Genomic DNA, 136,056 nt, shown 5'->3' with positions numbered 1-136,056 from the left:
CTTGTATTAGTTTATGTTATTGTATTCTTCCTATAATTGAATTGCTGGTGGTTGACTTTAGTTACGTGAGGAGATGAGTATGACTACATGACTGTTTATAAAACCATGACCATGTCGTGTACCCTAGTGGGGGTGCATGGATCGAGAAGCACTTCTATTTGTGACCGTGCACCTCAAAACGAACATAAAGTCGCACACATTGATTTTGCGTGAGGACTGAAAATAAGTGAAATGGGTCAACCTAGCCGAACTTGACTTTTTCATATTTTCTGAAAGAGCGGGTGTTCTTTTACATTATATGCTAAAATTTGGTATCATAAAACGGACAGGAAATTGTGTTTTTTTAGCAGTTTATCTCGAACATTTTTGGTAGAATAGTGTGATTAGGTGTGTCTTTAGAATCCCTTTTTCATATCTGAAAAACCTTGTCCACACTCTCCAATTTCAACTCTAATAACTTTTGAAAGGATAGTGCTACTGCTTTGAAAGTTGGCATTAATTATGAACAGAATGTGTTAATGAGGCATGCTCAATTTCAGTTTAATCTGATAATCCCTTCATTGTTGTTGCTCTGGTGGTTTACTTCCTGTTTTTTGTCCTATTCATTGCACAGCCAGCACGGTTTGGTAAAGATTAAGCACTTGAATAGACACTGTACTTCAGAGCCTCTTTTCTCAGTTCACACTTTTCCTGAGTTTGTGCTTTCTTTCCAATATTTAGATAGGTTAGGAGAGTCCATTTGATTTGAGTTATACATCATTTTAAAGCTTAAAGTCTGCTTTTTCAGAATATGGTCTTAACTAAAAATTTATGTCTGGCGACTTTTTGTTTGTTTTGAGGTGCAGGGTCACATTTATAGTATTGTCTAAATTCAACAGAGAATGGTAACCCCCACGCTCAGACCTCGATGTAGGAGCTAATTAAATTGGACTCACGATAAGAATTAGATGCTGTACTGTATCGTTGATAACCGCGGTTCCCACTGGCTATTGAATATAACATGGTCTTCATAAAGATGATAAATACTCGTCGGTGATTGGTCACAGTGCATACATGAGACCGTAGCAGGGATACCATAATCATTATCATTTCCAGCAGTGACGTCACATCAGATTAAAAGAGATGCAGACTTTGACAAGAATATACATTTTCGTAGTATATCTATATCATAACTTATATTATTTCCTTTTAATAAATCGTCTGTCGTTGTAATAATAACACTTGACAGTCCATTAGGATTTATATTACACCTTTAAAAGGTAACATCTGTACCATTGTCACTTTAGTTACTCGAGATTCTTAAGCCATCCACATGATCACTACTCACACGTTAATAGTTTCAAGTCCTACTTAAGCCAACTCAGGTTGGCTTTCATACGCAGAGGTGATGATGTTATTACTTTTCGGAATAGGCCCTACGCCATGACCTTTGATCTTTGTGTCAAATGGTTGTTATAATATATTGTGATACTAGTAGTGAGTGTAATGTAGGCAAGAGGGTGCAGTCGCTTAATCATACCTGTAAAAAACGGGTTTTGTGAGTGTGTGATTGTATGTGTGTGTGTGTGTGTGTGTGTGCGTGCGTGAGTTGGTGGGTGTGTATGTGTGCGTGCGTCTGTGTTTGCGAGTTTGCTCGGGTTAGGGAATGGCTAACTCTTCTTAATTGATTTTTATTTGCGGTTATGACCAATAAGTTGAAAAACTAAAGAACTTGAGAAGAAATAATGTTCGACTTAGACAATGCCTGAGGTTTTGTAAGTTTTGTATAAATGTATTGTGGTAATGTAACGTAAGTAAGTTAGGGGACTGCACGCATACACAATTTCGCTTTTTAGCAGCCCCTCAATTTTCATTTCCTTCAAGTCCTTAATGAAACAAGATGTATTTCTACTGATTATGTAATATTATGTTACAAGAATATAGCATCATTTTGACTTTTGTATACCCATATGTATTGTTTGGAAATGAAAATAAAAAATGAATTAATGAATTAATTCATTGATTAATTAATGAATAGTCGACCAGTCCGTTTGTCTGATTCTACTCTACATTGCTTTAGTGAAACTAAATATTGCTTGGAATGGTTAGACTGGATCTCTGTTTTCGTTCTCACAACCATGTGTACTTCATTGATTTGTAGAGAGCTCAGAAAATTCACGTTCATCTCAGAGGAATCATGTACAGCTGTATAACCTTCATCACCTTGCAATGATATAGGTTTTCCCGGTCAATTTCACACTTTTGTCAGTCCATTTCATAGAATGTTCATTCAATTTAGAAAAAAAAAAACCTGGTTATCGCACAGTCTGTCTTTCAAAATCAACGAAATTTGCACAAGTGGTTTTCGAATTCGTAAACAGGGTATTCAAATTAGGCTGGTGTTCTACGTTCATTCAAAATCGACATCACTCGCCGAAAAAGGAAACTTGAGACATTCAATTTCGCGAATGGGCAGTCAAATTCCAAACATATTCTTTCAAATTTACGTCATGTTATATCTTTTTTGAAAAGGTGAAAACACTTAAACGCGTATTTCTATGCGACTCTTTGTTTCATCCACATACTGTTAAGCAGTAAAAGTATCATACTTTTGACCCAGTATGATTCGAGTTACACCCTTTTCTTTCACCCATGTCATTATAGGCCTACATGTACCAGTACTACAGATTCACTCCATCTTCGTGCAGTCATGACCGCGCAAGTTAGATACAGACGTATATCTCAAGACAACAGAGAAAAATTGTAGAAGCATTTAGGCTCATCTAACCTTGATTTCCTATAGAACCGGCCGACGCGCTCGGAATAAAGCGCTCAACGGCCAGATAAGTTGTGGCCACATACATTATCTTCGGACTGGGAGACTCAATAAACACATTAAAATTTTTTTTTTAAAGTAAATAGGAAAATATGAAATGTTATGAAGCTTACAAACAATAACTATGATTAAAGAAAAAATGTCTGCTAGATTGACTGCAGAACATGTTAAATCGCATGCCCAAAAATGAATTTGAATGAACGAGCGCAGCATATACGTGATCACGTGACTATATCATTCTAAATTGAATGAACGAATAGTGAAATGGTGCTTGTTTTATGGTTTTCAGTTGAAAAAAGGTGTTAATTAGAATGAGTTTAACGGTAATATGAATGCTCCAAAATGAATTTGAATGAATTAAGAGATCCTAAAATTGAAATACTGAGTATGTCAGTTGGGGGTTTCCCGACTTCTGTCATGAGAGGTCATTCCACAGTCAGGAGTTGCAGAGGCACGAATGCTCGGTCTCCTAATGTTACTTTTGTTTGCATGTTGGACGAACATATAGGGGAAGGTGGGGCAAGATGGGACACCGGGGCAGGATGGGACAATGCGATAACTATCTATAAGTAAGCATCAGAGGGCACTGTAATCTGCACTGATAAAAAGCACGCTGTCAGGAAGCCATCTTTACGCTCTGTGAAGCTGAGATTCTCTTGAGCTTTGGTGGACAAACGCAAAAAAAAAAAATGATATTGATGACGGCAGAATTTCTGCAGTTACGAAATGTATAGTATCCCAGGCATAATATGAAGAAAGGTAGAACGTTGATATCGTGTGGTTTTTATAGTATATGCATCAAGTTTATTTCACAAAATGTAGGCAGACTGTATGTCATTGCATGTATTGTGTAGAGCTGAGAAGTGTAGTGTGTGTGTGTGCATGGGGCAGAGTGGGATATCCACCTCGGGGCAGGATGGGCGGGTGTCCCATCTTGCCCCATCATATTTGATGTGGTTGATATATATGTTTTTTTTTTCAATTTCAGAATGGTCCGGAATTGCAAAAGAAAGAGCAACCGTTTCAAGTGGAACACGGAAATATGCGTCTTCATTGTTTGTCCCATCGTGCCTCACGTATGTGGGACAGGACGGGACAGATTTTGCTATTTTGAGATGGCTATTAAGTAAAATAAAAGAAGGCAATTAAGATGATATTATACGTGTGATTGTGTTGCCTTACAAAATCTTTGCAAATCCTGTTTCATGTGGTAGTTTGTGACGTAGTATTTCAAATAAAGCACATTTAGTGAAATGTGGCCCATCCTGCCCCACGTTCCCCTAGTCTAGATTCTGGACTTTTTGACGGTTGTTTCTTTGTTTGTTTGTTTTTTCGTTTCAACTACAGTGCAAGTCACTGAGTGCATCGAAATGTGTTGCGGCACGGATCAAAACTTCGTCCGTCCGAGGACATGGACGAATTACGAATTCTTTGGAGCGCGCCCTCATGCGATTTGATGCAGAGAGAAAGTGAGGAGTAGGAGAGGGAGAGAAAGGGGAAGGGAGCGGTATGAAAAAAAAAGCTAGATAATTCCAACTTTGTACTGAGTCACCTCCGGTGATATATTGTATGAAAAAGAAATCAAACAATGTCATGTCCGAAGCAATCTTCCTTTGTACTACATCACGAATGAACGTCAAACAAAACACGGGACATGATATCATTTGACATGTTACCCAATGATGCGAGTGATTGTTTACTTCACCTAGCGATCAGTCTTGACTCAAAATTACGACCCTGCATTTGAAAAATCAGTAAATCAGTTGATTGATCGATTGGTGTAAGGAGGAGTGGTCGCATGGATCGAAAGAACAATGAATCGATTTGTTGATCGCCAATTGGCTATTCCATAACTCATGAGCACGTTAAGTAACAGTTCACATCTCCAACAATGTCTCATTAAGTTTGCTGGAATCTTTTATTCCCTAATGCAGTGTCTCTTTTTCTTTGAGATTTCCAAAGTCCATACGATCAGCATGAATGTTCAACTGTACAACATTTCAAAGCTGTGTATTTGAGGTTACTTGTTGCCTCCATGTATATCATGAGTTATAATGGAGAAAAAGGATTTGATTACTTTCTTTTGAATTCTTAGCATCCTTTTGTGACTGTAAGTATACTACCCACACATGTACATGGGTGCAGAATATATTCACAAACCCATTTTTCGTCTTTCCAAATTGTGCTATGCAACACACCAGAGTGCCAATGACATTACAGCTACAATTAGTTCAACATGTGTGTGAATGTGGGGCATAAAACACATGCGGCTTCATTAATTATACCTCTTACCTGCAACATTAGTGCAGCCATTAAGCTAATGAGACGGTAATTATTGAATCAATTAACCTCAAACTTTGTAGTTATTAATAACTCCTTCTTGAAAAATGGCAATACGTATAGAGTTATTTGGTGTAGGATTTGGTTATTCAAATAAAGAAGGAAAATCAGCCAATCAATTTTTTTTTCACAATGGCCCGCATACGACCAACCCCCCCCCCCCCAAAAAAAAAAAAAAAAAAAAAAAAAACCCGATGGAATCATGCTGTTAAGTTGGAAACATGGGTAATTATGTCTAGGCGTAATATGTATCAGAATTAAATTTTGCATCATGTAAGGGTTTCATTTGAAATTTGTGTTAACATCTATCTAACTAGCTGTTTCCACTCTCAGTTCAAAATAGGAGAAACACACTCACGTAAACCCACTGCGCAGCAGCAGCCTCTCGATTTTTGTTTGTTTTTCCGAAATCATAAGCCCCTTGCCGAGACATGCACAGTTTTCTACTGGCATTACGCTCACATTCAACAGTGTCTAATGTAGGGCCTACATTTCTCATAGTTCTATTTCCCTATAACGTGGTTAAAGGATGGGGAGGGGAGCCGACTACTGGGTCTGTCCATGAAAAATTTCAACTGGTTATTATATAAATAAATACTTTATTCATCATAATAAGAATTTGTAATCATACCATTCAAATTTGCTTCCAATGTGCACATCATTGTAGAATGGAGGGTAAAGATTCGATATTTTGAACTGTACCAAGAGTTGAAACTAAAGCTAAAATTAAAGAAGGGGGTAAACTAGTAGGGTCAAAGCTAAGACCCACATCCGTCGCGTCTTGAAAAATAAGAACAAAAAACGGGAACACAACGTGTGAAAACATTCAAATGCTCCACCATTTCACAGGTGGTGTGTGTGATAGCATTACACAATTACCACTAATGGCCTCATAATTTAGCGCATTCGAGTTCGGTCATTACGTCGTAATTATACGTAAAACAGCAGCTTATATAGATATCTTGGAAATTAATGAGTAATAATAACTATACTTATCTCATAATCGCCTCCTGACCACCACGTGGGGTTTCAATGAAAAGAATAAACTGTGAATAGAATTTACACTGCCTGACGTCATTAACTGCGGCCAGATAAGGCGTTACAGAGATTGTGAAGGGTATAAAAAGAGGGTCCACTCTAGCCTTCCCGCAGAACATATCCTGAGATTCAATACAGCTGCTACTAACTCGTAGTTACGGTCATCATGAAATCTCCTGAACTTGTCATCGCAATCTTGAGTTGCATTGCAACGTGTAAGTTTTGCTATTCTGAGAGACCTTTTTTCTGTTTTTTTTTCTTCTTCCAAGTAGTTAAATGTTACTATCTCCCAACTTGTAAGTTGAGAAGGCATGGTTAGTTTGACGAGTAGGAAAATTAGACTTTAGAGGCTGATTTTGATACTGCAACAGTGTAAACTGACCACCACTCTTTTTACTGCCTCACGAACAAGACTTAAAGAAATTCACAAATTCATGCCTTTTTCATGAGACCATTTTTATCACGAAATTATTTTCTCAATCTTAGAGGGCAGGAGTGACTTTACATCGATATGCATTGTTTATATATTTTGTACATGTATATATATATATATATATATATATATATATATATATATATATGTGTGTGTGTGTGTGTGTGTGTGTGTGCATATATATTAATAAATCTTATTACTTTTGTGTTGAACTTTCATGAAAGTACAAAACAAGGAGCTATGGAGGAGATAGTAAAAGTACATACGTTCGCATGGGAAAACCATTTACACGGTTTTTTTTATGCTAACGTTGGCTGTATTGTGGATTTCCTCTTTGTTCATTATGAATAAGTAATTTCACTCTGTATCAACTAGTTTAGGGATGACAAGAAGTTGCCTATTAAAAGAAAATATTTATGTCTTTTTATATAGATGTTATGTACCAAGACTAACAACGTTTGTCCAGAACTTAGTGTGCCGTTGGTAGATGAGATATTCTCTGTTTGTTTGTCTGTTTTTTCTCCTCCGCATCATTCTAGTCTAGTTTTTTCCAGACCTGGCTCCGGTGAACATGCAGGTATCACACGCCTTTCGTAAAGCGTCTTGTCAGGCTAGGCTACACAATATTTCTGGCAAGCCCTAGAACGGAGAACCTCCAAGTTCTGTTACGGCATATTAAGTGCTGTCACTTTTTTTTTTATTCAATTATTATTCTCTTCTTTTTCTTTCGCTCATCATGTTTTGTTACAACCTTTAATCTCATAAGTACCGGGACTGCCGTAGCATCTTTTTTTTTTGACAGTTTAAAATCTGACACGACTTCCACGGCAATGACGGCTTGTCACGTTTGTCCATCTCGTCCACCAACGCTGTCTCACGTCCTCCGTTTTGTTCATGATGGCCTTAAACGTGACTGCCGTGACCGCCGGGATCATGGTATAAAGTAAACGTAGCATTAGGGCCTTTGGGTCTTTAGATTGAATTTTATGGAGATTGATTAGTTTCATTTCAGATTACTCAGGCTTATCGCCTTTTTTGTTTGTTTGTTTTGTTTGTTTTTTGTTTCCCTTTTCCCCAGCATCACTAGGTTCGGTATGTTACGACGACTGGTGTTTCGAAACTTCCTTTGGAACATGTCATTGGCGAACACCCGATTCGCCCGATGATGTCGGGACCTCGTTCATGTTGTACACCCAAGACAATCCAAACACTGGCGACGCCATTGACCATGAGAACACAGCAACCATCACGGCTTCACACTTCCAAGCAGACAGAGACACGAAGTTTTTGATCCACGGTTACACGGACAGCATGGGGGGAGCATCATGGATCGAGATGAAGGACAAGCTTCTTGAAAACGTAGGCCAAAATCATCGATAATGAAGTTTGTTTTGATGTGATAATTTGTGGGCTTTTTTTTTCAATAAGGAAATAGGATTAGTTTGAAGAATGTGTCAACTCTTTAAGACATGTGAAAATGGAGATGATTTTGATTTTAAAAAATGAAATCATTTCACAAATTTATGTTTGGTGGCCGATCGGGCTGCCAAGCATAATTTTTTAAAGTGTTTTGATAAATAAATGAATAGATATAAACATTTATATCTAAATCTATCTATCCATATGTCCATCTATCTATAAAGAAACAAACTGGTAATGCATTTTTGGCCAAATAAGCATGAGTTTATTCGACTCATTTTTTTTTTCCAGTTCAATGCAATAGCTTATTTATTTCAATCATCAAAAAAGGAAAGAAAAGGGGAACATGATCCAAAGTGGTACAATTTTTTCAGTTTATCTTACATTCGTCTGATAAAATGTAACTCAAATTTTCGGCGTCCTACGCTTTCTTCAGAAGTCTTGACAATGACGGTATAAAAACAAAATTGTTGTTTTGCTTTGTTTCGATACCGTCATTGTCAAGATTCCTGAAGAAGGCATCATAGGACGCCAAAAATTTGAGTCAAATAAACTCATGCTTTATTGGACAAAAATGCATTACCAGTTTGTTTCTTCACTATTTTCGTGGAGCCAATACGTGAAATCTCAACATCCATTTGGCATTTCATATGTCTTCTACCATCTTACTTCTTAGTAATATGTGGTATTTGACGTAGTTTTCATTATACTTTCAAATTTGATCATGAACATAGCATGTTGTACACAACTACTTCCACGTCTTATCAAATTATTGCATGCTCAAGCCTTTCCTTTTTTCGGTGCTCCAAAGTGCATTGTTGGGCCACCAAAATGAAATTTGGTCGTGTTGATGGCCCACACGGGCCACCAAATAAAACGTTGATATACGTTGATATAATAAGTAATCATAATGTTCATATAGGAACCTTGTTATGAGGTAAAGATCTATGAATGCACAAAGATATTTCTATGAAATAACTTTACTGTTCAAATTCATGAACTTTACTGTTATATTGAAACGTCTACACTGCAAACAAACTCCATTAGAATGACTTGCTGAGAAGCCACATAGGTCAAAATAGATTCACAATTTGTCGATGACCCCCCTGTACACAGGTAAATGATTATCGCAGGAAACATTAAGTGTTTTAGCTTCGTGTTGTTGCAAAAACCTGGCTGCCACCGTTTGTACTTGTCAAATTAGAGCCAATATCTGTTGACCTTATAGCCCCCTCCTTATAAAACCCCAGCTTTTACTGTTACTGCTACTCGGTGTGCATTAATTGGTATTCCTGTTTTATGTCAGTAGTGTTTATAGCCGTTGTGACAATTTGTGCATAATTCAACCCTCTTCTTGTTTGCCTATTTCTCTTTCTTTTTATAATGGTTTATGGTTCTGTTCTACCTCACTACGTCCAGTACGACGTAAATGTGGTGATGGTTGACTGGAACCCAGGTGCATCCCGCGGATATCCTCAAAGCAGGGCGAACACTCGAGTCGTTGGGCGAGAAGTGGCCGCGCTCATTCAGGCATTCAACACGGTGGAAAATGCAGCCCTCAGCTCTATGCACATCATTGGCCACAGCCTCGGTGCCCACACGGGGGGCTACGCCGGGGAGGCGTGTGACGGCATGATTGGTCGAATTTCCGGTGAGTTTTTTGGTTGTCTTTTTGTTTATTCGATTGCGTTTATTTCTTTCTTTGATTGGTTGGCTTTTTGTGCGAAGATTACTTGATTTTTCAGTTGCACTTTTCGTCCAATCCATTACTTGCCGCATCCATGTTTATACTCGCACAGGAGGGTGTTTTCACCCAGTAACATACATAACAGTCACGTTCTGTCCTATGCGTAAATGGTGGATTGTATAGCATGTATGACAGTCCCAATATTTCTTATTTGAATCAGTCAAATGCAAAAACGGATAGCATGAATCATTTTCTTTGTAATTCTGTCTAGCATAAATATTAACATACATCTAACATTCCTGTTTAATACCTTTAAGATTTATTATGTTTGTTTGTTTGTTTGTTTGTTTGTTTTTTTTTTTTTTGGGGGGGGCAATTATTTGTTGCATAGGGGCCCCAATTTTTTTTCTCTCTTCTTTCTTTAAAACACAACAACAACATGAAAAGGACAAAGAAGGGATTGTCAATCTAAGCGCGTTTTTTTTATATATATTTTAGCGTGCATGTACCTGCATGCAGCATGGCAAGTATTAATCAACACTTTTCACGTTATTCAATCTTTTCGGAATTTTCAACGTAATCTGTTATAATAGTTATTGTGTCTCCACATCTTTTTTCAAGCTGTTCCATCTCTGAGTCTTTCTTTCAATGTACCTTGATCTAGGTATGGATCCAGCCGGTCCAGAGTTCGGTGGTGATTTGGAACCGGAGTGTCGACTGGATCCAACAGACGCCCTCTTCGTCGATGTGCTTCACACAGACGGTGACATCATCGTAGCTGGTGGCGCTGGACTCATGGACGAGGTAGGCCTGTTTGGTCTTAGACTAGGCCTCAGACACTCCAGCATTTAAAAATGTCCCTTCCATCCAAGTATGTTGACCGCTATTGATGAATTTTGGTCTGTACATATACAAATCGATAAACTTTATTGGAAATATGCACCATAAGATATTGTCAAACATGGTTTTATTATTTTTTTTTCCTGCTCACTGTTAAACCCTTCCTCCAAAAAACAAAACAAAACAAAACAAAACAAAAATCCCCCGATCATCTTTATTCATATTCCACCTGTGATATCATCCTGCTGTAACACTTCAGCATAAAAGAAACCAAAACCCAAAGAGAAATGTGGATTGAGTGAAGCAGCAACATAAGTAGAACACATCAATGAAAGTTTGAGGAAAATCGGACAATCGATGCAAAAGTTATGAATTTTTAAAGTTTTGGTGTTGGAACCGCTGGATGATGGAGACTACAAAAGGTTATGACGTCATGTGTGAACAACAATATAAAGACAATATAAAAGCGAATTCCGCAAAAATTCATTTTTCATGAAAATTACACATTTCATCAACTTGATGCTGACATTTTATGTTAAGGGTAGCAATAATTCCCCCTGCTTTCTGAAAGCGGTTAGTCAAGTGCTCTTTCATTATGCTAGAAAAGTTAATTTTTGTGGAATTCCCTTTATTATTTCTTTATGATTATTGTCCACGCATGACGTCATAACCTCTAGTAGTCTCCCCATCCATCGGTTCCAACACCAAAACTTTAAAAATTCATAACTTTTGCATCGATTGTCATGTTTTCCTCAAACTTCCACTGATGTGTTCTCCTAATATTGCTGCTTTCACTCAATCCACATTTCTCTTTGGGTTTTGGTTTAGTCATGCACAGCTATGTGCCTTACCATCCATTGCTACGTGAAATGAAAATACCCACTCAATCGACTTGAAAACCAAATTGATCCGCATCTTTCTGTAAAATGTATTTATTTTGGAGCAAGCGCCATGAGCGCCTGACCTGGCGGATACCGGCGCTATACAAGACTTCATCATCATCATCATCTTTCTGTAAACAAGAGAAAATCTAAAGCCGTCGTCCCTGGTGTTATTGTTGTGTTTTAAAGAAAGAAGAGAGAGAGAGAGAAAAAAAAAAGATTTGGGCCCTATACAACAAATAATTTGCCCCACAAATCAATGTGTCCAAATCAATGTATCCCCTGGATGACGAGCCAGCCGCAGTACATTATGGAGTCAATGGCGTTATACGTTGCCCTCGCGGCATTATTTTTGCGGGGGTTTTACCGAGCAAGAGTCTAGCTAGTTTTCGTAATGATGATGATGATGATGATGATTTTTTAATGTAATTAAAGTGTATCAGGAGAAAGTCTAGTCGACAATATGATCATTCTCGCGTCAGTCGTCTCCGAAATCGTATATAATATGCAAGAATATGAATGTTGGAGGATCCCTTTTTGTGAACTCTGCAAACTGCATTTATTATTAAATGCATTTTCTACAAATGTGTATTGAAGAGTATTTTTGCTTGAAATAACATTTTTATGCTTCAGCAGTACCTCCAATATTGATTTGCCTTTTACATTGCCATTAATGTTTTATAAAATAATGCAATATTAAACTTTGTGATGGCTACCCCGCGTACCGATTCGTTCGAATTTGTGGGAATGTCTTGGTGGTCAATAATATTGTAGGCTTCTATTATTTTTGTCGATGTTGACCCATAGGTTCCAAACGTAACAGTACACGCTTCCGAGTCATATTTCTCGATTGTGGCTAATGTCGGCCAAGCTTCTTGTCAGATTTCATAGCAGTGTGTCATGGGAAAATCTGGCTGCCTATCGTATTGGTTACAGCGCCCTCGGTGTTCTAACACCTTCAACATGAGACGAAAAATTGTCCAGATTTTCTATTGTACAATAAACTGTCAGGTATATAAGAAATCAACTCTGTTCGGGAACTACTTGCATTGCCCGGCAACAAACATGTCTCGTTTTGATTTTTTTTTTTAATTTCTTCTTTCTTCAGAAATGTCGATGATTCTTTTACGGTTTTTTTTTTAAATCTTTAAAGAGAATTCTAATTAAAATTCAATTCGACTCAATAATGGGTAGGTTGGTTTAAAGGGGAAAATGAAGACAAGAAGAGAAAAGTATAGGGGTATTTGTATTATTTTGATCATACTCACCTCTGTGGTTGTGCCGTTTATCTGCCATTTTAGCTCGGCCATCAGGATTTCTACCCCAATGGAGGAATGGACATGCCGGGTTGCCCGTTCTGGTCGGTAACATGTGATCACAGTCGAGCTGTGGAATATTACATCGAGAGCATTTGGAACACGTGCTCATTCACGGCCAAAGAGAGAGCCGCGACGTGGGAAGACATTGACGACGGTTTGGCTGTGGCTTGCACGAGCTCTGACTGCCCACAAATGGGCTACAGGGCCGACAAATCCAAGGGTGAGGGCGCCTTCTATCTCACCACGAACGGAGATGAACCCTATTGCCAGGGATGAGGAGAATATTAATGATCGATTGAAAATAATCTACGCATTCCATTACACCGACAGAGTGAAACTGAAAAGAAAAGTAATGCATGCAGAGTAGTATAGAGATCCCTCCGATGCAAAATGTTAGACAACGTCAAATTGACCAATCAGACGATGAGGGCATAATATATCATTTGCAGATGAAACAAAAACCCAGCATTAGTGTTTCAAAATAGTTCTAAAATTTGAGTTAGGGATAGAAACAACCAATGTAAAAATTTGAACCAGTATAATCGATAAGTATTGTTAAATATACAAAATGTGAACTTTTATGTAAAAATATTTCCAGACTAAACCGTCCACACTTTTATGGTTATATGAGAAAAATAGTGATATCTCCTTATATTTTAGGCTTCATTGCAAAAAACAAACAAACAAACAAACAAACCCAAAACTATGTATCAGGATGTTCTGTGATACAAATGACCTACACATACGCTTCAAAAGTGACATCTTGAAAATTATCATTGCTCCCAAAGGTAAACAGGACCTTTAAGAAATTGAAGACTATTGTATTTGTCAGTCGAAATCTCGGATACAACCAACTTGAAAGAGGAGGGCCCTGTAGCCCTAGAGCCAATTCTGACCATGCTACTGTCTCTTTATCCTACTCACATTTAGCTCCCCAGGCAACGTCGAAAATTGTCATCAATCTATCAAATTAAGTCACGGGGGATTCTGAAACAATATGATCACAATGATTATCATCTCGTCTTCAGTATTGTTGGCAAATGTGAATTTCTTCCGCAATCTGTGTATAAAGCGAAAAGTTAAGGAGAACTGCTTCATATTTTTTTAAAAACAAAGTTAACATGAGACAAATCCTCAGTTAACGTGGTCTTCTCAATTGAATGATCAGTTAAAAGTGTAGCCATTTAGAGACGCTTGGTCATCGTGATCCCGAAGTAAACGGTGGCATTGACCCATAGGGCTTAAATGACAGAGCAGTTTTCATTTTACATGATGAAATAAAGAGTTTTATTTTCAGTTTTAGTTTAAAAATGGGTTGTGTGTCATTTTTGAACATTTTAATGGAAGTCAAGCATCAGCTAGAACGAAATTAAACATTTCCAGTGATACTTCAGTTGTCACATAACTAGGTATATTTTTTAGGTCATGATTAAATGAAGAGCTTGCTTCTAAAAGGCGCTAAATCCATCATTTTTCAATGGATTTAGCGCCTTTTAGAAACAAGCTCTTCAAATATATCCGAGGTTTTAACAGCTTTAATCTGAAATTAAAAAGAGTGGAGTTACCTCGTTTCGGAATCAAACTCTTCAAATACTAGCAACCAAAGATAGTAGAGATTAGTTGAGCGTCTTTGCTAGCAACAAAGGGTAAAAATCATGAGAGGAAAATACAGGTTTTAATCATAGAAGTTTTTTTTTTCTTGGACTTGATTTATTAACCTTTGATATAAGAGACGTTACCGCAACTTCCAAACAACTTCTTTAAAATTAAAGCTAAGCCATAGCTGTGTCGTTTTCACGGTTAATTTGCATTAATGTAAAGGGTGCTTATGTATCCTAACGAAAGGCTGGGATTGGTAACAGGTCAAAACAATTTTGACATTCAACGAATGCCAATAAAAACGACATTTGTATTGGTAAATTATTTCCCACTTTGGACTTTCCAAGTCAAAATAAGATGAAACTAAGGTGTTTTACTGCTTTGAAAACATATCACATTATGACGCAACGAGTATCAGGGGTTTACGTATATAAGCACTTTGCACATTTTTGTGCGTGGCGCCATGAAGTATTTAGGCGATGATAAATTCATGCCATTTTGTAGGGAAGATCGCTGTATCAGCACTGGTATCATACGTTTCTAGTTCGCTATCTCTACCCCTTCCCCTTTCCACGCTTCTCCTTGCCACGACTGGTTCCATATAATTTATGTGTTGATAAAAAGAGAAAACGCATGTCAAATTTGTAGAAGGACTTCTTAACTCTCTGTACCGACAGATAAGAACATTGCATTCAGTGACTAATTAAAAAAAAGAGATAAAGAAAAATATAACTTAAATCAATAAAGTAGAATTATATGCAGCATTAGATATCAGCTTTACGTGTTATGATTCTTTCTGTACAGGTGTAGTGTGTGAATATCAAAATCTAGCATCTCAGACAATGCCAGAATAGCGTGATAGAAATTTGTACCGAATCTCGCTCTCCCTCTCTCCTCTCTTTCACTTCCTCTGTGTCATTTTTGTCATTGTTATTGGAAGAGTGAGTCCTATGTACTTGGACCTGGGAGAGTTTAATGGTTTTCCTTGAAGTGTTGTTGATAAGTGGTCTAAGATGCCAGAGGATGACGCAATGTCATCGACCTTGCACTTTTTTCTTGCGTGAACGTATGTGATGCATTGAGTGTGTGTGTGTGTGTGTGTGTGTGTGTGTGTGTGTGTGTGTGTAATTCGGTACTTTAGTATTCTGTGGGCAAATATACGATAAAGATAGCAAATATAAATTGATATTGAACTCGATCCCACTCCCACACACACCCTTGCACAAAAATCAAGCGTTAATCTATTTCAAATCTTGTAATCCTGGTAATAGAGCCAAAATCTTTATTGTGATGAAATATTGTATGAGTATAAAATTATCCAGGCCTACGTAGCTTTGGCAACTTTGCAATTCTAGAAATTATTCAAAAGATGCACATGGTATACAATTTACCCAATTGCTTTCTGACGACAATTCAACCTGCACCACAAGAAACGGACAAATTAATGTTGTTGATAATAAAGATGTTAAATAGCATAATTATCGTTTCTATTTATGTCGTTTTTATAGGAAAAATTGTTATAAAAGGGAAGTCGTAACGTCCACATATATTTACTGTTTGACCAAGGAACTTAGCAAATATCCCCCCCCCCAAAAAAAAAAACAAAAACAAAAAACAACCCAACAACAAACCAACTGGAACTAACAAGAAGAATTTCGACTTTTAAGAATATTTTGTTTCTTAAAAGAAAGAAAAATCAATTCTCTATACTAAGAAACGGATAGTAGCAAGAGAAGTGAAACATAAATGTTCACTCATACGCATATAAAAATGTCAGAAATATTCACGCACACATAATGATAATCATTTACTAGTAACACGTATCAACACACACACACGAAATGTAAACACACTGACATGCATGTTTTGCATAAAAAAAAAAACTGGTGTGCCACTGTTATTGTACATCCATTTTACGCAGCTGTCCGTATTTATGTGCACAGGAAAGTTACGCCGTTCATTATTTTATTTGCTCACCTACAAAGGTATAATACAGGAGCCGCAGATTGGGGGGGGGGGGGACCCCATTAGTGCAAATTTCTGTTCTTGACCAACAATGTTCTAGAAATGTTGAAGCTTTTTAACTCTAGCAACAAATTATTGCGTTTCTGTCAGGTCATCATTCCTGGATTCGGTATTATACGCATACGTTGTCGGCCTAATTCTCTATCTTTTTGCTAGTAAAATAGCTAGACCTAGATGTAGCCCTATCTTATATGTTTAGGTCCTACGTTACTTCACCATTACCAAAATACAAAGTATTACGTTTACAGTTTTACTATATTTGGTATACATGTATTCCCATTGTACTATTTTAGCTGTTTTCCACATTGCTGTAAAGTATAAACTTGTTTGTTATTCCTCCATGATTTCAGGTTGGGCTGTTCAACAATAGTAAAAATTCAGTGTCATTTTCATTATTATCGTCAATATCAGAAGGTCAGATTGCAGGCATCAATATTGGTGATCAAACTCCAGCAGGAATATGTGTATGTGCGTGTGTGTGTGTGTGTGTGTGTGTGTGTGAAACAACCAAAGTTAAATCACTGGCAGATGGCATGATGACATACAGATATCGTGTTGATTTTTATTCAAATGCTCAGAAATTGGAGTTATACTCTTATTTCGATTTCTAAAACTTGATTGTTCATGTTGAAATAATCTTATGATGGTGGATCCTGACTCTCGTATGCTATACTTCCTTTCCTGAGGCTCATATTGTTATTGGGGGTATTATTGATATCAATTCACGAACATGCCTTTTGCTATTGTTAGTGTAATTATTAATATCATGCATTACTACGATTATTGTAAGTATTATAGTTATCCTCCCATTTTTCAAGGGCTAGTTCTTTTTGTCAAGCTCGTCTTCCAAATGATGGGTCATATCAACAGATTACCAATTTGTTCAGACCTGAAATTCCCATTATATTTTGAGGGCTTGTACATCAGCAGTAACATAAATACCTCATTAGCTGAATCTTCCTTGGTTTTTCCCCCTTGTAACCTCGTAGAGCCGGGTATCGATACTCAAGATTTTTTTTTTCTAATGTGGATTGTTTATAATGATTATCTTATATGTTGAGTTTCGCAATGTTTTGAGAGGCTAGAGTGGAATCGAAACCACTGGTAACGTGACAATCGTGTTTCTCATTAACAATAACTCACAGACGTGTGATATTATCATACACACTGTGAGACGGTATTTGTGTTTCTTTCTGACCAGCCATTTGTCAGGTGCAGGGCTTTCATTTTGCACTTTTCATTAGAGAGCGATTGTTGATAGTAAAGCCTATTGGTACAGTTTTGGACTGGACGAGGATGGATCCCCAGCTCATAGACACCCAATTTGCCATCTACGGTACCTTCAACCCTACGGTGTCGGCCAAGGGTGAGGTGGAAGTGCCGTCCTCTACGTCCACCTCCCTGGTCGACGGGCGCGTGTCCCAGTGTGGAGACGATGCGAACTCGTACACCACCTCGGCCGCGATGGACAAAGAGGACGGGGACGACAAGGAAGAAAGTTTAACACCGTTTATCTCCTTGTCGCTCCTGATTTTGGGCACTTGGCGGAGACGTCGAAGATCGACTTTAAACGAAGCCGGAAGTGGTGACAATGACGACATAAATTTTCTCTCTCTCGAAGAATTTGACTCAGAGAAGGAGCCATATGCACGTATGTTTGTCTGACAGTAAAAAATGTGTGAATTATTATACCATGTCGTAGACATTATGAAGCCGAGAAACTGCTAGCATAAATAAGGCGATGTAGCCCAGAGCTAAGAATATTGAGATTTTACCTACAAAACTGACAGTTTGATAATGTTTCCGAATGCTATAACTAATGTGACAAAAAGACAACCTCCAGTATTTCGGGTGTTACAATGGTAATTGCAATTATCGTTACTCACAATATTGTCAAAAACATTTTTTTTTTACATGTACATAGCACTCTACATGCAGCTGTATTCAAAGAACTCCAAAATCAGCCTATCATCTGAGTCTGAGAACAAGTTCTTGGCAATTGTGTATGATAAAAAGAATACATGAACAGTTTCAGTGAGCGTGTGGGAAACGGAAGGCGTCGTTGAACAGAATTATATGCTTTCAGCAAGAGAAAAGATTAGATTTGATTATTGTATCAACGATGGATCAAGGCCACCGTCGGGATTGTCTCTGGGATTTATTGATCCCATAAGCATTCCTAAACATTTTAAGCTAAATCTTAGACAAATCTTACATTGAAAATAAGGATTCTGACTTGAAAACTTATAAGGCAAAAATTGGATTTTTCTCCGGCTAAGCCAAAAAGTTTCGAACACAGGCATTGTCTCATTAATCGTGGATAAACCATCAGACTCCTTGAATTTCAGGACGGAAACATAGTTTGGTTGGGTTCGTTGAAACTTGCCGCTGAAGCGGTCAATTCGAAATCCCCTTTTGTCATCATAATCGCAAATTGCTGAAATAAAAGAGAGAGTGCATTTCCAATTTGATGTGCCAATTGGTCTTTTTCCACTGATTCATATAAAATAACTCCTCATAAGAGCACAAACTAAGTATTGTATTGTAGTCTCGCATACAGGAATGGTTTATATGAAAATTTTAAAAAAATGTTTGCAAACGGTACACAAAAAGTGAGGGCATACTTCTTTCTTAGTGCACTTGTCAAAAGGTTTATATCGTCCTTTGTGTAATCTTGTCTGAATTTGTATCGTTATTGAAGGCTTCTTGATTTATGAATTTTCCCCGCCTGCTCACAGGTACTTGGCTTTCCATCGCGATAGACATCGCCACTCTACTGTATCTCTCTCTGGTGACATCAATGTTGATTGCCGATGGCTACGTGTACCTCCGCGAACTATGGGGCAAGTCTCGACAGCTGCTTTTCATGATTTCATACGTGACCTACCTTCTCCAAGTGATAATCATCCCTGTCTATGCCCTCTTCGTCAGAACCCGGGCTCTCTTGCTGTCTCCGAAAAAAATTCTGCGGTGTCCCCTTGATCCCCGCTTCCTTCGCCGTCGTTTGCGCGTCATTCGCGCTTCTCCGCATCAGGCTGCGATCAAAACTCGATTCGCACTCATCTTCATGAGCTGGCCAATTGCGCATGCTCTTCTCAGAGGCGTGGAATCCCTGGTGGTCGAACACCATTGTCAAATGCGCTTTTTCATTTTCAGCGATGTTGCCGCCGTTGTCGGCTTCGTGTGCTATGGCTTTTTCTGGTACATCATGTTCGTCAATCGCATTTCTCTCCACCTCCAAATGAATCACGCTTTGCGCATCATCCAGCGAAGTTCCTACACCCTCAATGTCGATGCTGCGCGCCGAAGTATCCGTCGCATTCATCATGACTACCTCGCTGTGCGCGAATTGATGGGGGTGTGGATGGCCTATACCATGGTAACCGCCACTTGGGGCATCATGTCGCGATTATCCTGGGACTACTCAATCTCCACGGGGGACGAGTCAGCGGCGGAATCGAGAGCTCGAATTTACCTCGAAGCCGTCATCTGGTCTGAGAAAACCATGTTCCTTGTCTATCCCTGTATTGCCCTCGGAGGGATGAACTTGGAGTACCTGTGGCAGAGATTCCGGTATGTCTTGGAGAGGATGCGCACTTACCAACATCGTTCGTTCTGGACCATGGTTCAGCTGCACACCTTATACATCAATAATATTGGCAGTCCAGAGCTGAAGTGGACGATAGTTTTCGCCCTTGTCGGTCCCTACCTGGCCATCCAGTCTCACTGGCAGGAGGAACAGAATGTGAAATTCTGGAATGGGCCCTTCAACTGCTCCACAAATTTTAATGGCACTGCTTGATACCAAAATAATATTACATTGAGTTCCCATATTGTTGTTGTTTTTAAAAAATATGATGTCACATTGATAGAGTTAGTTATGAGTTAGTTTATAGAGTTAGTAACATACGACAAAGACAGCCATTTTGATGATGGCATTTAGTCACGTTTAGTTTTTACGAAGAAATGATCTTCCCTCTCATTGTTTTTCCTGAACCACGTTTACTTTGAGATATATTTTCACTAATTGCATTCATTAATTTTGTTAAGAATGTTGACCAAATGAGGTGTAAAGAAAGCGACAAAGCTTTTTAAAAGCTCGTTTTGGCTCGGATACGTGACAAACCAAAATGAAAAAAAAAAACAACAACCTTAGTTGTCGTATCATGTGCCATGTTTGTTGGTACCATGATACTAACTTGGCAATATTATCATTTCATAGAGCAGCTTTCTCAATCACAATAACAGGTGGTTTAGCGCTAAGTATTTATGTTATAATATCAGAAGAAAAAAAAGATGACCAAAGATTAGAAAATATGTGAAAATGCGCCACACTATTTTCTTTTATAAATTTATGCACTCTTGTTATAGGTCGTTGTTTTGTGCTTTTTGTGTAAATAAATTAGAAAGTACCCGCAAAATGAATATTCATATCCATTATATAGATATGAATTATAATCATGTATAAGTGTGTGTGTGTGTGTGTGTGTATGTGCATATGTGTTTGGGTAATCCAAATTTGTGCTCTTTAACATTATAATGCTTCTCATTTCTTCACCATCAGATATGGTAATCAATGTGGCGTTTTCATTTGCGTTTTTACTTTGACAACGTTTGATAATTACGACTCCCTTTTTTAGCACTGCAGTGACATATGACTTCGATCAACGCCGACAAGAAATGAATCAAGTCGACTCGTGAGGAAAAAAAAAGTGGTTGTCAACTGAATTAATAAATAGTTTATTTAATATTCATTGAAATGATAAGAAAACGTTATATGAAGTTCGTTTTTGCTTTTTCTTTTCTTTCTTTCTGCTCAGCTCATAGGTAGCTATGTCAATACAAAATATAGATTATATCGTAAAGTATGCTTTATTCTGTAGTATAAGATAATAATATGTTGTTCAAGACCGGGCTTTTGAAGGACATTTTGTGATCTATAGCCAAACATCGCCCACACAGATTTCCAAGCAAGGAAAGCGGAGCCGGGTCTTCCTCTGTATTTGAATACTGAACGTAACTGATAATCTTAACGAACATGATGAAGGGAGTGAACTCGACAATCACCGCTGATTTTGTGAAATAGTAAGGTCTTTTTTTTTTTGGTTTTCTTTTCTTCGAAATTTAAGAAAGATAAAATTATACAAGGTGAGAAAATTTTCATTATCTGAAAAAACGCTTAATGTTTAAGAGGTTTGTTGATAACGCTTTGAGTAAAACGAGTGATTTAAGGAGCACATTCGAAGCAAAGAATACAGTCATTAAACAAGACTGCGAGATATTGCACGCAAAAGCAATTAAGAGTGTTTCATGTATTACTGATACGTATCCATTTATGAGAAATCATGTACATATGATATGCAATATTCCTTAAACACGGTGAAATTGAATGTGCAAACGCACATGTTGTTCAAGTGTGCTTAAATCTGTGTAGAAAAGTAAAGCAAATAGAATGAATAGAAACGGCAGTAATCTTGGTAATTATGTAAAAGTTTTCACTATGTTTTGCCGGCCATGCTGTTTGCAACCACAAAGGCAAATTGATTGAGGCAATGACGTCATCACCCAATAATACTTCTCTAGATTGACACATTTTTTGAAAAATCAAAATCATGTTTGTTTGTATGTATGTTTGTTTGTTTTTTCTTATCGATAATATTCAGCAACTGCAGTTCCTATCCGTTAAACATTTCAACTCGACCATTCCAACGTTGCAGTGTAACTTGAAATGAAGAGTATAAGGTATGGTGCAATAAAGTACATTAAAAAAAGGAAAATAGAGTTGAATTTGTGAGCAGTTAAGTATGGGACACTAAGAAATGAGCTGATGACATCAACATCAAACCTCATTTGCTTTTTCAACAACATCGACTGGGATACCTCTCTTTTGTGGAAAAGAAAACAAATAAACATAACTACTCCTCAACTTATTTTATGTTTTATTATATCATACTATTCTGCGTATTGTTTGCGTAAAATTAACCATCTAATGGTATCATACTTTGATCAATGGACTGGCTGATATCATAATTCCATAGTCGAGAAAATACCTAACGAGAATTTGATCGATTACACGCTCTTACAACGCATTCGATTACTTTATATGTTATAAAGATGGACTGAGGCACATGCGTCGTGTACATAATGTTCTTATCATTCTTGGTTATATTTACGTAGCGTCTTTTTTTTTCAGTAACCAGGTAAATCAATGAATGAATTCACCATGTGGTATCTAAATTGTAAAAGGAAATTCAAACTTGCTGCAAAGACAATGCAACTGAAATGATTGCTAGAGAGAGTGCATGATTTTCTGTGTTAGCTTACATAAAATGTGACTTTTACTACTGATATTAAAAATATGCAAGACTACAATGAGATCCAAACAAGTAGATTCCCATTTATTACTGACATAAATCATTCTGAAATCAATTAACTCTCTGATCTTATGATTTCTGGGGTTTTTTTTTTTTTCTCCTCGAAACTGACGCTCGCTATCTGTACATAGAATCATAAATGATGACGGCGAAAGATTTATTTGCTATATACGATTACTAATATAGCCTGTTCCTCTACAAGTTCGTGCCAAACGTTCAGACATAATGCACAGTAAAAAATGTATTGCTCATAATGCTTTTGTAAGATTTGGTAACAATAAAACAGCGGATGTCTAGCATATGTTGTGAGCATATTTGTTTTTTTGTTGTTGTTTACCTTTTAGTAGGGTAAAATACATTTACGTTTTGTTCCCCATTGCCCAATCTGTCTTGATGAGTCACTACGTGTCCAAAATACGAAACTTGCGTCCATTATGAACAGGATAAAAACGTGTGTTTCCATCTGATAGTTTCAAGCGAAGATCATTATCGTTATCTTTTTGAGAAAGAAGTGTCCTACAGTGCCTTCTTGTCGACGTTATGTTTTCCTGTTTCCCGCGAAAGTACGCTCGGACACATCAGAGCACAGACCAGATATAATAAGATGTGTTTTACATGGTAAGATTACAATACAGTGGCGGATCCAGAGGGGGCGTAAGAGGCGCACGCCCCCCTTATTTATCGTTAAAAACAAAAGAAATAAAAACGAAAAAAAATGAAATGAAACCCGGAAGTGGCATCAGAAATATTAGTTGCGCCCCCACCCCCTTTACAGAATTCCTGGGATCCGCCCCTGCAATATCCTTGTTATAATTCATGTCAAATATTGACATCGCATGCATTCCGGCATGGAAGAATGCCCAGTAATGTCCTTCTTTAAAATCATATGTGTGTGTAGGTTGGTGTGTGTGAGTTTGCGTGTCAGTGTGAGTGGTGTGTGTGATGTGTTGTGTGTGTTGTGTGTGTGTACTGTGTGGTAATGATTGTGACTCTTCTTCTTCTTTTCTTCTGGGACCTGCCCCCCCCCCCCCACATCTGCTTCCATGTAGGTTACTCTACACATAATCTCAATCATCCAATATGAATGTAACTTACTTCAGACTGATTTAATTTCATTTGGTGTCATGCAATATTATTATAGTCTTCATATACATTGAATTTACAAAATATATGTCACTTTTCATTGATCTCTGCGGATGTATGTTATAAATACAACACTGTATAATTTGTGCGGAAAATCAATCAATGAAATGAAAATGGAATGAAATATATCTTTAAAATACTGACATAACATATTAATCAAAATTAATCATTTCCCCGTATAAGATCATGGCATAATTCAAAACTTGATAAGGTTTTGTAACATATAGATTGCGCAATCCCTCCTTAGTATATGCAAACAATTTATAAACTATAATTACATGTATATACAGAAACTTCTTGTCGAAAAGCAGAAGAGCGAGTTTCGAAGTAATGGTTTCAGAAAAACAAATGTCCTTGTATGGAGAGAACCCTGTAGCTTTCTTCCCAGGCTTTTTTCTCTTTATCAGACTTCTTACAATATTGTCTTAGAAACGCTTCCATCACATTGATTTCACGATGAAAAGGGCTGCTCCGAGACCATCTCACAGCAAACAGAGACTACTTGCCACGTTCATCTCTTGTTTGCCATGATGAACAATTTATACCAAAACGGTTCCCATACACCTTGCTTTAGAGACTGAAAACTAACCACACAATGCAATCAAGCACAGTCACGCAGTGCTTACCTGTTTGTAGTATACATACCTCGATCTAGTCATTTCAGAAAAGTCATTTCAAAATTACTGTTTTGCGACCTATGAATAATCCACCGGTGGCTCAGCGATCAGTATGATACTAGTTGTAATTGTTTAAACTGCAAATAATGGATATGATGCTGACGAGTTGGTTTATTCATTCACTTATTGTACGACCACAGCACATCGAGTGAGAGGCACATTATGATAGTCTGATAATTGATACTGCCACGCTGAGAGAATGGCGTGTTGTACATCATCGATCAGACAGAACTGAATACGCAAACTACGGGGATAAAGCCAACTCCCTGTCCGTCTATCTAGGATTAATGATTTGTGACATTCTCCGGAAAAAATACAGCAGAATTGAATACAGATTAATTTCATCTGTAATTTCATTGATAATTGTATAAATAGACTAAATAAACATGAATCATTGAATGAATTAAACGATTGAATTATGAAATAAATACTTATACATAAACAACTCTATTCCCTGTAATGTTAACAGTACGTCTATTATGATCAACTTTTCCAGAGTTCACTTCAATGTCTGATGAAACTGAAAAGGACAGTTGACCATTACTCTGATTTTGGTCTAATAGGGTACGCGAGAATCCTGGGGTGGTATTCTGAACACCGTTTTATCTCTGTTGTAACTTGTGTTGTAACTTGTGTTGTAAGTCTGTGAGTTACAACACCGCTAAAACAGTTGTAAATCGGTATTCTGAAAACTGTTTTAACGGAGTTGTAAGTCATGATAACCACGCCCATCGCAATAAACATATCCAATAGGAAATATTGTTAGAAGTAGCATCTAAGACATTTCAACCAATAAGATTGCTCCCTTGGGCAAATGCGCCTTGCTTAACTCTGCGCGTTTTAACAAGCGCTCATTCCCTGGCGTGCGCACAAATAGGACAATGGCATGCGCAGGTAAAGAGAGCCAGAGATGAAATAAAGTTACAACAGAAGCTTGATCATTATACCTTCTTACCGGTTTTGACGGATACAGTAGTTGGTGCGGTAGGGGATTCGCAAAGCTATCTCAGATTGAGTCTTTTTATTTGAAATTTTGTTTAAAAAATAAGATATCTGGCGTTCATAAGAGGAACGCAAATGTCATGGTTTATGGGGAGCTAGACGCTTCTAAATTAAGTTGTGTCCTTGCAATGCCATGTCATTATCATTGTTATTTCATTATTATCATTGTTATTATTGTTGTTGTTGTTGTTGTTGTCACCGTAATCTTCACAAGATATCTCATGCAGATCAATATCACGTCAAATTCCATCATGTAACCTTAGACTTCTTATACTTTTCTCAAGATTCGCGCCATCCCCAGCAATAAATATTTTTCAAACACCCAAAGGTACTGATAATGAATTCTTATTGGTGAAGATGGTGAAATCATATAAAAGAATGTTTAATATTTTGAAAGATATGTTTGAAATGAATAGTGCTTAAAACAAACTGCCGACGGTGCCGGTAACCTTTCTGTTTGTGTTTTATCTATATGCATAATTATACTACGCGTATGTACTTGCAATATGTTACCATTACCAAATTTTGTATTGTGGAATGAGTTTACATTTTGTCAAACTGCTATATCTTTTGCCTTTCTGTACATACATTGTTACTATTTTTTTGTATATCTTTTTTTATTTTGAACTCGCATACCACAATATTGAGTTAATGAATTATCTCACCATCTACCATAAGTTAAAACGAAAGTTACAACGCAGTTAAAACACCTTCCACCCTGTTTTATCTCAGAAGCATGAATTTGCACGGGGCATGACTTACAACAGAAGATAAAACAGTTTTCAGAATACCATGTAATCTAATGGGTGTTCAGGTTTGCGCCCACTGTTACGCGCGTGCGCATACCCTAAGACAATGGTATGCGCAGGCAAAGAATGCGCAAGATAAAACATAAGTTACAACAGAAGTTACAACAGAAGTTACAACAGAGATAAAACGGTGTTCAGAATACCGATTTGTTACAACAGACTTACAACAGAGATAAAACGGTCTCAGAATACCACCCAGTTGTCTAATCTTGATAATGATGATAAACGTATTAAAATTGACAAAATTGATAGAAAGATTAAGGCACAAGGTTGCTATTTTCTTTGCCAACACTTTGTGATTTTTTTTTTTTAAGTGATGATGACTTACCCTTTTAATTGAGATACCACTTGAATATGCAAACCATAAGACTCACTCATAGGTCAGCTACTGATCATAATTTTCAACTCAAAATGTTGTTGATCAATTTAGGTGATAAACTATTTTGATCTCTCTGTTTATATAATGTCATAAAGACAACGCAGCAATGAACAATCACGGTCAGGAAGACTGATGTGGTGTACTTAAAATCTTTAAATACAGCGAAATAGAAGAAAGTGACGATTTATGTTTTGTTTTGGTGTTGTTTTTTTGGGTGGGGGGGGGGGGTGGGGGGGGGTGGGGGAGGTGGGGGGGGGGTATTGACTCAGCTGTAATCATTGACACCACATGACAAGGACACCTTCGTGAACATGTCAGTTTGACACTATCCCAGAATTGTATCTCTCATAGTTTATCAGAAATCTACGATCATTCATCAGCATAAATAATCTTTAAATACAGCGAAATAGAAGAAAGTGACGATTTATGTTTTGTTTTGGTGTTTGTTTGTTTGTTTTGTGTGTTTTTTTTTTGGGGGGGGGAGGTGGGGTGGGGTATTGACACAGCTGTAATCATTGACACCACATGACAAGGACACCTTCGTGAACATGTCAGTTTGACACTATCCCAGAATTGTATCTCTCATAGTTTACCAGAAATCTACGATCATTCATCAGCATAAATAATTAATTCTTTGAACATTTCTCCTTCCAAGATATCTCACCCGGTGAAAATCAAAGCAAAAGGAAAGCATAAATCCATTTGATTTTGACTACATAAATTTTATGATTGTCATAAGGGAATCTCCTCAGAACAACGCCTCATCAATAGCTGGCGCCCTCATGCTTATTCGAATCATTCATTTGTAATTAGCAACCATCGTTCTTCTTGATCCACCGTGACGGCCCCTGAAGTCGCGGTATTTTCTTCCTCCCCTCTCCGTCGCGACAGCTCGTGTTCGCCGGTAGTAAGGTCCCGGGCGACCGGACTGCTGGTAATTTACCTCACCGCCATCGCACTCGCGGTAGTCCTGCTCAAGATGGTTGCCGTGGGAAGACGAAGACATCGTCGACCAGGACGACGAGGACTCACTGCCTTGATCGCTGAAGTCGTCAGGATGTGGTATTGATGGATGTACTTTGGTACGATCCTCATAGACGATCAAACGTTGCTGAACCCGCTGAAGTTCATCCTGGGAGGGCGAAAGAAATCTTTACTGTAATTACATTCTCATGTTTGTATGTTCTCTTCGTTGGACTCCTGGGGCCTGTTTCATAAAACTTGTCATCAGTGACAAGTTGTCATAGATGTGACAAGATACTGAAATCCTTGCAGCTGATTGGCTGAGAGCAAATCTGCCATAGAAATGTGGCAGTTGTCACTGATGACAAGTTTTATGAAACGGGCCCCGTTTGTTTTCTGATAGAGGGGAGCTCCGAGGTCATTCCCAACAAGCACCTTACGTTGCAATGGTAATGATAACACAGTGTTTTGAAGCTTCATCTTGAGTTGGATAGGCTAAACAACAACTACTAATCGATTTAATAATGCATACATGTACTTAAATAACGATGAAGATACCTTAGTTTTCTTAAGTTCTGCTCTTAGTTTCTTGTCTCCCCGTCGCGATTCCTTTGCGTCGGCTTCGTTTCTTTGTTCGGACTTTTCCGACTGACCGAGTCGCGCCGAAATATCGTGATTCTGTCTCCGAAGCTCCTCGATCTGGCTCTCGTAATGGAACATCTGTTGAACACTCAAACCGATATCGGATCCCGGTGGCACCTGGAAGTCATCTCGCTCTAGGCAGGGTACCGTCGAAAAAAATGTGCAAGGAGTAAAGAACAATCATGAGAAAAGACATTTCACATGGTACTCTATACAGCAGGCAATCTATCCCTGTATAGATACTAATAAGCTGGATGAAGGGAAGCAAAGGTTGGTGGAGGGGTCCGAGTCATCGACCTTTTCTCTTTGTGTCTGTCTGTTGGCATATCCCCCCCCCCCCCCCCAACCATCACCACCACCACCACCACCACTGCATTTGAAGGATCAGTGACGCCACGTTCAGGCGATTCATTTTCGGTGATTTTAACGGGTTTTCTAGATGATATGTGTGGCATCTGCTTACAGTAAGGATTCTTGTGCTAAATATTACAAGATCATATCCATGACTTTATCAATCATTCGTATTTCAAAGTGTGGACAAGGTTTGAAAATTCATCAGAGAAAAGAGTCACATTCCGCACTTTTCGTATGACATGTATGATGCCATGAGAAATGAGCAATAGAAGAACAATTGCAGGTGTTGTTTGATTGAAAAAATATAGCTCTGAAATCTACATTTTACGAAAAATACTGGTCCAATTCCCATCTCCTTATACCCCATACTGGTGTTGTTGCTGTTCTTGGTTGTTTTTATTAATGTTTGTATTAAACCTGGCAGTCAAGTGTAAAAGTGATATGGTTATAGAGTTCGTAAACAAGGAATTAAGTGGTGTTTTTTTTTTTTCAATATCAAACGTTTTTCCGATAGCAGCTGCCATACTACCATAAAGAAGTGTGATTCAAATATAGGGGCTTTTCAAATATTAGGTTGCTACAATAAAACAACCTTTGATAATAGAGAGTTACAGATCTGGAAGCAAACTAGAATCAAAAGGTTCTGTGCTGTAAACAAAGAGATTATTGGTTGTAAATTACACGAGACTAGTTTGATTAGGGAGATCGCCCTAGGTAATATTGCGACATAAAAAAGAACAAGTTTTATCTTGTTTGTTTTTGTAGTGTTGTTTTATTCTTTTATTTACTTATCTATTCATCTACTGTATAATATTCATCTTTGTACGTATGTATCTATTTATCTATATATCTATCTATCTATCTATCTATCTATCTATCTATCTATCTATCTATCTTTCTATCTCCTTCATCTGTATATTATATCCATCTATCATTCTGTCTATGTATTAAGGAAATCAGTTACTTACCAGTTTTTTCCGGCGGCAAGGTTGTGGCTCTGTCGGCACTCAAGTCGATGTTTGGTGGTGCTTTGCCGTCCTCCTCGAAACTCCACACCGCGCGACGAGGGAGACGGTTGAAAGGGCCCAAGCGGTATCCGGCTTTTACCTTCACACGGAACATCGGCAACGGCAACTAGAAGGCGACACACACATTTATGTACACGCAAAAACATCGAAAGATTCAGTCTCTTTAGTGTCTCGCATGTTTCTTATAATCTGTAGAACATCTTACAGTTCAATCCAATTCTAACATTGGCAAAGATTATTTCTAAGATTTTTTGTTTGTTGTTGTTTAGCTAACACCTCTCCCAAAGATCCGTATAAATATATATATGTATATAAAAACAGAATACTGAAAAAATATCATGAGTTTTCTGAATCCTTGATAAGCCGAAACAAATGTATTCCTCCATTTAAACGAAAGCGTGTCCAGACCTAATCAACTTTGAACAGGCTTGTACATATGGCTTAAAATTTTTTTTTTCAAGATTTGTTTAGTTCATGTACAAAAATAGAATAAATGATGGGGTTCAATCGGGCTTGTCCATTTTTATTTCAAAGTCAGTAACATGACACCGGATTATGTGAGACCGAAAACTTTTTCATATGGGGCGGATGGCTAAACCCATGGAGCTATCACAGGTGTACTGAGAAGTTGTCGTTTTTATAATCGAGGTTCAAGTCTCGGAGCAGTGTTTGAGTTTGGCCTGTTCCTGATTGATTTGTCGGTGCATGCACACCTGGTGAAAACGTCAATACATATGATAGAAATGACTCACAGAGAGTCGCGATTGGATCATGACGGCATTGAATGACAATCAACATCGAAGTTATGCAATGATTGTGCTCTACCCGATTTGACAAGTTTACCTAGAGAATGCTCGGTTTAATGAAGTAATACTTATTTCATCTGTATGATAATTACTTTCATTTCAAAGTTGATTTGTATTTGAGCTTTTACTGATTCGACTTTTTTTCAGGTTTGCATTCAGCTTTCATTGTTTTATGCGAAATCAAATACATGTTGGTATATGTCATAGTAGTAGTAGTACTAGCACTAGTACAAGTAGTAATGTGTTGATGGTATAGTACTAGTGGTGGTATAGGTAGTAGTAGTACTGTAGTAGTATTTGGTAGCGGTAGAGTAGTAGTAGTAATAGTAGTAGTAGTAGTAGTAGTAGAAGTAGTAGAAGTAGTAGTAGTAGTACTTTGTAGTAGTAGTAGTAGAAGTAGTAGTAGTAGTAGTAGTAGTAGTTTATAGTAGTAGCATATCGGGGCAAGGTGGCCTTAGTCCCATTAACCTACCGATTTCCCGGTCAAGTCTTCAACATCCGTGATATTGAGCAGCTCCATAGTGTGCATCAAGGAGTCGAGGTAGGCTTCGAGACGCCAGTTACGATCGCCCAAAAACGTCCCCTCCACCAAAGCTCGCTGAAGCTGCTTCTCCAGGACGGCGATCCTGTCGCGCAGCTTCTCGTTCACCATCGTCATTGCCTGCTCGGGTTTGATCGATGTCGGCTGATCGGCGGCTACGGCCTCATGGCCGCTGTGCTCGCTGCTAACGGAACCGAGTGATGGCGCTCTTCCCAGGGTGATGTGGGAGAATGGTTGGGAGTGGGAATCCGGACCATGTTGGGGCGTGTAGCGAATCCCTGACCCCGAGAAGGTATCTGGTTTGCTGCCAAAAGTAGCCGGCATGTGTTGCCGTGGTGATGACGCCGGAAGCGACATGCAGTCTTCGTATACGCTTATGCTAGACGTGCTTGAGGACTGAGACGGGCTCTGCGGACCGTCGCAGCTTTCGTACGGTACCCCTTGGGAGCCGGGAATGCCACACCCAAATTGCGGGTATGTAGGAACTGACTGCGGCGTAACAAAGACCGGTGGCTGAAGATTCGACGGCGCCATTGGTAACCGAGGCTTCGAAGTGGTGAAAACTGCCAAGGGTTGATGGGCGTTGCGATCAATGGTAACGACTCTCTCAGGTGGAGTTCCCATGAGGACGCCGGGCGGAAGCACTACGGGGGCAGCTCCACCGCTTCCGGGAATGAAGCGGGGAATTCCCTGCTCGTGACGAGGCTGTGGCACGTTGCATTCCACTTGCACGAATGGCATGAACGTGTCGCCCATCATCCAATCCTGTAGCTGATTTGAGCATATCATTCATCAACATAAAATAACAAAGTTTCTTAAGATTTGAAGTCAAGCATTATGCGTTTTGAGTATGGCTGGGATAGGCGGTAGACCTTGATAACAACATGGCCGGCGGAACCGGGGGGGGGGGGGGGGTGGGGGCAGGGTGTGTTTGTGTGTGGGGGGGGGGATTCGGCCTCCGCTTTTTTTTTTTTTTTTTTTTGCACCATACAGCGGAATACATTGGGCCCCCACTTTTTTACCAGTGAAGTGCATAGGTGGCACTAGAAAGAATGCAGGCCTATGGAGACCTTGAAGTGTGAGTGCCGCGAGGTTATGTTTTTGCGCTGAAGACTTTTTTTTTTTTGCTTGTCAGCTGAAGAAACCCGAAAGTGGCACCAGAAGTTGCACTGAAAAACCCCGAAGTGCCCCCCCCCCACACTTTTGAAAACACTCCGCCCGCCCTGCCCAATTAGCAAAATTTTTGCTACTTACCACTGATTTGTCCAATACACAATAGAAGTAATATAAACAAGCATGAAGCATGGAATGAGTATGGAAAGAATATCACGTAGGGGAAGAATCGGATACCCTTGTTTCAGGCCTATCAGGTTTATGTTGAATTACTTATTGAATTCAATTATTTTTATATTTTATTTATTTTTCATTTTTTTGGTTGTTGTGGTCACTTAAAAAGCAATGACTTCTTAGTAAGCAAGCAAAAAGAGGACACCGGCTTGAAGTATCCTCCATAGGAATGTGGGTAAAGTGTTTTCCCCATCAGAGAGCAAAGCTGTTGCTGTATGGCCCTCGAACCACAGGCCTTCAGTTCAATAAAGTGGCCATGAGTGATGTGGTCTGGATATCCGTGGTCTGCAGAGCTCATCCCAATTGTGTCTAGCGTTGCTCTGAAGGTCACTGCTATACAGAGCTACAGCATATTTTAAACTGCAATACAAGGGTATAGACCTATTAGCTAGGAGTGGTTCTAAGAAGCTTCAACTTTACTATGACCGTGATGTCGCCCAAATCGAGTGAAATGGTATAAACAGAAGAGGGCAATAAAGATGACTAAAATGAATGACGTTTATGGTAAAGTTAGACCTACATTTATATAAACATGGCGTGACTGACTAAGTTTTCCACTTTGTGTTAAGATCATAGAAATTCTTGCAAAAGACCCAAAGTTTGTAACAGTTGAAACAATCTAATTTGTCAATCATGAAGGATGCAACAGAGGTAGTGACACGTTAACCTCGAGCAAATATAGTATTCTTTTATGGGAGGCGCATTATCCCCCCATAATGAGGAAGGAAGAAACAACGAGGAAATAACCAGTGATTTTATGGGTTAAAGGACAACGAGATCGATTAATCCGAGACCACGGATAACCTTTCTGAAAACCAACGCCAGGAAATAATGTCGACCCAAAACTGGATGCATCTTCCTCATCTTCTCTCTCCACCCCCCCCCCCCCCAATCAAATGTGAAATATGATGTCGATTATTAACATTAAGCACTAAATGCTGGTACTGTGTTGGCAAACACGAAGGCTGATAATGTTACTCACGTTTCGTTGTAGGCTGTGACGTTGGATTTTTGTGTTGAATCAGTCGGAGATGCTGAACGTAATGGAAATCTGCTGGCTGTTTCATCTACGCTCAACCTTCAACTGATGATTGTTATGCTTTTTCAGTGCGCATTATGCGCCCTAGAAGCGCGCGTCAAAATACCACATGGCGCTTGCTAGTTACGTCATAACAACCTACTTTCTGCTCGCCTAGCAATATTCTATAAAGCATCCTATGGAATGCGCAGAAAGGTTTTTTTTTTGTGTGTGTGTGTCAAATGTCGCTGTTGTTTTTACCTCCGCCAAGGGAGGAGGTTATGTTTTCATACCGTTTGTTTGTTTGTTTGTTCGTCCCTGTGCAAAATAAATCAGAAATTTCTTAACGAATTTAGATGAAACTTATAGGAAAGGTTGAGAATGACACAAGTAACAAACGATTAAATTTTGGTAGTGATCCGAGAAATTTTTTCGGGAATTTATGAAGGATTTTTGATATTTTGACGGGTAGGGTCAATGAACATGGGAGTTCAAGCTGCGCGTTTTTGAGGTTTCAAGCGCACAAATACGTGCTCTAGTTTCTGCTAGGGCGAGGCGCGCCGCGCAGCTGAAGGTTTATGACGTAACAAAGGCTTCTATACTGGGAAACTCGGCGATTTTTCAGCATGACAAATTGTGATCACTGATCTCTATGGAAGAGCCCAAAGAGCGTTTACCCACAGAGGAGAAAACCTCTTTGGGAAGAGCAAGATCACCGGTGGAAAGTAGCTGCTTGGCGGAGGTCTGCGCTCTCGGAGTGCTTTTAGTTTTCTTTGTTCTGCATGGTTGTTGATATTGATTGTGCACATGCACTAATTCCATCCCTGAATATTTTCTGTATTCCGTGATGACATAATATATCACATATCACTAGAAGATAAAATCGTTACCTCGTCCTGTTCTCACGAAATACAGCGACTATCTACGGTAAGGTGTCATACTCATAATTATCAGACGATGCCTTCCCTCTTATATTTCGTGAACGAGCAGGTGGTATGATAACCACCTTGAAGTAGGTCCTTACTAATAATACCATTGAGTACTCCTACCCAGTGGTCTTATAGAACACAGTAATCACGGAGGTGGAAGAGTCTCTCTATTGCAAACTCCTTGCAATGACATCTATGTCAGGACCCATTGCCACACACGCACACACACACACACACACACACACACACACACACACAACTGCACAAACACATCAACAGACCAAAAACTGCAACAACAACAAATCAATGCTATCAATATCGATAAAGACTGTTGCAATCAATAAATACATGCAATCATTTCACTTCACTAGAACCAAAGTCACGGGCACTTTGGGTTCACTTCGTGATTAACAACTGGCAAGAGACTGATGAGATCCACAGGCATTCATCCGGTTGTACCTGACCAAACTTCCTTCAACAAAGAAGCTCGTATCACTTCTCTCTTATAAAATACGGGAAAATGGCTAGAGGATCAAGACTTTCCGGTGTACACGCAATCGAGTTGTTATTTCCTTACATTTGTTGTTCCTCGTATTTTTTTTTCTATCATTGTCAACATGATTCTAGCTGGTGTCGAACTACACAGGAGAAAAAAAAAAACACCCAAAACTTAGCACCATGCCACAGCAATTGATATGTTTCACGTCAAAATGAGGAATGACAGGAATATTATTTGCAGATCACATGACTTTCGCTTTGCACCAAAAAAGAAAGAAAGAAAGAAAGAAAGAAAAGAAGTTGTTATGCACCTTCGACCTGAAAGAATACACAGCTATGGAAGTGTGTAAAATAGTTAGACTTGAGAAGTTTAAAATGGTTGATCTTGACAAGACATGTATAAAGTCCTATCTGGATGGAATCATAATCGACTTCCCTTCTGTGCTTCGTCTCTTTTGTTCGCTTTGTTTCCTGCAGTCAGGCATTCGTCACTCATTCAAAAATGTGTTGCTCTTCGCATTATAGTTTTACTTTAAATCGATCGTCGGCTTGTTCGCAATCGGCTCACTTGGATCACTGGCTTTGATTGATTGTTATTATCTTGCACAGGTCGCATACAGACCACCTGTGTCATCAGCAGTGATGACCGCTGTGCCCACCTCATGAACCTGTATAACAGAGGACCCGTGAGTCCCTTTCAGGTTGCTGCAGAGATCCTTCATACGTCACAAAAGACCAGCATCGCGGTGTACAGAAATTTTGGACTGTCTCATTAGGACGCAAGAAGTTGGATAGAATAATAGTCTTTTTACGGAACTGTGACGTTGTGCTAGTAGATCAGCGTCTCAGAATTTGATCTTTCCTTTGCGATGTCTAGATTATCCCAAATGAAACTAAACAAAACAAGCGGTGTTATATGAAATCTCCCCCTAGTTATATGGAAAGGGTTATGGTACATATCAGAGGCCCTACGGAAAGGTCGATTGCTTGCTAGATCCGGGTGTATTAACCCCATTTTCCCGAGGCAGCGGATAAGACAGCATTATATAAATGACAAGTGAAGAGATTCGTTTTGTGACTTGAAGCTCAACACCTTTGACCTTCACGCATCACTTTACTTACACGCAGAGACTCGCTTTCTACACCAGAGACAAAAAAGCAGTGGCAACAAAACGGGACGCTCCCTAAAAAGTTTTGCGATCTCGCAGATTCCGTAACAACCGAGCACGAATCGGATGAAGTGTATCTCGGAGGAATACATCATCATTAATGCTTGGAGGAACCATGAAGGCCAGCTGGTGCTACAGGACGCTGCTCAGCGTTGTCCTTCTCTCCATCGTTCTACATTACAGCGATGCCATCACCCTGTCCCTGGATGATGAAAACGTCTGCAATAGAACTGTTAAGTACGTTGAATTATCTCTTTTATTTCACAATAAATCAAACCATTGTGTGGGGCGTTGTTTTTTTCTTTTTTATCAGCCCGTTGTTTCTGAAAAGGGTCCGTAACACGCAAAATACCTATTCGTTTGTCTCACTTAATCTAATTGATGATAAATGATGAGTTTGTAAATTTTATTGTATATTTCTTTTCCTTCGAATGTCAGATAGAGATTTATAATGATGATGATGGAGAATTGTGTTTTGACCGATTATGATTATCGCATGAACTTGTGCCTGCATGTTAGCATGACAAAACTTATCTGTTCGGCAACTTATAAAAGAAGGGATGCAGAGTACCAGATACAATTATCATGTTAAATTGATAACACTGTTGTTCCATTGGGCGGGCGTAAAGTGGTACTTTGGGGGGGGGGGGGAAATGTACTACTGATTGGCGGTTATGATGAAAGCAAATTGATATCCATTGTTGCTCGGTTGATATAAGACCGTGGACTCTTCATCTTAAAGAAGAAACCCCCCTCCAGAATAACTACATTTCAAAAGAAAGAGAAAATATTCTCTACAGAACGATCCAAAAATGACAATATCGGATAAGAAATGAGGAAGAATTTCACATTTTTAGGAAAACATTTCTTGACTAGTCATTATGAATATCCAAACAGGACGATGTCATGCCCTCACAATTTCTTATTCATTTCATCTTATACAGAAATGACAAAAATCTCATCCGCTGTATGAATACATGTATAAAACTTGTCTTAAGACCAACGAAAATAAGAAAAAAAGAACGATGTTTACTCTGATATAATATCTTGGTATGGGAACATAATTTAACTTGTATTACCTAAAAATATTTTCTCCCGAATTTCTTATAATAACATAAATGAAAAAATTGTCACGGTATAACATCATCAACTCGCTCATTTGAATATTAACAGGGACTGATCAAGAAATATTTTCCGAAAAAATTGAAATTTCAAAATATCATAATCTTCTTTACTTTTTATCCGATTGTTGTCATTTTTGTACCATTCTGTAGGGAATTATTTTCTCTTTCGTTTGAAATGTATCTATTTTGGGGTGGATTTCTTCTTTAAGGTCATGGTTCAAGCCCACTGGAGATGAGCGTACTAGTATACATTAGGGGCGGATCCAGGAATCCCGTAAAGAGGGGCGCCTTACAAAATTAACGGAGGGAGGGGCACGTACCCCTCCCCCATTTTTTAAATTTCTTTGTTTTAACAAAAAAAGGGAGCGCGCCCGGTGCGCTCCCCCCCCCCCCCCCCCCCGATCCCTCACTGTACAGTGCTTCGTCCCAACATGGAGTGGGACTTTGGCTTCACATACGTAAACGCTAGAGAAATTTATATAGAGGGAACATTCTTTGGGATGATTTAAGTATACCCCAAATTCAGTTGATTCGGTCCCTGGACAAAAGTTGAAGCGGGATATCATCATACAATGTATTTGCATTTCGAACTCTTTCAAGCAATTATTTCTGACGAATTTACAACAGACATTTAGCTCAAAAGTTGTATCGACATGACCGGAAAAGTGGTTAAACATTATAATAGGGACTAGCTGTATACGGATATATGGTAATGGATGATAAAAATAAGTTTAACATTTACAGCAGGCAAAGTTAAGATAATCATAAATGCCAGTCTACGTTTTATCTGATCAGTCAAAGATGAAGCAGAACGCATATCAGTGTTATTATCATATTATACCATAATAAATATCAATATAATTATACTTATGCTAAAGTTTTCGTCGTAAATGCGGAAGGCAAGTGTAGCCTGTGCTACAGTAACTGCTAACTCGTTGTCAACAACAATAAATCAGTCAGCGCACATAATTTCGTTGAACTTGGATTCTTGTTATTCAGCGTCAAACGATGATCCAATGATCATTATCAGACACAAATTACAACGATGCTGCTACAGTATAAACTTCAATTGACAGTTACACTGATGTGACGTAGCTTCACATAAATGGTTTTGGCGGTAATGCTGATATGACTTGACACGACGATGCAACATGACGTGACGATGACGTCATGCGATGATGCATTTGACGGTATGACGTGACGGTTTACTGAAATAAGCAAATAATGAATTGTACAGGTTACTATACGAATCGACTCATAGCTATAGCTATAATAATTCATCAACGATCCCTAATCCTACAAATATAACATATTTACACTTGAAGCATACATGTGTAGTTGTGTGACTTTATACACAAGCTTAATGGTTTGTCATTATTACTGCGAATTTGGTATACATCGCCATAAGCCCAAATATGATTCGGTATATATCTTGTTAAATGAATAACCTTTAGTTATTTATTGGTCAAAACAATTGAATTCCCATATGAAAGTGAAAATGTATTTCTTGTTAGTAAAAATTCCATGAATTTGTATCTCAACCCAAGTAAATATGTAACTCAATACTTGTGTATTATATCACACAACATAATAGTAAAGACTATCCTTCAAAACATATCATACAAACTCAATATGAGCCTTCGTAAACAGCATGCAAGTATATCGATTATGAACTTATATCGGTCATGAATATAATACAATATATATAGATACTGTTAGGTCACTCTTCATGTTAGATATCTGATTACGGCAAAGTATACTGAAAAGGCTGTATTGTATATCGCAATCTATCTCGTCATGAGTTCCGTACGATCCATAATCAAATGATGGAGTATTCTTGGAGAATAATGACTTTAGCCTTATGGTAGTTGCTGTAGTCGCTACCCTGACAATATGAAATATTGAGTAAAGGCTTAAACATAATAAATGTGAAACGATGAATTGGTTGAACTTACCAACTGTTTTAAACCCCGTTTTCCTAATGGACATGATCGATCGGTGTTTAATATTGAACAGTGGCACATCATCTCAGTTTTATACAACAGAACACTCTCCTAACCCCTTGCAGCGAAGAGAGGTTCCTTTGTTCTCTCTTCTCATCATTGTTCTCTCCCCCCCTACTCTAATGTATAAAACAATCTTGGAGAACTCTCCTCCAGTGTACCAAACTCCGTTAATTTACCAAACTCTGTTATCTTAATAAGATACAGCTAAGCTGTAGTTTTAGTTGTGTGCATATAATCTAAAGGAAAGAACACTTGGTGTACACATGTATTATACCTTCTACTGGGTGTATTAAAAGTCATGGGAGGAATATTACTCTATGCCGCAACAGCAAGTTATATGATTGAGTACTTTATTCACCTACATTAACAGATTCAAGCACAGAGACTGTCTAATGGATCTGAAAAGACAGAAACGAAGGACAAATCAGTACTTAATGTTTCCAATCATTGTTTCTTTCTTTTTTTTTTTCTTCTTCTTTTTCTCGCCTCTGACATCTCAATGAATAACGTTTATTTATTTATAGGCCAAAACAATAATAAATAACCATATGAAAGTGAAAATGTATTTCTTGTAAGTAAAAATTCCATGGATTTGTATCTCAACCCGAGTAAATATGTAACTCAATACTTGTGTATTATATCACACAACAATAGTAAAGACTATCATTCAAAACAACAAACTCAATATGAGCCTTCGTAAACAGCATGCAAGTATATCGATTATGAGTTTATATCGGTCTTGAATATAATACAATATAATCTATGATACTGTTCCGCCACTCTTCATGTTAGATATCTGATTACAGCAAAGTATGCTGAAAAGGCTGTATTGTATATCGCAATCTATCTCGTCATGAGTTCCGTACGATCCATAATCAAATGATGGAGTATTCTTGGAGAATAATGACTTCAGCCTCATGGTCGTTGCTGTAGTTGCTACCCTGACAATATGCACTATTGAACTATTGAGAAAAGGCTTAAACATAATAAATGTGAAACGATGAATTGGTTGAACTTACCAACTGTTTTAAACCCCGTTTTCCTATTGGACATGATCGGTGTTTAATATTGAACAGCGGCACATCATCTCAGTTTTATACAACAGAACACTCTCCTAACCCCTTGCAGCGAAGAGAGGTTCCTTTGTTCTCTCTTCTCATCACTGTTCTCTCTCCCCTACTCTAATGTATAAAACAATCTTGGAGAACTCTCCTCCAGTGTACCAAACTCCGTTAATTTACCAAACTCTGTTATCTTAATAAGATACAGCTAAGCTGTAGTTTTAGTTGTGTGCATATAATCTAAAGGAAAGAACACTTGGTGTACACATGTATTATACCTTCTACTCGGTGTATTAAAAGTCATGGGAGGATTATTACTCTATGCCGCAACAGCAAGTTATATGATTGAGCATTCACCTACAATAACAGATTCAAGCGCAGAGACTGTCTAATGGATCTGAAAAGACAGAAACGAAGGACAAATCAGTACTTATTGTTTCCAATTACTGTTTCTTCTTCTTCTTCTTCTTCTTTTTCTCGCCTGTGACATCTCATTTTCTCCCCCAAAACCATTAGCTTTCAGATAATCTTTTACTTATAGTCTCTTAATTTTCCTGATTGGTGATCTGATTAATGAGACACTTACTTCTGTGAATAATAAAAAAAAATACTCACTCTGTTTTAAGATAATTGCCATGACGATGGTTAGACTGATCCGTTTTGCGATTAAAAGCCTCATTATTTTTTTTTTTCTTTTTAACCGGTACGTATGTTTTCGGGATCGCGGCGGTCGCTGTAGAAGAAATTCGCTGGGTTTTAGATATAGGCATGAAGGCGACTTCTAACTAAAATATCACATAGGCGCCTTTTTCAGGAGCAGAAAGCAAGCTGGAGAAAATGCGGTTTTAAGTTTGAGAAAAGATTCATCTAATCTCACTTCATTTCATTTCATTTATTTCATTCCTTCTTTCTTTTTCGTCAACATAACACGAAATGAATCAGAAGATATAACATAGGCATGTATTCGACTTTACATGGTAGATAATGTTTAACAAATACGAAATTATACATGCATATCGGCAAAATACAAAGTTATGTTTGGAGGGAAAAAAAGAAAGAAAGAACTGAGAGGTTCACTGAAAAACATGCCTGTAAATTGTGAACCACTCAAAGGATTCTTGTGAATACATTGTATAATACATTATACTTAGATGTATAAACGCTTATGTTTGTTATGTTTTGATTCAGTTCGTTTGTTTTGTGCGTCAATCTGTCATAAAGTTGACGCCCCGCCAAACGTTTCGCTACTACTTCTAGAATAGAAATTGCTTTCAGGGCAAATCAGGGCATTGTCAGATTAATCTTTGTTCTTTATACCCTCCTTTTCCCCTACCAAAGCGAAACTATCCAATCTACCGTTGAGTTCTCAAGAACAAGACTCACGAGCCGTCTAAACAGATGTGGCTGGTACCGCTGTAGGACGTACAGGTAAGTCTTGAGTCATCGCCTCTTAAAGGATATAAAAGTAGGCCTATAGCATTGGTTGAGGTGAGGATTTAGCTTTTGAATTTTTGCAAGATACTTACCAATACGTTATAAATGTTAAAGAGCATGCAATTTGAGAGGAAATCAAAGTCAATTTGACGAAAATTGGTTTTGAAGTGGCTGAGATATGCAAAAACAAAGTAAAACAAAGCGATCCTATAAAGGTGGGTCCCACGTTTTATAGGATCGCTTTGTTTGGGATATCTCAGCCATTTGAAAACCAATTTTCATCAAATGAACAATGAATTCCTTTGTAAGAATCATACATTCTTTCATATTTCATAAGAGGTTTCTCATTACCTCGAAAAAAAAAATCATCATAAAAAAATGCAGGAAAAGTGAAGCCCCTCTCAACTGAAACTGTATACCATCCCTTCAATTTAGCCTATCAAATAGCAGAAATTTAGATTTTGTCCCATCCTTATATTGGCACCTCCTAATTTCAACTGCACAGATCGGAAGGAAAATATGATCGAATCTGTGAGATGTGAACAAAATAGGAAACTACCTTACTAAAAATATGAATAAGAATAGATCCGGGAAACGGTAGATATATTCTAAATAAACTCATTGGCCCGAATTCACGAAGGTGGTACAAATGAAACCATGGTTTAACCCATGGACAAAAACCATGGAGCGCCAAGTGTCGCACGGAATATTTCGATGCGAAATTGGTCATTTCGTCGACAAAATGACCGTTTCGCTAACGAAATTATCATTTCGTGGACGAAATGTTCATTTAGTTACAAAATGTTGTCATTTCGTTACAAAATAATCATTTCATCGACGAAATGATTGATTTCGTAACGAAATATTCCATGCGACACTCGGCGCTCCATGGGTTTTGTCCATGGTTTAAACCATGGTTTCATTTGTACCACCTTCGTGAATTCGGGCCTATAAAGTCAACTCCCTTCAGCCCCGACAATCTGTTTTGAACTCAAAACATGTCACAGAGTCCGGTCAACACGTTGAGACAATAAGAACTAAGATTTTGAGCATGTGATGCTCCTTTAAAAGGAAAGTTATGTACCTAATTATAGAAACATTTCCATTTATTCATTATGATATCATGGTGTATGGAGCAGCCAGTCAAGCTTAAATACATTAATTTCATTCGACGGCATTTTGATTTTTCACCAACCATGTTTAAAGAGAAAATCCACCCAAAACAATCAATAGACTTCCAAAAAAAAAAGTGAAATATTCCTTACGATACAAAAATGAAAGAAATCGGAAAAGAAATAATGAAGATATGAAATATTGACATTTTAAATTTCACGTCTTGACCAATCGTTGTATGAATATTCAAATCAGCAAGTTGAGGAATGAGGATGTTCTCACAATTTCTTATTCGTTTCATATACCGAGACATAGCAAAAATCTCATACGTCAGCTAAATATAAACCTTACCTTAAAACCACCCAGAATAGAAAAGAACAGTTAACTCTGATATATTCCTTTACTGGTATTAGTTAAAGATAACAATGAAAAATTGTGAGGGTATGACATCAGCTGTCGTTCATAAGGACTGGTCAAGAAATGTGTATGTGTTCAAAAAAAAAGTGAAATGTGAAATTTCTTCTTTTAGTCCTTGAACAACAACTTATGATTCCTGCTTCCGACTTAAACATATACCCATATATCGTTTCCATCCTGCTAAAACTGGCGTTTCAACTATTTTTGCCTTCGATTTGGTTTTTAGTAAGTTTCTTTCTTTTCCAAAAAATCAAAATAAGTAGGCCTAAATGAACAAATAAATAAACAAATTCCAATACAAAACACAATGTCTTGGATCTACTCTATCACCTCTGGTACGTAAATAATAAGAGTTTCTGAAAAAAAAAAATGTCGATTGCATTGTTTAGCCGTACTGGGACCTTTACAGTGGTATGTCCTGAATGATCTACTGTCAATTTTTGCACGAAGCGCCATCAAGCGGCAACTTAACACGTCGCTATGATGGAGCAACTCGTATGAAACATGGAGATAAAAAGAGGGCGAAACCACGAATCAAACCGCCATAAAGCCAATGTGAAACTTCGAATGTTATCTCTATGAAAGGTATTACACTTGTAATCGAACCACCCCAGTGATAACATTTTGTGGGAAAAAAGAAGAAATAAACACAAAACAAGAATAATCTTTTAAACTGGGAACTCAGTTGAGAATGGCTTCTGATTGTATCATTAGCACAATATCAAACTTCCGTTAGTAAATAATATTCTGCACACCAATGTGTTGATGTGTCCAAATTAACAACAAAGAAAGAAGAATATGTGTGGTGGTGTGATGAGGGAATTTCCCAAGTTCACTATTGACCAGTTGTGCTCCAAACAATAAATTGCACGTATAGACCGTTTGTGTAAAGTGGGAAGATATATAATGAATATTTAAACACTTGAAAAAAAATATGAATCATATACACTTATAATGTCGTTCAAGTAAAACGGAAACTTTGCAATATAGATGTACATTTACTTAGTTTGCAAGTTTAGTAAATGAATTTAAACGTTTGCATGGACGTGTGCTCTTCACTTTTACTCTGTTTTCTGTTTGTTTTTCTGTTCTGTACTATGGGAAACTTAGTTCCTGGAACGTATCCTCATTTTATTTAAAACACCATCAGGATCGTATTAGGGACGAAAAAGAGGATGCTTGTATGTGTGTGTCTTGTGTTATGTTGTGTGTTTGTTTGTTTGTATGTGTGTGTGTATGTGTGTGTGTGTGTGTTTGTGTGTGTGTATGTGTAATGTGTTGCTGTATGTCACTACACGGTGCGCTAAAGAACACCTGCATAGATTTGGATATGCATCATCTGATTATGTTCCTTATGTTTCCTTTCCTATACTTACAAAATTCTTGCTTTTCCATCCGTGAGATTGATAGTGTGGACTTTATGTCGTTATAATAAAATTTGTGTTATCTTGTCATGAATTAATTTGTATATTGTTTATATGAAAAAGAAAGAAAAATAAAAGATAGACAAAAATACAGAAAACATTATGTAGAAGCATTCGGGACGAGAATCTGTCCGACTTCCGTGAGAGGATATTTACACAAACAACATTTGTTTGTGTAAATGTTTATGAGAGAAATGTTAAGAAAAAAAAAAGACATTATGGTTGAATATTTTGAGTTGCACTCTGTTGAAATGGAGACAATAAAATAGATCATGGAGGGCTATATGAAGTTCAGAAAAAAGGAAAGAGAGGATATTTTCTTGATCTTGATGAAATCGCACTTCCTGTTCTCTGCCACCTCCAGAATAGAAACAACGAGAGACAGGAGGATTATAACCGAGGTGCGACAGAAATCAGTCTTGGGCTGCTGTGACGGCTGGCGAACCAACACTAATGGCACCTGCACCACACGTGAGTTTCACCCACTGAAGTCTTCGTCAAACTATTATCTTCCACACATTTTCCCGCCCTACATTCTTCCGCCTCTCTCGACCCAGCTCCTCCTCGATCTCCTCTGGCTCTGTTTGTCTAGTGTCACGAGGCGTAATAACTATTGTACGAGGGACTCTCCCCACGGAGAATATTCAAGATTACGCCATTTTCTCTCTTTCTCTGCTCAATGTCATTTAATTAATATCCATCAACTGCTTTCATATTATGCAAAGGTGGCATGAAATGGGCCGGTTGTCACGCTGGAGTTTATGATACATGCAATGAAAATACTATCAGATCATGCACATTGGAAACACAATAATACAGTGTATTTCAATCATGGAGCGCTATACAACACACTGTAGGACCCTATACACATATCGCTCCACGATTGCGTATGATTATCATTTGACTCGGTATGTTTTCCCCGATGGCTTACTTGATTCTTGTATTATTTTTCATATATGATTTCCTCGATCTCCCTCCCGTTGCTTCTTTTCTATTTTTCGTTTATGCGTCCTTCCTTTTCTTGCGGCTTTCCGACATTCCGAGAAAAAACATGACCTGTTGACCTGCGGTTAGATTGGATTACAAGTGAGTACGGTCGAGGAATACACACTTTGATCGAAGAATGTGGGGTCGAGAAATGTATGAACTTCGAGCAACAATTTTAACTGTTCTGCATCGAGTGCGTGACAGAATATGTGGGCGAGGGTAGAAGGTGGATGGGGGTGTGCTTTATGTGTGAGTGCGTTTTCCATTTATCGCCCAATACTTACCAGAATTACAAAACAGATGACACGAATCTTGGAACATGTGAGTGTTAATTTATACAAATCAAAAAATGAAATAAAAATAATGATTAATATCATTACTGAATTGAACTAGGCCATGGACGGTTTTATTTCACTTGCCTGCCCAAGACGTATGTGATGAATAGTGACCCGACAGCACATTGGCACGACGAAGAACTGCGGTGCACCGCACGCACGACCGTACGCACGCATGTTACCCGCGTGTGGGGAAGCACACAAAAGAAATCGCGACGCGGATCGAACAGGTGTAACCGGAGGTTACCACGCGATCTATCGCATGATGCATGAGCACGAATGCGCGTCAAGTTACTTCTGGTGAGGTCATAGCCATGTAGAGAGTTCACTTCAACGAACTGGGAAACGAGGGGGGAAAGACGGATGTCCTTCATCTCAAGTGAGAAGGCAACCGTAGCCCTACTGAGTGGAAAAAAAAACAATCATATAAAAATAATATTGTTTGGTAGTTGACCGACTTTTAAAGTCAACCGATCGATCGGTAACATAATTATTCACACTCGGCATTTTCTTGTATCCGTGGTTCAAAGAAATCACATTTTTCGCGTTGATTTATTTAAGAGTTGCAAGTAATGTTAAATCTCTTTTGACTGAGCTAAATTCACAAATGACGTCGTTTTTTCATATTACATATTCACGTTGTGCCTATGAAAGCCAATTAGAAAATTTTGATATGATGGCATCATCGCTGTAGTTAATTTGCTTACATGTTTATTAGTCTGATTAATTCGTATTGAGAGAAAGTGAGACAGTTTTGAAATATGACATCTTTTTTTTTGTCATTTCATTTCTAACTATTATTACTATTAAATTTTATAGAGGTGGATCGTTGTTTATCAATATCACCTTCAATATTGAAAGGGGTTTCCCCCTTATGTCATAATCAAACAACTAGATGTCATTGCAATACAAAATCTAACAATGTTCAAAGGGTTAACTTATACCCATATACGTATATAGGCCTACATGTGGACTCAGCGAATGTAGAAAGATATACGTGTAACACTCGGTGTAAAAAAGATAAGGAAAATCAACCTCAGTATGCATGTGGATTGAGTGAATGAAGAAAAAAAATGTGAGGGGGATCGAATTTACGTGTTTTATACACAGAGACTCAATGAATGCAGAACAGAAAATCAAGAGGGCCGGGGGATATTCCTTTAACATTACATGCGGATTCAAATGAATGCAAAAATATCGGAAGTATATATTAATCATTTGTGAAGTCTGAGGAAACAAAATCGTTCTACAAATAATGTTATGGTCAATAATTATTCCATCTGCCTTCTGAAAGAGTCAGGTGCTATTTCATTCTGGTACAAATATATATATCTTTCTAGTTTCTTTGTATCACTGCCCAATTGTGACATCACAAATTGTTCTAGATTGCTTTAAAAAAATGTGTTTTTCACATAAGAAACACAAACCATTAGGAGAGTTATTTGAGTAATAATATATCAGCGCATCCGCCTGTCAGCTAGTCCAAGGAGGTGCTAAGTACCACGGTGCCTCCTTGGTCAAACCGTACAGGCTGGAGTCAAACCACTATACGACATGCAAGCCTTGATAGGAGGGCGCAACACCGAAACAAGAAACAAGGGATATTACACGGATCGATAACCAGCATGACGGAGCTCCAATACAGTCGCAGCGGACGATGTGATCGACCCACGTGGCATTAATCTCAAAAACTGACATTGGACCACTACTACAACGAAGTGAAAGTGATTCGCGAATAGTTTGCAGAGCATAGATTTGAAGCTAATGTGCTAACAGTTCAGCCAAGCAATATTTCAAAACACGTGCGCGGAGTCTTGCGGGCGTGCACATGACTCTTATCTTTACAGTAGGCCTACAGTAGTGACTGCTACGTTTTGAACGTCAAGATGGAGCGGGGAGTCGTGGTGGGATGCAGTGAAGTTCTCCTTCGCTGGAGCATCGCCCTGTTAAGTTTGGTCTTCTGCTTTTCCCTTCTAATCATGCCCGGTGGAATTTTGCCAGCGAACGCAATAGATGCAAATGGCACAAACGTGTGCAGTATCAACGGAACGTGAGTATTATGATTTCTAACTTTCTGTAGGGCCTGTGGAAATAGAAGCAGGTAGAGGTTGTTGGGGATTTTAGGCAGTCCCACACTACAGACGTACGACATTTTGAACTCCCACTATTTATGCTTGCGTTGTCATAACATTTTTATTATTTTTTTTTCATCTGGGGTCGCGTAGAGGAATGCGACCCACGTCTAGATCGCTACTAGAAGTGAAAGCCCACACCGTTTGAAGCTCACCTCTCTTCAGTCTTACAGCTATGAACGAAATCAGTGATAGGCATTTCCTTCACTGATAACGATGTTTACATTGAAGTTGGAGCAAGTTTGATATTTGGTTCATATATATATTATGCAAAAGTGAGGTTGCTAGAAAAACCGTTGGAGCAAGTTTGATATTTGGTTCATGCCATATGCAAAAGTGAAGCTGCTGAACAAACCGTGTAAAAAGTTAGCCCAAGTGCTTATAAAAGTAATTTTAAGTGTTTTGCGTGCATGAAGATGTGTATAACGTATACATTTTATATATTCACCTAAATATTTTCTGCTGTATATATATGCTTTCACTGTTTTCAAACGTAATTAATTGTCCCAAACACAGGCACAAAAAGTGGAAAGCTAGCTAGGCGATAAAGTCTTCGCGTCGTCATGTTTTTGGTTGATCATATCTAAACTCCAACCATTTAATAATAATAATTTTCTCTCTAAAAGTCATTGATACTCGACTGTCTCAAGACGTGAATGGCATTCTTCTCGTCGATTTCCCTCCAAAATAGGCACTTGAGTGAAGTCATTCGTGCATGTCAATAGGATACGTATGAGTTGATGACTATGACTATAAGTCGTTGGGGTCATCCCACTTGGGTGTACGTCACGAGACCGACACACACGAGTCATACAGCCCTCGAGTTCGACATTGAAAACAGGTTCATGAGTTATACAGCTCACGAGTCATACAGCCCATGAGTTCGACACGAGGCAAATAAAGCCCATGAGTTCGACGCTAGGTAAAAACAGAACACGAGTTCGACAGATACAACGCGGGGCTCGATGTGTCGGTCTCGTGGGCCTTATTAGCTCAGTGTCGTGAGGTGTGTGACTCGTGGGTGTCGGTCTCGTGACGTGCACCCAAGTCATCACCTGCTGTTCTATGTGGATGTCACTATTTTAATGGTAAAGTTTGAAACTGTACGATTATGTATAGGTATATTATTCTTCCCTGCAATTTGACTATAAATTTTGCCATTCTCTTGGGTGTACGTCACGAGACCGACACCCACGAGTCATACAGCCCACGAGTCATACAGCTCACAAGTCATACAGCCTATGAGTTATACTGCTCACGAGTCACACAGCCCATTAGTTTAACCAGGGAGGTGATGGTTCAACACTAAGCTAACACGACCCACGAGACCGTGTTGTATCTGTCAAACTCGTGGGCTGTTTTTAACCTAGTGTCGAACTCACGGGCTTTATTTGCCTATTAGTGTCGAACTCATATGGGCTGTATGACCCATGGACCTGTTTTCAATGTCGAACTCGTGGGCTGTATGACTCGTGGGTGTCGGTCTATACGTGGGATGTCCCCATTCTCCTTCATGTGCGAAAGCCTAACGTTGGCGTGGTATGAAAATAACATGCGTGGGGCACCTGGCATGGCAGGCCTATCACTGGTAATATACCCTTTGGATGGTAACATGTTCTGAAAGCACTCTTCCTTCAGTTGTTAAGTTACTTTGCAATACATGTATTTGCATTCTCAGCTATTTGAAAGTTGGCATATACTGCAAAAGCTGTAATTTCCTCTTGTATTCATTAATCGTTTTCTTTGTCGTCTTTATCTAGCGTATTTGCCGGCTAGATTTCAGTCGAATTTATAAATACATTGTAGGTAAAGATATTAACAACCACGGTGGGGAGGGGGGCACCCCCCTCCCACACCCTCCCCCCCCCCCCCCCTCGCTCGCTCCGCTCGCTTGGGCTCAGTCGCGTTCATGATATTCAGTGTAAAAAATTAATACAACAAGTTTATTTAAATGATACATTTTATAGGCAAATTGTTCAATAATAATCTACATCAAAATATAATATTGCTACCTTAACCCTAACCAGGCCGGGCTTTTTTGGGTGTTCTGTGGCCGGGGAGGGGTTGTTGTTGTTCATTTCCATCCGTGAAGATGACTGGATTCAACCCCCCGAGATCTCGGCCGTCGATCGCGCAATCGCCATGAAATTTGGCACGTGCATTACCTGTGGCGTAGTCTACCAAGCTATACAAAAAGAAATGGAAATTTTCGTCATAATCAATTATGCTAATATATGCATAAATTCATACATTTTGCTCTAAATCAGAAATTAAAGCTCCTAGATCCTAATTTTTGGTGAAAACATTCTTTGTAGCATTCCTAAGAATGTACTCGAAAAAAAATTGGTATCAAAATCAATTTGTTATGTATTTCATTGTTTTATGAAATTCTTATGTATTTCTTTGTTTGTTCGACCTTTTGTTTTATCATTTCTTTTCCGCAAAATTTATTACTTATTTCAAGCATAATTATGCTAAAATTAATTAGTTTCAGCCTATGAAAGTGAAAATAATCATATCTTTATGAATAAGAAGAGAAAACTCCATTTGTATAGACTTTATACACAAAATCACGTTTTTGAGCCATTTTCGGTCTGACAGGCATGTATAAAACGTTATGCAGCGTCGTAACGGTATGCTTGATTTTCGCGAAAATGGTGTCAAAAGATGCGCGAGACTGGAAAGTAAAAAGCCAGCGAACGGCGCGGTCAAAAGATTTCGCGTGGCGGAGTAGTCGCGAAAAAATGTCGAGGGGGGGGGGTGATTCAACCCCCCCGGCCTTTTTAGGGTTAAACAAGTGGGACTGTTTCAAGTCGATAAAACGCGCAAAAAGCATCAAATTGCACCATTTATAACATCAAAATGCAAAAAATTCTCACCGTGGGAGGGGGGGGGGGGGGACACCCCCTCATGTTCTCATGTTCTACACATCACAAGCTGTAGTAGTCTCCTCGTCCCGCAGTGACTGAGCAGAAACTTCAAAATTCATAACTTTTTAACGGGTTATCCAATTTTCCTCAAAGTCTCACTGATGTGTTCTCCTAATATTGCTGCATTCACTCAGTCCATATGTCTGTGAAGGTTGACCTGTCCTTTAAAGTTGATTGGATCTTAATTTGATAACAATTCCAAGTAAAAATGATGCATGGGCAATATCACCTGATGCAATCTGTTTCGGGTGTTTTCGCCGGACTATTGTTATGAAAGTAACATGCTATACGCAAGTGATTGGTCTTTCTTTCTTATTATTATGCTACTTAGCTAAAAATACAACAATAAAAACCTTCTTTGTCATTTTCTGCAGGTTCAATGTGACGTACAACATTACAATAAAACAGTCATACCCACAGAGTTTCAGGAGAGGTTGCTTTTTGTTTTTGACCTGCACAGCCTATAGGCAAGTATCTGATTTTCTTCCTGTACTTTTCCTCCATGCCCCCTCCCTTTGCTTTCATCCCTCCTATCTTTCCAAGTCTTACTATAACTCTCCATTGTCCTTCATTAAGCCAGGCTTTCACCCGAATTCTTAGACTCTCGATCAAGTTTATTTGCATAGTTTACAATAAAAAAAGTACCTGGTGCACAGTTTTCAATGACAGTGTCCAGTAAGGTGAACATAATTTAAATTGCCATATCACTGAGATGCACAAATTCATTGTCTTGTGGTTATTAAGATTGATGAGATGACATATTCGATTCGTTTGAGCAACTAACAAATCATGGGCCTAAAGTATCTTTTTTATTCCTATGAAATTAATTTTATATTAAGACAAAAAAAAAAAAAACCAAACCCACTTCTACACTGTATTTACGTTCGAACTCGTCATAACGGTATAGTACCAATTGTAAGTACAAGGTTTGTGTAAAGCCAAAGGTATCCACGGCCATCTTTAACGTTCAGCGTACTGGATAAATACCATTTTATACTGCCGTGTACATTATATTTCGATGAACTGCAATATGTGCTGCAAAAGTGACCACAGGAGAGACATGAGAATCGAGTTATTGTCATTTTTCATGCAAATAACCAGTCTTTCTGGTCAAATTACGGTCTGCGTCTCTGTTTCGGCTCTGTCGCATTTCCCACAGGCTAGCGTATCGAGCTGTTATCATCCCGCAAACCCGAGAAGTGAACAAAACCGTTTCTGTCTGCTGTTCCGGATGGGCTACGACCAATACGACTAACTCGTGTCTCACTCGTAAGTTTGATGCCAGAGTAGGTGTACAGGCGCAATCTGGCTTCATTTTTAGTATTTACAAGACGCATATTAATTGTTTTCTCGATTGAGACGTGCAGTGTGTGAAAAGTGCACTTAACGACTGAGGAAAGCATGTAGAAGCCCTTCAGTTTGAAGAAACGCACTGCTCGTACCCCGCTTATTGCCGAAGCTGTGAATCCAACCAGAATTAGATATAGGCCCTAAATCGCAGTTTGCACGTAGTGTACTCTGTTGTCACGATGTTCAAAATTTTAATAAAATGTGATTGTTCAGACTGACTTTGTGTCAATTTTTTTTAAAGGGATGGTACAGTATTGGTGGAGATGAAAATTGGGTTTTTAGCTTTTTTGCGAGATACCAAGAAAACACTTATAAAGTAGTATAGAGCATACACTTTTAAGAGGAATTCAGAGTTCATTTGATGAAAATCGGGTTTGGAATGACTGAAATATCCAAAAATAAAGAAAAACAAAGCGATCGTAATAAAAGGTGGGTCCCACACTTTATTAGAATCGCTCTGTTTTGGATATCCCAGCCATTTCAAAACCAATTTTCATCAAATAAACGTTGAATTCCTCGTGGAATTACATGCTCTTTTATATTTCATAAGAGGTGTCTCATTATCTTACCAAAAAAATGTTAGAAACCTGAAATTATAGGTCTCAACCAAAATCATACGATCCCTTTAAAGCGAGTGAGACAAAGAAGAGGGAGAGAGAGGGAGAGAGAGTAAAATAAGATCCGATGAAACATGAGCTGCTGTGCTGTGGGTCGTGGTAGGAATATCAGGTATACCAACGCGAATTCTGGCGATTAGCCCAGGTGTGATTTTGTACAAGTATTATGATAATACTGAAGATACTGAAGATAGTAGTGATGCATGATAGTAATCATCGTTATTACTAATATTACAACAAAATTTACAATAATGGATTTTGTCATTGCAGTTTTTAAAGGAAACGCGCATTGAGGATAGGGATACATTAATGGAATGTATTCTTGTTTCAAATCTTGTTTTATTTCCGATGCCTAAGTATATATGGCATAGAGAATCTAAGAGAGAGCGATAATGTAGAAACGTAAGTAATTTGAGAAAATCTAACAACGTAAAGACACCTGTGTCTTGTGTACATCGTGTAATGCAAACACTAATGTTATTGTCTCTTCACTGTTCTTTTGTGTTTCATGATTGTCCGTCCGTTTGCGTGCCGTGTGCTTGCATGACTGTACCGTTGAACTGTTCTTTCATGTACATGTTTAGACCATGACTGTTACTGCTCCACATTTAGACGTATCACTCACGATTCCTCTTCAGTTCCGTGTAGGAGACGTTGAGGTTCTTTTGTCTTACAAGAGCGGGGGTGATGGGGTAATCCTTAATGTATATGAAAGGCTAAACCAAACGAGAATCACCCGATATGAAACTTGATATTTCGACGCATCGCCTGATCTTTCGCACCGACAGTAAATTTTGCATGGGCGGTGTATATGCTACGTTCAACTCCCGAGAGCGTGCGAGAGGTTCATGATAATAGGGAACTCCCCTGATGCGACCTTTGCTCTTTTCTTTTCCTAGCCTTCAAATGGGAATTTGCCCCATTTTGATATATATATATGTTTTTTCTTTGTGGATTCAATCCATGCAGAAACATTTTAGCACGACACAAGTCATCTTTGAAGGTTGAGGGAAATGCACAAGAGAAGTCCTCATATTTAAATTTTTCTAGCGTAATGAAAGAACAAATTAATTGACCTCAGGGAGAATGATATTAAAAGTAAAGTTCAGTGTCATATCAGTAAAAAGACGAGAAGATGTGTACTTTTTATAAAAATAGAACTTTGCGGAATTCTCATATGTTTCCTTTATAATCATTCTCCTACTCTGTGACATCACGAATTGTTTTAGTTTTCTCACCTTTAGCCATGACGGCACAAGAATCTTATCAAAACATTTCGTCAACGTTTCACTTTTGAACGGGTTGTTCGATCTTCCTCAAATATCACTGATGACACTAATGAAGGGGAACCATTGATCTTTGACCACACCCTGGCCCGCAGCCGCCCCCCCCCCCCCCCACACACACACCACGTCCACACACATTAAAAAGCGTTTACCAGCCCCTGTTACTGGTGGATTAATCCTGTCTTGGGTGATGACGACACTCTGCTCACTGATCCTGCAATACTAAATTTGAACTTGAACTTGAATTACTACTATATTACGAGAGGGCATTTGACAAAGACTAGTGCAGCCTGGTTGTGCCAGCAAACTTGGTAGTGCCTACTTTCCTATTAAGTTACCAGAGTATACTTCAGCCATACATTTCGCTCCTACACATGTCTATTATTTCATCAAGTACCACAATTTGCCATCGAAAGAGATGTGCTTTTTAATCACTTCGGTGGCAAACAAGTTTAGTTACGAAAACATAGATATCACATGCCATCACTACTGTAGCGTTATCTTCTTTTATACAACACCTCAGAATGATGTCGAATTGTGATTGGCCAAGAACATGTCACATGACATTCAATAGAAAATACCTATCAAACTCATTGAGAGTGACAGCCATACAATAGGCCCCTGGCATGGGCCTATAGCACGGCTCGAAGGTACTATAGCACGGCTTCGCGGGGGGCTACTAATGCATGGCCGCGCACAGAGTTCTGTGGCTCACACCCGTAGCAAAGCGCCAGCAAACTACATTGTACAGTGTACGTGCTGGCCGGCTGCGCTGCGCTGCCGGTAAGTCTCACAGACCAGGCGCGGCGGAGTACTGCAACGTAAACGTGTACGCGCAGTTACTTTACCTAGCTAGTTGCTTGTGTGTATCGCGCGGCCTGTATACACCTAGCGGTACTGCTGTGTTTTTACTTTTGACTCTGATCTGCTACGTGGACCACAGTGATCCCAACATCAAGACTTCATTTCAAGTTGAGAAACCGTAATTTGATTATTTTTCTGTGTTTTTATACAAAATCATTTTCGGAAATAGACAAAGTCTAGACCTACTACTAGATCTACCGACATCTCAGATCGACCTAACAGTCAGGCCTAACTCGATCTAACGTTAGCGTAGAATGGGTATAGACCCTGCGGAGTTCGTGATTCCTGTGACTGTGTGGTCGAATCATGACGAGTGTTTGAAAGCAGTACACAGGGTGGTTTACAATTCTCTGCCTAATTGTTACATTTATTTTTGGGCCTTCCTGAGTTGGCGGTCACTAATTTTGTATTGTGATTGTGGACAAGGTGTTGTATAAAACGAATAATTTATGATTTTGTTCGTGCATTGGGGCACGTAATACCGCACTCGGCGCGAGATTCGCCACTGGTCTATTCAACGCGGCGCTACGCGCCTTGTTGAATAGGCCAGTGGCTCATCTCGCGCCTCGTGCGATATTCGTGCCCTATGCACTCACAACTCATAAATTATTCGTATAATAATATCATGGAAGTCTGACTTAGGTCGCAATAAGGATCAAAAGATAGTTAGAGGGATCGTATAGTTTTTGTATGAGACCTAACCTCGGGTTTCTAACATTTTGGGGTGAGATTACGAGAAACCTCTTATAGGATATGAGCATGTAATTTCAAAAGGAATTCAACGTTTATTTGATGAAAATTGGTTTTGAAATGGCCGAGATACCCCAAACAGAGCAATCCTAATAAAATGTTGCACCCACCTTTTATTACGATCGCTTTGTTTTACTTTACCTTTGGATGTCTCAGCCATTCCAAAACCTATTTTCATCAAATAAACTTTGAATTCCTCTTGGAAAGGTACGCTCTCTACTATTTTACAAGCGACTTCTTGATATCTCGCAAAAAGTTAAAAGCCCAATTCTCACATCTAACAATACTGTATCATCCCTTTAAAGTAACACATGCAACCCAGAGTTTATACCGCGACAACGTCCGGGCTCGGGCATTTTGTGTGTGTGTGTGTGTGTGTGTGTGTGTGTGTTTACTCTGTCCGTTGAAACGGTCCTCGCAAAAATGTTTCCGATTTCTACCCTGTCAGCTAGGGTAATTACCCCAAAATTACTCCGACAACCCTTCTGTTACAGTGTACGTTCTCGCGGTAACAGTCCTTTCATGCCCTCAAGACACAATAGTCAAAACAGAATGGCACATCGCTCACGGATCATTTTGTTGTTGTTATTCTCCTTTTACGAGTGTGGGCAATGCACGCGCATGTGTGTAAATATGTATTAGTCCAGTCAAAATACGACAAAAAGTGGGTTAACCCACAACTAATTGCAACAGAAACGATTCCACTTGCATTTGACCCGGAAGAGCTATCAAAATAACATATTAAAAGTTCCCTATAATTCGAGTGGTGGATCAGTGTCTAATTTGCATAAATTCAAAATGGCCGCCATACAACCTGTTTATGCCTATATCTCGGGATACGTAACCAATAGAAAGTAAATTCCGGTGTCTAAACCTATGTTTTTTAGGTCAAGGAATACAATTATGTTATCTGTAGCAACTTTCAAGCATCCCTTTATATAGTTTTTGCATATATTTGCATATAATTACATGCAAAATGGCCGCCATATTGCTTGTGCAAGCCCGTATCTTCGTATACCATTAATGTAGTACACTCAGGAATAAGTCGCTATATATCTGGACATAAAACCCACAAAAAATATATTCTGGTGTCTAAACCTATGTTTTTTAGGTCAGGGAATACAATTATGATATTAGCAGTAACTTTCAAGCTTCCCTTTATACATTTTTTGGAATATATTTGCATTCAATAAATGCAAAATGGCCGCCATAATTCCTCTACAGGCTTATATCTCTATCTGTAAAAGGTACCCAGTGGTGGTGTCTATGGTCTTAATTTACTGCTGAAAGTCACTGTTGTAGAAAACGTTCCAATCAGGAATAATTACCTATATTTCACTAAAAATTTGCATATACTCTCTAAAAAAGAAAGAGTGAATTTTCACTCGATTTTCACTCCCCTTGGTAGTGACGTCAAGGATCACTAGAAGTGGAGTGAATTTCGAGTGAACAGAAATTTCACTCCAAAAGAGAGTGAAAAAAGACGGAAATGTTTTTGATGGGATGTTCACTCCTTTCTCACTCTAAATTCACTCCTGACGTATTTCACTCTTTTGTCAGTCGTTTTTCACTCCTTTCTCACTCTCAATTCACTCCTATTTATTTCACTCTTCTTTAACTCCGGAGGTTTTTCACTCCTTTTTCAATCTTTTTTCAATCCTTTTTCAATCTTTTTTCAATCCCAAACGGAATTACACTCTACATGAGCACACATCTCTATCACAGCACTCAGTGCACTAGTTATTCAACCCTGGAAGAAAAAGTGACAATGGTGATGAATTTGGGAATAATCTAGGTGGTCTGGAGCCATTTCTGGAGTAATGAATACTAATCAAACTAATACAAACAAAAACAGCAAGCAACGTTCATAATATAGATATTTGTTAATATTAATGCATGTATTTTGAAGCCAACGATCCACCACTGGTAGCCCAGTGCATTGCCAACTTTGTGTTCCAGTTTTGAAAGTCATTTATACCCGAGCTGGATCAATACATGAAACTGAATAAATATAAGCTAGTAATCCAATTGGCTGTTGTTTCATTCTTTCTTATTAATTTATTCTTTCTTTAAGTAGCATTGAGGGGGATATAAGAAGATAATGTACTAAATGCTACGCATGATATGTTTTTTTTTTTAATGAGCTGATTCTCTATATTAAATAAATGTGTGATGTCCACTGGATCACCTGAAATAAAACAAAAAGGAATATACCTCTTTAAATATCTAAATTTCAACTACAGAGAAGTACACCATTACAAACAGTCTTCATGTGCTGAGTATCTGGTTTTCCATGAATTATGTGGCCAATAATAATTATACATATTTTTATCATTTAAGAACAACTGTCACCATAATCATCACAAGGTCCTTGTAAATATGCCATTCTAGCTGTCATTCCCAAAGCTCTACAAATGAAGAGTTTGTTTGCAAAAATTGATAAGTCCATATGTGCCAAATGGAGATATTTGCGATTAAAGGTCAAGAAAAATACAGAGAATAATAAGAAAATGTTTGCTTCTTTTGATCATAACTTCAAAAATGTACCTTTATATGTAGTGACCAATATATAATTCAAAAGGCATTACTTTGTACTTTATGACAGAGACCGTACTTCAAAATCTTCAAAAATGGACATATCGGTTTTTGCGAACAAACTCTTCAAATATTAGCATCACACATTTCCCCGAAAATATGCCAAATTTATAAAGTTTGTGCAAAAGTGAAAAATTTACAAGTACCCTTCCTGAACATGTTTATTTTTCGACTACAAGTGAATATAATTATTGCATGTTCAATGATAAGCTACAAAAGACTTGCAAAGTATAGTCACCATCATCTATATCATAATACAAAAACAATTACACGTGTACCAGGAATTGTGATTGCTTTGAAAAATTGACAAAAATACAGAAATTTTCAATACTGCATGGTTAATCAAGTTTGGATCCTCTGTCATGTAACACAGTGATGCTCTACAAGTACATTGCACAAATACCTAAACATACTCGATCACAGAAGCATGGTCTTGACTTTAAGTAGGCTTTAGGTGGGGTATTTATGTAAATGATAGAGCCAGAGGGGGGCCTCCCTGAAACCCCCCAGACCTCGGCCATCAACCGTGTGATCATTACAAAATCCACACACAAATTGCCTGTGACATAATCTATAACATGGTAATGTTGATTTTCAACAAAAAAAAAAAGTCACTTGGCTAAATTATGCTAATTTGAGCATGAAATCAGACCATTTGCCATAACTAAAGTTCCAAAAAGGCACATTTTTTTGTTTTTTGTGTAAATATTCTTTCTAGCGTCCATAGCAAATGAAAGAGAAAAAAACTGTGCCATCAAAAAATTCTGAAGTATCTATTTTTTTTTCTATTTACTCATGTATTTCTTTGTTTCTTACTTTTTGTTTTTCATTGCCTTTTCAATGAAATTTGTCAGCGACACGTCCAGCATGAAAATATTTATGTTATTGATTACAATCAATAACCCCCCAAGATAATCATGCCTTCATGAAATTTGGCATGGAATGTCAAAGGGGAGGAGGGCTCGCAGCCCCCCCCCCCCCCAACCGGGCCTACTATTTATGGAAAAAGAATTGCAATCAATACAGTTGACACAACATGTATCATATCATTGATCTTCTTCACCTAAATAAGGCATCATTGTACAATATTGAACACTTGGAATCCTTCCGAGTTTTGCCAGATGTAGCAACAACTAATGCATGCAAACTGAATTTCTTATAGAGTGATTTCATGCTTGTGACATCATGTCGGCCACCATAATGGAGGCTTCCATAGCAAAGGCGATCAATATTCATTCATGCATGCCTCTCTAACAAAGGTGTTCTTTTGCCTTAGGTTTCCCTGAAGTAAACATTGCTGCAGCTTTTATATGCAGTCTTGATTTCTAGTCAGTTTAGGCAATTGACTTCATTAGGCTGCGTTCACATAGAAGTACAGTGTATACGGTATACGGTATTCGCTATTCGGGCACCCAGTACACCATCACCCTCACCGTCAACTTGCCATCCCATGCAGTGAGGATTTCTTCCTCCTACATCCCAGCAAATCTTATTAACAATGTCTAAACTGCATCAGAATGTCAGTCTACATGCTTATTTTTGCTAAAGGGCAAATCCAGACCAAAATTGTCATTATTTCATAAACGTGAGACGGTATACGCTGCAGGAAAATCGAACAAGCTCGATTCCCACTTTGCTACACTATTCTATGCTATTCGGTACATTCAAATAGTGCCCTCTTATGTAAACCGGTGTTAGGAAATCCTATCGTTCGATTCAAGCTATTTGCGTGCCCTCGAAAACGAGCCCCGAATACCCAAATAGTATACTTCTATGTGAACGCAGCCTTATGGTGGGCAATTGTGACATCGCTGCTAACACTCTATAACAAAATATGATTGTCAGTTGCAGGTTATCTTAATAATTTGTTATGAGGTCAAGGGAAGAATTATCCATAAGTTTGACTTGGCACATTAGTGAACTAATCTATTTGGCTCCATTTTCTCTAATGCCGTGGATTTATCAATGATGGGCTGCAGATGTTTCGTGGAAAAAGAAGTTGAACCAATTGAGCTTCTACCCACAAGTTTTTCAAAGTACAGTACATCAATTACATAAAGGTGAAAATGTACAAAATAACTCTGGGTCCCGTAACCCTAGGGATCAATGATTCCCATCAATTTTGTTTTATTTTTTTTAAAGATTTTTCCCTCTACTCCAAAGAAGATGGATGCAATAAATTTGAGCACATGCATATTGTACTGCATCACTGTTAATCAAAGGGGTGACAAATGTATGTGTTAACTTAATCACAACATGGAGACATGATCTTCATCCCAAGAGCATGGATGACCATTGGAAGATTCTACTATTTAGCAGCTATTTGTAGCATTCCCCCCCCCCCCAAAAAAAAAAAAAAAAGAAATGAGGGAAAGAAAAACAATGCATACGAGTGTCTGTCAACAGTTTTCTCTCTTGAATATTAGACCATAAAAAGGTTTTATTAAAGAATTGCCTGGAGAGAAGGGAGTGCTTAATCATGAGCGCAGCCAGATTCGTATCATGCGGAATGCCAAGCTGTGTGTGGCCAAACATTCTTTCATATGCTTGGAACACCTTACAGATGAATGTATTGATTATTAAACATGTGGCCATAAAGAGGAGATTTTTTCTTGACTATATAAGTCAAAACTATTTTCAGTTACTAGTATATACAACAATCAACAATTTAAAGCATTAACAATCACACATTCTATGCAACAAACTCTTTTCATCGGCGAGCCCTGGTCTACTTTTAATGTTGAAGTGCTACAGTACATCCTGGTAACAGCTTCATGCTAAACTACCGCTGAGCCTGATGAGGCTGACTCTTCAGCAAGAATGTAAGTTCCAACGTCAGAGGAGCATATACTGTATCTCAAAAGAGGAAAAAGCAAGGGTATTTAGACCTATATACCGATGGTAGCTGTCTCTTCTCATTCGGCTTCTAATCTGACGATGGAATGGTGCTCGGTCAGGGGCTTGGTGGGAGCTGCAACTACTCTCTCTCTCTCTGCCTGAGGTGATGAGTGGTGTCATAGCTCCTCAAAGTCTTCAAACGATACTCAATGAATCCATGATCCTTGCCATACAGGTATACTCCTGAAATACAATTGTATAAGAATGCATTGTAAGTCAAAGCTTTTTCTTGAGTCTCAACAAATTTGACTTTGGCACAGAGTTGACTATAACTGATGAAGATCTGATAGCAGTAGAAATACATGTAGTGGCATTCTTATGGAAGAAAACGAGAATAGGTTTATTATAAATGAACGGCGCAACTGGCATGTTGGAACTTAAGTTACATTACGTTACGTTGAAGTTAACGTTTATCGAACCTAAGTCATGGAATCAGGCCAATCTGCACACAACTTTATTAGACATCTATGAGAAGGTACCTCAAAGATTATAAAAAGTCCCCACATTGCCTGTATATTTGCACCATGAGTTAATTAAGAAATAGATGCAATTTCCCTGTAAAGGCCATTTTTTTTTTTTTTTTTTTTTGGGGGGGGGGGAGGGGTCATGCCCATAACCTGAAAAACTTTGGGTCCTTGCCCCCTAACTAAACAAGGATGATCAACTCCTTGTTTGGTTGCTTAATTCTGTCCACTAGCTCTTGAGAAAAGTTGAAAATGTTGAAGTTTTTGCAAGCTAGAATAAGATACCATGTTACAAGGTATGTCACTTAAGCTTTCTGCTAAAGAGGGCTAAAAAAGTTGTAGATCACATAAACTTACGAGTATAAACTTACATGTCCTTTTGCACCTTGTGTGGTGTCTCACAAAATGGGGTACTGCATCGCAACAGCCTTGGCTACAACATCCTTTGCTCACTACTTGGTATCTGAATTTAAAAAGAAAGCAAGAAGAATGTTAATCATATTCTAGGACACAAATATATAACATCAAAAATTTGGCCCTCATTTTAATCTTTTAAGGGGCTGAACTATTTTTTTTTCTTGGCATTAATTTCTATTGCTATTCAGTACCACTGTTTCAAGTACATTTATTGCTACTTGAGCCAGATATCAGTTAATACATATATGAAAATTTCATGCAGATAGGTTAAGTGTGAATGTGCACAGTTAGTAGAAAAATTTATACAAGATGTGATTATCCATTGAACTTCATGGCACATCAACTCCCACTTTTTTATTAATCATTGTGATGATTAAATCATAAGTATTAGGACTATTATCAAATCAATATACATGTGGCCCGATGGGGCTACCAAGAAAATAAGTCAGCGTGGAGTCTTGTAAACTGCATACACTCTGTTTACATGTCTCATACAAGTATACCAGTCTTTATTTTTAAATCTGTAACCATCACTTCATTAACAATGTTATACTTACCGGTCCCTTCTACTTTCTTTCTTCTTCTTCTTCTTCTTTTTTTTTTTTTTTTTTTTTTGGGGGGGGGGGGCAAATTTTAGTCTGCTTTTCTCTATACTTGAGAAAAAAAAAATGAACAGGCAAATTACATGGTTATATATTGGATGGAAATGTAGTACAAGACATGACAATGGGAAACTGGTATTCCAGACCAATTTTCAGTTATTATGATAATATAATATATGAATAATAATGATATTTTAAATAATTGAACTTACGCTGTACAGTTTTCTGCTTCCATTTGCAACAACAAATATGCTGCAATGATCTGGGTGTGCAGATGTCTCCTCAGAACAGTCAGATCCTTCCCTCAGCTTTTGAAGTATCTCTTCCCCCTTGAAGTGATGTCTGTGTTGAATTCCTGGGCAAATAAGTAAAATTTAATGGTTTTATGAATAATACAAATGGCATGAGGATAGTAGGTTCCTCCAGTTTACATTATAAACTTGAAGAGCAAAATCATTTAACATACATATTTGACATAAGCTCTACTTATACAACTCAAGACTGACCATAACATGGTTTTCACTTCTGTCGATACGGCAAGTACACGGTACCGTACACATTTTTCTTAAATACAAGTACTAACCTGTCAAGACATTCATTTTCAGAGGGAAGGACAGCTCCAAAACTGCTCCATGAAGTATCCTGAAAATCATTTCTTCAAACAAAATAAAACCAACCAAGCATTCAGTCTCTTAATGTAGCCTCTTATGTAATTACTAAGACTCTAGAATGTAAAATAAATATAAATCAATTTCAAACTAGTCTCCCTTCATTAATCATAGTGGAAAACAACAGAATAGCTTACAGCAGGGTTAATGCAATGGAAGTCCATATCTCAGAGTCTCCTTCGCTGATGTTGGCCCGGTGTTTCCAGCATTCGTCAACCCTGAATTCAATGGCTAGTCGTTGACCACATCTGGTACTTTGCAATCTGGTGATCTGCACCCTCTTCGTGTGACAGAGACTGTACAGCTATCAATATCTGTCTTTGTTCTCCAAATGATGACCCCTACACTGAGTTCCTTTAAATCACCATCACTCCCAAAGAGCTGTCATGTCTACGTCTTTATCTGGAGGAAAGTATGAAAATACAAGGTTCAGAAATGGATTTAGAACTCATTTCCACAAGACAATACTTATGCCGTTGTTTTGTCCACACAAATACTATAAGTGAGCACCAATACAAAAGCTAGTAGGCCTAATTACTTTTTTAGCTACATCAGCATATTTAATGTTAGAATTAAAGACCCAAAGATGATCTCTGCCAAATTTCAATACCGGTACCTAAGGTCACCCGTAACTTTCACAAATAAACAATGTTGAAAATAGTACCAGTCATCGTCTGCTACAAGGGGGATCGATCTCCATGATGTGTGAGTACGCTGATCTTCAGCTAGAAGTGTGATGTCACAGTGGACCAACACTTAACACGAACAGTACACGCATCATACTTCTTACCTAGTACATTGTACAGTAGTAGTAACTGTTAGATGATCACGACACATGACGTGCAAGCTAGTGTATGTGGTATTCTCCCAGCTGTTTGGATGCTCGAATGTAGCGGCAAATAAAAGTCCTTTTTACTACATACGGTACAGTGTAAATAATGAACAATAATCATAAATCACCAAATTTCACCATTCTTTATTACCGTACTGGTCGAGATCACCATCTCATCTGGCAACACAGACCAGTGTCAGTGATTCAGCTAGCGCTGTCAACTCAACAATAGCAATGTAGAGTACGTGTCTTGCGCTAGGCGCCTTCTTGCTTTAATTAGCACAGCTTAGCCTTAGTAACAGTTAAAGTTCGAAGCACAGCTTAGTAACAGTTAAAGTTCGATCTCTACACTCGACCACAGTAATAGTCCGGGAGCCAGCGGGGGTCAGCCTAGCTGAAAAGGTTACCAATTTTTATGTGTATAGCAATTTAGTACGTATGCCCCTGAGTATGGAAATGCACGTCTGGCTGGTCATCGGTGGTGGGTGTGGCCAGGAGAGCCACAGAAAGGACCCCCCAAAATTAGGCTAGCCTAGCTGGAAAAGTAACCCCATGAAAACAACTGGAACTTGTTCGTTACACTTACAGGATAAATGAATGACCATTGCCAGACGTTTTAAGTGGTGGGGGGTAGCCGCCAGACGCTCTTAAAGGCCCAACTCCAGCTAGGCTAGCCTAGCTGAAAAAGTAACCTCATGAAAGCCACTGGAACTTGTTCGTTACACTTACAGGATAAATGAATGACCACTGCCAGACGTTTTAAGTGGTGGGGGGTAGCCGCCAGACGCCCTTAAAGACCCAAATTTTTCCAGCTAGGCTAGCCTAGCTGAAAAAGTAACCTCATGAAACCCACTGGAACTTGTTCGTTACACTTACAGGATAAATGAATGACCATTGCCAGACGTTTTAAGTGGTGGGGGGTAGCCGCCAGACGCCCTTAAAGACCCAAATTTTTCCAGCTAGGCTAGCCTAGCTGAAAAAGTAACCTAATGTAACCCACTGGAACTTGTTCGTTACACTTACAGGATAAATGAATGACCATTGCCAGACGTTTTAAGTGGTGGGGGGTAGCCGCCAGACGCCCTTAAAGACCAAACTTTTTCCAGCTAGGCTTGCCTAGCTGGAAAGACCAAACTTTTTCCAGCTAGGCTTGCCTAGCTGAACAAGTAACCTTGTGAAACCCACTGGAACTTGTTCTTTACACTTACAGGATATATGCATGACCGTTGCCAGACGTTTTAAATGGTGGTGGTGGGGGGGGGGGGGGGGAGGGGGGTGGCCGCCAGACGCCCTCAAAGACCCAATTTTACCAGCTAGACTAGCCTATATATAGCTGGAAAAATAACCTCCTGAAACCCACTGGAACTTGTTCTTGTGATACACTCACAGGATAATTGAATGATTGTTGCCAGACAATAGCCGGCAGACGCCCCAAAGACCAAACTCTTACCAGCTAGGCTAGCCTAGCTGAAAATTAGGAAAGTAACCCCATGAAACCCACTGGAACTTGTTCTTACACTTACAGAATAAATGCATGACCGTTGCCAGACGCTTTAAGTGGTGGGGCGTAGCCCCCAGACGCTCTCAAAGACCCAATTTTACCAGCTATAAGGTTCACATATTTCAGAAATGATAGCAGTGTAATTCCATAACAATACCGCTTGCTTGCGAGTTCACCTGTCTATAATCTATGCATGCCTTATTCTTTTGTTCTGCTTCCTTGAGCCCCAACTCATGCATTCTTATGGTGACTCTCCCATGTCATCATCCTTGTTCATTGCAATTTGTTCTATTTTTTGAAAATATTCTTATTCTTCATCCCAATTATCACAAATTCTGAAACTCTGTCCTCAGTATAACTAATTCATAGTTGTACAAATGTAAAAATCTGAGAATCACCCGGAGGTCTCCTTTAATGGGGGAGTTTCTTGAGCGCACAGGGAAACATGCTTTGAAATATCAATAGGGCAAGTGTTGAGACGAAATACTGTAGAAATATGAGAATATACAGTGCTGTGGTTTTGGTAGAAGAAATAGGGTATCTGTATTTGTCCTCAGTGATAACCAAAAAACTTATTTGGAAAGAATAATAGACATCAAAAAAGAATTGCCCAATCAAACATGTCGGGATTTTTCTCAAACATCAGTGTTCTCATTTTCTTTGCAGTGTAAAACAAAAATAAAAAACGAAAAACAAAAAACAGGGCTGGGTACAGTATCCGGATGGAAATTGGTGGGATGGGCGTAAACCCGCGGGTATTATAACATACTGACGTGAAAAAAAAAACAAGACCAGAAACTACTTTCTTTCTGTGCCCTGGGGAGAAATATTCATCAATTGCATTTTTGAAATGTTGAAAATCACAACTTTTGATGAAATTGCGTCCTACAGTATCTCTTCTTATATGAAGGCTTTTTTTCTAATTAAGTTTCTTTCCTCTATGACCATGATAAAACAAACCCCTGATGATTAAAACAAAAGACAATCAAAACTTGGCAAATGAACTCTTCGGACATTAGCAAAAGGGAATAAATTAACAGTTTTTGAAAACACTTTATACAATTGTCTAATACTCCATCAAGCTCATAAAAAATACAATTCTACTGCAACAAGAAATCCATTCAGTAAGACTCGTCCTCGGTGTACAAAGCTTAAAATTCCAACTTTTTAAAAATAATGCCCCAGCTCTTAAATTTACTTTAAAAAGGGGAAGTAAAGCTCAACACCTTTGGCCTATGACTTTTTAGGTACCGTATCACCTTACGGTTGAGGAGATGGGTAAAGAAAAATTATTAATGAAATAAAACTTATAGGAACATGCTTCACATGACCTCACCGTTTTCTTCTCTTAAGAAAGAAACGAAATCTGAAAATTGTTCAAGAGTGTTTTTGAACATAGTACATTGCAAAAGCAGAAAAAAATCAGTGTTTTTAAGAAACATAACTCACAACAACAAGGAATTCCTGTCGTGTCTAGTATTGCACGTTTTTGGTTTGGAGGGTTTTGGATGCTAACATTTCAAGACAAGTTTATGCTCCGGCACTTCAATGAACTTAAATGTAAAGTAATGATCAACCTCTCTTGCCAATAAACTCAACATTTGCTGTTCTTCAGTAAAGCATATGACAGATACATATGAGAAACATGTCTAAAATTCATATGAATAAGCTCACAGCAACAACAAAAATATTATGTTATCAATAAACTAATACTGCATGTACTTAGTTTCGAGGGATTAAGATGCAAAATGTTATGACAAAAGCCCCTACGTGGCTACCAGCAATTAAACATCCTTCAACTTCTTTAGCAAATGAGCTCATGTGTATCATCTTCTTGTTGAGAAGACGAAGATGAGTAATGATAAAATAACCAAACTATCAACTTTCCTTTACATGTTTTACATGACATCATTATTGCCTTCTCGTAACGAAATTGAAAAAACCAGAACATCTGAAATTGTTCAAAATCGCTTCTTGATTACGATGAAAGCAAAGGAAACTTAGTGTTTGTAACCACTATGACACGTGTCTACAGATCTGTCATGCTCATAAGAAACGTAACTCACAGGATCATAATTTTATACAGTAAGTACTTGGTTTGGAGGACATTTAGATGCCAACTTTTCAAGAACAATACACCAGCACTTACATTAACTGATGAAAAAAAAAGGAATGCTCAGCTTCTTTATCCAATTAGCTCATAGGTAATTCCTTGTAGTTGAAAAAAAAAAACCGAGTACACATAAAAATATAGACTTCCCGTAACATGTATCACAGGTCATGATCTCCACATTTGCTCCTCTTAACTTAAAAGAAATAAATATATATTTAAATTTGTTTTAAATGACCTTTAAACAATATGAAGAAAAAAATTCTGTGTCTGCAAAGGCTTGACACGTGTCTAATACTGGGTCACGCTCATATTAAACGTAGCTCACAGGAACAAGGAATTCACGTGTGTATAAAATAATACTGCAGAGAGGGTGCAAAGTTGAACCCTTTATTGAGGGTGCGAAAATGTTCCCTTGGGTACATCTTTCCACCCACACTAAGTGGTGCTAGATTGCACCTCTTCTTGAGGGTGCATCTTTCCACCCACACTAAGTGGTGCTAAGTTGCACCTTTCTTGAGGGTGCGATCTTGCACCCTTTACCTTTCGGCGCACCTTTGCACCCCGTGTTTATAGCCTTTACATCTTGGTGCAACTTTACATCCTTTCGTGAGGGTGCAAAGAAACACCCAAAGTTCCAAGATTGTGCCTTGTTTTGAGGGTGCAATCTTGGAACTTTGGGTGCTACTTTGTACCCGCAAGAAAGGGTGAAAGTTACACCCTCGGGAGCAACTTTGCCCCCTTGAAAAAGGCGCCACCTCGTACCTTTAGGTGCAACTTTATGCCCGAAGGATGCAAGAATGTACCCTCTCTTGAGGATGCAATCTTATGCCTTATTGGTATGATGTTGCACCTATGTGGTGCTTATTTGCTCCATGACTACTGCAAAATTGCTCCTTTAAAGGAGCAAGTCAGTGTCACTGCCTGCTCCTTTATAGGGGCAATATTGCCCATCATCTCAAGGTGCAACTTAGCATCACATAATCGGGTACGATTTATTTCCTTAACTACTCTAAACCTTGAATAGTGCGAACTGATGTAAGCCTATTTGCTCAGTATATAACTTATGTTGTTGTTGCACTCTGCAAAGTAAATAGGATTAGTGTAACTTGGATCTTGTGAATCATGAAATGTGTGTGCGTGTGGAATTTGTGAGTTGTGAAAATGCAAATGTAAAAGTTAACTTAGTTGTGTTTGAATAATATACTGAAACCAAAAATTTACCCAATTACCTATTCAATAAGGTGAGCACTATATCTATCAAATAGTTAACCTTCTCGGCAAGAGTATACATCTGCATGAAGGAAGAGGTGAAAATATGATATATGCAGTTGTCTGGATACGTTTTATTCAAAACGTTCTTGAATGCGTACTTATTCACATAATCTATAAGAATAACATATGCTTCTTACCAGTACTCAAAGCCTCTAAAACAAGAGCATGCTTCTGTACACTTCTAAAGTATACACCATTTCTTAAAAACAAAATGTAAGAGGATTTAAGAAGCTGTTTGTATGCATTCAAACGAATCCATATTTCTATCTAAAATCTAAAACGTGTCTTGTAAAAGGGGGATTCGTTTTATAATGACGATGCCAATTGTCTTAAAGTCCTTATCACGACATGTCTTGGAGTTCACGCTTATTGAAAACATGAGATTCTTGGCACGTAGATTACAACTATGGTTTAAAGAGTTAACTGAGATACGCATACCGTATACGGGCATTTCGATGAAAACATTTAAATACAAGGTACTGTAAATAATATGAAAATCAAACTTGATACCAGCCCTTATCGGCAACCAATAGAGACTATGGAGGACTGCAGTTATAATTGTGTTCAGATATTGTTTTGGGTGATACACGCATGCCGACTGATTTGGGATCAATTCGAGTCCCTCGAGCTGAGATTCCGGAACTGCAATGAGCAAACCATCATTATGCATAACAAAGTGACTGAGAATAATGCATGCACCAGTTTCTGTTTCGTTGTTCTATACACAGAAAGTTGTTTCGTTTTCCAATCCTGTGCAGGCACACAGAGATTTACAGAATTCAATCATCTTTGGCTATAACGCCATGGTCGCGTGCAAAATGAATGCAGCTTATCTAACTTAACCTGTAGTTACTGAATAGGGGACTACTGTATATTCAATTTATACATTATTAATCGGATGATAGAACCTGTCAAAGAGTAGACTGCGGATATCATATACCATTGTCAAATTCACTTTCTGTTCTATACATAGTATCAATGGAATGTTATGAACCACTTCAGCATTACCAATCATTATCATAATTTCCCTGAAACGGCTGCATTTGTATGAGCGGGAAGAGTTTGGCATCATACATAGCAAGAGTCGTGACTACAAAACTAAATACATGTATTATACAAGGTTTTAGGACACTTTGAATCATGCCCCCCCCCAAAAAAAAACAACAAAACAAAACAAAACAAAAACAAAACAAAACAACAACAACAACTTAGTGAAATGTTGTACAATGTATGCCCTACTTCCATTAACCTATGATCTTTGACCTTTGAATACATGGCCCGCATTTTTTCAACGAATAGGCATTTGGATGCAACGTAGGTATTGTATAAAAGAAAAAAATGTTTTAGGAAAATACATTTAACCACTTCAGAAATGATTATGGAACAATACCAAAATATTGACACGTTCACTTCTTCCGTAATGACATGACAGAAAACTTTCCTCACCGAATCGTTCTGCCGTAATTCATGAGCAAGTCATGGATATATACTTAGTTCGATTAAAAGTATACATTGAGTCATTGCAAAAGCATCTAATGAAAAGTATGCTTCAGAACTGCCTCATTGTCATTTATTCTATAACACTAATAATATAGAGCTATTGGTCCGCCATATTGCCTAACAGGTCGTTGTCCTCCTATCACTATACCACGTTTGTTTAGCAAATAAGGCACAGAATTTAATTTTGCACTTGTTGCCAAAGACTCTAATCTTCTTTACCGCTATTCTCAGACATGTATGCTGGTGCTGTATGAATTAGAAACGGAAGCTTACAAATATTCACCATCTAACAAGGCAAAAGCAAAGTGATGTCTCGTCCACGTATCGACTTTGTGATTACAGAGATTTTCAAATGGCATAGGCCTAGTTCATTGACTTTTTGACCTTTGACGTAGTCGGACTTCACCAATATTAACACTTGGCAGCAATCATTAGATGATCTGAGGAGTGAATTTGGTGGTCATATAGCTCAAAAGTGTGGAAAGTTATTGAAAGAACACCAGAATACTATGTCGACAGTGTTTATCAGGTGAGATACAAACATAGAACAAGTTCCAGTGGTTTTCAGGAGGTTACTTTTCCAGCCAGAGCTATAGTCTAGCTGGTAAAATTGGGTCTTTGAGGGCATCTGGCGGCTACCCCCCCCCCCCCCACTTCTTAAAACGTCTGGCAACGCGGCCATGCATATATCCTGTAAGTGTAAATAACAAGTTCCAGTGGGTTTCATTAGGTCATATTTTCAGCTAGGCTAGCCTGGCTGGAAAAAGTTGGGTCTTTAAGGGCGTCTGGCGGCTACCCCCCACCAATTAAAACGTCTGGCAATGGTCATTCATTTATCCTGTAAGTGTAACGAACAAGTTCCAGTGGGTTTCATTAGGTTACTTTTTCAGCTAGGCTAGCCTAGCTGGAAAAAGTTGGGTCTTTAAGGGCGTCTGGCGGCTACCCCCCACCACTTAAAACGTCTGGCAATGGTCATTCATTTATCCTGTAAGTGTAACGAACAAGTTCCAGTGGTTTTCATGAGGTTACTTTTTCAGCTAGGCTAGCCTAGCTGGAGTGGGGCCTTTAAGAGCGTCTGGCGGCTACCCCCCACCACTTAAAACGTCTGGCAATGGTCATTCATTTATCCTGTAAGTGTAACGAACAAGTTCCAGTTGTTTTCATGGGGTTACTTTTCCAGCTAGGCTAGCCTAATTTTGAGGGGTCCTTTTTTTGGCCCTCCTGGCCACACCCACCACCGATGACCAGCCAGACGTGCATTTCCATACTCAGGGGCATATGTATTAAATTGCTGTATACGTAAAAATTGGTAACCTTTTCAGCTAGGCTGACCCCCGCTGGCTCCCGGACTATAATCTCTGTGTGATGATTAACTATACACAGCCCAGTCGCTGAGCGGCTGTACATTAAGACGTACTACAGCGACTGGGCTGTGTAACAAAAGTTATAGTTATGTGTGATGATATTATGCTTACGAATGTCAATTCAATGGCTAACGACCAACGTTTCATGCATCACTCATTTTTTTTTTTTTTTTTTGAATAGTTCAAGCCCTAGATCCCAACGTGTACAATTAAACTAAAGTCTAAAGACTCAACGTATTATTAGATCCCAACACCTAGTGTGTACCAGTTGAGTTTCGGCCTCGGATTCTAGCTGTTCGTAAGGTGTTCTATGGTATGACCAGCCCCATTTAGCTAACTGTGCCACGGGCGGCCCGGGGTTATTCGTATAGAACCCTAAAGGTAACTTACTTATGGTCGTTTACTGAGAGGTATAACGTTAGACTAGCCCGTAATGCTGAAAAAAACTCAACAAGTTATAATTAGATCGATCTATGGTTTGCTTACCTTCAAAAATGTGAATAATATCTCCGCCCCACTCAGTTTGAAGACAGACATTTTCTCACGTCCATCACGACATCCAGGCTCAGATTCTCACGATTGCACTTACACGCACGTAAATCTGTGATCCTATGCATAATGCACGCACAGCTAGCCCATAGCACACAGCACGCAATTTGCACACAGTCCACGCACAGGCGACGCGTCGCTGTTCAGGCAAACCTGCCCGCGCCCAAGCCAGGGGAAATTGCGGCTGGTGATTGGCTTAGAGTAAACACATGACAGGGGAATTTTCAATTTCTATTGGCCTAGCCAAATGCGTTTAATTATGTATTCACTCGGAATTCACTCGGCGTAATTTTCACTCGGAATTCACTCGGCGAATGGGTTTCACACAAATTTCACTCGTTACAAGAGTGAAATTCACTCGACAACGAGTGAAAGTCACTCTTAATTGAGTGAAATTTTATTCACTCCTTCCGAGGAGTGAATTATTCACTCGAAATTTTTTAGAGAGTATTTATACATAAATCTATTCAAATTAAGAGTAGCTTATATCCATAAGCTACTCTACAAAAGCTTCGTGAGTTTGGACATTTGTTTAGAGAATGTTCTTGTCATATCAGGATACCATGTCACTCACTCACTTTCTGAATAAAAGACCCAGGGGTCCAGCCCTCACTCGAGTATCTCAAGTTCACCTTCCATGCATTCTTACAGACTATTACTTGGGAGAGAGGAAATTGGAAGACTTTGGGAAGGGCCATTTCTACAAGCCTTTAGGGACCTCCATGGCCCAGGGAGGCATGATGTTCATATATTCATGACACTAGCGATAAATGCACCTACAGTACTAAGTTTGTTGAAAATTTGACCATATGTTTTCAAAAAGAGGATCAAAAATCAAAAGTGGCCCCCAATAACTGGTCCCAGCCCCAAGGCATCCACACCTATAGGTAATATTTAAGGTGCCTTTGGGCATCCTGTGGCCTGGGGTGGAGGGGGGGGGGGGGTTGGGGTAGATGGTACCCGTGATATATGTATATATATATATATATATATATATATATATATACATACGAAGTATGGTGGCAATGCATTTCAGTTCAACAGTGCTATTTATTCAGACCAAATTTTCGACGGATACATTCATCTTCCTCAGGATCGACAATGACAATTGTGAAGAAAGACGAATGTTTGCGTCGAAAATTTGGTCTGACTAAATAGCACTGTTGGACTGAAATGCATTACCACCCTGATTCGTCATCTTTCTGTACTGGTACCAACACATTGATTACAAGTATCATTATATATATATATATATATATATATATATATATATATACTGACATCAAAGGACTTAACCACAACATGGCGGGGCGGTGCAAGGACAGTAAATCTATTGACAGCAAGTCTTGCATATATAGACGTGGCTGGTGTTGGGTAGCACCCCTTTAATCATCGAGCTTTCAGGCGAAAAGCCCTTCTTCAGGATTGTGTTGGTGCTGAGTGTGGTCTTGTAGTGTTGTCTGTACACAGACAACACTACAAGACCACACTCGATGATTAAAGGGGTGCTACCCAACACCAGCCACGTCTATATGTGCAAGATTTGCTGTCAATATATATATATATATATATAATGTGTAATATTTCGAAAATAAGTTAAACTGTGAAAGTAAACTTAAATCTATATGCAATCTCCAAGATATTCAACTTTGTACATTATACCTAGCTCTGTTACACTTGGTTCTACTTTTGTGTGTGTGTGTGTGTGTGAGGGTGTGTGTGTGTGACGGGAGGTTTTTTTTTATAATAGATTCCTTAATTTCGGGGTTCTGGGACCTTTCGGAATATGGTGTCTATTTGAACACCTTGAAAGCCTATCATCCTTGGGATGCTACTTGCCTAGTTTGTTGAAAATCTGTCATTACATGGGTTTTTTTTAAAGAGAACCTAGCTGGAAATGGTTTTTGAAAATGTATGCATGACCGACGACCGGACAGTAGAATATAAATGATGGCTATTTGCAATATTAGCTTGAATCTTTTTTGCTGTCTTGAACCTTTGGCTAAGATGAGTTTAAAATCTAATGGATCAAAGTCACTTGATTTCAAGAAAACTTTCGTTTCCTGTACATCATTTTCATTTTCTAGCTTGTGATAATACAGATACTAAGGTATGTAATGTGATCTCTCAAAATAGAAACACGAGTATACAAAACTATAGCTTACACTCACAGTGTTTTATGTGTTTGCCACAAATTCTGGACTAGGATGGTGTGAAATTGCAGTTGATTAATTTAAAGCAAACAGGATCTCGGCTCCATTTCATACTGAAGCGTGGTAAGTCTCACGTTTGTTGTAAACTGTGTCGATGTCTTTCGAGAATGCTTCTTATTCCTAGTCACCAATTAGAACAGCATAATCTCACTCCTCACATATTTTAGAAATACAACATTACAAGTGTCTGATATATAATGGCCCGCATCTGACACTGGTATGGGTTGTGTGCAGTCAAATCTGCTTGCCCTGCAACTATACACTGCCAGTTGCTAACATCCTGTCTTGCAGTTGCATCAGACTTTCTTCAGGAGTTCCTTAATAGCTGCAGCTTTTTCTGTAGTGATCAGAACATATTTTTGATTAAACATCTTCCTAAAATCGTCCCAATTCCAATGATTGTATGTCATTTCCCTTCCACTGTTTAACTTGAAGAAAAGCTGGAGGGAAGGGACCTTTTGGAAGGGTTAGGAACAGAAAATGATGTTATGTATTTTGTTTTTTATCTGACTTAAGACTGCTTTTTCGCCAGCAAAATTGAATTCAGCCTTCATGCTGCTCGCATTTCTAAAAAACAACAACTGTGTGTTGGTGAAAATGTTATTAGTGCGAAGCCTCAATGCAATAGGAAACATTTCTTTTAATAAAGCTGCAGATACAACATGAAAAATGGTGAAAGTAAGACGTATAAGAATTTATATGTGTTGTATGAGCTTGAAGCCAATGAGAAGGATGCTGTTTGTATTGATCGACTGATGAATCCAGAGTACTAGTAATAGAAATGTTAAGGCATTTCCTTTTTTTTTCTTTTTCTTTGTATCTGGCTGTAAATCACAATGTTTTACATTTTCAGTGAGTCACTGGGTGAAACCGTGCAAAAATATGACAAAATCCACTTCCATACAAATTATCACGGTCATATGTTGCTCATTGATAAACATGCCTTTACCAAAAGTTTTGCAACAAAGGACACAAGTATCAACTAAACATGGATGTAAATCATCGTAGGCAAGAAAAAAGATGTTTGAAAAAAAAAAAACCTGCTGAATGATTTAAGACCAATTTTTGTGTACCGTAAGCACACTTTGAAAGCTATATGAGATATGTCCAAACTCATTAAACTTTTGTAGAGTAGCTTATGGATAATCATGAACTTGATGACATGCCCCCCCCCCCCCTTGGCAAAAAAAAAAAGAGAGAGAAGAAATAAAGAATTGCAACATAGACACAAGTAATAAGCAGTAAACATGAGGGCAAATTACAAAACATAATACATTAGATATCATGCAATCATGAAATATTTTAACGATTCCTACTACATAATTTTAGACTTTAATATTTGTGTACCTATTGAGCACACTTTGGAAGATAAGTTGAATCTACAGTTAATAAAGATATGTTCTGTTCGATGCTACTTACAGTTGTTCTCTGTTTTGAGGCTGTATCTCAAGAAAATGTGAGTACAATGTAATACAATACTTTTAATAAATGCAAGAATATACACACTAGGTGAAGGATAATCATCAAGGTTTTAAATGGTATAACAATTTTCCCTTGATATCTTGGATGAGACATTACAGTACAATCAACCTTCTGCAGCTTGTATTCGTATATCTGAAATCATATTCACGGTAGTAATTTGAATAGATTTATGTATAAATATATACAAATTTTTAGTGAAATATAGGTAACTATTGCTGAGTGGAACGTATTCTACATCAGTGATTCTCAGTAGTAAAATTAAGACCACAGACACCATCACTAGGTACCTTTTACAGATAGAAATATAAGCCTGTAGTGGCACTACGGCGGTCATTTTGCATTTAATTGAATGGAAATATATGCAAAAAATGTATAAAGGGAAGTTTGAAAGTTACTGCTTATATCATAATTGTATTCCCTGACCTAAAAAACATCTATAGGTTTGGACACCAGAATTTATTTTCTGCGGTTTTATGTCCAGATATATAGCGACTTATTCCTGAGTGTACTACATTAATGATATACGAAGATACGGGCTTGCGCAGGCAATATGGCGGCCATTTTGCATGTAATTATATGCAAATATATGCAAAAACTATATAAAAGGATGTTTGAAAGTTGCTATACATAACATATTTGTATTCCTTGACCTAAAAAACATAGGATTAGACACCGGAATTTACTTTCTGTAGGTTACATATCCCCAGATATAGGCATAAATAGGTTGTATGGCGGCCATTTTGAATTTATGCAAATTAGACACTGATCCACCACTCGAATTTTAGGGAACTTTTAATATGTTATTTTGATAGCTCTTCCGGGTCAAATGCAAGTGGAATCGTTTCTGTTGCAATTAGTTGTGGGTCATTTCATATTTTGACTGGACTATATCCACTATTGTGTGTTTCTTACGTTTTGTTTTGTTTTTCACCATTCTTCTGTTGGGTAAATACTGCTCATCGAATAGTGCCTGTAACTTGAACATTGCTAGATTTGCCTGGAATTGTATTTTCTGCACTTTAAAGTACTTACTTTATGAATACATAACGATGATGCATTATGTATGTATCATATCTTGAGTGATCCATATATTGCGGCGGAACCGGGGGATCGCCCCCCCCCCCCACCTTTTTTTTTTCACATTTCGGGTACATACAAGTAACTGCGGGATTACATAGCATGTAACACCACTTTGGGCCACCCTTCCCGCATTGTTTTTTTTTTTTTTCACCCCGGAAGTGGCACCAGAAAAAAAAGAAAGTGGTTAAGCTTTTGACGTTTGCCAGTCGATGAAGCGCGGGATAAGGCCATTTTTTGTTGTTGTAATGTCTGTTATTTTGGAAGTGGAAACAGAAAGTTGCGCTGAAGCCTTTTTTTCACTTATAAAGAACGTGGCGCCGGCCGCGAGCTTAGCTTTTCAGTGGACCGCTCTTTTTCCATTCCTACTTTATTGTCATTCTTCAAAGCATCCCTATTTGATAGGGATGCTTTGAAGAATGACAATAAAGTATAGGTGAACACCCATAAATTTTATAGGTGTTTACTTTTTGTTTTGTATTTCTTTTTCCTTGATTGAAATTAATCAAACTATGTGATCGTTTTAAGCACGCTGTTATATTGTATAATATTGTGTTTCATTATTTTTTATGCTTGATGGTGAAAAAAAAAAAATGGACTGAACTGAACTCAACACGTGCACGGATTGTCACCACAGCCCCTTCGCGCACGAACGGGTATAGGCTGATAGGTTGTTACCTACCAGGAGAAGGTTATCAGTGTGTGTCTGTTAAAACGGTACCCATCGCTCTCTCTCCTGCAGTTTTATTGTCCGAGGAGAGAAATTTTCTTCTCCGGACTTTGTCCCGACGTTTTCGGGGTATCGTCTGTGAAAACAGGGCTATTTTAGTAGCAGTGACCACGCCGCGTACATAACGTCTTAGACGAGAACAATATAGGATGAACGGCTTCCTCGATTCCGCGCATGATTATTCCATAGCTAGCCTACACAAATATACCAACTGGGGCTCAATCAACCAATCCAAACCTACGACATTGTTGACGATTCGTAAATATGCGACACAAGTTATTACAACAGAAACGATTGTTTTTCGTTCATTTATTTCTTTTGTCATTCATCGAAAAAATGAATAAATTAATAAATGAATGAATGAACGATTATTTGTCATGATAGTGAAGTTATTGATTGAGGTGGTGAAGGTAAAAATTATTAATAAAGGAAAAGGATATTTTCGTAATGATTTGAGTTATCAAGCCTTTGATTAATGAAAAATGTAGAGAGATAATGTATGTATTAAAACTAGTATGTTCTCTTGTTCTTCCTTTATATGTAAATGATTTTTTGGGGTCTCTGATTTTAAAGAAACTTGTAACATTGTAACTCTAGATTGATCAATATCGGGTCTATGACGTTTGATTACATTTCCGTATATATATTTGGCCCGATTTCAGTCAAACATTTCCATTTATTTGTTTAAGTTTTTTTTTTAATAAGCATATCAAGGTTAACTTTAATACTAAGAGGAGTTGTTCTGTAAGCGTACATAAAAACTTGAATAAAGTCTCTCTATCAATATTTCAAAACACACATCGATTAGCAAGTTATGCACTTGTCGACGAGTTGAATGATCGATCCGAAAATACATAGCCGAGATTGCATTATTGCAACGTGCACGAAAACGAATGTTTACATAAAAATCGCAAAGTAATTAAAGTCAGATAATCATGTGAGTACCATGCACTTGACACTTACCAATTTACACTCTGAGGATGGCGTACATTATATTACATGTTTCTTTGGTTATATCATCTTTGTTTGTTATGAGCCGTATGTAATACATGTACCATTTCTATTAAAGAATAAACACAATGCTGTGAATGACTCGTCAGTATACAATGCTCATGTCGTCTATCGTAGAGTGTAGTTGTATGTGTTATCGAAATATACTTTGTTATGGGAGGAAATAGAAATGAATAAAGCTCGTCAGACATTTTCTCGTTGTGCCGATGTGTACCATTTTCATGTCTTTGTGGTCATGGTCGTTGTTAATTTGATGTTTGGTTGCTTTAGTTTGTGCTCAGTGGAGCATGCATTGTATTGGTATCTGTAACACTGCTGCGAGAGTTCAGAGTGTAATCTGATTTCAGGCCTTCTTCTTTTGGTTGAATCCCCCTTTTTTACTTTGCCCAGAACCCACTTTTCAGGGTTTTTTTTTTCTCAGTTCACACGAATATGATGAAAAGTTTAGTCCTCACTTCATACTTTTTTTCCCCACAAGTTTCAGATTTTCGGACCTTTTTTTTTTCTGCAAGTAGACCTACTCTCACACCCGTGTTGTAATAGAATGTTATTGTGAGCCACTTTGATTACTGTTTGTGAATTATCAACCCAGAATGAAAGGTACATAACTTCACTTCTAATTGAGGTAGACCTGTAGGGCGCGGTTAAAGTTCGTTATTTCGAAAGTGTGTAATTTGCATAATATAGGTTCGTATAATCCGAAAATGAAACAAGGTACGTTATTCCGAAGATACGTTATTCTGAACGTTCGTTAATCAAAATGAAATAAGGTTCTTAAGCTGCTCCTAAGGTTTTGTTAATCCTTGAGTGAAGGTTCTTCATTCCCAAAGTTCGTTGATCCGAAAAATGAAATAAGGTTTGTAATTCCTAAAGGTGCGATAGAACGGACCTACAATGTATTTTTCATTTTCTGATGTATTCTGGTTATCCTACTCTATTTTCGGACTAACGTACAAGCAGTTGTACATGTACCTGCGGAATATCAACACAACTAATGTCCGGATAACCGGACCATGCTCCATTTTCGCATTAACAAAAATAGTTAGGTATAGGGAATTTCTGGTGCTTCGGAATAACGACCCTCTGTAATATAAACGAATTTTATTTAATTTTCATATTATTGCGAACCTTCGGAATAACAAACACCACCGGTAGGTCGCCAGGTTTGACGCCAGCAGTCTGCATGATTGTGGTTGTATACGTGTATTTCTCTCATATTTAGTGCAATTTTCGCATGATGGTTATTATTCTGTTCGTGTGTTCTTTCGTTGTCCATAGCCGTGTGCGACCCGGTGTGCATCGACGGGCAAGGAGAGTGCACGAGTCCAGGTAACTGCTCCTGCCTACCGGGCTACACTGGGTCGAGATGCGAAGACACATGTCCGAGGGGAACTTACGGCCACAACTGTAATGAGAGCTGCGCATGCGCAGACGATGTGCCATGCGACCACGTGACTGGGAAGTGCAAGTGTCCCCCGGGAAGGATGGGTGAGATGAGAATTATCGAGCACTAAAGCCCTTTTTACACTTGTGTTTCTTAAACCCGTACTTTCTTTGACCCGGGACTGTCGTTAATCCCGTACCATTTTTTTTTTTCAGCTTTGTGTACACTCGCCAATAAATCCCGTACTAAACTCTTGTCCTGGGCTAAAGAGAAAACTGACCTTTTTACACTTGTATTTCTGAGTCCCGTAATTTCCAAACCACATGAATATTCATGATTACGCTGTGCACCGTACAAGCCCACGCACGCACCGGCAGCACTTGATTACCTCGTTTCTGATTGGTCAGTGGGGGGTCGGTCTTCGTCTCCGTTGCTTAGCCCCGGATTATTTCTTCGTTCTGTTTAAAGTCACTTGCTTGGCACCGCAACTGCGGGGTTATCACCGCACTTGCGGTGCTAACCCTGCTTTTTTGCAGGGCCAGATAGTACAGGATTATCGGTGGGGCTGCCCACTTTGGCAAAAACAAGTGTAAACAGAAAGTGGGCTATTAAAGGAAAGTCCCGTACCAACGGTGGGGCTAAGCCCCCCCCCCCCCCCCCTCCTTAGCTCCAACGTTGGTACGGGACTAAGCAAAAAAATTGCAAGTGTAAGAATCCCTCAAGTGTAGAAACACGTAGAAAACATGCATTGGTAAGTATAGACCTAAGCTTACGATGCTCCGCCAGTGATGTGTGTTGAAAGATAAACCTCAGCACTTAACACGTAATGGGGCGTGGTGCATAGGCCTAGTGTATTGAGATTCTGGGAATGCATGCTATATCTGTTTGAGATCCAACAGCATTACAGAACACGAGATTTAGTCTAGCAGCCAGAAAGGGTTCCCGTGCACCCCCCCCCCCAAAAAAAAAAAAAAAAAAATTCTACGATATGTTCGAAGATCGCCAGAACCTGTATTTTCCGAATCAGGTTGTCGCCAGCGGAAAAAAAGGTTGCGCGCGCGTCTAATTTGCATATTTCTAAGATGGCGGCCGCCCGTTGCTAGGAGACGGATTATTTTTGAATATAATAAATACCTTTAGTTAGGAATAACAAATTACCATAAAAATGGTGTCGTTTTGAAGAGAATAAAATTTCCTACAAGTTGATACCCCATTTGATGGGATAAATAGTTGTTGTCATAGTTGTTGTCATAAAATATTAAGGAAGGAATTATGTTTTCGAACATTTTTTTAAAAAACACGGAATTTAGTTATAATGCTCTTTTCTATACATTTAATATGTATTTACAAATAACATTTGAATTTTCCTGAAATTATCCCCCAAACATAGCTATTATCATGTGAAAACGGCTTTCCAATATACCAATTCCTTGTGGTTCAATAGGTTTTACAGCAATATTAATTGTTATAATGTCTCCGCGCGCAATTGCGTAGGTTCTGTATGTGGGGTTTGTTGTAGATCACTGCTATCTATTGATCAAATCTCATCGAAATCGGCGAAGAAAGAAAGAAAAATTACACTTTCTATTCCTTATATGAAATAAAAATGTTTTTTTTTCTTTATTCTGTGTTACCTGACTCAAGCAATACATCATTATTTGAGTGGCTATTGTAATGTACAATTGATAAAAACCCAATAAATCTGTGTTTCAGGTTAGACAGTGCGTATCAAAAAAGGTAATCCAACTTTGGCGGGCTACTACTTTACAATTGTCAGCTATGGAGAGCTCAATGTTTTAATTTTAATGATATCACAAGCCATCGAAAGCTATGCTGCCGGCTGAAAGCAATAACAAATTTACTTCTTGTATATTATAGAAAGAAAGGCCACGCGAAAGTAACAAGATTAAATGCCCTGTTACTGGGAATTTGAAAACGATAATGACATTGTTTCCATTCGTATTGTGTCGTTGGTTGGGCCCGTTTATCTATATCATGACGAACCTCTGGAATAACGAACCTTTGGAAAAAAATGAACCTTCGGAATAATAAACTGTGACCAATATTGTTATATTATACAAGCTTTATAACGCCGACATCTATTAACCTACTAATCACACTCTTTGAAAGGAAAGACGCCGACAACCAACGACACAACACGAATGGAAACAATGTCATTATTGTTTTCAATTCCCAGTAACAGGGCATTAATCTTGTTACTTTCGCGTGGCCTTTCTTTCTATAATGTACAAGAAGTAAATTTGTTATTGCTTTCAGCCGGCAGCATAGCTTTCGATGGCTTGTGATATCATTAAAATTAAAACATTGAGCTCTCCATAGCTGACAATTGTAAAGTAGTAGCCCGCCAAAGTTGGGTTACCTTTTTTTGATACGCACTGTATAACCTGAAAAACAGATTTATTGGGTTTTTATCAATTGTACATTACAATAGCCACTCAAATAATGATGTATTGTTTGAGTTAGTCTTCGTACACCACTTAATTACCAATTGCTAATAATAGTCTTAATCTTCGTTGTAATATCAAACTAGAAATGTCGCTATGACAACTGGTATGCCTCCGCCATAATGCATGATTCTCCTAATAGGTTTATAGTACATGTGGACGATGTGTGATTACATTTTCACAAAATTGGCAAAATATTATAATGGCATGTTTGTCACAGTATGTGTTGAATGTTCACCCTCCTTGACCTAGGTTTAATTGGATGAATAGGAGAGCATGTATTTGGGAATTTTAGGACCTTAACTTGACTTTGACCCTTTCATCAGTTTATGCATTGAGTAATTTTCAAGGTATGGAGAAAAAGTGCAAATTTCTGTATTGAGTAGAAAATTGCTACCATTTTCATCTGGCCTTTGACCCTAAAATTCATAAGAGAATCACTATCAGGCACTATCAGCAGTTTCAGGATACCATGAGCCACTTCCGAGACATGGAGGAAGAAGTAAGTTCAGCACTTTCACTTGATCTTTGACCTTTGACCTTTTTGGCAAAAAAAAAATGCCAAAGAATCTCTATTTTGGGTTATTTCATGCATACACCAAGTTTTAAAAAAAGTACTGCTGGCATTGCATAAACATGAGGGAAATAGTAAAATTTTGAAGTGTTGCCCTTGACCTTTGACCCCATGAACCCCAACTTCCCTAGATAATCACTTTCAGTCCGTACGTGCATATATACTATATGTTCCATGAAGATCACCTTGAACAATATCCAAGATACAGAGAAAAAAATTAAAAATTTTAACACTTTCACTTGACCTTTTCACATTTGACCTTAACTTCATGACCCCAAACTTTTACCAGTGAATTTTGATTGGGTAATACCTGTATACACCAAGTTTCAAGAAAATATCTCAGGCATTGCAGAGATATGGGGGAAATAGTGAAATTTTAAGCATTTGACCTCGACCTTTTGACTTTTGACCGTGAGCATGTGCACCCAAAAGTTGATGGCACAATTTCAATACACATACATGCCAAGTTTCATTAGGATACGTACCTCATAAGGTTTTTTAGTTACGCTGTCCACAAAATTCATTACGGACGGAAAGAAGGACGGACGGAAGGACGGACAACTCGAAAACATAATGCCTCCGGCACTACTTCGTGGCGGAGGCATAAAAAAGAATCTAGATTACATAGGTGAAGTAATCTTTGAAAATATGTAAATATTGATATGTACGGTATTGAAACTGTCGTGTTGATTATCCTTTATGGTACGTTACCACTCTCGTGGAATTCACTAAGCTGGTTCCACTTTCTCGATTCACCCGAAATCGTGGTCTTACTCGGGGACTAATCGTGCTGATCATCAGATAATCAAATCTTGATGTCATAGACATTGTGTTGATCGTAGTAATTTTTCGAACTGTCCAATAATTCTTCTACGATCAACACGATTAACACCATAGACCTCAAGATGTGATAAGCCATGATAAGATCACCACGATCACTCGTAGACTAAGAATCGATTTGTGGTAGATAGTATACATATATTAGCATTGATATCGAGACGCGCGACAATGGGAACCTAGTGAAAGTGTTTAACGTGCAATGTCAATAATCTTTTGGGTATCGATCATGCACATTTATATTTACTCTTATACCTAAAAAGAATCGGCGGACGAGTAGGGCATGGATATCTGAAAACATTGGATGGTGTATTTGATTCATGCATGAGTTGTTATTCCAGCGCAACTTACATGCGCTCTAGTGGATTGCACGTCAGATGCGCTTATAGCAGATACACTTCAAATCATTTTAGCAAATTTATCTAAATCATAATAGATGTCTAATTTCTGTGGAAAACATGAAAATATTGTATTCGTTGTGGTTAAACATTTACACTCTGAATATATCTAATGTTTAACCCTAACTAGGCCGGGCTATTTAGGTAGTTGATAGAGCCGGGGGGGGGGGGGGGGGGGGGCTCCCAGGCCCCCCTCCAGATCTCGGCCGTCGACCGCGCGATCGCGAAGAAAATTGGCACACACATTGCCTATGATGTAATCTAAAATACCATGAAGTTAATTTTTCAAAAAAATTATCATTTATGCTAAATTATGCTAATTTATGCATAATGATGCATGAAATCAGACTATTTTGGTATAAATCACAAAATAAAGCTCAAAACAGGCACATTTTTGGTGTAAATATTCTTTTTAGTATCCTTAGCAAATGTAATTAAAAAAATTGTGATATCAGAAAAAATTCTTAAGTATTTTATTGTTTTTTTTTTAATTTCTTATGTATTTCTTTGTTTTTCTACTTTATGTTTTTCATTGTTTTTTCGATGGAATTTGTTCGCGACATCGCTCCGAACAAGAAAATATGTTATTCATTGATTTTTATCAATAAAACACCAAAATAATCATGCTTTTATGAAATTTGCCTGCAAGCACAGTTTGCATTGAAATTGTACACGAATTCACGTTATTGAGCAATTTTTGGTCTGACATGCATGTATATATGCGTAACTTCGGAACCGCGCGCCCGGGCGTCGCAAATTTGGTGTCAAAAGATGCGGGAGACTCGAAGAAAAAAGTCATGAAACGTCGCGGCGATAGCTTTTTGCGATTGCGATACATCGCGCGGAACGTCGAGGGGGGGGGGGGGGGGGGGGCCTCGGAGGCCCCCCCCCCCCCCGGCCTAGTTAGGGTTAACATACACATATCCTTGAACACAAACACACACAACACAAACGTATACAAACCTGCATAAATATAAACGTGATACATATATATATATATATATATATATATATATCATATACACATAGTTATAGTATATACATGCACACATACATACACGCATGCGTGGTTAATGTTCCTTCTGACATTTCCCCTCATGTTTTATAGATCCATGTATTAAGGTCTACTTTATAACCAGAACATTATTTTTTTTTCTCTCTCTCTCCCTCTCTCTCATTTTTGTATAATATTGATTATTAGTCACTCCTAACGTATTTAACAACCAAGTTTACATTGTGTTGCATTTAAATCAGCCATATAATAAAGTTAAATGCATGAATTCAGTTTTTTTTAATTAAAAAAAAAACAAACAGAATTTGAAAGCGACTGGATTTGACTTGCAACTATTCATTTTTATCAATGCCATTCCTTGGTATTTGTAATCTATCTATTAATTTCTTGGCAATAATAAACGTATGAGCAATATGTTTAAAAACCACCAGGCGAACCACCAAAGAATGAGAACACGTATGTGCGATCTTATCATATAAAAATAAATTGATTTCATGCTAGAGCATGGTGAGAATTATTTCGCTTGTGCGGTATACATGTATCTCTTATTTCGACATCTAAATAAAGCATTCGAGTTTGATGTTCCATGAATGCAGTAATGTCGTATTCAATAAATTCACGAAATTCACGACTGAGCTCATTTCCCCTGCATGAATGCCTGTGTGTGATGCTGGAGGTGTGAGTATGTGTGTGAAGATGATGAGAAGAATAAGAGTTGATGAAGAGAAGTTTGATTAATATCAATATGTTGGAAACCCCTATCCAGGTAAGCCCGTTTCGGCCGTCATGAAATTACACCTCTCGTAAGGCCTTCACTCTATTTAATGAAAAAAGACGTAAACTAAAAGTGAAGCTGAGTAGATCAAAGGTGATAGCGAATAGAAAATTTAATTTTCTTTCATATTCCACAAGATTTAATGATATTTAATCAATAATTTGCATGTAAGAAGTGATAGGGTCTCATACTTGCAATGATTATTATAGTATTACACGTGTTACGCAAGTGCGGCCGTCGACATTACCCTTGAATTTCTGTATAACCGTATTGAACCTTTTCCCTTTAATGGTGTATTGAATAGCCGCTTTCACATAATAATACTTATTTATGGGGTTTAAAAATTCCAATGTTATTTGTAAACAGAAATTAAATGTATGGAAAAAACATTACTGAAATCCGTATTTCTTGGGAAAAATGTAAAAAAAAAAATCCTTCCTCAGTATTTCATGACAACAACTATTATAAAACGGGGTATTAACTTGTAGGAAATTCACTTCAATTCTCTTTAATATGATACAATTTTTATAGTAATTTGATATTCTTAACTAAAGTTGAAGAGTGTGTTCGCAAAAACCGATAAGTCTATTTTTGAGGATTTTGAAGTACGGTCTCTGTCGGAAAGTACAAAATAATACCTTTTAAATGATATATTGGTCACTACATATAAAGGTACATTTTAAAAGTTATGGTCAAAATAAGCAAATAATTTCTTATTGTTCTCTTTATTTTTCTTGACCTTTAATCGCAAATACATATGTATCTCCATTTGGCAAATATGGACTTATCGGCTTTTGCGAACAAACTCTTCAAGTATTCAAAAAGTTCAGAAGAATGCAAATTAGACGTACGCGCAACCCTTTATTCCGCTGGCGACAGCCAGATTCACACAATACAGGTTCTTACGATCTTCGAACATATCTTAGATTTTCTCTTTGTTTTTTTTTTCGGGGGGGGGGGGGGGGTAAACGGGGACCATTTCTGAAGAATTTATGATGTAACCCAGTATGGGCCGACTTGAACTGCACAGATACTTCCCTTCATTTTGTTTGGAAAAAATAAGATAGCCATGTTTCATTCTAAACTCTGAAAGGCCATTTAACAAGTTCTTTATTTCTTAGCGCTTTTAGCATAAGATTCTTCTTTTTTTATACTTTAATCTTCGAATAAGAGGAAACTGTCGTGTCTGATTTTTTCTTTAACTTTTTTGATATCAGATAAGTTGTGATTAATTCCACGTTCTTGGAGGGAATCCAAAAAGACAAGAAACTGTTGATATGGGAAGCTGAATGGATTGAGTTTGGTAACACAGAATAGAAAAAAAAATTTCATATAAGGAATAGAAAGTGTAATTTTTCTTTCTTTCTTCCCCGACTTCGATGAGATTTGATCGATAGATAGCAATGATCTACAACAAACCCCACATACAGAACCTACGCAATTGCGCGGAGACATGATAACCCGTAAATGTTGCTGTAAAACCTATTGAATCATATCCCCTTTAATGTCGTGTAACTTTAAAAGGAATTGGTGTATTGGAAAGCCGCTTTCACATGATAATAGCTATGCTTGGGGACGATTTTAGGAAAATTCAAATGTTATTTGTAAATGCATATTAATTGTATAGAAAAGAACATTATAACCAGATTCCGTATTTTTTTAGAAAAATGTTTAAAAACATAATCTCTTCCTTAATATTTCATGACAACAACTATTTTATCCCATCAAATGGGGTATCAACTTGTAGGAAATTTAATTCTCTTCAAAATGATACCATTTTTATGGTAATTTGTTATTCCTAACTAAAGTTATTCAAAAATAATCTGTCTCCTAGCAACGGGCAGCGGCCATTTTTAGAAATATGCAAATAAGACGCGCACACAACCTTTTTTTTTTTTTTTTTTTCCGCTGGCGACAACCGGATTCGGAAAATGCAGGTTCTGACGATCTTCGAACATATCGTAGAATTTTGTTTTAAGGGGGGGGGGGGGGTGCACGGGGACCCTTTCTGGCTGCTAGACTAATTTAGAGACATCCTGATCCAATATGTTTTTGAAGGGTCCACTACCACAGGTCGCATGTTATCCTTGGTTGAAAAGTGTAGTGTTTTCTCGATCATTCAGAAATATCGCACAAATCGTCATACACTTTAAAACATAGTCATGTTTTCTTTTCGAAAACTAGCGAAGTTCTGCTATTTCCCAGTTCTTAACGAATGTTTGTTTGTAAGTCAGTTTTCTTTCACTATTTGTCATTTTTCACCTATTGTCATTAATATTTTTGTCGATACGATATTTTAAGATATTATGATATTAACAAACCTAAAACACATCATACTATTTGGGATCCCTTAAACCCTGAAGGCGATACGTGATATAATGACAGATGTTCTCTCGTTTGATTTTGTATCATATTCTTTTTCAATTTCCCGATTCGTATTTCGTATTTTCATTCCATATCTCTCGATTTACAAATTAAGCAATGATCTGTGCGAATGGTGTTTAACTAAATCTAGTCCATTTGATTATGGTAGTCGCTAAAGTGCTTCCCCTGCTGGAAATAGCACAGTGTCCCACAGTGTGTTCACAATGTTTTCACATAAGTTCGACTATGTGAAAACCGCTCGAATTTAACAGTGTGAAGATAGTTTCACACTGCCGGGTGGTGTTTTCACTTAGGCCTATGTTCTGTTTCACACTGTTAATTGATGCACTGTGTTCACATTATTAAAATGATCGAATTGAACTGCATGTGTAGAGAGATTTCACTTTGTGTTCACAATGTGTTAACACTGTTTCACATTGTTTTTTTTTTCACTGTGGGACAACTGTGATCTTTCAAGCAGGGTTATGTGTTTTCGTATGTGTGCATGTGTGTGATATTTGTATGTGTGTATATTCCATTTCCCACCATCCTTTTTGTTACGTATTAATGATAGTATACGTAATAATAATAAGGTCTTGATATTTACCTAGGGTAGCCTCTTCAGTGTGCATGCCACTGCTCTACCAGAGGGCCCTGCCATTATCATTACCATAGCGTTTATACATCTGGGTCGAGAGGGACATTGATTGTGGGCAAAGCATCTTGTCCAAGGACGTCAGCACTAAGGTCTCCACTGGGGAGTCGATTCTTATCCACTATGCCACAACTCCCCCACTTTTTTGTTTTAAAACGAAATTTCAACTATCCGTTCTCAATTCATTAATGTAATGATATTCTATCTGGAATCTACCAATAATTCATGTGTTTGTATATGTCTTTGCTGGTTGACGATTGAATTTCGTTCTGTTTTAGGGGAAGATTGTTCAATTCTGTGTCCTGCTGGTACGTATGGCCGTAATTGCAGTGGTCAATGTCTCTGTCGGACTGACACGGGGACATGCAGCTCTATCAATGGCCTGTGTGACTGCGAACCTGGGTGGACAGGATCAACATGTAACGAGACGTGTCCATCCGGAACGTACGGAAAAAGTGAGTTTTTTGTCCCAACCTACACTGTCCCCTATCCGGTTTTTTTCTCTTTCCTCCCCTATATCTTGATGAAATTTTGTTTGGTTTGGTTGTTGGGGATTTCGTTTGAAACCCAGTGTATCTCCCACTCTCCCCCGATGTGGACTGAAGATTTAGTCGTCATCCTATTCTCACACCACATGTACAGAAGCTAAAAATGCTGGTCAAGTTCAAATATAGGTGAAGTCCGACAAGGTCAAAAGTCTATTAATAGTGGACTTACCCTGATAAGCACTGTATCATTGTGGTGTCCTGTCAATAACTTTGCAGACCTTTCAGTTGTGACCACAAAAATCACATCATTGGTAGCCTATATCACCCTAAGATGCTAGTCAAGTTCATAATATTGGTGAAGTCGACAAGGTCAAGGGTCAATGAACTTTCATAAAAAACACTATACGTACAAATTTGCGATATGAAATCTAGACGTCGCTTGGCGTTTGCCTTCTTAAGGATATTTCTTGATTCCTCGTCATGAGCGAAAAAGGAAAAAACGGTTTCTAACGGTGTCTAAAAACCATGTTTCGTAATCTATCATGGCTTCCGTTTCTTGTTTTTCTAGTATAAAGGTATGCTGTGCACTACTACAGGTAAAAAGGACGACAAAAAGTTGTTATTATATACGATGACACGTCGAATTTGATTGGGATTCAGTTTTAAGTACAATTACGTGGATTGGTATACATGGGTCTATCAATATCTATGGGTGAGGCAAAGTCCGTGGCATCTGTTGGTGGCAAAAGTCATCTGATATTGAATTTGTTGCCCTCTTCAGACTGCTCCTATCATTGTGACTGCGGCCACGGAGGTTCTTGTGAGGCAGTGAACGGCTCGTGCGTCTGCCGAGCTGGCTGGACTGGAGAAAGGTGCGACGACCCCTGTTCAAACGGCACGTTCGGGATTAATTGCATGAAGAAGTGCGCTTGCGTACATTTCGAAGCGTGCGACAGATTTACAGGTGAGTAATTATTATATGTGGAACCTTTGATATCTTTGTATTGGAAAGGAAGATAGAAAACAAAAATCATCAAAATGATATCCAAGAGAAGATGTAACAGCAACATTACAGTTTCTATTATACAGTATTACCTCTAGTTGCGTGCTCATAAAAGGCTAATAAGATGCTTTTTACTCAACCAAAGTCAATTTGATAGCTCTGCAGCAAGCGAAACCATGTCATTATATTGGAGTACACTAACCATGTCAGTAAAGGAAGTGGTTTCCAAGAATTTCTTTATATAAGATTTTAATCCGTCAACAACAACAGTAATGAAGACGGCAAGAATAAACTGAAATAGAGCGTGACTTTCACTGCATGAATATAGAGACTTTTTTTAATGTTTGTCTTTGTTTTCAGACCTAACATTGACTCATTCATTTCATTATAATAATTTTCAGTATCAATGCTGAATTCTCCCCCCCCCCCTCCTTGTTCGGGTGTTTATATTCCCAGCATTACATATGCAAACAGCATGAGTCATTAAGATATAATCATCATTATCTCCGCTATATACCTTGGAGAGCTTCAAATATCTCGCAAGAAGCGTGCCATTGCACCTTCTTTCGGTTTTGAATTTCATCAAGTGGTTGCTGTCACTCTTGGTCTTCAGTTCTAAAAACAGTCAAGAATACTTCTCCTTAATCATAACATTTTGACCATTATGTACTTAACAGATTTTTTTATTTTATTTGTGTTTTCTTGGTAACGATTAGTAACATATGAAAGTGAATGTGAATCTGATTCACGTTGACATTTTTTCCGCCAATACATCAGTAAGTGGGGAGTGGCGGATTCGAACTAATGCAAATGTGGGAGAGTACGATCAATACAGTGCGATCCCGTTATGACGAACGCGGGTATACCTAACACGGCTGTAAACGAAGTTCCGGTTACAACGAATTCAAAAGTCAGGCCACCACATTATCCGTTCTATGTTTTGTTGTTTATTTTGTTCGTTTATAACGAAATTTCGATATAACTAAAGAAAACTGCCGGTCCCGAGAACTTCGTGAATGCAAGAGTCCACTATACGAACGGTAGGGAAACCGGGGCAAAGAGGAACACAGGGCAAAGTGAAACACCTCCACTAAACCTTTGTATATTAAGTCTTAAATCTAAATCTAAAGCTCATGCACCAAGAACCCTCTGGGGAGGCTACATCTTTTGATATTAGAGCCGTGCAAGTAAGTCATTGCATGACGGAAAATGTATGTTTTTCATACCTCAAAACCAATAAATGATAATTATAAAACCAGTGATTAATAATTATATATTTTAGGCCAAATTATTATATATATCTGGAAAACCGGAGTGACGATGCGTTGGTCAAAGCTTCCATAAATCTTGGTATCAGGGCTAGCAAATATTGGCCGACGTCACAGTGATGCATGTCGGGAAAATTATACATGGTTGGGGCAAAGTGGACGGGGCAAGGTGGAACATGACATTTAATGGGTTTGTAGGTAAAATGAAGTTTGGTACGTTTCAACGCTTGAGGTCGCGCAGCAGGGCCGCACGCTCGTGTCTCTGTCAGGGACACTACCGCGCGCCGCATGCCTTGCTGCAGCTATATGTTCTCATTATAGTTTCCATATAGAATAAATCGCTAGCAGAATCTGATCTCGACCCCATGCTTACACGTCATCAATCACTATTCTGGCGTTGGTCACGTGACATAACAGTTCACGAAAATTGCATGAAATTCCTCAAATTATTATTACACATTATGATTTTCAAGTATAATTTTACAAAACTCTTAAAATTCTCCAGTGGAAAATTATCATTACCATAAAAGTCATTTATATAGGGCCGAGATATACTCTTTGATTTTAAAACTGTGTAAGTAGGCTTTTACATAGAAGGATAATCTCTAGGAGAGGTGTTTCAAATTGCCCCATGATTGTATTTCACTTTGCCCTGATGGTCTGGGGCAAAATGGAATTTTCATACTCTCTTTCAAGGTCACAGTAATTGATAAAACTGATAATCTGAAAACAAAATTTACTGCCATTTGTCAGCGGTAGTCCTGAGCTAATAATTTATTACAAACCAAAAATCTTGCTTTACTCTGTTTTGGAGTCCCGTTTTGGCTGGACAAAAATTTTTAGTCTACTCTGCCCCAGGTTAACCTACATCATTTCGAATAAAAAATGCGGTGTTGATTGTAAATCAGATCCGTAGAAGGCTATTTTTTGAAAAGTGGTTGGAGTTTCCTCGCAAATTTGTCCTCCAATCCCGGCTTCCAATGCCAAAGCGGGACTTGGCAACTGCCCTTTTATATCCTGATATAATAGATACATACAGGAAGAAAGATCAAGCAAACAAATAAAGTTATAACGAACAACAAGAGTGGGGACATGAGGGGGAAGTTACCAGAAAAACAAAATGTGTTTGCAAGCGTTCACTAATTGCCAATTTTGGCACACTTATGGAAGAAGAATAACAACTCATGCTATCCGTATCTCTCGAAGGGTACTGCTGGTGTGGGCCTGGTTTGCAGGGTACACACTGCAACGAGACATGTGAACATGGATACTATGGGCCTGGGTGCTCTCGCCGATGCACCTGTAACAATGGAGGTCGTTGCGACTCTGTCACGGGTAGGTGTAAAGTGTCAATAATGAATCCTCGTGCCCTTCCGTTCTTTCCTGCTTGTTCTTATGCTCTTTTATTCTCGTATTCTTCTTCTCTTATTTTTCTATGTTCTCATATCCTGCCTTATTCACTCACACATTTTAACCGTTTAAATGCACACTATGAAAGTGAGATGAGGAAATCCGGACATGTTGCCAAATTACTTTACGCTGTTGCATTTCCGTTTCATCTTTCCAGTCCAACATGTCGGCCACATCACCTCATAACAAAATCACTATCATGGAAGTGTCTTTGAAAAAACACGCGTTACGTGTTTAGTAAGCCTACTTTTGTAAACTTTTCAATATGAATGAAATCACTAAGTTGACACTTTATTAATTGTGACTGTTTTTATTTTGTTTGTTTGTTTGTTAGTTTTTTTTTAATATTAAAAACCTGCAGACAGATAGCTTTCTAAGCTGGTATCATGAGTCCCTCTGGCAAATTTTCTTATCAGTCAAGCATCTCTCCCTCCCTCTCTCATCTCTCTCTCTCTCTCTATCTCCCTCTCTCTGTTTCCCCCTTGCTTCTCTTTCTTTTGATATATCTCATGCATTTTAAACTTATACTCCATTTATAAATTATCTATTTTCGTAGACCGTCATACGTAATTTATGTTCCTGTTTATTGATTATCTGTCATTTCGTATTCCTTATATTACTCTTTGCAACTATAATTTTTACTCTCATCATACTTCTCCCACAAAAAAGATTATATATATATATATATATATATATGTATATATATATATATACATATATATATATATATATATATATATATTTATTTATTTATTTATTTGTATTGAAGAAAAGAAATTAGGAAAAGATAAAGAAGATAATATGTTGTGTTGCAGAATCGAGAGAGTCTGAAATCACGGGAGAGAATCACTCGCTTGTTTATAGTGCTCTATTGTTGTTTAGCTCTTCGCGGAATCACGGTAATCAGTTTTACGTTTTATTTTGTTGTTGTGCCATTACTGTTCGAATTTACGACCAATTATTAACATTTTTTTTTCTTCCACGCAACCCGACACCTTGTAACTATCATGTTATACGTATCACTTTCTTAAAAACTTGAATGTCAGTTACAATTAGAAGCTACTCATTACAGACCGAGAGTGAATGCTGTATCAGTTCCGGCATCTAATTTCAATGGGGTTTTGATCTGCGGTCGAATACAGTGTACCTCGCCTATAGGTTTCACTTAATGTTTGTTTACTTAAAGGAGACCTCCGGATGATTTTCAGATTTTCACATTTAAACAACTATAAGTTAGTTATACTGAGGACAGAGCTTCAGAATTTATGATTATTGGGATGAGGAATAAGAATATATTTTTGAAAATGTATAACAAATTGAAATGAACAAGGATGAGGACATGGCAGGGTCACCATAAAATGCATGAGTTGGGGCTCAAGGAAGCAGAAAAAAAAAGAAGGCATGCATAGATTGTGCATAGGTGAACTCGCAAGCAAGCGGTATTGTAATGGAATTACACTACTACATTTCTGAATGTGTCGGAGTCTCCTATGCTATCATCCTTGTTCGATGTAATTTGTTTAAGGTTTTTCAAAGTATTGTTTCTCTGCTTAAGAACCACGGTAAATTCCACAAATCTCGACATGGAGCTGTTGCAATGAGTTATGTATTATAATGATGTAAAATTCTGAAAATTGTTTGGAATGCCCTTGATCCTTTTCACCTTTACTACACACGAAACATTTTTTTTTTCATGAATTCTTAACTGGATTTTCTGATTTTCTGATAGGGTCGATATAATATTACTATTTCCTCTTTAGGATCGTGTGATTGTGCATCCGGTTGGCGCGGGGAATCCTGTGACGAGGTGTGTCCCAAAGGGACTTTCGGTGTCGCCTGCCAATCGCAATGTTCTTGCCGCCACGGAGGATCTTGTCACCACGTAACTGGAGACTGCGTGTGCGCTCCAGGATACAACGGCACTTCCTGTGAGCATCGGTGCGTCAAAGGAACGTACGGGATTGGCTGCTCGCGAACATGCGATTGCCAGAATGGCGGGATTGCCACCACGTGGATGGAAGTTGTGCTTGTGCTCCTGGTTTCCAGGGCGTATTTTGCGCTCAAGTGTGTCAAGGTACGAAGGTTTCACATTTATTTTTTTAAAGAGGCCAACTTCCTTTTACGTTGCCCAATTTTGATGAAGTGTTTCAGTTATAACCATTATTATCATAATCATATTGTGCGATTAAGGGTGGCTGCAGCCTGCCCCCTCCCCTAATCTGCTTGGCTCCTAAGGGGGAAGAAGTGCCCAAACCCCCGAAAAAGCAAGGAAATTACACATTAAAAAACAAACATGCCTTTCACTACGAACATTACCAAAGACTACCCCCTCCCCCACTATACGGCCTAGCTGCAACCTCCCTCCCCCAATAATGCTCTGTAAGTAAGTATAGTAAGTAAATAAGTAAATTAATAAAGAAATAAATGATTAGATAGATAGATAACTAAATATGAAATATATAAATACATGAATATATATATATATATATATATACATATATAGTATTATGTATGTGTACTGTATATTATATTTCTTTCCATTTTATAAAATAACTCAAATTAAATAAATGTTGCTGATTTTTTGTTTTATGTGTATTACCTGTATTATATTATTTCAAAAATAATATAGGCCTATACCCTATAGATAACTATGTAGTTTTCATTTCCACACTGTTTTAAAAAAGTATATAAACCTGCATGTGGCAGTAGAAGATGTGTGGGGGAGGATTTTCTTACTTTTGAATACTAGTATTATAATTTTCCATTATTGCGTTCAGTGTTATCACCATTGGTAACGTTTCTGTACGCAATGGTACTGACTTGCTGCAGAACGTGGTTCTAAAAGGATTCAAATCTTTCCCATGTCATGTATGTTGTGTACAGATGGGCTTTATGGTGTGAACTGCTCCAGTTACTGTAGCTGCCAAAATGGCGACTGCGATCCTATCTCAGGGTCGTGTTCATGCCTGTCCGGATGGCAGGGCGAATTTTGCGACTCTGTGTGCGATGCCGGAACTTATGGAGCAAATTGCAGTGAAACCTGTCTGTGTCAGAACAACGCCCTGTGCGACTACGTCGACGGGGAGTGCACTTGTCGGATCGGATGGACCGGCCGATACTGCGACGAGCGTTGTCCGACGGGAACATACGGACGAGGGTGCCTGCATCAGTGTGCGTGTGCCAATGGAGGAACATGTAACCCTGTAGACGGCTCCTGTGCTTGTTCTGCTGGATACACGGGGCCCACTTGTGAACAGCAATGCCAGGTAGGTTTCATGTTGGGCAGCTCGAAAATTATTAGCGGACTTTAGATCTTCGATGCTAATCCTCAAGATGCGGCTTTTAGAAAAAAAAAGAGAGAAGAAGAAAAAAACAACAATTCTATACTGCACACGGGCGAGACAGCTCTTCCCATTGTCCGACCCAAGAGGAAACGCGTCATCACATCATAATGCATCATCGTGCAGGGGCGTCACCAGCTTTTTTTCGAGGGGGGTGCGTTTTGACTAATGTAACGAGATTTTTTTTTTTTTTCTTGGACAGACATTTGGAATATAAGAAGCTCTCAATCCCTAGACTTTTTACTGTTGTTGAGGGAAACCAAGCGGGGAAAGGGCACCGGCGTCGCTAGGATTTTATCTTTTACAGTAAAAAAAAACAAAACAAGCTACCATTTGGAGCTATATTTTTTCGCTTTGGAAATAAAGGGGGACGGGCGCACCGGGCGCAGCTGCCGGCAATTACTGGCAGCAACATCAGGAGAAAGGCATAACAATTAAATGCGAGCGAGCGAGCTTGAATATTTTGACATTTTACAGTAAAAAAAAAAAAAAAAAAAAAAAAAAAAAAAAAAAAAAAAAACCCTGCCGTTTGTTGCTATATTTTTTCGCTTTGGAAATAAAGGGAGGGGGGGGGGGGGAGGGGCACCGGGCGGAACTGGTGGCAATTACTGGCAGCAACATCAGGTGAATTGCATAACGATTCAATGCGAGCGAGCTTGAAAATTTTACATTTTACAGTCCAAAAGCTGCCGTTCTTAGCCATATTTTTTTCGCTTTGGAAATCAAGGGAGGGGGGCGCACCGGGCGGAATTGCTGGCAATTACTGGCAGTAACATCAGGTGAATTGCATAACGATTAAATGCGAGCGAGCGAAGAGAGCGAGCTTGAAACTGCCGTTTGTAGCTATATTTTTTCGCTTTGGAAAATTAGGGGGGGGGGGGGCGCACCGGGCGGAACTGCTGACAATTACTGGCAGCAACATCGGGTGAATTGCACAACGATTACATGCGAGCGAGCTTGAAAATTTTACATTTTACAGTCCAAAAACTGCCGTTCTTAGCCATATTTTTTCGCTTTGGAAAATTAAGGGGGGGAGGGGTGGAGCGCATGCCATCGGGCGCAACTGCTGGCAATTACTGGCAGCAACATCAGGTGAATTGCATGACGATTCAATGCGAGCGAGCGAATAGAGAGCGAGCTTGAAAATTTTGACATTTTACAGTAGAAAAACTGCCGTTTGTAGCTATATTTTTTCGCTTTGGAAATTAGGGGGGGGGGGCGCACAGGGCGGAACTGCTGACAATTACTGGCAGCAACATCGGGTGAATTGCACAACGATTACATGCGAGCGAGCTTGAAAATTTCACATTTTACAGTCCAAAAACTGCCGTTCTAGCCATATTTTTTCGCTTTGGAAATTAAGGGGGGGAGGGGTGGAGCGCATGCCATCGGGCGCAACTGCTGGCAATTACTGGCAGCAACATCAGGTGAGTTACATGACGATTCAATGCGAGCGAGCGAAGAGAGCGAGCTTGAAATTTTGACATTTTGCAGCAGAAAAACTGCCGTTTGTAGCTATATTTTTTTCGCTTTGGAAATTAAGAGGGGGGGGGGGGGGGAGGGGCGCACCGGGCGCAACTGCAGACAATTACTGGCAGTAACATCAGGGGAACTGCAGAAAGATTAAATGCGAGCGAGCGAAGAGAGCGAGCTTGAAAATTTTACATTTTACAGTCCAAAAACTGCCGTTCTTAGCCATATTTTTTCGCCTTGGAAATTAAGGGAGGGGGCGCACAGGGCGGAACTGCTGGCAATTACTGGCAGCAACATCAGGGGAATTGCATAACGATTAAATGCGAGCGAGCTTGAAAATTTTAAATTTTACAGTCCAAAAACTGCCGTTCTTAGCCATATTTTTTCGCTTATAAATTAAGGGTGAGGGGTTTAGCGCATGCCACCGGGCGCAACTGCTGACAAGTACTGGCAGCAACATCAGGTGAATTGCATATCGATTCAATGCGAGCGAGCGAAGAGAGCGAGCTTGAAAATTTTGACATTTTACAGTAGAAAAACTGCCGTTTGTAGCTACATTTTTTCTATGAAATCTTTGAAGGCTTCCGTGGTGGTAGAACGTTGGGTGGTAGAAGGCTTCACGGTGCACCACGTATTCTTTCTGGAGTAAGTGAGTGCCCCTGAAAAGGGCCTACCCAATCCGACGTTTGGGCGAGCATGTTCTCGCCGTTCTCAGGGAATGGGTAGGCCCTTTTCAGGGCCACTCACTTACTCCAGAAAGAATATACGTGGTGCACCGTGAAGCCTTCTACCACCCTACATTTTTTCGCTTTGGAAATTAAGGGGGGGGGGGGGTGCAACGGGCGCAACTGCAGACAATTACTGGCAGTAACATCAGGGGAATTGCATAAAGATTAAATGCGAGCGAGGGAAGAGAGCGAGCTTGAAAATTTTGACATTTTACAGTAGAAAAACTGCCGTTTGTAGCTATATTTTTTCGCTTTGTAAATTAAGGGGGGGGGGGGGGGGCGCACCGGGCGCAACTGCAGACAATTACTGGCAGTAACATCAGGGGAATTGCATAAAGATTAAATGCGAGCGAGCGAAGAGAGTGCGCTTGAAAGTTTGCATTTTACAGTCCAAAAACTGCCGTTCTTAGCCATATTTTTTCGCTTTGGAAATTAAGGGAGGGGGCGCACCGGGCGGAACTGCTGGCAATTACTGGCAGCAACCTCAGATGAATTGCATAACGATTAAATGCGAGCGAGCTTGAAAATTTTACATTTTACAGTCCAAAAACTGCCGTTCTTAGCCATATTTTTCCGCTTTGGAAATTAAGGGGGGAGCGCATGCCACCGGGCACAACTGCTGGCAATTACTGGCAGCAACATCAGGTGAATTGCATATCGATTCAATGCGAGCGAGCGAAGAGAGCAAGCTTAAAAATTTTGACATTTTACAGTAGAAAAACTGCCGTTTGTAGCAATATTTTTTCGCTTTGGAAATTAAGGGGGGCCGCATCGGGCGCAACTGCAGACATTTACTGGCAGTAACATCAGGGGAATTGCATAAAGATTAAATGCGAGCGAGCGAAGAGAGCGAGCTTGAAAATTTTACATTTTACAGTCCAAAAACTGCCGTTCTCAGCCATATTTTTTTCGCTTTGGAATTAAGGGGGGCGCACCGGGCGCAACTGGACGATTACTGGCAGTAACATCAGGGGAATTGCATAAAGATTAAATGCGAGCGAGCTTGAAAATTTTGACATTTTACAGTCCCAAAACTGCCGTTTGATGCTATATCTTTTTTCGCTTTCGAAATTGAGGGGCGCACCGGGCGCAACTGCTGGCAATTACTGGCAGCAATATTAGGAGAATTTAAATGCGAGCGAGCGGAGCGAGCGAGCTTGAAAATTGTGACATTTTACAGTCCCAAAACTGCCGTTTGTAGCTATATTTTTTTTTTTTGCAGTAAGGGGGGGGGGGGGGGGGGGCGCACCGGGTGGAACTGCCGGCAATTACTGGCAGCAACTTCAGGAGAATGGCATTACGACTAAATGCCAGCGAGCGAGCTTGAAAATTTTGACATTTTGCAGTCCAAAAACTGCCGTTTGTAGCTATACTTTTTCGCTTTGGAAATTTAGAGGGGGGGGGGGGACGCCCGGTGTGCCCCTCCCCCTGGATCCGCCACTGGTAGTCAAGGGTGTCGGTTTATGTTCATGACTGGGGGAGGTATGACCAGCGAGGTGGCGTCGAAGTGACCAAGTATGGGAAGGATGTCCAAAATCTATGTATATAGTCAACACTGTATAGAATACACTTGCACTATTAGATAATTATGTATGATTATTATGTGCTGCCAGAACCAGGGGTGCGAATTGCTTTTGCCCACGATTTTTTCTTTTTTTTTTGTTTTTGTCCCCGATGCAAAATTTCAAAAAAAAAAAAGAAAAATAATAATCATTTAGTGTCCGGCGTTGAGGTCGCTCGCAGACTGAATTTATTATTTTTTTTTTTTTAAGGGTCTGAAGGGGGGTGCGTTCGCACCCAACGCACCCCCCCCCACCCCCCCCCCCCCCCGTGACGCCCATGTCGTGGCAGATGTGAATATATCTATTTGAATTAAGATAGATTAATAAATAAGCAGATGAATATATTAATTAATGAACAGATATATGATAAAAATAATAACAAAAACAATGATGATAATAATAATGATAATAATAATGACAATAATGATAATGATAATAATAATAATAGTAACATTATATATATATATATATATATATATATATATATATATATATATATATATATTTATATTTATTTATTGTATCAACTATAAATAAAATTTTCCTTTTCTAAACATAGCAAATCCGAGCCACCTACAATTACTTTCACATTGTTAACTCATAGGAATGTGAGGTAATTTTTTCTGTTTTTTAATTCTTATTTTTTCCCATTTTTGGTCTTAGAAAATATTATTTGCATTTGTATTTCCAAAAACACTGTGAAACAAAATATAATCATTATAGTAATAGATCAGTATAGAAATTATTTGATTTGTGTTTTAATCATAAATTGTTATTTAGACAAAAAGTATGGACAAGATTGCAGCCAGAGTTGCCTCTGTCGGAATGGTGCATCTTGTGATCATGTGACCGGAAACTGCACCTGTCAACCTGGCTGGGATGGGCAGTACTGCACAGATCCCTGCCTACAGGGTTTCTATGGCGATGGATGTCACATGGCATGTCAGTGTACCAATAATTCTTTGTCCTGCGATCATGTGACTGGTTCCTGCACATGCAGTAGTGGATGGATCGGTGAGTCCATATGCTTCGCTCAGGGGGCATTTTTCATGAAGTGTTTTACATGTGTGTCCAACAATCTTGCTCTCAACCAATCAGATGTGAGTATTTCACTAGCTTATAACAGTTCATGCGAAAAAAATATGTGACATAATTATATTTAATGAAATGCCCCCTGAACCTCCTTGTGATGTGGATTTTAGTTGTGAAATAGCATTTTATTTTCTTTGTGGTATACATTATTTTTTGCATACTGTGTTGCTACACAATTAGTTAGTGGGAATGATCATGTAGCTAGAGTTTATAGATCAAAGCGTATCTCCACGGTCTGACTATTGTATACATACACAAGCAGATTACTTGATAAATAATAATACATAGCCAGACTCTTAGCTTTGCAGTATACCACGCCAAGTATAATATATAATATATATATATTTTTTTTCATTTCATTTCCAGTTGACTTAATTTGGTCACCATGTTAATCTTTACTTCTCCCCCATTCCCCAAATATTAATATCAAATCATATTTATATACGCATTGTGTGCACATATGTGTGTGAGTATGAATGCATCAGACATAATGGAAACTGAATGGATTTGTTGATATAGGTATCAGTGAAAATGTATAATATCAGTACCTTTAACAACCCTTCATGGGGACAGAGCAAACAAGCTTTTTTTTTTTTTTTTTTTTTTTAAATCTAATGTATTTCCTTCTTGATAAAGTGATGACAACTGTATCATTATTACAGAGTCAAAATATATCATGTTAAGATTTATCAAAGTGGTATTTTGTGCTATACATTTGCTGCTCAAGTCATGAAACATATTACGACTAACACTTTTTTGTTTTATTTGCCCGCATGACTCAGGTCAGTTATGTGAGCTGCAGTGCCCAGAAGGCTACTATGGTGCAGGCTGCACCCAGGAGTGTCTGTGTGGAAATGGCGGGATTTGTGACCACGTCACTGGTGACTGCACATGTCTTGATGGATATACAGGACAGTACTGTTTGTCCACCTGCTCCAGTGAGTTTGTGAATTAAGTGCATGTTGGCGATGTTTGTCTGTGTCAGCCTGATCCTCTCTTATATCCTAAGATATCCTATGATCAGTTTCCTAAAGTTTGCACAATCATGAAAAATGAAATGAAATGACAATTTTTGCAGGTCATATCAATTTCCAATTCTTTTAATAACTAATATTCAAATTAGGGCACACAAGAATCCCTAAAGCTGCAAAAACTTTTGTGTCTCAGTCTATCGGAATAGAAACATTACTCTGATTTGAATCAATTTTTCTTGGAGTTTTATTTTTTCTTTTTACTTCATACTATGTTCATCTTTTTAATGATGTTTACCTTTTTATGATTTCTGTGATAAGAAAAAAGAGCCATAGAGAATCCAACTAAGCCTATCCAAGATGATGCTTATATTCAAAAAGATAAGGAGAGCAAATTATTATATCTGTTTTATTTGTTTTCACAGCTCCATCTCTGTTTCCATTGTTATTAGAAGGTGTAGATTTAGTGCATGCATACTTTTGACCAGGAGTACTATTTATTGCATGGCTTGGCAAAGCTTTGGCACCAATAAAAATGGAATGAAATACAACAACACAACAACAAAATTAATGTTATCATGCACTTTTCAATAGTGGCTAATCAGTGGAGACTGCACTTTATCATATTTCCCGTTTTGACATCAATCTTGTTGTCTGTTGTTACTTCAAATGAGTTGTTATATTACATCTAAATGTGATACATTGCATCACAGTTTCATCAAAAGTGTGTCACAGTCCCACTTGATTAATAGAATATAATGAGATTTATTTTCTCTAGTTGTTGATTCGCTAGTACAATGTGTTTCATGTTTTTATTAAAATCTCTTGATTGTCAACATTAAATGCAAAGTTATAGGAGCGTACAGCTAGGAAACGTCATCTTTTGATGTATACATGTAGGTGCTATTCTTGAGGATTTTTCTTTTCTTTTTAGTTGCATCTACAGAAAAGTGGGCGAGTTTTGTTGCATAACTGTTTTGTAATTTTGTTGCTGATAACAATGACATATCCCCATACACAGATAACAAGTACGGCAGAGCATGCGCTTTTGATTGTCAGTGCCTCAACGATGCATTGTGCGACCACCGTGATGGAAACTGCACCTGTCTACCAGGCTGGATGGGGGAGAGATGCCAGGACCAGTGCCCCGATGGAACGTACGGTCCCCAGTGTGCCTCGGTCTGCCAGTGCCAAAATGATGGCCAGTGCGACCCAGTGACGGGCCACTGCACATGCCTTGCTGGCTTCATGGGCAGCACCTGCCAAACGTCATGTCCAGAGAGTGAGTCTGCAACATTTACTGTATCTTTATTTAAGATTTTGACAAAATTCATATCAGCAGGAAGGAATATCAATAAATAACCTTACAGCTATATCTGGGCCCATGCATATCTATCTATCTGTCTATCTAAATCTTCCACGTATGTCAAATATCATATCTATGTATATCTATTTCTATCTCTCTCTCTCTCTCTCTCTATTTATATATATATATATATATATATATGTATATATATATATATATATATATATATATATGAATATATATATATATATATATATATATATATATATATATATATATATATATATATATATATATATATATACCAGTATATAATATGGGTATAGAGGTAGTTATACACATTTATATGTGTTCTTTATTACAAATCATGAATAAATGAATGAAGAAATATGATTCAAAGTAAGTTTGGGTGTGGATAGATACGATTGAACCAGGCAAAGGTATACACCAAGTAAAGATTGATGATTTTTGGAGTGACAAAATGGCACTTTCATGACAGGGGTCTTCAGAGGAGATCTGAATAGTTTCACACCGCCCTTTACCATACAGAATATGCAAAATTTAACTCTCCTGGGCATATTGTGGGACTGCTCTTTTGACATTGGATTCAGCACATCAACAATTTGGGCTGATTAAACAACATGGAAAAAAAAACAAAAAAACTTTGCACTAGCATTATCAGTGTATAAACATACTCATTCTGAGAAAGTTGATCATTAAAACTATCTATGTGTTCACCCAAAGTCTAATTCTTCCAACTTTTCTCTTATACCAGACTTTTTTGGAGTTCAGTGCATGCACCGGTGCCAGTGCGATAATGGTGGGAAGTGCGATAATGTAACAGGATCTTGCACATGTCGGCCAGGATATACTGGAAAGGATTGCAGTCGTGTGTGCGAGAAGGGGTTCTTTGGACTGAATTGCTCAGGTATTGATCTACAATGTACATCCAGATGCCCATCACATCTTGTTGTTTATTCCTATCAGAACCTCATACTGGAAACCCAACTTGTGTTTAAACACAAAGTTTTCAGCAGTGCATGGGGCCCAAGCGGGGATTTTGATTGAATGTACAACAAGCGCCATTATCCTTTTGGTTTTTAGATACATTACGTAATAGGATATCCTAGTATGATAGAATATATCTTGATACTTAAATATCTTTCTGACAGAATATCTTCATGCAGTGTCTCTTGCCTTTCAGTAGGGAATTTTTATCATCCAGTGAAAATGGTACAGTCATGTTATGTCAGATTTCTGTATTTTATTTAGTAACACATATTTGATCTGAATTTTGTTTGTTTTAATCGGATCCCCCAGTTATAGTATGGTCTAAAAAATATTTGTACTCATACTTCCCCAATCTGATTTTATCACGGGACCTGCGGCTCTATACAAGCTTGCTTTTACTCAGGCCCCATCATATTTTTCACATTATGACCTTAGTTTGACTCGCATGTATACAGACGTTGTGTTTATAACAAGACAAACTTTTGAACATTCCGGTGAAGTTCTATTTTGAAATATGTTCTGTATAATTTTCATATCAATATACTTTGTAATGATATATGTGAGAAATATGAAAATAAATTGAAATGAAATGAAATGAAATTGGGTTGCAAGGTTGACCAGGCTGACTTTAATTCAAATGGCTGAATTGGAGTCCCAGTTAGTATTGCTGAACACGGTTGAGTGGACTTAAAATGCCATCCCCTCTGGCACGAGGTAAAACCCTCTGTCTCTCGGATAGGACATAATTATATGTGTATTATTGTAAACTGAGGGTCACACGTGTGGGAGAGTTACATCTTTGTTCACTCCATGCTAAGAGCTGGGTGCATCCTGTAACCTGTTTTAACCCCTCCCCCCCCCCCCCCCCCCCCCCCCCCCCCCACACACACACACACTCACTATACCAGAAAATGGGTTAGTGATGCCATAACAGAAGAAGAGAAGTTAAATTGAATGTGCTGTGAGTAAAGTCAAGTGCCTATTAACCAATATACAGTTGATTTAAACGTATTAGTGTTGGGATTTTGCTATGAATGTATCATGCATGACCATTACCAGTAGAAATATGTGGCAATTCCTTTCCTTGTACCAAATGGTAATTAGCTTTGATTTATGCATCTGGACTTGTACCATTTAAATACATGTTCTGTATTACTGCATGTAATGTAGAGAGGTGTGACTGTGCAAACGATGCCCTCTGTGTGCACACTGATGGTACCTGCCTCTGCAATGCTGGTTTCATGGGGTCCAGATGCGAGCGGCATTGTGAAAGCGGCACCTTTGGTCCCAACTGCACACATTCCTGTCGGTGCGAGAACGGCGCTTCCTGCAGTCCACTGGATGGCAGCTGCAACTGCTCCGCAGGATGGCTTGGGGCAGCCTGTTCTCTACCTTGTGATACAGGTTACTACGGCGATGGATGCAGGGAGTTATGCTCTTGTCAAAATGGGGCCACCTGCAATCATACCAATGGTAAGCCCTCATTAATTGATGAGATAACTGTATTTGTACGAGTGTAGCATGCACTTGTATAATGCATGCATAATGTATTGATAGTGATATGTTCATGCTGGTCACTAGCCCTCATAATGAATGAAAAATAGATATATCAAGTAAGGATTAACAATGTCAAATTACTTCTTTGTTTTCAGGGGAGTGTACATGCCAAGATGGATGGCAAGGTGAGGAGTGTGGTGAACCCTGTGCAGCTGGTTACTATGGCAACGGATGTAAGCAGGCATGCACCTGTGAAAATGATGCCTATTGTGACAACGTTGATGGGACATGTGTCTGTCTGCCAGGCTTCATTGGTGAAAGTTGCTCACAGCAGTGTCCAGAGGGTAGGTATATTGCCCTCTTTGAATAGATTCTGCAAATCCTTTCTTTTTGTCCATTTATTATTTTTGAAGCATATATCTGGCATAGCATGAATTTTGACTCTATTATCTGGCTGTTTGCTCTTTGTTGTATGAAAGCAATTACAGAAGTTGTCTGGGAGAAGCGAGACATAGATTACCACGTTCATATGAGTGCCATTTGGGGGCCATAGACAAACTGCTAAAAAGAACATTTATTGCAACTACTTAATAAATTGCCCTTGATCAACATAAATGAGCACCGATTATTTAGTTATTAAGTAGAAGCCATAATAAAAGATCATGTGCAGTCCTACTGGAGTATGAACGGCCATGATTTCTTTTCTTTTTCTTTTTTAAAAATCATGGCTCTTCTTGGTTGGTACTTGGTAGTTTATCCTGCCGGCAAATAATCCTTGCATTCAAGTTGCAATGAAACTTGATTTTTATCTGTATCAGGTCACATATTTCTCAAAATGAATACGTGTGAGAAGAAAAAAAGGATGATACAATAACCCCCTTAAAACTTCTTTAGGCACTTTGGATATAACACATCTTGCGTTAAAAGGTCGTCGAATTGAATGAGTTTGTATCAGAATTCACCTCTCATGTGCTCTGTGTAGCATGAATGCATAATGCTCTATGTCTTGAGTCACTTCCATCATCGCAATTACCCTTCCATATGGTCAATATAGATTGTGCATAATTTCAGTCTGGAAATTGGATATGCTCTGTGAAATGGTGGTTCATGGTGTATATATAGTGGAACACAATTCTTTTCACTTAGATAAAAGAATCTTCAAGATGAATATATGGATGAGGGTAAGAAAAATGAAATGTGTACTCTTATGGATGTGTAGCGGGACAATTGGTTTTAGGTATTTGAGATGAGAAGAAGGAAAGATGGAGCAAAAAAAAGAAAGAAGATATTGATATTATATTGTAAAGCAAGATATTTTCGAGGCGTGACATTTTGTGAGATGCCACTGGCATTCAATGCATATAGTGTAGACACCAAGAACTTTCAAGGGCATTTTGATATCTAGGATCTGGACTCTTGTGAAATTTGTGAAATTAAAATGCATGAGAACATTTCTGTTTGTTTGTTTGTTTTTGTGTTTTTACAGTAGTCCAGGGGAGCATTTCATGAAGCGTTATGGTCGGATATTTTTCTTACAAACTGTTACAAGCTACTGAAATCTTTGCATCTGATCAGATGAGAGCAAATTTGTCCACCAAAGTAAATGCTTCATGATATGCCCCCAGATGTGATGGTGCAGATTGTACCATCAAAGTAGGACATTTTGTTGTTGTTGTTGTTGTTGTTTGTGAGAGAATGAGAAAAAACATTTATCAGCACTTTGCTGCTAGCAGTATGAAGCATGTTTTGATGAACCAAGCACGACATGTGTACATTAAATTCATTATTACTCTTCCCCATGACTGTGTTCCTAGAAAAAAAGATACCTGTGTTGTCAAAGTAATAATGATAATTCAGAATGAATAACAAATGACTCCTTTGGGTGTATATCATTTCCCCATCTCCTTTGGCTAATTCACACAGGTTTCTACGGAGAAGGCTGCAACATGGAATGCCAGTGCCAGAATGGCACCTGTGAGCCCACCAACGGTACCTGTCGCTGCGCCCCTGGCTTCCATGGGGCCACTTGTGACACCTTCTGTCCACAAGGTAAAATTGTTGGTGATTAACCCGTTGAGGACGAGTCCGGAGTATATACTCAGTACTCGGGCAAGTGTCTATGGGAAAAGCGTGTTGTAGCAAAATCAGTCCCTCCACAACAAATTAATTATCTTTTTCCTTAACTCTGTAATGGAGATGTTTGAAACAAAGAAAAATAGTAAACCAATTGCAGCTGCAAGTCTTGCAAGGAAATCAATGAATCAGAACACAAAGGTATGTGCCATGCTTCTATACGTGTACCTGCACAGGGGCGGATCCAGGAATTCTGTGAAGGGGAGGCGCCTTTAGAAAATTAAGGGGGGCACATGCACCGCCATTTGTTTCTTTTTATTTCTTTTGTTTAACAAAAAAGTAAAGAGGGGGCACACATCCGGTGCGCCCCCCTCTGGATCTGCCATTGCCTGCATACAACACATTACTGAGTATTTGCAACGCATTGCTAGTTCTCAAAGCTAAAATAGATGTTCACTCACACTCTAAAGAATTTCACAAAATGACATAATGAACAAGTTCATTGTGTCAACTTACAATATATGTTTGAATATGAATATTATATATATATATATATATATATATATATATATATATAAATAAATGAATATATGTGACCCTGCGCCACAAAACAAACAAAAAGTCGCCAGACATGAATTTTTAGTTAAGACCACATTCTGAAAGAGCAGACTTTAAGCTTTAAAAACGATGTATAACTCAATTCAAATGGACTCTCCTAACCTATCTAAACATTGGAGAGAAAGAACAAATATAATTAATGCCAACTTTCAAAGCAGTAGCATTACCCTTTTAAAAGTTATTAGAGTTGAAAGTGAAGAGTGTGTACAAGGTTTTTCAGAAATGAAAAGGGGGACACACCTAATCACTGCTTTCTTCCAAAAATGTTCGAGATAAAATGCTAAAAAAACACACTTTCCTGCTTGTTTTATGATCCCAAATTTTAGCATTATGTAAAAGAAGACTTGCTGTTTCAGAAAATATGAAAAAGTCAAGATCGGCTAGGTTGACCCATTTCACTTATTTTCAGTCCTCACGCAAAATCAGTGTGTGCGACTTTTTGTTCGTTTTGTGGTGCACGGTCACATATATATCTGTATATATATACAGGGCTCGACACTAACATTGGCCCGGTGGCCCAGGGCCACCAAAAACACAAGTCGGGCCACCAAAATTTCAGAAATATATCATTCGTATTTATTGTAATAGATAAATATACATACAAACTGTATATTACATAGATACAGAAACTTTTTTTTATGTGTATTTTATTTATTGGGATCATGTATTCATGTCTTGAAGGGAAAGGGAAGGTTGTTGTTGGCCAGACTTTTTAAAAATGACCATCCTGTGAACAATTCATATTACCATGACATGTTCTCTACCTCAATTTGCTGCGAAGGTACCTTTGGAGAAAGCTGCAATTTGGAATGTCGTTGCCAGAACAATGCAATGTGCGATATTGTCACAGCGCCTGCCATTGCCTGCCAGGCTGGATGGTCCCCTCTGTGAGGAGCCCTGCCCAAGCGGTTTCTATGGCAACCAATGTCACCAAAAGTGTCTTTGCTACAACAGGAGTCCCTGCGACCATGTGACGGGTAATTGCACCTGTGCTAGAGGGTACACAGGAAGCATGTGCCAGCACTCATGCCCAAGACCAGGTACAGTAACTTTTATTATCAGTATCTGCTGTTACACTAGCAAAACATTGCAAAGTTTCAGATCACCAGTGTGGAAGGACAAACAAACTTCATGAAGGTTTCTCGAAGTTAAACTCTATGATGTTTTGCTCCTGTGACCTTTTGCCCCCAATGCGACCCTTGCTAATGACATTTTTCTTTTCCCCCAACGGATTAGTATCTGATGATGATCCCTTGGTTCTAATTCAACAAATGGCCCTTGAAAAAAAAATGTAAACTACAAGATAAAAGAGTTGTTTGTAAAGAATGCCAAGTAAACAAAGTTAATTTCATGGTCTATATTTACTCATTGATAGGTAAAATCAATACCAAATTTGGTACATCCTTTGTCAGCAAAATGATTGACAGCAAAGGTATTGATTACTTGTATGTTTCTTGTTTACTGCTAGGGAGCATAATCCACACATAACACCTGTTTTTGTGACATGCCAATTGTTTGTGGCTGCAGCTCAAACACCTGTGTTTGATAAGAGATATGAATTAACACCTAACAAGCCTGGTTTTAGGCAATCTACAGACTTCACAATGTACCAGCACAGTACACTCTTTTACACATGTATACAGTGTAGATGTATAAGAACTCCTGTATAAACAAAACATGCACTGAATTCAGGAATTATTAGCTGTCACATCAAATGTTGACAAGTTGTCTAAATCACACTTACTGTTGTAGTTATTTCACTGATTGATTGCCCAGAACATGTATCACTAACACAAAATCCTTTTGTGAAATGATTTAGATTTCTTATATGAACTATAGAGAAGCACTCTGAGAGCGCAGACCTCCGCCAAGCATGCAGCTCATTTCCACCACTGATCTCGTTCATCCATAGAGATTTCAGTGATTTCTACCCATACGTACTTATAGCATTGTGTGCTGAAAATTGCCTGATTTCCCAATATAGAAGCCTTTGTTTACGTCATAAACCCTCAGCTGCACGGCGCGCCTCACCCTAGTAGAAACTAGAGCGCGCATTTTAGTGCGCGCATGCAAACCTCAAATACGCGCAGCCTGAACTCCCAGGTTCATTGACCCTACATGCCAAAATATAAAAAATCCTTCATAAATTCCCCCAAAATTCTTGGATCACTACCAAAATTTAATCATCTGTTACTTGTATCGTTCTTAATCTTTCCTGCAAGTATCATCTAAATCCGTTAACTACTTTTTGAGTTATTTTGCACAAGGGCAAACACACAAACACACAAACCAAAGGTAACGAAAACATAACCTCCTCCCTTGGCGGAGGTAATAAAGGACTACTTGTGGACAATATTACGGATTTCACCCACTGTCACTCTGTGTGAGTTTCAAATACATAGACATACATACCCTCGCTTAGAATAAACATGTATATCAGTACATGTGTAATGTTTGCATTCTGCTAATTTGTTATCAAGCACAATTTTAGTATTAGGGGGATGTTTCATGAAGAATTTAAGTTGAACTTTAAATTTCTGATTGACTAAAAATCATGGTATGCTGTGTGTGTCTTCAATGTTGCTCAACTTTCTAATGAAAATGAAGATTTTGGAAACTTTTTTCATGTAGTCATTGATCATACAACTTGAGATAAAATGAATAACAATGGAATTATTCTGTAAAACTAAATGATAATTTTGAAGTGGATGGTGATTAGGCTAATGAAATTGAACAGGGAAACCTGTGGAATACCATAATTTTTAGTCAATCTTAAATGAAGTTCAACTTCGTGAAACACCCCCAAGTACTTTTCCTGTACTAAAAGGTAGTCATGGAATAATTATACTATCACCCCCTTGCACAAAAATATAATTGCACACACATACACACATAGACACGCATTTTGCAGAGTTGAATTTTGATCATAAGTAGTATATCTGGACAGTTCTAAATACTCCATATCACCAAAAAAAAAAAAATCTAAAAAAAAAGGATTACAAGGAGGAGGAGTATAGGGGAACTAGTGATAATGGCATCCTCTCATGAGACAGTCAATATGCACATAACACATTTGTTGTATTAGGCAGGCATCCCATGGTGGATATGGAATATTGTATGAGGCCATACAAAGTATATTATTTGGAATGTGGGGTATCACAACTTAACTCTTCTCCCATCTCACCCCCCCCCCCCCAGTTTTTGGCCAATAATTGTTACCAAACATGTTATATCATCATGTATCTGATGAGAATGCATAATCATTATTGGATGCACTTGAGTGGTATATCAGATATATTGCATTCATCAACATGAATATTGCACGAGTCGAAGACGAGTGCAATATTGATGTTGATGAATGCAATATATCTGATATACCGCGAAAGAAATCCATTATTATTATTATTATACATACATGTACAAACCACTCTCCACGACAACACCACATTCAATTCCCCCCCCCAAAAAAAAAAAAATGAAAAAGGGTTTCACTCACCATTATATTGTTTACAAAATCTAACCTTTCAACTTGTATACAGACGTGTATCTAGTATCTACGCACAGTACAGTACAGTACAGAGCATATCAGCAAGCGACTGCCGCACACAGCACAGACGATTTACGTGTACTCCTTGGCATTTCTCAACCTCATCGCGCATTTCTCGACCTCATCGCGCAATGCCACTGCACTTTGCTTTCTTTGCAAGCGATACTGCGCATGCGTATAAAGAAACATTTAAGTGCGATATTGACAGCAGAGTACAATATTGGAAACAATATTGTACTCTTTTTCTCCATTGATACAGGTAATGTAAAATGCATAGGACAGGTATTATGCTGACAATATTGTATGTCATTAGGCAAACCCCTTGCAGGAATATTGATACATGGCTTTATTGTATCGAAAAAGTAGATTGTATGTATGATAATATGTATTATGTATATTCTTATTCTGAGTTTGTATAATCAATTATGCAAATATGATTTGTTATTGCAAGGAATACCTATTTTGTCAGTTTTCTCTCATTTATGGAGACAATGCAACCTAATATTGGATGTTTTTAGCTTGTAATGTAATTGGTAAAAGTAAGAAATTTTGATGTATTATAATTTTACATGAATGTAATTGGTTATGCAAATAAACTGTTTTTTTTTATAGTTTTGATGACCTCTTAAGGGCAGAAATCTTAAGTATTCCTTTCTTTTCAATTGATAATATGTATTTCTTTGTTTTTAACATTGTCCTTTTTTAGCAAGAATATTTTATGATAGCTAAAGGGGATGTTATCTGTGGAAAACCAGTCAAGAAAGAAATTGTTATGACATTGTACACGTATGTGAAACAGCAATTATTTTTCGTGACTTTGGTCACAAATATGTGCTTTATCTCAGCAACTGTATGATTGTTATGATTGGGAATGTGCACCACTTTAATATACTTCTAGAAGTTTTAAATAACTTAATTAACTTAATTTTGTTTTTCAACCTTTTTGATGACTTACCAAGTCAGTAATGAACAAATTAAATGACAAATTCATGAGAAGAGCCCCTTGTTCATTTCTCATGACTTGTAGATCTTTTCATTGGATTAAACTGCGAGGAACCCTGCCTGTGTGAACTTGGGGGTGTGTGTCACCACGAAACAGGCCAGTGTCTTTGCGAAACCACAGGTGACTGCAGACAAGAGTGCCAAGAGGGTTTCTATGGAAATTCCTGCCGCATGGTCTGCCACTGTGAGAATGGGGTGTGCGACCAGGTTATGGGTGAATGCCAATGTGAAGCAGGTAGGTTTCTATCGATTGTAGGATTTGAAAAGTACCACTCGCTGCAAAACATATGCATCATTGCTAAATTAGTAATTTGTGAGTGCGCATTTCAACTTTCAAGTACATTCAAATGTTGTGTATAAACCCTTTGTGATTTGTGATACAGTGACAAACATTCTGTGTTTGCAGTAGTGTTCTAAATTGCATTGAACAAAGATATACTTAAGTGCAGCAAATACTTTGTGTGACATTCTTTGTGTGACATTCAAAATGACATTATTTTATACTACAGGTAGCAAACTAGCTTATTGTGGGGTTGTGCTGTACTGTTTCACCTGTGGTGTGGTAGAAAATGAACTCATTCCATCTTTATGTGGATCCACCACTGTGAGGAGATTGACATTGACATTTCTTGAGTGAGGGACATAAAATGTCAGGTCTTATATACATGTCTGTCACAGGTGTGTTATTCTATCTGGCCTGTGGTTAAGCGTTTCTCTTTTATGAACTGTTGTGGAATCTATAAAGGCTGGATGGGAAGCAACTGCTCGGAGCCATGTCCAGAAGGATGGTACGGCGCCTCATGTGCACTGCGGTGCCAATGTAAGAATGGCGGTTCTTGCCACCAGGTCACAGGAGAGTGCACCTGTTCTCCAGGCTGGAAGGGCGGGGACTGCTCCGTGGAGTGTACAGAGGGGTCATTTGGCATGGGCTGCAACTCAACCTGTCAGTGTCGGAATGGTGCCCTCTGTGATCATGTGACTGGCAGTTGCGGATGTCAGCCTGGTTACAGGGGAACATTATGCGAGCTGCTGTGTGAGGAAGGTAAGAGGATAAACCAAAATATAATGATACATTCTGTTCAGAAAGTGATATCTTTTTAAATATGATTTCATTTTATCTTCCCATATTACAATTATCATAGGCCTATGCATAAAAGTTACTTCAGTAAGCAATTTGTTACTGTAAGTAATGGAAGTGTGTTCCCTTGAGTATTAAGAAAATCAGAAGGTTTTAAGCGTTCACGGACCGGTTTGCGACCAATGCATTGAATGCCAGTGGTAATTCATGAAAATTTCATGCTCTGAAAAAGGCCACCAGATCCAACAAAAAGTTTCATGCCAAGAATGTTTCTGGTTTTACAGTATATGCTATTATTTGTTATCTGTGTTTTACTGAATTTTGTCAATTTTTGGATGTAACATTTACAGTGGTTTGAATGTAATATATAATAGATAATTATATTCTCTCTATTCTCTTTTTTTTAACTTTCATCTTTTCTTTTGTCATCTTCCTCTTTGCTGTCATTGTTACCATTAATTCTTTCTTTTGCATGTATCATCATCGTTATCATCATCGCTATCATCGTCATTTATCACATCATTGTCATCATCATTCCTATCTCAATGGATAACATTTGGTTTAACTACAGGTTTCTATGGTGTGCTGTGTCAGGAGGCATGTGGGTGCCAGAACGAAGCCACCTGCAATAGTGTCAATGGTTCTTGCTCCTGTCAACCGGGTTGGATGGGACAGTTTTGTGAAACCCCTTGCCCTGGTGAGTGTTGAAACCATAACTGGATTTTACCATACATGGCAGGCCCTCTGGTAGAAGTTATTGCTACCTGAAGGCCTGCCTGTACAGTCCTATGCTATATCCTATGCCAAGTCTCGATCAGCATAATTATTGTTTTGCATACTGGTAAGCATTCTATTGATCCCCTCTAGTAAGAGGCAGAAACACTCTGTCCGTTGGATAGGACATAAAATGGAGGTCCTGTGTGAGTTAGTCATGACACATCAAAGATCACACGTCATTCATTCATAGCAAAGAGCATGCTGCTAACCCGATTAAGTTGGGTGTGACAGTGTAGCTACCCACAAAAGAAAACAGGTGAAAGATGCCAAACCCTCATGGTTCACCCCAAGTGACTTGCAATAGTCAGCAAATGGTATCAACCAGGCACTCTGTGCCATACAATTATAGAATTATTGTGTACTAGTATATGTGCAACTATACCAATCCACTGCCTCGCTGGTGTCAATTATCTGAAATTTTTTTGAAATTTGAATGGGTTTGCATGGAAGAAACAAAAAGCTATCATAGATAGCCCCATCATGAAAATGATATACCGGGGTAATTGTTCTGCATTCTTTTTCATCAGATGGTATGTATGGTGCTGGCTGTGTAGGATTGTGTGAGTGCCAAAACGGGGGAACGTGTCAGGCGGTGGATGGCAGGTGCGATTGTGGGGCTGGCTGGCAAGGGGAAAACTGCCAATACGCGTGTCCAGCGGACAGGTATGGAGAGATGTGCCGGGGCCGGTGCCAGTGCAACAATGGATCATGCAACTCCATCACAGGGGAGTGCTCTTGCTGGGCTGGCTGGAGAGGAGAACGTTGTGACCAGCCTTGTCCGACAGGTACGTGTTGGGGACTATGTTTCTCGAGAGATTGGCATGTTTCTGTGCATGCACTCAACTCCCAGTGTAGTGTGCTGCTGTTATTAAAGTCTACTCACTGAACCTTTCTACCAGGGACATTGTTGAGTGCAATTATTCTTTGTAAAGAACCAGCTCGCATAAAATGTGATTTGACCATGTTGAAGCTATTCTGTTCTGATGAACACTTTTTATCTATTTATTTATTTATTTTTTTTACTATTAGCAATATCAATATTCTACATGTATCATTCACAGTGTGTCTTTGATCTTCTTGTATTTGTTTTGTGAGGGAGCGAACTTATGTCCTATATAAAATAAAGTTCTTACAGCTCCTTAAGAATGCTATCTGAAAGTGATTAAAGGAAGAAAAGACAGGAAAATAGCCATTCCCAAACATTCTAAACTGACACTATCCCAACAAACATGACTGAGGGTCCAACTTTAGGTATGATTTTAAAAAAGTGTGTTTTTGTTTATCTTGTTTTCTATATATTTCCTAAGGCACTTATGGCATAATGTGCAGCCAGATGTGCAAGTGTGAGAATGGGGCTGAGTGTCGGGCGGACTCAGGGGTGTGTTCGTGCAGACCTGGCTGGCACGGGGAGTTCTGCAACGTGCCTTGCGGTGAAGGGTGGTATGGCACCAGATGCAACCAGGAATGCACCTGTCTGGAGGGTAGCCTCTGCCATCATGTGACGGGAGAATGCACCTGCACATCGGGCTTTCATGGAGAGAACTGTGCTCTCACCTGCAGTCAAGGGCGCTACGGGGCAAACTGCTCGCAGACCTGCCAGTGTGAACAAGCTGTGTCGTGCGACGCAAGCGTGGGCACGTGCAGATGCGAGGCGGGCTGGACAGGAGAAGGGTGTGGCGTAGCCTGCCCTCAGGGGTCGTACGGCCTGCACTGCCAGTCCAACTGTAGGTGCAGAAACGAGGCAGTCTGCAATCCTGTCGATGGCTCGTGTACCTGTGCAGCTGGATTCCAAGGACAGTTTTGTGAGGAAACCTGCACCAGTAAGTTTGTCTTCAAGCGTGGCTATGCCCATCGAGTCTCAGTAATGATGTGTCTTGTGTACTGTACAGGTCCTAACTGCCATATATTTTGTGAGGATTTTATATTTGCAAATTTCATGAGTCGCATGCCATTAGCAAATTTTTACAAAACTATCAAATCTGATCCCGACATATGTGCATCATGCACCCATACTTTTCTCCTTTAATTACTGTACTCCATTATTGCAAATTTAACCACCCGTGAAGACTATTGTCAGAAAGTCCTGATTTGCGAAAAATTTGACTTGCTAAATATATGGCTTATACAGCATAGCGCTTTATTAGAATAAAACATTCACTCTCATTGAGCCCTTTGTTATCCATACATTTGTTCCATATGTCAATTCTGTCCGTCTGTCTGTTTGTATTTCTCTGTAATACTGTATAAAAACCACTGAGTCTCCCTCTCTTTAGTATGACTATATCTTCCTCATATGCAGAATTCTGTATAGTTTTATTTGATGTCACTTTGTGTGTGTATTTATTTTGTCATACTCTTTAGACAATAGGTTTGGTGTGAACTGTGCCAGTGAATGCCAGTGCGACCACGCCTACTCCTGTTCCCCATCATTTGGTGAATGTTTCTGCCTTCCGGGCTGGACTGGGGAGTCCTGTGAGAGGCCCTGCAGTGAGGGTTACTATGGCGATGGATGCAACTACACCTGTACCTGTCAAAATGGCGGGACATGCAACCATGTAGATGGGCGCTGCATATGCTCAGAAGAATGGGTCGGGGACCAATGCGAGACATCATGTAACACTTGTGAGTTTAAATGCCAGATGGAAACCTGAGAAAGTATTCAACCGTATTGCAATCATGCATGTAGGATATGTGTGGACATACATGTATGGCTGTAACATGTGATGATGGATGTACACTGTCAGCTGGTATATTTCTAGTAATCAATTTAATCTTGTGATCAGATTATGCCTTACAGTCATCCTAGGCACACTGTAAAAGAGGTTTTCAAAATTGTTTCAGTCTATATATTTCATTTTTTTCTTTACAAATATGGAACTCAGAGGTTTAAATGATATTGGGTTCAACATTCTGTTCTTGTTTTATAGTGATGCATGGTTTGTGTAGCAACACAAAATTGTTTTGTAGCAATGCATGGTTTGTGTTGCAACACAGAAATCCAGAACACAGAAAAACTGTTTTGACCCTGTAATGTGCATTATCATAACTCGGTATTTGGAATAGAATGGGAAAACCGCAAACTCTTCATTGCTATAGTTGTTTGTACACAACAAAAAAGAAAAAAGAAAGAAAGAAAAAAAAAAAAGAAAAAAAAATAATTATGTGTCCATTTTGTTATTCATTGTCACTATTATTTAGTTTTGCAGCTGTATTCAAATGTGACACAGGATATGCCAAGTAGTCTCATTCACTTCTCTATACTTGATATTTTAACCTATTAAGCAGTGTTGTTGTATCTATGTTGCATTGGTTGATGCAGTGACTGGATATGTACTTGGATGTCGCCCTCGCTGCCAGTGTAATAATGGCGGCACATGTGAGTCCGGTAGTGCAGTGTGCATCTGTCCTCTTGGCTGGATGGGTGACCAGTGTCAGGAGGCGTGCCCGGTGGGACGGTATGGCCAGAACTGTTCACAAGAGTGCGACTGTCAGAACGATGCCCTCTGTGAGAGATTTAATGGGGAGTGCGAGTGTCAGCCAGGCTGGCGGGGGGCATTCTGCTCTTTGCCGTGCCAACCTGGAGTCTACGGTGCTGGATGTCGGCGTAAATGTTCCTGCGTAAACGGGGCTTCCTGTCATCATATCACAGGTCATTAAAATGATTCAATATTTTTGTAACTGATATGATTAACCCTTTCCTAAAATTCATCTCATCTAGTCAATATGTTTTGCCTCCTCCACCCTCTCTTTAATATGTTCCTGCTGAAATGTCTTCTTTCAAGAGACATGACTAGTGTACAAAAAAATGTTTACCAGAAGATATTCCGTACGTTACTCTTCCTGCTGTGATATCAATTTTTGCAGTTTAACAGTCTTGTATCACACAGGGAAAATATTATCTCCAAAATTGCACATTGCTACATTTTCAAAGTCATTATTAAAATGATTGGCCCCCATTATACAATGGTAATATGGATTCTTATCCAATGATTGTCTGAGAGCAGTTATGTGACCAGTTTTTCATTTTGCCTAACATGCCCAGCGGGCATTAGTCTTTGCCATCGCCCGCATACTAATGACCGGTACTAACGACCTATTTCTGTTAATGTAGGCAACCAGACGGTTTTGATTCTGACGGTTGCTTGTTTCCTGGTATTTGTAGGTGAATGCACTTGCACCGCAGGCTATACTGGTCGCCACTGTGAGGAAGAATGTCCTGAGGATAGATACGGACTCCAGTGCCAGTTCCCTTGCGAGTGTGAAAATAGGGCAGTATGTCATCCCGAGGACGGGGAGTGCATCTGCCAAGCAGGATGGCAGGGTACACGGTGCTCGGATCCCTGCGAAGAGGGCTTCTATGGTGTCCAGTGCGAGGAGGCATGCCAATGCCAGAACGGGGCTGCGTGCGATCACATTAACGGACGGTGCACGTGCGCCGTTGGCTGGATCGGCGACTTCTGTGACATGCCCTGCGACCATGGCTTCTTTGGGGAGAACTGCGAGGAGCGGTGCTCCAACTGTGTTCAGTACAACTGCAGCCACATAGACGGACGCTGCCTGATATCAAAGTGCAAGTCAGGACGATGGGGCACGAAGTGTGAACACATGTGTCTCTGTGAAAACGGAGGTGTCTGTAATGCCAAGGATGGCTCCTGCCTGTGTCCGAGGGAATTTGAAGGCGATCTTTGTGAACTTGGTATGATATTTAAATTATCATCACTATCCATTATTATTATTATTGTCTGTTCGACCAGGTAAAGAATATAGGATACATATCATAAACATTACAAACATGAAACAAATACCAGAATGAACATTACAAAGGGATACATTGTACCATACATGTTGCACAAAATAATAGTAGTGAAGAATAATAGTGGATGATAGTGAAGAATTGTACATCACTTTTAATCCCACAGAATGACCTCAGCCAGTTATCTACCAGTTCTACCATCACTTCATTTTCAAGTGAAATTAATAATTTGTTCTGCTGTATATAGATGATGTTTTTTTTCTCACAATTTGTTTTTAAAGTCCTCTGACCTTTCCTGCTTTTCCATACCTCAATATACACCAGTATTTATTTGTCTCTCTCCCCCAGCTTCGTTCTTAGTCAATGACACTGAAAGTGAAGTGGTCATCAACACCACGCCATCTGTAGGAAGGCAAGCAAATTCATCAGGTGAGTTGCTATGAAAACTGTGCATTATTTTCATGCCCAGTATGAATCTAATGCAATGTGTGAAACTCACATTTTAACCTGTTCATTACAAGAAAGTGATATACTAGTACCAGGTTCCTGTGGCATCAGCTCATGTAAGGGTAACCAAGGGGAACCTGGTATAAGAGTTTTCCAAAATGTAGACAGGAGTGACATGTCTGTATGTGTGGCCTAAATTCATGTTTGCTTTATGCTGACCAGAAAATGACTTTGATTGAAAAATTAGAGTTTCTTACAGCAATCTGTATGTTCTTTTTCTATATCCAAACTGCACCTTTTATCAATTCAACTTGCCTTTTTCCAATTTAGTAGTGCGCTTGTTTTTCATTAAAACTCCTATGAAAACTAGCCACCAAGGTTGTGCTCACTAGATTTTGACTACCAAACTCCATTTGTATGCCCTTCGTGTATAACGAAAGGATTATTTGCAAGTTCATCAGCGCATGCTCTATTAGTACCTCATGATTCCATCAATATTTTTGCATTGCTTAATGGCACATGCAGTTGACCATGGAAAAGGGATACATTATCACTTGACCACTTTCCTTGATTGCCAACCTGTCCATTTCCTGTTGATGGGCAAAACGAATCTTGTTTGGGGCATTGAAGGCTTTCGGAGAATTGTGGGAAGAACGGGTAAAACTTACTCGTTATCCCCACGGGATATTGGGAGCACAGTTGCTAATGGCCATAGACAACAAAATATCAGCATCATTTTATTCTGTTGAGATATAACACTAACAATCATCTGTGTACACATACCTGTAGGACCCTACAGGTGAGAAGGGGCAGATCTAGGAATTCCATAAAGGGGAGGGGGGGCGCAAAATCTGAATCCAATTCCAGGTTAAATCAGCTGACAAGCAAAAAAAAAAAGAAAAAAGGCTTTAGCATATTTTTGTGGTACCACGGCAATTGAAGACTTAAATTCATTTTCTTTACTCCCCCCCCCCCCCCCCCCCCCCCCCCCGATCTGCCACTGGGTGAGGACTTATTATATGTTTGTAAAGGTTGGTGTGAATGTAAAGTTACAACTCAGTTTTCAGACATAGCATCAAGGCCAGGGGTCCACATCCAGGGAGGGTGCATCAAGTCTGCATATGATATCATGAGTGTATTAAAGTCATCATCTCATCCTCTCCAAGCTTTTGTTTCTGAAATTAAATTACGGTTTGTTCCACCTTTTAGATGGTGTCATCACATCTTTACCCTTCTTCTTTTCTGTGTGTTTATACATTTTCAGTGGCCAGCCTGGCAATTGGCATGTCAGTTGCCATCATAATCATTATCATCATCGCAGTAGTCCTCGTTATGTTTGTTCGGAGGCGCAGAGTGAAGAACCATACCTATCGAATTGATGAAGACCCTTGTGAGTAGCAAACAGTACATGACATGTAATTTCTGGGTCTGCAGGGTAACTTGACAATGATAAACATGATAAAAGTAGAAGGTGAAGATCAAGGGCAAAGGTTACATTATTTTGGTAAAATGAAATAACATTCTAGCTTTAACTTTATCAAGGAATGTCCAATGATAATTATTTCCAGTAAGAAAGATTGGCATGTATGAATAAGTCAAGACATTGGTATTGATGGGGAAGATATCAAGATCGTAGCTCAAGGTCAAAGGTCACCAATCTTTGGTTAAAATGTCATTTCTGGCCATACATTCCACTCGGTACATGTAAAGTCCAATGTTAATTTATCCTGTTTTGTGTAAGGATTGAAGTAAATTGAAAAAAAAAAGTTTGCTGTGTGCAGAGATGTAGTGTTATACCCAAAGTAGGTCATTTCTTGGTCAATGGTCAATGAACTTCGTCAAAGGGTAAATGAAGGGCCATGTACAGACTTATGGCACACAAAATACTGACTGCATGAGAAACAGAGGTATCCCAGTCAATTATGCATATCAGCTGAAATGCTTTAGTTCTACTTGAATGTGGTGAGAAATATTCAAATGTCCTAGTTACTGTAATCTATGTAGCTGGACTCTGGTGTGAATACAAAAGAACCACTAAATAGACAAGACAGTTACAAGTGTAGACTCAGACTTTTCATATTTTAGGTATTCCCCCTTTCACAGAAGTTTTCAGTTTTCATTTCAATTCAGTTCTAAGAAAACATAGTGATTTGATAGTTTTGCACTGAAAAGGGTATTCATTAATGTCAAATTGAGGTTCCATGTCATTGTGTGATATTTGATAAATTCATATGAAAATGTTTATACTGTAAAGTAAGAAATATTTGCAGCATGTAATTTTTGTGAATTGTACATGTAGCTGATGGCCTTTTTATGGCCTGAGATTTCCACAAATAGCCACTGACATCCAATGCATTATAGTGTAGACAAGAACTTATGCATGCATTTTAATCCCACTGATCTTGGCTCTTGTGAAATCAAAATTTATGCAAACATATCTGGTTTAACAGTACCGTATATGTAACTTATAGGAGAAGGTATGTAATCATAGAGATCTTTCTCTTCGTTAATGTATTCCAGCCTTTTTGATTTTATTTTTGTCATTGTGGCACTTTTATACATTTTCAGCTTATATAATGGGAGAAGGGATTGACGACCTACCAACGGGAGATAACAACGGAGTTTATGAAGAGGTCAGAATGAGGAGCATGACAAGTCAGAGTTCAGTGGACAATAGTGATGAGAGGGAGTTAATTGGCTCGTTAACACCAGAGCAAAAGAATGCTGTCAGGTGAGCATATTGTCATGTTTTTATAGAGACATCCCTTTGAGTGCAGTATTTTATCCAACCCTTCATTTTCCCATCCATTGCCAGTAAAGTGAAACCACACACCACTGAAGTTTCTGCTATATTACGTAACAGCCTTTATACAAATTTATAATGAAGCTCATGCTTCGCTACTTTTTTATCTTTGGAGAAAAAGAGACGCTCAAAGACAAAGCAAAGATTTATCAGTGTTGAAGTGAAGGCATGAATGGTAGACACCAACTGCCTCTAGGTGACCGAGGCACACACCAACCAGCTCACATGTGCTCAAGTCGACACAGAATTATTGCATTCCCTTACATCATCACAGCTCTTGTCAAATGCATCTGAATGCTGGATGAAAGAAATTCAGCCACATTTCATGTAATGAACATACAATCTACTAGGAATAAAAGATCATTAATGACCAATATCTTCCTCATTCCTTTCAACTTTTCATATCTCAATCTTCTACCAAGGTACACATATCTTTTCCACACATTGCCTCTTTCTACAGTTACAGCCAAAATTTTGTTGTTATGTTGAGCCAGAACAAAATAATCAAATATTTCAGTATGCCACACTTTAGATTTTCTACAGGAGGAAGCACATGATTGTGAATAAGTATATTAAAATCATGTCTCCCATTATGCAGGACGGCAAAGCGGGAAATGCATGGAGGGTCCCCTCCCCAGGGTGTCATCAACAATGCCTACACTGTGGAGGTCTAGAGAAAAAAAAACCAAAAAACCACAATCATCTCATTGGACCGTGAAGTGCCTCAGAGCCTTCCTCCCTCTCTGTGAAGGGCGCAACAATTGATAACATTCCTGTTTCGAAAGGCAGCAGTTTTATACTGTGTAGTTGCAGAGGAAACGAACTGTGCAAACGCATGTCCACCAAGTATTGATGGCCTGCTATACACATGACATCGTTAGCTTTTGTGTTAACTCGTCCCATTCGCTTCATTTCAAAGTCAATGCTGGGTTATTTTAAAGTTGCGAAATTTTGTTGTTGTTTGTCAGTGTTTTTTTTTTGTCTGTTTTTTTTTTGCTTTCATTTTAAATCCATGTGATGATTTTCTCTGTAAACATACCATAATACATAATTATTGATCGTAGCTATGTAGAGTCATCACAATCATTGTATTATATCAAAGCTGAAATTACTTCTTTCAAAATCTCATTGGTACTGTAAAAATCCTATCTGGCAACTTTGGGTTTGTTTTGTGATGTGAGGTCACAAGAATAGTCTTTCATTTGTAGAAGATGGCCAAATTTAGCATGTAGCCATAAATTATTCATGTCTAGGCTTCAAGCAAATTAAAACAAAAAAAATTTTGCCTACATGATTTTGCTTTCCAATTAGTAATATTGAAATAAATGATATCAAATAGTACACAGATTATTTAAAAAGGCCATTTGTTTATTTAAGAATTCACTAAATTTGATCAAATTATCATGTTGGCATATGATAGCATGTGACAGCTTGATAAAAAGAAATCAACTCATCCTAATGGTTGTTTTTTTTTTTAGGTGATTACGCAGATGATATTGATTGAAAATTGATGGAAATTATTTTGTTATGTTCGGGTTGCCAATAAAGCTGCTGAATATGGTCGTTAATACGTAATGATTCAATTTGCCACATAATGTGCCTGGAGATTAACTGGAAACTGGGAACATTTTGATATTTCAGAAGTCCACAACTTTACAGATCGATTCATGGAAATCTCTCCAGCTTGGATGTTGCCAGCCATTTTAGTTTATCAGAATGACTATCACCTTCCTACCTCCATTTCTGACTGCCATACAGACAGAGGACATTAATTATGTGACCATGCATCACAAAAGGAACAAAAAGGTCGCACCCCTTGATTTTATGTGAGGACTCAAAAAAGGTGAAATGGGTCAACCAAGTCAATCTTAACTTTTTCATATTTCCTGAAAGAGCTACTCTTCTTCTGCATAATTCCTAAATTTTGGATCATAAAATGAATGGGAAAATGTGTTTTCAGCAGTTTTTCTACAACCTTTTTTTTCATAGAGTAGTGTGATCAGGTACATACAGTGTACTATAGAGGCTTCTTTTCATTTCTTGAAAATCTTTTGCACAATATTCATTTTCAACTCTAATAGCTTTCAAATGAAAAGATAATGCTACTGCATTGAAAATTGGCACTAATCATGGACAGAATGTGTTGATAAAGCGTGCTTAATTTCAGCCTAATCCAATAATCCCTTCATTGTTGTTGCTCCAGTGGTTTACATCCTGTTTTTTTTTTCTCATTCATCACACAGCTAGCATATGGCTTTGTAAAGATTTAAAAAAAAATGCTTGAATAGACCCATTAGTTCAGAGCCTCTTTTCTCAGTTCACACTTTCCATAGTGTGTGTTTCTTTCCAATATTTAGATAGGTTAGGAGAGTCCACTTGTTTTGAGGTATAAATCATTTTAAAGCTTAGAGTCTGCTCTTTTAGAATCTGCCCTTAGCTAAAAATCAATGTCTGGCAATTTTGGTCTGTGACTCACTATGCTGAGACATTGTGTGAAATGCTGTATACCTGGTAATATTCTCATGTCAAAAGTAGAGACAACCAAGATATAAGACAGATTTAGAGTAGCTAATACCAGTGGCAGATCCAGAGGGGGGCGCAACCGGCGCACGTCCCCTTTATTTTTCGTTAAAAACAAAAGAAATCAAAAGAAAACATGAAATGAAACCCGGACGTGGCACCAGAAATATTAGTCACACACCCCCCCCCCTTTACAGAATTCCTGGATCCGCCCCTGAATACAGTACAGTAGTTATACAGTAGTGATTACGTGTGGCATGTATGCAAGGATTCTTATTCTTAACAGGACATAGGAGATGTAAGAAGTCTATGCAACATGCACTATCAGATATGTAATGCACAATCATGTCTTTAAGATCTTTAAAAGCAGATCATGTTCATTCATTGTACATCCTCATCTTTGCAATATCTACTTTGCCCATAATCTTTTTGTAAACTCTCACCTCTCTTTGAATTCTCCCTCTCCCTCTTCCCTGTCTGTCTGTATATCTTTTTCCCCCTCTCTTATGTGACCTGCACCACAAAACGAACAAAAAGTCGCACACAGTGATTTTCTGTGAGTACTGAAAATAGGTGAAATGAGTCAACCTAACCACTCTTGAGTTTTTCATATTTTCTGAAAGAGCAAGTCTTTTTCTATATTATATCACAATTTGGGATCATAAAACAAACAGGAACTTGTGTTTTCAGCAGTTTTTCTCAAACAATTTTAGGTGGAATAGTGTGATTAGTTGTTTCTCATAGAACCCTCTTCCCATTTCTCAAAAACCCTGTCCATACACTTCACTTTCAACTCCAATAACTTTGAAGAGAATAATGCTACTGCATTGAAAGTTGGTATTAATCATGTACAGAATGTGCTAATGAAGCATGCTTAATTTCAGCTTAATCCAATACTAGTAATCCCTTCATTGCTGTTGCCGGATGGTCAACATCCTGTTTTTTGTCCAATTCATCCCACAGCTAGTATATAGCTTGGTAAAGATTAAGCGCTTGACTACACCCTGTACTTTAGAGCCTGTTTTCTCAGTTTACACTTTCCAGAGTGTTTCCTTTCCTTCCAATATTTTGATAGGTTAGGAGAGTTAATTTGAATTGAGTTACATCATTTTAAAGCTTAGGGTCTGCCCTTTCAGAATCTACTCTTTACTAAAAATCCCTGTCTGGCGACTTTTTGTTTGTTTGGTGGTACAGGGTCACATATTGACTTCCAAGTTGCATAATATACTCATGACTTGCATTGTTTAGTATTTACAATGTAGCTGTGATGGTATGATGTATTTTGTATCCCTGTATGAGAAGATGTATATCTGCGTTTTAACTTGGTCAATCAAATTGCACCAGTACCTTTGTATCAAACTGTATGTATCTCACTTTCTGCAGTATGGTAATTGTTGTGTTTGCATATCCTAAAGCTGATATTCCAATACATTGTTTTGTTTTTGTGTGCTACATTGTATTACATTCATCTGAAATACTGTGCCTTATCTGTAAGTACTCTTGCCTTTATCTGTACTTAATGAGTAAGTATTTTCTACATTGAATTTAATGGCACAAATCCTTCATTGCCACTTTGTGTCAGAGAAGTTTTTAATAAACTGGACATTTCAAAATCAGAAAGAAATTAAAGATTTGTTCATTTGTGAAGGAGTGTTCAGATGAAGTAGAACAGACAAAGGTTTTTTTTTTTTTTGTGAAACTTGAATATCTTTAAAAAAAAACCCTGGACAATTGAAACACACGATAATTTTCACAACCGTTATGTATAATAAGTGAACTCCTCACAATTAATGAGTCTCTACACAGGTTTAGCTGTTGCCATGGTAGCAGCAAGTGAAAGTGAATGTTACATCATCATGGGAGGGGTTCTGTGGAGGATATGACTGATTATTACCTATATGAGGTAGTTTTGCGAGGCAATTACAGTTGGTATTTTGCAGGGTCGGGAGTTCAGCAGGAGACATTAGAGCATATCACGAGCATCCGGGGTTTTACATATACAGTGGACTCCTGTTATAACGAAATCCTTGAGACCGGCAGTTTTCTTTCGTTATACCGGAATTTTGTTATAACTGAACAAATAAACAATAGAAATACATAGAGTGGATGACATCGCAGCCAAAATTTTTACTTCGTTATAACCGTGTTCGTTATAATTGGAGTGCACTGTAAAACAGGGAGGTGGGAAGAGAAGGAGTGGAATCTCTCTTCCCACCTCCCTTCTTTACATGTAAACATTCCGATCAACCACGAAGAAAATACATTCAAGGAGGTCGCCACGCACAGCAGAAGAATGCCGATAAATCAACTCATAACAAGGTCGACCAGTTCCAGCAGCACTACGCGTCAAACAATGATTAGTCCATTTGTGCTCAATAACTGCACAGTGACCATCAGTTATTACAACTCTCCAAATTGAAACAGAAGCAAAAATAAAGAATAAAAGTGTTCAGATGTTTGAAGTTCGCCTGTTACAACTACATATGTATCTTTAAAGTTGGAGTTGAATGATTGATGAACAATTTTTCAATTATTCGACATGTTGGCGATGATCTACAGGTAGTCAAATGTGGCTTGATCTATATCATAGTGTATAGCCGTATTCACATATTTTCCTAATTTACTTAGGGGATAGGTAATACATGTAATTATGATATTGACTGGCCTTGGGGGAGATACCAGATAAATATTGCCCGTACTGAAAGAATATTGCCCTCGTCTTCGACTCAGGCAATATTCTTTCAGTTTGGGCAATATTTTCTGGTATCTCCCTCGAGGCCAGTCAATATTATATAAATATTGCATGTTCATCACTCACATGATGTATTTAATTTCAAGTACTGTGGTGTCATGCTAGCTAGAGTGTGGATGGAGGAAGTCACTTCTTAGGAATGTCCATTCTTGCAGTGTGCAGATAAGAAAAAAAAAAATGCCATGCATGATGCATATGCATGCATGCCTGCATCTATCAGCAATCCATCCATCCAACTGCCATCCATCCATCCATCCATCCACCCATCCACCATACATGCATGTCTGCATCCATCCATCAGCCATCCACCATGCATGCATACCTCCATCCATCCATCATCAATCTATCATCCATCATCCATCTGCATATATCTCTCTTTTACACATAACTCCACCATCTCTCTGTATGATTATTTCCTCACATCTTTCTGTGTTTTTTTAAATATCTCATTTGCATGTTTTCTGAGACCAAAGTTATGACAAATGCAAACTGATTCTTTTTTTTTTTTCTCTCTTCAAATATATTTGTCTTACTCTATTGGCACGTGCAAACAACTTTAATAATCAAACCGTGTGGAAGAAACTGTGCAGCAAAGATTAATACATGTACAATGTACAATTAAACTACATCTGTACTTTTGTAGAAGCATAAAAATGCACCTTGGGTCACTGTCTTGGAGTATTACTGCCACTCACCATATCGGAATAACAGTGGAATCTTGTTGTAACAAGGCCGGATATAATCTGTAGCAAGATACATGTACCTGATATTCAAAAACAAAGTGATTTTACAGGTCCCATTTTTTTTTTACATAGTCTTTTGTTTCATTTTTTTTTGATATAACAAGATACCCTATAAAACAAGGAAATTGTGGTGGTCCCACACAGTACAATTATTGCAAGTGTAAGGACAAGTACCTTTGTACTTCACGCAATGCAATCAGCCATACATTTTCAATCTTTTTTTTTTCTGTAGACCTCAACATTCTGTATGCACATGGGACCACATTTAGCAGATGAATATTAAAGAGCTCTCATTACAGAACAATGCTGAAAAGCACATTGGGAGTACAGTATATTCATGTAATCTTGTCTTGACACCTCTGGGCAAAAAACTGAAACTTACAATCAACTGTATGCAGTTGCCAGGGTAGAAGAGGGACACAACCAACCCACTACGAGCTTTTCAGCTGCTGTAGCTGAGTGGTAACTGCTTGAGTGCAAGTGGCAATTTTACATGTAGCAGAGTTTTATGAAATTGGTTCTCCATGTCATACTTCCTCCAGGTGCTTATCTAGGGACCATGGAGATTTGTTGCTATGGATACGTCAAGGTGATTTCTAGAATTACTTCCAGACATATAACACCTACATGTAATGCCATTTTTATATTACTCACATTCAGTGGAGTTCACATTATTTCATGTAAAGACACTGGACGCGACCCTGTTCATACTCTTATCAATCGAGAGCCAAAGTTAACTGAACATTTAAAATGTATACATTATGCACAATAAGGGCTGAAATGAATAATGTATAGATGCATATATATGATTTTGTTCACCCCCCCCCCCCCCTTAAGATGATAACATGCTAACCAATTCACCAGTATTCACTGAATACATTTCAATACACAGAATCCAGTTTCCCAAGGTTCCAATCTTGCTTTCATGTATTACAAGATAGTAATACATACATTGGTAAATCAGAGTACTGACTAGGGTACCATGAACAGTTTATTCAATAAAGGAGGTGCGGCAAAATGGGAATTTATGTCGCACCATTTCCATGGGAAACGTACGTTTGCACACATGCTATCAAGACTGCTCAATATATCGCCGGGATCCACTGCACTCACACTTTAGATGTATATTGTAGTACAAACAGCACTTTGTTGATGTGTTCATAATCGATAATCATTCAAGGAGTACATCTGCATAGACATTGAGATAAACAAGGAAGATGATCACTTCAACCAATTGGCAATGAACCACGGCAAACTTTGGACATTAGATAATTTCTCATGGCGTGAAATATAAACAACCATATCACAGCAGAAACTCAACAAAAAGTTTAACTTACACCCTCATACAAGTTTACATATATGTTTGCACTGAAATTTTGGAAGGGTCAATACAGAATCCTGATGTAAAAATAAATAATAAATGTGCCATTGACTAAAATCTTTGCAGGGATTGTTCAGTATAATTTGAGGGAGGCAGGCCCCCTCCCCCCCCCCAAAAAAAAAACCCCATACAAATCTTTTTCAAATGCTGTACCCTTTGTAATGAACACTTATTTTGATTTAAATGATTTTGATCTCCACACAAGTAGAGACACACTGATTATTCCTATTTTCCTTTTCCTTTTTTTAACTTTTGGTATGTTTAATAGCAGAATGTGAGGCAACATGAACCTCACCCTAATGACATATCATTACACCTGATTCTGTCACTAATACTGAACGCAGATGGGCCAGTTTATCAGGTTGGGTCAACAAAGTGCATGATGTCCAAATAACAGAAGTATCACCCTTTTCATTCCACACAATGGAAATCATCTGAAATGTGGTTAAGTTTTGCTGCGTCAATATGAACTTTGCCCCCTACTACAGTAATGCATGTTTAAATCAGAAATCTTTCATGGATTTGCCGCAACACATTCATTTTCTTACAAAAGGTTGTATCTTTGTTACCCAGACATCACATTTACACAAATCAAATTGGCAAAAAAAGCTCCTGTCTGAAATTGAAATACATACATAATATGCTTGAGCAGTAAATCTTGGTGTGATACCATTTTCTTTCTGAAGTCAACACTGGCAGATATTTGCTTGGTTGCAAAGAGGCCTGGATTTTGAGTACAATGTACCAGTATGTCATAAAAACTGACAAAACCCTGTAGACTGACCCACATTGTAAAAGCATGTGTCACAACAGAAATTGTTACAGTGCCTAGATAGGAATTGCTATGTCAATAGAGTAAACATTTTAAGCACAACGGTTGTCGCTATCACACACACTGGGAGTGGTAGGCACAGAAAATATACAATAGGTGCGGTCAGACTGGCAAAAGATCGAGAAGTTTAAGATCGCCATCTTTAAGATCTCGAAGTTTTGCCAGTGTGACAGCAAACTTCCTGCGAAACTTCTCGATTTGTTTGCCGGCGGTTTCTGAAGCGTGAGGCCATTGTCATGTACAGATGTGCATTGTTACGTCACAATCATTTGCCATCGGACGGCGCACTCTTTCTTGCGCGCATACTAATGGCCCAAACTTTGCGATCTTAAACTTCTCCATCTTTTGCCAGTCTGACTGCGCCTATTGAGGTAGAAGTGCACTGTGAGTAAAATTGTCTTCAAAAACACAAGGCATAAGAATGATGACAACTGCAGCTGTGCAGTATACAATAAGGCTGTACTAGGCACAATGAATGCACCATTAGGCAAGAATTTGCAATGTTTAAGAACAGATTCATACCGGCTCTCAGGAATGAGATACTACATGTACACGCTGCTCGGCACTTTTGACATTTATAAATGAAAGTCATATTCCAGTCACAAGTCATAATCGCCCACATCCTAAAATGGTTGCTTACCAACTGCTATCTCTATAGATGTGAAACAAACATATTGATACATGCAAGGAAACAAAAGTTTTGCAAAATGACACTGCATTTGCAAGTTCTATCATCTTCTGCACACAAGGCATGGTTATTCATTGATAATGATAATTATTATAACGATGGCATCTTGCAACGTGTCATGTCTGACACACAGTGACACACTTGGCGAAGAAAGGTGAGACCTCTTTTTTTTTTTGACATTGCTTCATTAGAAAAAAGAAGCCACAATTTACAGGAAAGGAATAGAAGATTCTAAATCTCACTCTTAACCCATTGAGGACAGACTGATTTTGCTACAACACACATTTCCCATAGACACCTGTCCGAGTATACTCGCGACTCGTCCTCAATGGGTCAAAAGGTCTCTAGGTCCAGGACACATTTGATATGTTGCATATTCGTGCCATCTGAAGTCAATCATGGCTCAAGTCCTAAAAATGCACATTCACATGAAAGGAGGGCTGGTTCCAATAGTTGTAGGGTGACAGATCCTTCAGTATTACTGTTCCATGTCTCTGGAACTCTCTTCCGATGTACTTTTGGTACTCCTGCCTTGTGCTTGTCATATAATGTTAGTAGTACATGTTGCTTCTCTACAAAAGGCAATTTCTTCATTGCACACTTGAACACATTCAACACAAATTCACCTTCATATACCATACATGTGGATTGAGAGAATACAGCAATATTAGTGGAACAAGTTTGACGAAAATCGAACGAATTGTTCAAAAGTTATGAATTTTTACAGTTTTTGCACAGTCACTGTTGGATGAGAAGACTACACAGTGTATGATGTCACATGCATACAGTGTAGAACAATATACGGAAAATATGAGAATTCCACCAAATTTCATTTTATGAAAAAAGTATACATTCCCTAGACTCCTTACTGAGGTACAATAATTGTATGTTAAGGGTAATATTATTCCCCCAGCCTTCCTTCTGAACGCAGCGAGTCAAGTGCTCTTTTATTAAGCGAGAAAGGTGCAAATACACTGTATCTTGAATTTTCTTTATATTTCATTTATACCTTTTTACGCATGTGACATCACAAGCAATGGCAGCATTGAAACTTCAAAAAATTATAACTTTTCCTATGGATTGCACAATTTCCCTCAAACTTTCAGTGATGTGTTCAGCTAATACTGAGCTGCATTTTCTCAGTAATTACAATGTATGTACGTGATGGTGAACCTGTCCTTCTAATTGTAGCCTGAGCTGTATTAACATTTCCCATTGAACACAGAATATGTGCACTTTTGATATACTGTACATGTATCATACATGTATCATTATGAGCTTGTTATAAAGCATGGTCAACACTAATGTACTGTGTCAATACATGTATTTACTTCCATCAAAATCCATCTCAAAATATATGTATATTTTACTATAATGCTGTCTACCAGTGAATGATAATATATTTCAGTGGTCCATCCACGTGAATGAATCCTCATCTAAGAGTGAATCTGTGGACAATTGGCAGTACTAGGTCAAGGCAAGAGAACCATCCTTCACTTCATAAAAACTGAAAGAACTGGGAAATATACATAACGAATACGATACTGGGATAGGGTGCAGTACAGGTGTACAAAATAAGGATTGGATATCTACACCATGTACATGTATGGACCCTGTAAAAGTTTACAGCATGTTGCGTACAGTACCGTACACACCAAAATGGACTAAAACAAACCCTATTAAACCCTGTTCATACTGTTAAGCTGCTCTCAACATAATATTGCTTCACATATTTGTCATTTGATGAACCGAGTTAAATACTGATATCAATATTGGTATACACTGTATCATCAAATACTTATGAATGACATCAGGTGGGATCATATTTAGCACATAAAAGGAATTTTGTTAGCACTTAACACTTCAAGCACATATTACAAGAAAACTTCACACAGTGATCGAGTACGGCATTTCTGATCAAGCTATCATGCATACAAAGTGTATAATACTATAAAAATAGAATGTCACACAGCTGGCAGGCAAACTCTTTCATGAAAATCTAGTCAATAGAACACATCTATGATAAATATCTCATCATAAAAATTTACAATTCAAACAATATCAATATGTACAGTTAAAACAATAATGGCCAGTCAGGGACCATTAATGTAACCAGAGTAGTTCTCTCTTGCTCTCTCTTTGAGCAAGATATGGAATGTTGGCAACAATATGTGACCGTGCATCAAAAATCCTATCTCTTGATTTTACCTGAGGACTCAAAGAGGGTTGAATGGGTCAACCAAGTTAATTTGAGTTTTCCATATTTTCTGAAAGAACTCTCTACTTCTACACTATTCTTAAGTTTGAGATCACAAAATGAATGGGAAGATGGGTTTTCAGCACTTTTTCTACAACCCACTTTTTGTAGAATAGTGTGATCAGGTATATCTTTAAATAGAGGCCCCGTTTTATTTCATGAAAATCCTTTGCACACTCTCTACTTTCAACTCTGAGAACTTTTGAAAGGATAATGCTACTGCTCTGAAAGTTGACATTAATCACAGACAGAATGTATTAATAGAGCATGCTCAATTTCAGCTTAATCTGATAATTCCTTCATTGTTGTTGCTACGTGGTTTACATCCTGTTTTGTGTCTCATTCATCGCACAGGTAGCATGGCTTTAATAGTAAAGATGAAGCGCTTGAATAGACCCTGTAGTTCAGAGCCTCTTTTCTCAGTTTATACTTTTCCACAGTGTGTGCTTTCTTTCCAATATTTAGATAGGTTAGGAGAGTCCATTTGAATTGAGTTATACATCATTTTACAGCTTAGAGTATGCTCTTTAAAATCCAAGTCTGGCAACTTTTTGTTGGTTTTGTGGTGCAGGATCACATATAGCCTACATGCTTTTGTTTTGTGTGTGTGTGTGTGTGTGTGTGTGTGTGTGTGTGCGTTTTAATGATTTAGTTTTGTTTTAATTTCTGCTACATTTATGTTGTCTTTCATCAGCACGGACCTGCACAGGAACAGTCTCTGGACTGAAGTAGGTGCCATGCTCAAATAAAGGAATGAAATGAAATGAAATGCACCGGTTGCAGCAGGGTATTTCACACTTAAGGGACTTTAACTTATCAGAGTAACATGCTGTTTGCTCTGCACCATAAGAAATGTTGACACCATCAAAAAGTGTGTCATGCTTATCACCAACAACCTCCTGACACTGTGAAACCTGCAAATTAGATTAACAATTACAGTCAACCTTGCATAAATTAAATAATCGCTTAAGTTGAAAG

The 136,056-nt window shown here is 38.4% G+C and overlaps 1 protein-coding gene and 1 pseudogene across 1 annotated transcript; both read left to right on the top strand.

Moving 5' to 3' along the window:
* Nucleotides 1-5,376: 5,376 nt before the first annotated feature.
* LOC139720855 (pancreatic lipase-related protein 2-like) lies at nucleotides 5,377-13,048 on the top strand. Its single transcript, XM_071632190.1, has 5 exons — nucleotides 5,377-5,380; nucleotides 7,705-7,985; nucleotides 9,465-9,696; nucleotides 10,397-10,536; nucleotides 12,755-13,048. The coding sequence occupies exons 1-5, from the start codon at nucleotides 5,377-5,379 to the stop codon at nucleotides 13,046-13,048; spliced, it is 951 nt and encodes a 316-aa protein (XP_071488291.1).
* Nucleotides 13,049-36,111: 23,063 nt separating this feature from the next.
* Nucleotides 36,112-124,846, top strand: LOC139720854 (uncharacterized; annotated as a pseudogene).
* The last annotated feature ends 11,210 nt before the right edge of the window (nucleotides 124,847-136,056 follow it).

The sequence above is a fragment of the Diadema antillarum genome, unplaced genomic scaffold, assembly GCF_040938485.1.
Source record: "Diadema antillarum isolate AM-2024a unplaced genomic scaffold, OU_Dant_1.0 scf00000134, whole genome shotgun sequence".
Taxonomy (NCBI): domain Eukaryota; kingdom Metazoa; phylum Echinodermata; class Echinoidea; order Diadematoida; family Diadematidae; genus Diadema; species Diadema antillarum.
The sequence above is the reverse complement of the archived record's forward strand: the minus strand, read 5'-3'. Positions and strand labels throughout refer to the sequence as shown.

Bases quoted from the DNA above. Each gene is read 5' to 3' on its own strand.
- LOC139720855 (XM_071632190.1), top strand. The intron at 7,986-9,464 runs GTAGGCCAAAAT...CACTACGTCCAG, and splicing joins AGGACAAGCTTCTTGAAAAC to TACGACGTAAATGTGGTGAT. The intron at 10,537-12,754 runs GTAGGCCTGTTT...CTGCCATTTTAG, and splicing joins GCGCTGGACTCATGGACGAG to CTCGGCCATCAGGATTTCTA.